This window comes from Camelus dromedarius, chromosome 4 (genome assembly GCF_036321535.1).
Source record: "Camelus dromedarius isolate mCamDro1 chromosome 4, mCamDro1.pat, whole genome shotgun sequence".
Taxonomy (NCBI): domain Eukaryota; kingdom Metazoa; phylum Chordata; class Mammalia; order Artiodactyla; family Camelidae; genus Camelus; species Camelus dromedarius.
Window position 1 is genome coordinate 98242058 of NC_087439.1, and position 137588 is coordinate 98379645.

At 55.0% G+C, this 137588-nt stretch overlaps 5 protein-coding genes and 1 non-coding gene across 14 annotated transcripts; 4 read left to right on the forward strand and 2 right to left on the reverse strand.

Annotated features, from left to right (window-relative positions):
* Positions 1-5196: 5196 nt before the first annotated feature.
* THAP4 (THAP domain containing 4) lies at positions 5197-37707 on the reverse strand. Its single transcript, XM_031452638.2, has 6 exons — positions 37394-37707; positions 34269-35428; positions 19029-19188; positions 17443-17552; positions 16617-16720; positions 5197-5433 (listed from the first exon to the last, which is right to left on the reverse strand). Exons 1-6 carry the CDS (start codon positions 37468-37470, stop codon positions 5314-5316), a joined length of 1731 nt encoding a protein of 576 aa, XP_031308498.2. The 5' UTR covers positions 37471-37707; the 3' UTR covers positions 5197-5313.
* Positions 37708-37985: 278 nt separating this feature from the next.
* ATG4B (autophagy related 4B cysteine peptidase) lies at positions 37986-59720 on the forward strand. Of its 2 annotated transcripts, none has more exons than XM_031452639.2 (13): positions 37986-38141; positions 45632-45733; positions 45880-45951; positions 46735-46833; positions 47277-47378; positions 47904-47976; positions 49327-49406; positions 54396-54595; positions 55125-55203; positions 55315-55460; positions 56868-56924; positions 57300-57393; positions 58307-59720. In XM_031452639.2, exons 1-13 carry the CDS (start codon positions 38132-38134, stop codon positions 58378-58380), a joined length of 1188 nt encoding a protein of 395 aa, XP_031308499.1. In that variant the 5' UTR covers positions 37986-38131; the 3' UTR covers positions 58381-59720. The 2 variants fall into 2 exon arrangements, 1 of the variants encoding a protein (XP_031308499.1); XR_004136951.2 differs by lacking the exon at positions 58307-59720 and adding an exon at positions 57039-57146 and having other exon boundaries at positions 38011-38141.
* Positions 59721-61843: 2123 nt separating this feature from the next.
* DTYMK (deoxythymidylate kinase) lies at positions 61844-71783 on the reverse strand. 4 transcript variants are annotated; one of them, XM_064485383.1, is made up of 7 exons: positions 71591-71783; positions 70473-70581; positions 66890-66980; positions 64794-64991; positions 64058-64333; positions 62962-63084; positions 61844-62149 (listed from the first exon to the last, which is right to left on the reverse strand). In XM_064485383.1, exons 1-7 carry the CDS (start codon positions 71772-71774, stop codon positions 62039-62041), a joined length of 1092 nt encoding a protein of 363 aa, XP_064341453.1. In that variant the 5' UTR covers positions 71775-71783; the 3' UTR covers positions 61844-62038. The 4 variants fall into 4 exon arrangements, with proteins under 4 accessions (XP_064341453.1, XP_064341454.1, XP_064341455.1 ...); XM_064485384.1 differs by lacking the exon at positions 62962-63084 and having other exon boundaries at positions 71591-71782; XM_064485385.1 differs by lacking the exon at positions 64058-64333 and having other exon boundaries at positions 71591-71779.
* Positions 71784-76852: 5069 nt separating this feature from the next.
* ING5 (inhibitor of growth family member 5) lies at positions 76853-93786 on the forward strand. 2 transcript variants are annotated; one of them, XM_031452646.2, is made up of 8 exons: positions 76853-76940; positions 81735-81806; positions 83816-83982; positions 84987-85098; positions 85247-85340; positions 91416-91551; positions 91651-91712; positions 93630-93786. In XM_031452646.2, exons 1-8 carry the CDS (start codon positions 76904-76906, stop codon positions 93670-93672), a joined length of 723 nt encoding a protein of 240 aa, XP_031308506.1. In that variant the 5' UTR covers positions 76853-76903; the 3' UTR covers positions 93673-93786. The 2 variants fall into 2 exon arrangements, with proteins under 2 accessions (XP_031308506.1, XP_031308507.1); XM_031452647.2 differs by having other exon boundaries at positions 85250-85340.
* A 5494-nt stretch (positions 93787-99280) lies between these two features.
* Positions 99281-130393, forward strand: D2HGDH (D-2-hydroxyglutarate dehydrogenase). 4 transcript variants are annotated; one of them, XM_031452652.2, is made up of 10 exons: positions 99281-99354; positions 100481-100821; positions 105059-105116; positions 106202-106341; positions 106942-107135; positions 108516-108684; positions 110385-110528; positions 112449-112591; positions 114877-115042; positions 122191-130393. In XM_031452652.2, the coding sequence occupies exons 2-10, from the start codon at positions 100491-100493 to the stop codon at positions 122448-122450; spliced, it is 1605 nt and encodes a 534-aa protein (XP_031308512.1). In that variant the 5' UTR covers positions 99281-99354; positions 100481-100490; the 3' UTR covers positions 122451-130393. The 4 variants fall into 4 exon arrangements, with proteins under 4 accessions (XP_031308512.1, XP_031308510.1, XP_031308511.1 ...); XM_031452650.2 differs by having other exon boundaries at positions 99347-99358; XM_031452651.2 differs by lacking the exon at positions 99281-99354 and adding an exon at positions 99430-99845.
* Positions 130394-131572: 1179 nt separating this feature from the next.
* Positions 131573-131645, forward strand: TRNAG-ACC (transfer RNA glycine (anticodon ACC)). Its single transcript has one exon. It is a non-coding gene; the product is annotated as a tRNA-Gly (tRNA).
* The last annotated feature ends 5943 nt before the right edge of the window (positions 131646-137588 follow it).

Sequence of the window (137588 nt, forward strand, 5' to 3'; positions counted from 1 at the left end):
CACCGCTGATGCCCAGCGTCAGGGTACCTGTGGATGAGCTGCGGCAGGGCCGCCCGGCAGCACGCTCCACGGCTGGGTCTACGCCCACAGGGAGAAAATTTGACTTGCTTTACGGGTTCGATGATCAGGCCATGTGGGAGATTCTGCATAAGTAAAGCGAACTTAATGCAACAGTCAATGTGCAGAAATTAAAATAAACGAATGGGTTTTTATGTCAAGTTGGTGACATAAAGCACCCAGAGAAACCAATTATTCCAAACTATATTTTATTTATTTTTGTTTTGTTAGGGGAGGTAGTTAGGTTTATTTATTTACTTATTTATTTTAACAGAGGTACTGGACATTGAACCTAGGACCTCGTGCATGCTAAGCAGGCACTCCACCACTGAGCTATCCTCTCCCCTGATTCCAAACTATATTTTAACTTTGTATCTTCAATGAGAAAGCTGTAAAAACAATAGCAAAAAAAAAAAAAAAATCAAACTTCAACCAGTAGTCCTATTGTTAATAAAAATACTATAGTGGGGGAGGGTATAGCTCAGTGGTAGAGCGTGTGCTTAGCATGCACAGGTCCAGGGTTCAATCCCCAGTGCTTCCATTAAAATAAGGAAATAAGTATATAAACCTAATTGCATACCCCCAAGACAAATTATTATTATGAAATATGTGTCCTGTAGAATAAAGCAAATAATGTTAAATAAGTTTTCATCTTAAAAGAGGTAAAATTCAAGAATTTAAGTAAAAAAATTTGTAAACGAAAACATTTTTTAAACACTTTTATTGTGGTATGGTTCCTGTACAGTGAACTACAGATATTTCAGATGTACAATTTGATGAATTCTGATAGATGTGTACCCCCGTGAAAACACCACCACAATCAAGATAGCCAGTATTTCCATCACTCCGCGAGAGGTGCAATTTTTGAGTTCCTAATTTATCCCTTCCCACCCTCTTTATCCCTGGTAAACATTACTTTGTTCTCTGTGCCTGTGAGTCTGTTTCTGTTTTGTGCATAAGTTCATTTGTGTCCTTTTTTAGATTCCACATATAAGTGATACCATATGGCATTTTCCTCTCTTTCTGGCTTACTGTAAACTTAAAATCTGAATGGGAAACACCGGTGTGGATGCATAGCTTTTTTTCTTTCTTAAAGAACGTGTATATCCCTTGGGGAGGGAGGGTATAGCTCAAATGGTAGAGCGCAGGCTTAGCATGCACGAAATCCTGGGTTCAATCCCCAGTACCTCTACTGAACAAACAAACAAAAAACCCCAACAAAACCCCTAATAATAATAAAAAAGTAGACCTAATGACCCCCTCAAAATAGAAATACAGTAATAAAAAATGTGTATGTCCCATGCGAAAGTAGTTACCTCAAACAGTCCAGATGAAATGGGTGACAAGATAAATGATGGAAGGATTTTCCAGCTGTGCCCAGGGAGGGGACAGGAAGTGGAGGGGCAGGCCAGGATTGGCACATCAGGGATGGTGGTCCCTCACCCCACCCTCGCTGAAGGGAAGGGGGGCTCTGGGCCAGGACGGGGGCACAGAGGCTTCATCCAGCCAACTCCAGGCTGTGTGAGCACCTGCTGGCTGTCACAGAAGACTGAGCCTGACTTGGGTCATGTCAAACACACGCGAAGCCCTGGGCCGGCAGCAAGGCAGGAGGAGGAGCGGGGAGCTGGTGCAGTGGGAGGGGCAGCTCGACCCCCTCTGCCACTCGAGCGAGTTCCCAGGGCTCACCCACTCACCACTGACAGACAGAGGCAGAGAATTTAACTTTTGTGCTGGCTTTTTGGTGTGAATTTATTTCAGAGAAACCAAATGAGACCTAAATGAATGGTGGGGGGTTCCTCCGAGAGAACTCAGCCCCTGGATGCTGAAGTGGGGACAGAGTAGAAGCCGGCTACTCTGCAGCTCTGATAGGGGAAGGTGGTCAGGTGGGGTCCCCGTGGTGATGGGGAACTGAGAATACAGGGTCAGGCCATCCCCACCTGAGACAGGCAGACGCTGTGAGGCACCCTATGCTGCGCAGGAAGAACTGGAAAGTGTGATCCAACCTCCAACTACAGGAAATAGAGGGGCAGAGGCACAGGTTGGACACAAGGGACCCAGATGGATCCAGAATCCAGACTGGGGACTCCTTCCAGGACTAGTGACAGGCTTCCCAGCAAGTCCGTGGCATGGAGGAGAGTGGAAGGTGACCAGATGACCAGGTCAGGTGTCTGCCCCTCATCTCTTGGCTCTAAGCCCCACCCTACAGATGCTCTGGTTTGGGTGCTGCCCTCCCAGGCCCTCCCAGCAGTGAGCAGGCAGGAGCCTGGGATGCAGGAGGAGGGAGGGAGTGGAGCTTCCTTGATGTTCCCAGCTCCTTTCAGTATTGGTCCAGCAGCAGAGACAGCCGACCCCAGCCTCTGTGCTCCCCGGGTGGGTGCTATGGTCTGAATGTATGTTTTGCCCCAAATTCATCCGTTGAAATCCTAACCCCCAAGGTGATAGTATGAGAAGGTGGGGCCTCTGGGAGCTGATTAAGTCACAGGCTCCACCCTCATGATTGGAGCTTGCACCCTTAGAGCAGAGACCCCAGAGAGCTAGCTTACCCCCCCTCCCCCGGGAGAACACAGTGGGAAGGCAGCTGTCCACAATTCAGGAAACGGGCCCTCCTCACCAGACCCAAATCTGCTGGTGCCTTGACCTTGGGCTCCAGCCTCCAGAACTGTGAGAAATGAATTTCTGTCATTTATAACCCACCCAGTCTGGCATTTGTGTTACAGCATCCTGAACAGACTGAGTCAGAAAGCTGACAGCATGAAGCAACACGCATGTGAAAATGTGGAAGTGGCTCTGGAAGTGGAAGGTGGAAGAGTCTGAAGGTGCAAAGCCTGCACTGTCATGAATGGGGGCTCTGGTGACCCAGAAAGAAGAGAACGTAGAGAAAGCCTCAGTCTAGGTTCCTAGAGACCCAAGTAATCCTGAACAGAATGCTGGTAGAAATACGGGTGTATTCATCTAAAACCATACAACAGCCAGTTTTGTTGTTGCTGTTGTTGTTGTTGTTTTTAACCAACAAAATGGACTATTTAGAGCAGCGAAGAACTGCACTACAGGACAGGCAATATGGTGAGCCACACGCAAGTGGGGTAGAACAGAGAAGAGGAAACTCTTACGGAGGAGGAGGGGGAGGTTGGGAGGGCCGCTGTAAACAAAGGGTCCACTGGAGGAAACGCAGAGTTGGAAGTACGGTGGATTTTCATTGGCCGAGTTGTGACAGCCTCTCATTGGCTGGGCTGTTGCCAGGCGAGGAGAAAATCTTCCTTCCTCCCCCTGTGGCTTCTGGCCCAAGAGGCAAGGGAGCCTTGTCCTCTGGGATCTGTGTTGACGTCGGTGGACTGGGTGGGTGCACCCCTGCTGGCCGCCTCACTGTTTTAGTGAGGGCTCCCTGTACTGACTGTCACAGATAAGCTTTGTCAAAAAGAGGCGAAGAGCTTGGCGGAACTGCCTGTGACCTAGGGTTCTGCGGGTGATGAAACTGGTTGCTGGGCTGAGGGAACTTCCAAGCAAAGTCTCAGTGCTGAGGCAGCGAGGGGCCTTGTTTCTCTTGAGCACTTAGAGTAAAACACAAGAAGACTTAACGACAGAATTACTACCCAAAAGGAAGCAGAGCTTAGCATTTTGGAAAATTCTCAGCCTAAGGGTATTGACAGTAAGGAGACAGCTTGTTCGGAGAGAGCAGGAAAGGCGTGGCGAAACTTGACAAGGAGGCCAGTACAGACCAGCCAGGAGGAGCGAAGTAGCCAAGCAGAGGGGCGGCTGGTCACCCACGGAGCTGAGCCAGGGACTGTGGTCCAGGACAAGAAAAATGACTTCAAAGACAGTTGGGAGATCGTGGGGGTGCCCCTCCCAACCCAGCTGAGGATCCAGCTCTGTCCCCATGTTCTTGTCCCAGGGCAGGGGTGGCTGCCCCTCTGGAGGGCACAGCCATGAATGTTGGTGGCATCAGGGACTGGCACTCGCAAGGTACCAGTGTGCAGAATGTAAGAGCCACAGGGGCCTGGCTCCATTTCCTAGACCATGAAGGATGGAACCACCTGCAGCCTCAGGCTCAGGCCCCAGGCAGAGCCCCATGCCCTACAAGGGTGGGCCATGGCAGAGAGCCCCCACTAGGGTGACCTGGATGGGCAGGCTGCTGGTGCACACTCCCAGCCTGGGGAGAGCCGTGGGCACATGACTCCAGCCCAGGAGAGCTGCGGTGTGGGCTGCACCCAGCAAAGCCTTGGGGGCAGGACCACCGCCCCAGTGGGCCTGGAGGACAGACACTGAGCCAAGGAGGGTCACCTGGAGCCCTGAGGTTTGGGACTTGCTCAGAACCTGCCACTTCTTGCCTACTTCTAGGAAAGGGAGTATTCATTCCGTTCCCTCCCACTGTTGCTACTTTGAGGCACATAACTTGTCTGGTGTCACAGGTTCACAGCTGGAGGGGACACTATGTTCCTAGTGAGGCTTCTGATACTGCGCTAAGAGAAAGAAAAAGGCTTTGTTTTGGGGGGAGGGTAGAGCTCAGCAGTAGAGCACGTGTCTAGCATGCAAGAGGTCTTGGGTTCACTCCCCAGTCCCTCCATTAAATAAATAAATGAATAAATAAATGAAAACCTAGTCACCCCCGACCCCAAATAAAAGGACTTCCTAACCCTGTTACTACCAGCTCTCTTAAGTTAAAAAAAAAGGCAGTGCTTTGTTTTACACGCATCCTGAAGCACTTGGGATAAATGGCATTCCGTCTGGAATCTGCTTTACATGCTCCAGATGAAGGACTAAAGGACGGAGAAGAGATGGGGGGCGGGGCGGGGAGGATGCAGGCAGGAGGGCAGGTGTGAGGTGTGAGGTGCGGTAAATAGACAGATGAAGGGGATATTATACTGCAGAGTAACAAGCAAAGTCACACAATGACGCTAAGTCCCCAGCCACCCTCTCGTCTGGGGAACGCCCTGTCCCTGCAGCCCCTTCGTCCTTTGCTTATGATCGTCCACTCTACTGTAGACTTAGAAATCCTGTGATGTCGGCAAAACTGCAGGAAGAAAGAGTAAGAAAAAAAGTTACCCCCTTTTGATGTTTTAGGGAAAGACTCTGGAAAACAGTCACTAGAAGATGAAAGAACGCAGAGTCCGCACAAGCAACAACATTCAAAATGCTCCGCCATAAAAATAAAGGCCTTTTATTTGGTTTGCTCTGCCGTCCCAGGAACACCCGTGCCGCCCCCGCCCTGGCCACTGAGAAGCCCAAGTGTCAGCACGCAGGCCAGACGCTCTACCGGGGTCACGGGGTGACCTTCTTGTAGGTGACGTGGAGATGCGGCGTCAGGGGCTGGGTAGTGGTCGCCATGGAGACCGTCTGTTCAAGTTTGCCTTCAGAATTCAGTCTGAATTTTCGCGTAATCTGAGCAGAACAAAACAAGTACAAAATGTCTAAATTTGACCTTCCAAAGATCCAATGACCGCGGAGGTCCCACCACAGGCCAGGCGATCCTGCAGTGGCTGCAACATGTCACTTAAGACATCAGAGGCCTGTGAGCTGCAGTGTCCCTGCTGGCGGATGACAGACACGGCCCATGGCCGGAGGGGTGTCCCGACTTCCCTGCCCTCAGCTGTTCCCAAGAGACCAGCAGGAACTGGCCCTGCCTTATCTGGATCAGGAGCAGACCTTCGGCTGCCGCCTCCTCTATCTCACTTTCGCTCTGCAACTTGAACTGATGTAATGTGTTCTCGAAAAACTCAGGAACAGCACTTTTGGAACCTGAGTCATCAGAACAAATTAGGCAGTGACTTCCAATAAGAATACACGCCCGTAGCAACCAAGCCCCCAGTGAGAAAGTGTCTGTGAGCAGAGTGAGAGCACAGTGGCAGCAGAGGGCCACCTGCAGTGGTCGCCACCGGGGACCCACAGTGTGCGGATAGGCCACAGCCAGCTGCTCCGTCACTGACAAACCCTCCAGTGGAGGAAAAACCAGAGAAGCCAGATTTCAGAGTCTATTTAAGGGCATCAGAGAGCCACCCAGGCGAAAAGGCCCAAGGTCTCAGAGAGAAGGGAGGGCAGAGGGGAGACCCAGCTTGGAGCAACCGTCCATCCCAAGGCTGGTGTGACTTTAAGAGGCCACCTGGAGGCTGAGGGGACAGAACGGGGCCGGGGTAGGGGGAGAACCAGCTGGGCGCCCCCGGGCCATGGAGTATGACACATGGGAGACACTCTAGAACTGGAGCCCGTCTGGAAGGAGGGACCGCGGAAAACCACCCCAGACTGCAGGTGGGGGCCCAGCAGAGCTGCACCCCAGGAGTAAGAGTTAACCAGAAGCAGTCTGGAAAGTCCAGTTTCAAAACAGCTCCATCTCTAATGAACAGGATCTGCCCTTCCTGGACCAATCACCAGAAGCACGAGAACCACTCTGGGTGGGAGAAAACATCACACAAAGCCTCAAGTCGGCTACAGGTGTTCACACATGATGTCCAGAATTCAAAACATTCAACGGAAAGGATGGAATGCAGCAGACAACAGACTCACATCTTCCAAGTGATTAAGATAATCGTCACCCTAGCATTCCAGGTGCAGTGAAAATACCCTTCAAAAGTGAAAGCAAAACACAGGCATCGTTAGACAAAAACTCAGACAACTCCCCACCAGCAGGACTCCCCACCCTTAAACGAAGTAAGAGAGGCAGTTCTCAGGGGTTTCAGGAAGACGGCCCAAGAGAATCAGAGGTGCAGGGCAGATGAAAGCAGCCAGGAGCAGCTGTCTGGACAGCTGCCCACAAGTCCAGACAACAAAGATGCTCATTACCATTTACACAACCTGGTGGGGTTCAGAGGGTGCGGTTAGCGGAGGAGGCAGGAGGGGTGCCTGGGGCACTCAAAGGGGCTCTGCGTGCCAGCATCACCAGCATCGCCCACAGGCGGCTGGAAATGCAGGGTCTCAGGCTCCACCCCGACCTGGCACGTCAGGAGACACCTGAGCCCGGGGCCCGTGCTCTTGGCTGCGAAGTGCTGCCCTAAGGTTCCTGCCACAGCCCCCAGGTGGCCTGAGACCATGTTACACCGAACGTCCAGGAAATGTACTCGGCAGGGCCAGCATTGAGGACGGGAAGAGACGTGCAGCCGGCAGAAAGGACGGGACCGAGGGCAGAGGGACAGTAGGCCGTGCGGAGGGGACAGTCTCACACGGTACCTGCTCCTTCGATTCCACGTTACCTATTCTGGAATTCCATTTAAAAACAGACAAGCCTTTTCGCTAGAAACCACTCTGGGAAGGACACAGGAGGGGTGGAGAAAAACGAAGCGCCCCACGTGCCCTGCTCCCACTGGCTCCACACCCGCAGATGGATCCCAGGTGGGGCAGAGGGGCCACCTCCCCAGGGGCCTGCAGGTGGGGACCCTCGCCCCACGAGCCTTTCCAAGGTGGGGGGGGGGGCGACCACACTCAGCTCCCACAAGGAACCCAGATGACAGGTGCTGAGGCCACAGTCACCTCTCAACACCTAACGCTGGGGATGCGCCTCCAGCAGGGATCCAGCACCGGCCCTCAGCGTGGGGACTCAAACCCACATCAGCGCAGGGGCCCAGGGCGGCCTCTCCCTTGGCCGTCAGCTCTGCTTCTTTGCACCAAAATCTGTGAGCGGCCGGCAACAGCCATCTGGCTCCCGAGCCAGCAACTCGGTGGCAAGGAGGGGGACAGTCCTGCGCAGAGACGTCGTGACTGATGGAGACGGAGCAAAGGCCGGGCCACTGCCCCGTCTCCTCAGGAATCCCCTGTTAGGGTCCTTTGGGCTTTGCGGCCCCTTGGGTGAAATTTCTTGCTCTATTTTCCTCTTCAAAAGAAAGTTATTTGGAAGGATTTAAAGTTTAAAGTGCACGACATCACTCAGACCTTTCTGGGGGCCTCTGGTGACAGCAGGGCAGCACCTCAAGTCAGCCACGCCAGCTCGACCACCAGGACTAGGGTCCATCTGAGCCACAGACAGATCTCATGCAAAGAATAGGGGCCGGAAGCAGCTGTCTGCCTTTGAAACTTCCGAGTGGAGCTTGCTCAGGACATTGGGTGACCAGGAGCCTCATTCTGGAGAGAAGCCCAGCAGCTGGCAGCTCAGCCCCCACAGGCAGGTCAAGGGGCCATGGGGGCCGGAGGCACAGGAAGAGAGCTCATGCTGACCACAACGTGAGCCCTTACTGTAGGCGAGCTGCACGCTCCCCTCGCTGCACACGCCCAGGGGAAGCACACTGTGCTCCGCGTGCGGCCCGGGCAGGGCGTCCTTGGTGGGGGTGGGGGGGAGCAGTGGAAAGAAAACCAGAGGACGGGACGTCTGAGTAAAGGCAGAGACAGGAAGGTGCAAAATGCACCTCATGGCTAATAGCAAACTGGAGACGGAAGACATCCAGTGACTCTGAAAACAAGTCAGTTTTATAAACTATCAAATTGAATGATAACAGAGAAAACAGGTGAAGAAAAGTGAAAAGCAGCCTACAGGTGCCAACATCTGAGGGGACCCAGCAGGATAAACACAGGAAACCACACCCAGGAAGACCACGAGGAAAGGGCCAAAATCCAAAGACAGAGATTAAATCATGAAAATGACCAGAGGAAAAAAAGACAAATCGCGTGTAGGCATGAAGGATTAGCTGACTTTCAACAGTAACAATGAAGTCAGAAGACAATGGAACAATGTAGAGAAACTGCTTTAAGACCCCCACACCTGCTGATGCAGAACTCAATTAAATACCCTCCAAAGAAGATGTACAAATGGCCAAAAGGCACATGAGAAGATTCTCAACTCATCCTAGGGAAACGTAAATCAGAACTACAACAGGACACCACCTCACACTGAAAGTGGCTGAATGCAGAGCCTTGAAGAGGTATTTGTACCCACATGTTCATAACAGCATCGTTCACAGTAGCTAAAAGGTGGAAGCAACTAGGTGTCCATGATAGAGGTCTACCTACACAGTGGAATGTTACTTGGCATTAAAAAGGAGAGGAATTCCGACGTGTGCTACAACACGGATGAACCTTGAGGACATGATGCTGAGTGAAATAAGCCAGCCGCAAAAAAGACAAGTAGTGTATGATCTCACTTACGTGAGGCACCCACAGCAGTCACGATCACAGAGAGAAAGCACAAGGGTGGGGGCCAGGGGAGAGGGGAAGGGAGTTATTCTGTAAGGGGCACAGAGTGTCAGTTTTGCAAGGTCAGAGAGTCCTGGAGATGGATAATGATGATGGTCTACAGCAATGTGAGTACACTTACCACCACTCAAGCACACACTTACAAAGGTTCAGATGTGGGGGGCGGAGCTCAGTGGTGGAGGGAGCTCAGCACACCCAAGGCCCTGGGTCCCACCCCCAGTCCCTCTGTCAAAAAAACTAGGTAAGTAAACCTAGTTACCTTCCCCCCACAAAAACAAACAAACAAGAGACTGGAAAAGAACAAAAAGTTGGGGGTAAAATAAACTCAAGAGAAATGTTACAGACCTAAGCTACAAGAAATGTCACGAGTGCAGGTCTGGAATGAAGGGAAGTACACCACGGGAAACAGAGACCCACAGCAGGAGAAGAAGGAACACCGGGGGCGAGCCTGACTGAGGGGCTACTCGCCCCACCCACCGTCATGGCCTTCCAAGTCAGCTGCCTGTGTGCCGCACAGGTAGCTAGTGAGCAGGTTCACAGTACGTGTGTACCTTTTATGCGGAAAAGGTCTGTTGACAACAGCACAAAAGAAAGGATAACTGGAATTACACAGCTGTACGGTTATTACACAAGTGACGTGGAAATAGTGCAACACTGACTGTAAACAGACTTTGATAAATGTAGGACGCGTGGTGTTAGCCTTAAAGCAACGGCCAAAAAAAAGATACAATTAAACTAATAAAAGAAATAAAACAGAATGCTAGAAGTATTTAATTACCCCAAGAAAACAGAGTAAAGGAACAAAAAGGAACAATGCTGAGAACAAACAAAAGCAGACCAGTCAAGACAGTGGACGCCTAGTCACTCACACCAACACTTGTGCTAAAAACATAACCAACCGATGCTTGGCTGAACACGGAGCTTTCTGGGCGAGGGTGTAGCTCAAGCAGTGAGAGTGTGTGCTGCACATGCATGAGGTCCGGGGCTCAACCCTCAGTCCCTCTGTTAAAACAAACCTAATTACCACTCCTCCCCCAAATACAGTTTCCTGATTAGAGAAAAAAAAAGCACGGCTCTACAAGAGGTGTACTCTAAATACAGAGACAAGCCGAATATAAAAGGGAAGGAAAAAAAATATTAAGTAAAGCAAGTCACACAGAGAAAGACAAATATGTTGTTGCCTGTACGTGGAATCTAAAAAAATGACACACATGAACTTATCTACAAAACAGAACACTCACAGACAGAAAACAAACTTACGGTTACCAAAGCGGGAAGGGCAGAAGGGTAAACTGGGGGCTCTGGATTAGCAGATACACACTCCTACATACAAAACAGATAAACAACGAGGTCCTACTGCACAGCACAGGGAACTGCATTCAATATCTTACAATAACATAATGAAAAAGAACATGAAAAAGAATGTGTATATAGATGTAAAACTGAATCACTATGCTACACGCCAGAAACTAACACAACATCGTAAGTCAACTATACTTCAATAAAAAATAAATAAAAATTAAAAAAAAAAGAAATACCATATAAACAATAAGCATAACAAAGCAGGTGTGATGATAGCAGCACCGGGCAAGCGGACTTCAAGGCATACTATTGCCACCATAAAGGGAACATTTCATAAACATGATGTGTATCATCACATGCATGCACTGAAATAATAGAGCTTCCAAGCTACGAAGCAGAAAGAGACAGAATCAAAGAAAGGAACAGAAATACCCTCAGTCAAACTGGAGATTTTAAGACCTCTCAGAAATCAGACAGAACCACCTGCCTGCCCCCACCAACCATCTAGCACATAGAAAATCGGACGTTATCAATCAGTTCGACCTAACTGGCATTTTCAGTCCACTACACCCAACAGCTGTTGAATACTTACTTGTTTTGAGTGCATATGAAATATTCACCAATTTAGACCATACTCTGGGGTATAAAATAACTCTCAGAGACCATGTTCTCTGGGCTTTATAGAACTGACTTAGAAATCATAGCAAGGAAATCCTCAAGTGTTTGGAAAATATGCAACATACTTCTAAATAAGTGTTCAAAGGAAAAAGATCATCAGAGAAATAGAATATTCTGAGCTAGGAGATAACAAAAGCACAGTATGTTAATATTTGTGGAACACAGCTAACGCAGGACTTGAAGGGAAATTCATACAGCTTCAGATGGCATACTGTAAAATAAAAATGGCGTAAATACCATCGACCCAAGTTTTCCCTTTAAGAAGCCAAAAAATAAAGAGGAAGAAATTAAATTCAGAGTAATCGGAGAAAAACAAATAATAATATTGATAATACATAAACCCAGGAACATAAAAACGATTAATCGTCACAATCAAATGGGGTTTAATCTGAAGAATGTGAGGTGGGTTCAATGTCTGAAAACCTGTTACTATAATTCACCATTACTAAGAGAATAAAGGAGAAAAATCACATGATGACAGCAAAAGCACGTATCAGAATGCAATACCCATTTATGATTAGAAAAACTAAAAACTAGCAAACTAAAACCTTGAGGAAATGTAATTTGATAACCCTACAGCCAACACCATACACAACGCCTTCCCCTAGAACAGAGGACAAGGCAGTGTCTGCTGCCACCCCCTGCACTGAGCATTACACCGAGGGTCCTGTCCAGTGGCGTCACGATGAAACAGCAGACGACATGAGCATCTACGCAGACAGTCCTGAGGGCTCTGCTAAAAGCTGCTGAAGTAAGTAAGTGAATAGAAGGTTACACGACATGAGATCAAACTACAACTGTCAGTTTTATTTCTACATACTAGCAGCAAACTGGAAAAACCAAAAAATCACTTGTAACAGCATCTAAAACCATGAACTAGAAAAACTTAACAAAATACATGTACAACGTGCACACTGAAAACTGCAGAGCAATTCAGAGTGGGAGAAAGCTAAGAAGATGCCGAAACCTGCCTTGACCCTGGGTCACAAGGCAGCCTGCCCAAGACGGCGCTCCCCAGGTTAACCTGCGAGTTCAAGCAATCCCGATGAAATTTGTTCTGGAAGCTCACAAACTGACTCCAGAATTCATATGGAAATGCAAAAGATCCTTGGATAGCCAAACAATTTTGGAAGAAGAAGGAAAAAATGGGGCAACTTAGTATAATCCAGTTTCAAGGATTAGCGCAAAGCTACAGCCATCAAGGCTGCGCCGCTGCACAGGCAGGCTGAGCGAGCACCAGGCCTGGACAGCAACAGACAGACACACACAGGTCCAATGAGTTATTGTCAAAAAAGACACCTACAGACATCAACGAGCGAGGGTAGTTTTTCAAAAAATTGTGCTGGAACAACTCAGCTGAATATCTGCATGGGAAAAAATTTAAAAATTTTGACATCTACCTCACACCATACAAAAAAGCAAATTCCGAAATCATAAGCCTTGAGGTAAAACGGAACACTACAAAAATTCCTGAAGAAAATGCAGGTGAAAGCCTGCATTTAGTCAAAAAATGTTAAGTCAGGGCACAAAAGACTAACTATAAAAGACGGGGTTCATAACAGAACCTCATCAAACGTAAATCATTCTGTTAAAGAAATGAAAGGCAAGTCTTAAGTTGGGAACATAGTCTTATCACCTCCACCTGATGAAGGACACGTATCCAGAATATACAACAAGCTCTACCAGCTCAGTAGTAAGACAACCAGCCCACTGCAGAAAGAGGACAGAGGGCTTGGATGCTCACTTCCCGAAACAAAAAACACAAGTGGCGAACGGGCACACTGAAGGGACGAGCAACAACACTGGGCATCAGGGAAACGCAGTCCTGGATGCCACCAGGATGGCTGAAGCCCCAGGACCGACCCGGAGAGGGCTGGGCCGGGCCGGCCGGCACGCAGCCCGCTGGGCGTGGCGTGGCGCAGGGAGGCAGCTGTGCTGGCAAGCAGCCTGCAGACCCTTCTAAGTTTGGTGCAGTGGTAGGGATCCACCCAAGAGAAATGAAAACATGTGTCTGCACAGAGACATGTACACAGATGCCCACAGCTGCTTTATTCACAACAGCCCGGAACTGGAAACAAACCAAACACAGGTCCCTCAGAAGAGAAGGAGTAAACAAGACTGACATGTTCCCTCTGGGGAACACTACTCAGCAACCAAAACCAACCAGCCTGCTGGTGGAAGCAACAGCACAGAAGAATCTCAGAACACGACCTGCCTGGAAGGGGTGCGTGCTGCAGGGCCCCACTTACAGGGAGCTCTAGACAACACAAGTCCGGTCCACAGTGACAGAGGCCGGATCGCCGGTCATGGGGAGGGCATGGGGCACAGGGACTCCTTCTGGGGGTGGTGGACTGTTCTTGTCTGGACTGGGGTGTGCTACACATAGACCATGTATAAATTATACTTCAAGAAAATTGATTTTTAAAAATGAGAAAAGCTCAGGTGGGAAGGGCAGGCAGGCTCCTTGGGCAGGGCTGGGGCAGCTGGTCACTCCTCTGGGAAAGAGTGAAGCGGACCCTCCTCAGATAACACACACAAAACTCAATTCCAGGTGCACTAGCGACCTAAAGGAAAGGTTTCAGGTCAGACTGTAATGGTTCCAAGAAAAACATACAGAATATGTATTTCCTGACCTGTTCTTAGAGAAAACTGCTTAAATAAAACAGAATCCAGAAAGAAGAGACCAGTAGATTGAAGCATATGTAATTAAGAACTTTTGTTTCTCAAAAATAATAAAAAGAACTGAAAAGATACTCACAGACTGGAAAAGATATTTGCAACACACGTAATGAACATAAGGGCTTATGTCCAAATCATACAAGGAACTGCCGATGTCAGGAAGGAAAGCAGCAGAAGATGGTCAAGGACTGAGCAGGACTTCCCGAGAGCACGACCAACAAGGACAGGAAAGACGCTGCACCTCCCGCACCATCAGAGCAGCTGGGGTTGCAAACTCGATGCAGAAGCTGCCAGACTCAAGGTGCGGCGAGCACGGACGGGCAGAGGTTCTTCGAGGCAGGGGCCTCCCTGACCGTCCTGTCAAACGGGGGCACAGGCCTGGACCTGCTCTGTCTCAGGCTGCGGCTGCAGGGCACGCAGGGCATACGCAGACTGGGCGGGGTCTGAAGTGACCAAGCACAGAAGCAGCAACGGGAGAGGGTGAGTCAGGGTTGGGCCTCGGCGGCAGAAGCGCAGGGCCTCGTCCCAGACCTGTGTCTCCCAGGGTCTGCAGAAGCCTGGCACTCAGCTCCCCAGACGCTGGGGGGACAGATGGGGCTTCGAGTCCAGTCCCTCACCTCCCACTCCCGTCCTGGCCTCAAGGCTGAGCTTCCTCATCCTGGTTCTGCCCAAGTCAGCCCAGCTGGGAGGACCAACCTGGGGGCAGACCGATCCAGGATGAGCGTCTGGCCTGTGGTCAGCGCGGCCACAGGGCTCACCTCTGCCTACTCCCTCCTTTTGCAGGAGAGGTGCTGTTTGTTTAAATAGTAAAACCCAAAGTCAGTTCTTCAGCAAAAATAAACAAAAAAAATCCAAACAAAACTGCGACGAATCAGGTAGCCTCTAGCAAGTGTGAGCAAGAAAAAGAGCGCCCACAGACACATGCAAAACAGAGAGAGGTAAACGGGATGCAACGGCCAACAGTGAGGAACAGTCACGTTACTCCTCTGTGAAACCCTGAAGCCCTCTCCTGGGAAAACGAATCTGCAAGCTAAGCAGGCAGGAAACCCGGGGAGACGAACAGTCTCGGAGGAAGGCGGACGGCCTCCCCAGTCTGCCTGTGGGCTTGTCCCCGAGGACGCCCACCTGCCACAGAAGTTCTGTGGGTTCACCCTCACTGTCGGGGTTCCGAGCAGCCAGAAGGCCCCCAGCCCTCTCCATGACCGACTCTGGTACCAAGACGGGTAATGACATCTGGATGTCACGACAAGGAGGACTGTCCTCAAGGAGGAGACGTGAGTGTTACTAATGTAGTTCAGTGCACCAACAGCTTCAAGTGGAAAGAACACAGAATCCTCCCAAAAGGGGCTGCAACAGCACTGGATAAAACTCAACTCTCATTCCTGAGTGCAGTTCTGGGCACGCCAGAAACAGACTCTCCTTGATCCGACAAAGGCTCTCCACCAGCGCGAGACTGGTGGGGGGAGCGACTACAGCAAACACCTTGCCGGGGTGAAGGCAGAGGCACGGCCACGAGGGGACCGACCGGCAGGTCCACAGGAACACACAGCACCCACAGGTGTCCCCAGCCATCAACGCTGCTCAGAGGAAGAAACAGAAACAACGAAACTACACAGGACTGAAGGCTGGACCTACCACGACACGTCCAAGTCCTGTGTGACTGAAACTAGAGAGAAAGACCCTCGGTGTGGGCTGAAACACAGCCAGCGGGGCCCGGCACCACTGTGCGCCCACCACCCTGCAGCACACTGCCGTCCATCTCTGGTCGCTGGTCCCCACCAGGGAAAGTTGGCACCAGAAGCTCCGTCACGTAGAGACAAACCTGAGTGAGACTAAAGGTCTGAAAGTAAAAAGGAAACCTGAAGAGTACGAGAAAATGGAAGAATAATTTTATCATTTTGGAGCAGAACATGCCTTCCTGAGCAAGAACCCAAATCCGGACAGGGTTAAGGAAAAGACCCCCAGAGGCAAGTACAGAAAAGTGTACAGCCCGAGGGTAGAACATCACAAGCCAAGCCAACAAGAGCACCGAACGGGAACCTGTGCCACAAATGCGGCAGACCACAGAGTAACATCCACAGTACATATAAATCTCCCAAAAATCAGTGAGAAAGTGACAGCTGCCCCACAGAAAACCAGGCAATGACCGAGACCATGAAGTACATAGAACAAGAAACACAGTTCATCAGTGAGCATAGGAGAACGCTCCCCTCACCCACAAGTTACATTTAAAACACAAACGAGACACCACCTTCTTATTTACCAGATCTGAAAAGATCAGAAAGCCTGAAAATGCACCATGGTGGTGAAGGGGGGGAGCCGGGTCCTCCTGCACAGTGTTGGGGGAGCCTACCGTTATGAAAAGCAATTGCACAGTATCCACCAGAATTTAAAATGTTTCTATCTTTTGATTCAGCAATTAAACCGGCAGAAAGAAACACGTCCAACAGACATGGATGTATTCGCAAAAGTGGACAACACAGACGTAAGAGAATCGGCTGTCCACCTTGGGGTCAGCCCGCCTCCTGTTCTTGGAGGGTACTTTCCTTTTGTTAAATAAAACCTTAAAATCTTCAGGTACACAAGAACAATAGCAAAAACAGAAAAGAATGTTTGTGACAGAAGAACACCCGACTGCCCCCAAGTGAATGGGGATGAGGCATTAAATCCCGGCACGTGTGAATGAGAAGGTGGTGGGTGGAGATGCCAGGATACAGTGAGAGGCGAAACTTGAGTCAGGGATGGTGTGCAGCCCCGCCTGTGACGAGCCATCTGCGGGCGCTCGGGCTCACCTGTTCCACGTGGGGCTCCCTGGCGAAGGAGATCCTGGCGATGGAGTGGGACGCAATACACAGCTCCTGCCCATTCACCTCGCCCTCCTCCACCTCCACGATGCCTGCAAGGCAGCACCATCAGCCCACACAGCCTGCCCGGGCTCCCCACCACCTTTTGCCATCAAGGATTCACCAGATCTGAGCTTTGCAGTCATCAGTGCAACGACATGTCCCCCTGCCTGCAATGACCGTCCAGGGATCAAGGGGGTACAAGTGCCTTGTACAGCCCGGGAGGTGGGCTCCGAGGGCTCCCCTCTCCAGGGGTGCCCTGACCCCAGTACCCCCCTCAACCCCCGACAACCTGAATGGAAGGTCAGGTAGGCAGGTTGTGAGTAACTTCTAACTCATGAACTCGGTTAACTATTTTGGGATGAACTCCCACTGTGGGCAAAGCAGACCTCCTGACAGAACTCTCAGCTGGGCAGGGGGCCCTCTCCGCTCCAGTTCCCCCAAAGCCCCACCTGCACGGCAGCACGGACGGAAGCCGGCCGCCTGCTGCCACTGACAGAACTGAGGGACGGAGAAAAGACATCAGCCTGTTGGCACAGAGACGCTCCCACAGCTGCCCCACCACTGGCTCCCCAACCCTGTCCTAAGGCCTAACACTCTTCACCCCAAAAGGTGCTCACAGGACAATGCCTACACCTCAACCATCTCCATAAATGTGTCCCTGAGCATGGACACGCCGGAGGTCAGTAAGAGTGGGGAGCAGATGCCACCTCGCCTGCTAGCCACGTCTGGGCCAGCAGAAGGGCAGCCTGCGGAGGCCCAGTGAGGGGAGTACCTGTGTTCTGGGCGCTGACGAAGGCCACCTTGTTGGTGTCGGGCTGCAGGCGGATGAAGCCACACTCCCTGTGCATGGGCTTGTGTGTGTCCGGGTGGAAGGCGCTGAACCTGGACGGGCAATCAGACAGGTGGAGCCCCAGGTGCCCCACGCCCACCAGAGCACCCAGACCACCGCCGCCCTCCTCTTACCTGGGAGGCACCCCACTCCTCAACGTTAAGAACCATGTGGAAACAGACACAGAGGACGCCACGTGGGACACGCAGACACCCGTGTGCGGGCTCTGGACCCTCGCTCACCGGGAAGCGCCTCCCCGAGCACCCCCAGCCCCAGCCCACAGCCTCCCCCCCTCCACTTTCCACCCTCCCACTGACCAGGAGTGGTCACGACCTTGGGGACAGGGACTTGTCCTCTGTAATCTGGGGTATATCCTTCCCCCAAGGTCCTTTCAGCCCCAACACCCCACAGGTTTCTCAGCCCTGAGCACCCCACAAACACGGCAAATCCCACCCGAACACCAGGCCTTTCCTCTTTGGGTCTATTATCTTGCTTGGGAGTCTAACCCATCCGTAAGGTAGGAAACAGAACAGGCCCTGCGTCCACTGCACACTCTCGGTGGTAGTGGGGGGAGGCTGCATCCTGACCCGAGGGCCCCATGTCACCAGCACCACGAACCACCACGGGAACCTACTGCCACCACAGAGGGACGTGGCCGGGCCAGTGGGGCGGCTACGGCCCACACGGGCGGGCGCAGGCCGTCTCTAACGTGACCCCTAATGAGGAGCACGCTGTGGACCAAAACCTACTACGCACGTGCACCATTATGTTTACCAAAACATATACCTTCTATCCTATTCTATTTCATTTTTGGTTATGTTAGTCACAAAACTGAGTGACTAGCATCAAAATTAATTAATGCTAGTCTCAATGTTCTCTAATGGGTATAACCCACAATTTAAAAAGACTGCTTTGCACTGTGGGTTGTTGTGTGCTATCCTGAACTTCCAGCTTTTGGCGTACACGCGGGACATTACTTTTCCCTCACCCCCTGTCGGAAGTAACATAGGCAGGTGTGAGATACCATATCCTCAGCCACTTCCCTTAGATCCCTGGGGTGCCCCCTCTCCAGCCGCCCTCACTGCGACCTGCTTCCTAAAAGGCACAGCTGGAGGCCCTGCTCTGCTGCACAGTAAGAACCTGAGAACCAACCACAACACCACCGGCTTCCCTGACACCTCAGCTGGCTCAGGGGCAGGTCTGAACGAAAGCCACGTCCCCCTATTTTCAGTAATATTGGGGTGACTGGTTTCCACACAGGAATGCAGCATGAGATGAAGGATTTAACTGAGCACCTACACTTATTTTTATGTTTGGATTAACAAGCCTGAGATTCTGTGGTCAGCTTCACATTTTCCAGAACATAAGAAAGTACCATTTCCACCCACCCACGGTGTCAGGGACAGGTGCAGGCCGGGAGAGGGTGCCTTTCTCAAAGAAACCACCAGGTGCATCTGTCCCTTCCCACCTAGTGTTCGTGGGCCTCTTGTCAGCCAGAACCGCCCCTGCAGAGGACTGGGCAGACTCACGAGAAGTTCAGCATAGGCTGGCCCACATGGGAGATGTGCGCCTCCTCCAGGTACTGGAAGGGCTGCAGTGTCGGGAAGGTACCAGCGCCCGGCGGGTCTGACAGCCAGGTGCCCAGCATCCAGGACAGCGGCTCCACCACGGGGTTCATCCTGGCGGGCTCTGGGGACAGAAGGAAGAGACAGTCAGCGGCTCTGTGCCCAATGGTCTCCCTCCAGCCACCTGTGCTGAGCTGCGTGTGGAAGCCCACTCTGTACCAGAGCATGCCCTTGTTGGCTAACCCTGTGGGCCGTCAGCAGGCCATCTGCCACCTGTCAGGAGGGGAGAAGACCAAGCAATTAGCAAACGTCCTCTTTCCAGACCTGGCTTCGGACCCTGCAGCTCCTCCTCCACAGAAAAGAGAGCCAGAGGGCCTGGCGGGCAGGGGGAGGCCTGGGGAAGCAGGTGCCCCCATGGCGCCTCAGGGACGGAGATGAGCGGCAGAGGAAGCTGTGAAAAGCGGACGGGGTCTCAGGGCAGGTAAAGTGTGCAGCGCACACTCTGCGAGCAAGGTTTGCATGTGACCGCAGCTCCCCAGGGAGCCTCTGGACCCCAGGCCAGCAGCACCCTGGGCTTCCTTTAGACCGAGAAGGGCACAGAAGCAGCCCGTGACTGAAGTGTGAGGGGCGACACGAAGGCCTTGAATGGAGGGGTCCAGAGACAGGACCACAGGCAAGGGTGGGTGGCTACCCCTACTCTGCCAGGGGGTGCCAGGCAGAAAACCCCCACCCCATGTCCCAGTCCTACTGGGCCAAGCAGTTGGGGTGGACCCTGGCTATGGACCACGTGCTGACTTTTTAGAACCTGGCTCCCGTGGTCCCCACGTCACTGTGTGTGGCCTACATGCCCGAGACTGCCGGAAGGTGGGGCTGTTGCCGTGCACCTGGCCCATCCAGGGCACCAGGACTGGAGGTCTGATGCCCAGATGCAGTCCAGACTCTTCCCCTGGATGCCTGCTTCCCACACCTTGTCAGCCTTCACCCGAACAGCACGAACGGCATAAGGAAAAGCAGAGGAGAGAGGCAGGGGTCAGCTGACCTGATCAGAGGTTTCAACAGACCCAAAGAAGCCAAAGCAAGGGGACCCACTTCCCAGTCATACACACCAAGGGCCTCTTGACCTCTAAAATTACACCACCTTTGACTATAAATTGAAAGCAGTCTGGGAGAATAACACCCAAGAGGAAAGGACTCACAGGGCTCTGGCGGTGGAGGAGGGACAGGCCACGTTTAAGAACACGGGCCTGTGGAGCAGGCTGAGCTTGTGGCCAGGCCCAGGCACGAAGCACGAACAGAGGCTGGAGAACAGGGACTTGCACCTCTGACGTCTGAGTCTGCACGGGGCAAAAACGGGGCCCAAGTTGGGGTGTGTGAAAATCTCCTCCTTCCCCCGCTGGCCCTCTCTTCCAGCATCCCCTTTCACACTGCCCGGGGGGGCGTTAGAAAGTGAGGATGGCAGCGTTTGAGCCTTGATGGGTAGAAAGTTCATAATTAAACAGCGAGGGAAATTTAAGCCCGGATTTTAGTATTGATCCTTGGTGGAAGTAAGGAACGAAAGCTTCAAAGTCAAAAGTCTAGGCTCCAGCAGATCCTGCTGCTGCTGATTACCGGTAACACGTGAAGGCCTGCAACACACCAGACCCCTCCCAGGGAGGGGGACAGGCAGCGAGCTACTGGGAGACAAGCCTCGCCGCCCCCCGGGCGCTGACACCCGGGCGAGGGAAGAGAGTTGTGCACAAAGAAGTGAAGAGAGATGCCGAGTCTCATGGACACCAGGTGACGAGCCAGGACTGGGGGTGCATCTTGAGATCTTACCTAAGAGGGCGAGGCCGGTCTCCGTGAGGGGTGTGCAGAGACCAGAGTGGGAGTAGGGGCCCTGCAGCTGCTCTGAAGAGCAGACCCGGCAGACAGGCCACAGACACAAGGTTCCTGGGCTGGAAGGCTGGGCCAGGAGAGCCTTATCAGCCCCTGGGAGGGCTCTGGCCTTGACTCTGAGCAGAGCCCTGGACAGGTCCAAGGGGAAGGGCTAGGGGCCCCTGGCTGGTGGGGAGGAGGGTGGCCTGGGCCCGGGGCAGGGATGGAGGTTGGGGAAAGGGCCAGATTCTGGATCTGACCCAAGATGAGGCTAACTGGACTTGTTGACGGCTTGGACGTGGGCGCAAGAGAGGGAGGTGATCCCAACGTTCATGGCCAGACAACTGAGAAAACGCATGGCTTCCGACTGGAAGGAAGAGGCTGTGGTTTGAAGTCTGAGGTCCCAAGGACAGAAGGCAGTAGCTCAGCAGGCCCATGACGCTCAGAATGAACAGGAATCTTAGCAAAGCACAGGGTTCAGAATGTAACCAGCTGCTCCACCTGGAGCTGTGGTCTGCGACCCCTCAGCCCCCAACACACACACCTGCGCCATCCATACGGACCTTAAAGGCGCCCCACTCTGAAGGGGCCCCTTGGAGAAGTCAGGGACTCCCAGGGTCCTCCTGGGGCAGCCCCAGAGCCAGCATAAAAAGGGGTACAGCTTGGGTGGGGAGGCCAGGACCTGACTTTTCTCCGGATTCCAGGACCAGAGGGTCTCTGTGAGCCCCCGAGGACACATGGACCACCCTGCACGTTCTTCACTGGCTCAGGAAGCGCTGGTCTGCCTTCAAGCTCCTCTTGTGACACAAGCGTACATTCAAAACAGCCAGACCGCTTGCGGGGGAAGCTGGCCCTGTGGACTGCGTTTCTTCTCGCGTCCGCTTCCTGCGACCAGGACCTGCGTGGGATCCTACCACCAGGTAAAACGAAGTTCAAGCCAACACGTGCTTAATAGGACAAGTAATGTCTCTTCGGAATGCTAAAGGTGCGAGTCACAAGGGAGATGCATGCACCACGCACGGCAGCAACATTCACATGGCAGGAACTACTGTAGACACACAGGTGCTGACAGAAGGAAACTAAAGGAATCTCAATTCATGCCTGTGTCCAGCGAATAATACGCAAGTAACAAACAGCATCTCTACGTAATGTGATGAACGAGGTGTTTCTGACGGACGTGCAATGAACTTTGTAGCTTAAATCCAGGAAATACTCCTCCTTTTCAAGCTCCTCTGAGAGGCTCAAGAAGACTGGCCTTACCTGTGAGTGCTACACAGTAAACAGACTTCTCATGGCACTGCTCACAACGCCACAAGACCAGAAATTTAGTGTATCAGACGTCCCTTAAAAACATGCTACGAAAGAGACACCAGACACAGAAACTTACACTTTCCCCGACTCTTATCTGTACAGAAGTCTGGAGCAGGGGTCAGGACAGGGTGGTGGGGCATGAGACAGCCTGGGGTCTTCACCCATCAAAACTCATCCAGGGACGCCCAAGAGCTGCCTCATTCACGTAAATTACACCTCAGTGAAAATGTGAAGAGGCAACATTTTTGCAAAACAACAAGCATCAAAGACTGGAGACAAATGCCTTTCCCTGGATCTGCTGACTGTGTTACAACAGTGCAGGCCTCGGGCCCACGCGGGAGGACTGCGGCAGGGACAGGCCCTCTGCTGCAGATCTTCTTCTATTTTAAGAAAAGCCAGAGATGCTGATTTGGGGGCAAAATATCCTAATTTCCAAAGAACTAAGACGACAAGAACAGGCTGTGGTGAGTTACATCCCCTCGTCCCTGGCTGGCTGTCCGTGAGTAGCTACAGCCTTGGCCTAAGGACACACGGCCTATGGAGGGCTCTCCCCCCACCGCCACAAGGTCAGGGCCCACACCTCAGTCCTTACTCCCTCCCACCCCTCCCTCTTCCAGCTGGAGCAGGAGGCTGGTACACCAGTAAACCCCCGTGCCCCGAACTGATGGCTCCCACAGAGTAAAGCAAAATCTCAGGGCCTCAGCTGGGTTTCTTCCTAAGCGAGCAGATTTCTGTGCTGTTTGAGATGGCCTGGGGAACACCTGAAGGTCCTGCAGATGTGCTGACATGCAGGGACGGCCTGTGCAAAGACAGGCAGGGTGGTCCCTGATGTCAGTATGGAATCACCGGCCTGCAAGTGCAGGCTGGACAGAGAGACAGAGCCTGCTGTGAGATGTGTGTGAGACCATGGTCTCCATGGGCTGGCCAGGAGGACTCCACAGGGTCTACTGTAAGGACTGGGCTTTTGACAGGATGGGCTCCTCCTGACCCCCTCCAGGGACTCCAGCACCTAGAAGGTGGTGGGTGAGGAGCAAAAATGGATGAAGGATGGACTGGGCAGGGGTTTCCACCGCATCCCTACGAGGCAAGAAATGTTTTCATAAGCAATCCTAACAAAAGGCAGAAAATGTCACTGGGAGACAGAGATGAGACAGGAGGCGCAGATGGAAAATCTTCTGGAAGACGACCTCCCGGCTGCTGCTGAACGGACAGCATGGCGCATACGGGGCCAGGGCTGACAAACGCAGGTCCTGGGAGGTTCCGGCTGCCGGGCCTGAGGCAAGCCTGTTACACCTCAGAGGCCAATGCAGGGTTGGGGGACCAGCGGGGGACACTAATGCTGGTCCGCCTGACCCTTCCCCCTCCGTGACAATGGCGCCGGGCCAGGTCTGAGTGCAGGCCCACCTGACAGGGCTGGGCAGCGTGGCTCCGGCAGGGAGGAGCTGGAGCGGCGAAGAACAGCCGGGAGAGGTGAAAGAGGGACTGACCAGGGGCCCGGACAGGGAGGCAGCCAAGGGGGCTGAGGGTGGAAGTTAGAAGCCTGGAGGCCTGAGGAGAGTTGGCAAAGCCAGAATGTGAGACTTGAGGCTTAGGATGCGCCGGTTAGTGGGGGTTAGGTTAGGGCAGCCAGTGAGGACAGGAGGAAGATGATGGGGTGGGGCAGGGAGGGGGTGTGCCCAGGAGCGGCTGGAGTCCCAGGCCGGCAGCCTGAGTGGCTTGGCAACAATCCAGGGACAGTGTGAGCCCCATGAGCCGGGGTGGACACTGCCACCAGGACAGGTCAGAACCACCAGAGAGGTGGACCCAGCCCGGGTCATCGGCACCTGCACAGAGGGCGGGAGAGACGGCTGAGGGCCCAGCTCCCTGCCTTCATCAGATTCACAGCACACGCGCTTGTAAGTTGACTTTGCAAGGGTGGGGAAGTGCACAAAGGCCATGGGAAGCCTTCGCAGCCGCAGTTCACTGAGTCTCTGGGCACAGAACTGCTCACCCAGATGCTGGCGGTTCCGGAGTCCACAGAGCTGGCCTGTGACAGACACTCCTTCACGTCACAGGGAAGAGTCAAAGAGGAAGCAGTGTGTTTACATGGCAGTAAATGAAAGAAGATCAGAAAATTCTAAGATGACTCTTAAAGTCAGAAGAAACATTTCAAGTAAAAACGTATATACTTGGTTGGAAACAAAAGGTGCAGGCAGGCAGTGAACAGCAGGAGACTGCACTGCCTGAGCGCCTGGCTTTGCAACGCAGGTCGGTCCGGCACTGTGAGGATCTGACTATGCTCTGAGAAACACACCAGGTTGGGTCCTCCTGGTTGAGTCGTTTGCTCTTAATTGCGACGAACTTTAATTTGGACAAGGACCACAGGGCAGGCAGTAAACAATGGTGGTGGGCAGAGGGATTCCATGCTTCCTCCCGGCTACAGTGCCCCGGCCCAGCAGTGCCCACAGAGGCTGCCCAGCGCTGGGGGCTAACCAGGCTCCTCCGCGGGCTGGCTGCTCTGCACCCTGACCGCGCCAAGCTGTGCGCCAGCCGCGAACTGCTGCCAGCATCTCAGCCACTGTCTCTCCTTGTTTCCACTGAGTGTTGTGGCGGTGGGCGGTAGCAACCCGGCACTCCTAAGACCCAAATTCCAAGGTACACGTGCCTACACATATGTCAGAGTCCACCAAACTCTATCCGTAAGATGTGTGTATTTTACTGTACGTAAATTATACTCAGAAAAATAAAAATAAAACGAATTTAAAGTTAAACAAATGAGAAATATAGTACATAAAGGATCTAGCCTATTTGCCACTTTCTATCTCTTCACGTAAATTTTTCTTTTATTAAAATCTCAACCAAAATGCAAAAACAAAAATTTAAATTTTCTCCAGGAAATTTAAATTTTCGTTTTTTGGCCCAAGACAGTGAAAGCAGGCTTACCCATCCCTAAGTTTTCTAAACTCCGGACAGCGTCAAGGTTCTTCAAGGTTGTTTTCTGCCAATATACGGGAAGTGTCTGCACCTGGCTGCAACAGCTCAGCAGGAAGTGACTGCCATGTGTGAGGAGGGCATGCTGGGAACTGTAGTTCCAGCATAAAAGAGGAGCCCTCAGAAAAGAGCAGGAGACACAGACAGACCCAGACCAGAGAACCAGCATCTTAGAGGGGAGGGGCTTCAGAGATCAAGCAGGACACAGCGGGGCTGTTATGTCTGGGGCAGGCAGGAGTGGGTGGCCACCCCGTTACTCCCACTGGCGACCAGAGGGCACCAACTGGTTGAGCAGGGTTAGGCACGTGGCCAAGGCTGTTTTGAACAGTCACCCTGGAAACTCTGGCCGTGTCCCCTCTGTCTCTTGGCAAACTCGCAAGCAGACAGGCTGAGGACCCCGACGGCAGGCGCATCCCCTGGGCCTTAGGGATGGGCTCCTTTCCAGAGCCGGTGACAACAGTGTTCCCCGCCACAGCCCAGAGACCATGACGCCAAATGCACCGCACAACAGGTTCGGGGGTTGGCCACCCAGGCAGAGAGGACACTGCGCTGGCCCCGGTGGTCTGGCTGGCGCCCAGTGACTGGCACATCATGGAGGGCAAGGCCTTGCTCTATCACCGGCGAAATGGAAAGGCACCCAAAAAAAAGAAAAAAGAGTGTATTTTCTATAAAATACAAAAAGACAGAAAAAGAGGCCAAATAATTATTATTTACAGATATGACTGATTACCTACTTTATCCAAAAGTCCCACCTGAAAAACCATGAGATTCAACAAGTGAATCTGTTAGGTGGTCCTTTTTAACACCGGGCAGCCCCCGCCCCGCACACTAGCAACAGCCAAACCAAAAGTGTGTGTGTGTGTAGAGGGGGTGCTTCCACTTTCAACTCTGACATGGAAAGAGCGGAGGAGTCACAACTCCTGGCTTCACAAGAAAAACCATGAAAGAACGGAAAATCAAGGACTCTCCTTGGACCCACCAGAGAGTGAGGTCACAGAAGTCTCCCTGAAACCTGGAGAGGCGCTGACAGAACCCCGAGCCCTGCTCACCTGGAGCAGAAACTCCCAGAGACGCGACTGCGGGGAAGCCCTGCCCACCATGGACAAAGTGCTGAGGGGCGGAGTGCAGAATCTCGCTTTTAGGAACCCCACTGAGTTCTCACCAGGAAAAGCCAAGAAAATAATCTCCTCAAGGCCCTGGCAGGGGGAGGGGAAGGGAACCAAGAATAAATAAGCCCAGAGTATCCTTCGAAACAAAGGCTGCCATGACCTGCAGGGGAAAGAGTCCAGCAGAGCTACACCTCACCTGGGGGAAGGGCCTCTCCCCACTCGGCCCCTCTAGCCTGCTGGTCTGGTCTCACCCAAGGGAAGGGAAAGGAGGGGAGAGAAAGCGAAGAAATGCTCATGAAGGTCACAGACCAGGAACACAGGCAGCTGAAAGGCTGAAATTTAATCATAAGGTTATGAAATGCTTCCCCTCCTGAAGGGTAACAAGGGAAAATGCCCCGAGGTGTGCACTGAAATAAGATTATGAAATGCCCCGAGGTACACTTCAGAGAAACCCAAAGACAACAGAGGAGACAAAAATGAGGACCTCAGAGGAATCTGAAGCCTTGGCATTTACAGTACAGCTACAGGAGATTAGACACAGCCCAAACACTAGTCAGGCTAACACAATACCTCAGAGAAAGGCCTGTTTTTATCACGACACACCATGTCCACCTTTCCAAGTAAGGCACAAGGCATGCTCAAAGGCAAGAAAAGACAGTCTGAAGAGATGGAACCTGACTGAGATAAGGCAGAAATGCTGGAATTATCAGACTTGGATTTAAAATACGATGATTAACATGCTGTGGGACTGCTGGTGGAAAAGTGGACACCATGCAAGAAGACATGAGTGCTGCAAGAGGGGAGGGAAACGCTGCAAAGAATCAAAACACTGTAACAAGTGACAAATGCCTCCCATGGACAAGGCTGAGGAAGGAATCAGTGCATCTGAAGACATGTCAGTAGGAACTTCCCAAAACAAAATGCAAAAGGAAAAAAGAATGAGGGGAAAAAAAGAGAACAGAACACCAGGGAACAATACGACAATAAAGAAGTGCCACATACGCACAATGCAAGAAGGAGAAGAAAGGAAGGAGAGGAAGAAATATGTGAAGTAATAGCTGAGAATTTTTTAACATTAATGGCAGACACCAAACCACAGATCCACGAAGCTCAGAGAACAGCAAGCACAATAAATACCAGAAAGCCTACATCTAGGCACACCATATTCAAACTGTAGAAAACCTGAGATGAAGACGCTCTCAAAAGAGGGAGGAACCGGGAATACTCTGCTCCCTTTGCACTTGCACTGCCCTTGAAGCACAGTGCAGTGTTACCTGAAGGTGGACACAGGTTAGTTATAAGTGTATAGTGCACACTTTAGGACAACCACTAAAAACATTTTTTTAAAAAAGTATAATTGATATGCTACAGAAGTAGAGGAAATGAAATCAAATCAAATGCTCCATTAAAACCAGAAAAGGCTGAAAACCAGAGGAAGAAAACAAAAGAAGCAAATAGAAATCAGTTACAAACACGACAGATATCAAGCCAGTTGCAGAAATGACTAGTTTACATTTGAGTGGTCTAAGACCATCCAGCAAAAGATGCAGACCATCAGAGTAGATAAAAAAAAAAAAAAGACCCACTCTATGATGTATATAAGAAACTCACTTTGGTATAGAGGGGACATAGCTCAACCTAATAAAAACTATTTATGACAAACCTCTAGCCAGCACTAATACTCAGTAGTGAAAAGCTGAAAGCCTTTCTGCTAAAATCTGGAACAAGACCAGGATGCTCACTCTCAGCACTTTTATTCAATGTAGTATTGTAAGTCCTAGCCATAGCGATTAGACAAGCAAAAGAAATAAAAGGGATTCAGACTAGAAAAGGAGAGGTAAAACTGTCACTATATATGGATGACATGATATTATACACAGAAAACCCTAAAGGTTCCACACAAAAACTACTAGAGCTGATAAGAGAATTCATCGAGGGAGCAGGACACAAGAGCAACACACAGAACTCAGCGGCACTTCTCTACACTAGCAATGGAGAAAAGGAAAGTAAGGAAACAATCCCTTAAAAAATCACATCAAAAACAACAACAACAAAAAACTTAGGAATAAATCTGACCAAGGAAGTGAAAGCTCATATGCAGAGAACTATAAAACACTGACTAAGGAAATTAAAGACGACTTAAAGAAATGGGAAGATATGCCATGTTCTGAGATTGGAAGAATTAATATTTTAAAAAAGGACATACTAACCAAAGCAATCTACAGACTTAATGTGATCCCTATCAAATTACCCAGGACATTTTTCACAGAACCAGAACAAATAATCCTAAAATTTATATGGAATCACAAAAGACCCAGAACTGCCAAACCAATACTGAAGAAAAAGAATGAATCTGGAGGAATAATCCTCCCAGACTTCACACAATACTACAGAGCTACAGTAATCAAAACAGCATGGTATTGGTACACAGACAGACACATGGATCATTGGAACAGAATACAGAGCCCAGAAATAAACCCACAAACTTTTGGTCGAATAATCTTCAACAGAAGAGGAAAGAATATACAACGGAGAAAAGACAGTCTCTTCAGCAAGTGATGTTGGGATAATTGGACAGCTGCATGTAAATCAATGAAGTTAGAACACTCCCTCACACCACACACAAAAATAAACTAAAAATGGCTTAAAGACTTAAACATAAGACAAGACACTATAAATCTAGAGGAAAACATAGGCAAAAAACATTTTCTGACATAAATATTAGCAATGTTCTCCTAGGGCAATCTACCTAGGCAACAGAAATAAAAGCAAAAATAAACAAATGGGACCTAATTAAACATACAAGCCGTTGCACAGCAAAGGAAACCATAAGCAAAACAAAATGACAACCTATGGAATGGGAGAAAATATTTGCAAATGATGCTACTGACAAGGGCTTAACTTCCAGAATATTTAAACAGCTCATATAACTTGACAACAACAACAAAAGCCCAATCCAAAAATGGGCAGAAAACCTAAAAAAGCAGTTCTCCAACAGACACATGAAAAAATGCTCAATATTGCTAATTTTCAGAGAAATGAAAATCAAAACTACAATGAGGTATCACCTCACACCAGTCAGAATGGCCATCACTAAAAAGTCCACAAATGGTAAATGTTGGAGAGGGTGTGGAGAAAAGGGAACCCTCCTACACTGCTGGTGGAGATGTAGTCTGGTGCAGCCATTATGGGAAACAGTATGGAGATTCCACAAAAAATTAAAAATAGACTTACCATATGATCCAGCAATCCCATTCCTGGGCATGTATCCAGAGGGAACTCTAATTCAAAAAGATACGTGCACCCCAATGTTCACAGCAGCACTATTTACAACAGCCAAGACGTGGAAACAACCTGAGTGCCCATCAACAGATGGACAGATAAAGAAGATGCGGTATTTTTTTTTAAATAGAGCATTACTCAGCCACAAAAGCATGAAATACTGCCATCTGCAGAAATAAGGATGGACGTGGAGAATATGACACTAAGTGAAGTAGTAAGTCAGACAGAGAAAGACAATTACCATGTGATGTCACTTATACGTGGTATCTAAAAAATAAGACAAACGAATCTACATACAGAACAGTAACAGACTCATAGATAACAAACCTATGGCTACCAAAGGGAAAGGGAGCAGGGAGGGATGAGTTAGAATTTGGGATTAATAGGTACAAACTACTATACAGAAAACAGATAAGCAACAAGGATTTACCCGATAGCACAGGGAACTATATTCAGTAATTTGTAATAACCTATAATAAAAAATAATCTGAGAAAGTATACATAAAACTGAATCACTTCTTTATACACCTGAAGCTAACACAATATTGTAAATCAGTTATATCTCAATTAAAAAAACCGAAAAACCAAAACTCCCACAGTGAGCCCATGGTAATTCATGATGAGTTAGCTAAGGTAATTTGGTAATCAGAAAAAAAAAAAAAAAAAAGGCTGTTAGAGCTACTAAATAAATTCAGCAAAGTAGCAAGACACAAAGCCAAGAACACACAAAAATCAGCTGCATTTGTATACACAAACAGTGAACAGTATGAAGGAAATTACAAAAACAGTTCCATTTACAATAGCTTAAAAATACTCAGAAATTGACTTAAACTTAACTAATACTTAAAAAATTATTAAGGAAGTGAAAGAGTTGTACAATGAAAACCACAAAACACTTCAGAAAGCAATTAAAGAAAACATAAATTGACAGAAACGTCCGATATTCAAGGGCTAGAAGGGTTAATATTGTTAAGGTGTCAGTATTACCCACCAAAGCAGTCTATAGATTCAGTGCAATCCCTACCAAAGTTCCAGTGATACTTTTTGTAGAAATAGAAAAACCCACCCTGAAGTTCATATGGGAGCTCAAGGGACTGAGAATAGCCGAAGCAATCCTGAAAAGAACAAAACTGAAAGATTCACACTCCCTGATCTCATAGTTACAGTAATTCCAAACTGTGATTCAGGCATAAAGACATGTATAGGAAATGGGATGGGAAAGAACAGAGAGCCCAGAAAGAAACCCTCACATACGTGACTTTTCACAAGGATGCTGAGACCATTCAGTGGAGAAAGGACAGCGTTTTCAACAAATGGTGCTGGGAAAACTAGGTATCCACATGTGAAAGAATGAAGAAGGAACATTAACTCAAAACAGTTTGAAAGCCTTGTGACACCCAGTGGGTGTGGGCTCGGGGACAGAACGCCCCATCCTGTGGGAAGGCCAATCCGCCTGGACCAGAGAACCTGCAGGCCCACTGGCCCCGCTGCTCTGTTGTAGGGAGTCAGCCCCCCAGGAAAGGCCTGGCTACAGATCACGCACAGAACAGATGTGCAAACAGTCCCTTCAACAGAAACTCCGAGGGACTCCTTCGCTGATGGACAGACATAAGCATGCTGGGAACCGTCAAGAGAGCAGACTTTTGGGGAAGAAGACCTGAGTGGGGGGCACTGGGCAGTCCCTCTCCCTCCCACTCCTCCCACTGCCACTGGCCTGACACCTCCTGCGGCTCTCCCCCACTGGAGGGAGCACAGGAGCAGAAGGGCAGGCACCCCTTCCCTCCATGCCTCTGCCCACTCAAGGCCCAGCAGCACCCTGGCTCTTCCCTCCGCCTCAGCCCACCCCCGCAGGTGCCTGCTCCCTTGCTCCCACAGGGCAAATACAACTTCCCCCTGGAGCCATACTGCCCACTGGCTCCTGCCCACTTTCCCAATACCACTTCGTGGCTAAAGCTCTTAACCAAAGCGCCTTGTCCGCAGCCACTCTCACGGCCCCACCATTCACCGCTCTACACTTAGCTGCATTCCCACCACTCTAAGGAGACTGGTCACCAGTGACCCCGTGTGGCCGAGTCCAACCATCTTCTCTCCATCTGGATTGGAGCTGTTGTAGCCCAGCTGAGCAAACCCTTTTCTGCAACATGCCTTCCCCGCGAGGTTCCCACGACTCCGTGCTCCCCTCCAGCCTCCTTCCTTGGATCCCCTTTGGCTGACCTCCACCAACATGGCTGCTTTTGGGCTGCCACAGCCCCTCGAGCCCTACACTGTGCTCCTCCAGGAAAGCTCCTTCTGTTCCATGCTCCAAACACCTCTGACCTCTCCCACACACGCTGGATCTCCTGCAGCAGCACCCAAGGGGCACCTCACACTCGATTCCTCTCAAAACCTTACTGTTGTATGAGCTCCACTAAGGTCATTAAATATTTCCCAAAGGAGAAATTTAGATACAATAAATAGTGGTGAATAAAGTGATCAATACAATGTACACTAACATCTCACCGTGGTGCCTGACAGAAAAACAGGCAAGAGCTAAGAGGAGAGACTCTCCGGACCTGGGGCAGAAAGTGAGGAGCTCAGAGGGGAGACACAGAAACTGGCCAACTCAAGCCTTCACAGGAGGACAGGCTGAAACAGTTGTTTTAAAAAACTGAAAGACACCCACCAGAAGAACAGGAAAAGAAACAACGAGAAAGTCCAACAAATTAAAACTAAAGTAAAACGGCAAGCCCAAGGTTCCACTTATCAGTAATCAGTTGTAAATGGATTAAATTATTCTATAAAGACAAAGGTTCTCAGATTGAGTTAAAATACAGCTACAAAATAAAAGGATACAAAAAGGTTGAAAATAAGCAGATAAACAAGTAAGGCTTTAAATGGGACAAAATGGGCTTTTCTGTTTGATAACATTCAGGAACACTCATGCATCTAATAACATGCTCTTGAAAGATAAAGTGAAACTGGACAGACATTTCATAAGCAACAAAACCCCAGGCACCTCGAGCCATAGGGAGACCTTCCTTACCTCTCCCAGAAATCAACAGAGCAAGAGGACACCAGAAGCCAGCACACAGACCTGCTGACTAACACAAGGAGGAGACCTCAGCCCGGGGAACAATGTAACCAGCTGCAGAGGATACATTCTTCTCGAGCACCAAAGGAACAGTCACAAACAGACTGTTATTAAGCCACAATAAAACCTCAAAAGATTCTACAAATCACATGAAGTCTTCAAGTGACCGTATCTATCACACCTTAGAACTGTAGGATTAAAAAATTACAAAAAGTTACCCTCCCTCCCCTAATCTATCCACTTGAAAAACTGTCAATACCCTTCTGAATAACGCAGGTTAAAGACAGAACTGAGGGTGAAATTACTAACTACTCAGATGAGAGCAGCAGGGAGAGCAGTATGAGGCAGGTCGTGGCACAGAGCCGGAAGGACAGAAAAAGGGACCAGCCTCAGCTGCGGACATAGATGCATGCAGCACCCGAAGCCGTTGAGCACTTCCCTCCGGGAACCAGAGCAGTCGTAAGACAGAATCCAGAAAGAAAGGGAAATGGGGACGGCTGAAGTACGAACATCAACACAGACCCCATCAACGCTGGCTGTTGGGAAAGGCTTACACATTTCTGGACCTCGGACCAAGAGGAACAGAAAAGGGTAGCAGAGAGTAACATTAGGTAGGAGCCAGTACAAAAACAACTTTAAAATTATAGCAGGATGGAGCGTATAACCCTGCTGGGTTTTGGTCTTGCTGTGCTGGTAGTGGTAGTGGTCCTGGGGCCCATGTCCTGAACAGCCTGTCACACAGGAGCCTTTCCTCACCTGAAGTGTTAGTCACAACCCAGACGACAAACACTTGATTCAGAGGAAATGAAACGTCTTGTAGGAAAAGTTTCCACCTTTTACACAGAATAGGTGAAAGACACTATCCTCAATACGTAAAAAAAGTAGAGAAACTAATTTTACGAGAAATAAACAGTGAAGTTGGGGGAAAAGCAGAAACACAAGCAAGAACATACGAAAAATATATTCAACCTATCTGGAAACAAAGATATGTATGTAAAAGCATAAAAAAGTCTAAGAACACACACCAAATTTTAATAGCAACAAGGAATAAAAGCTGGGAGGTGAGTGAGAAACCGGAATTTTCACCACTTCTGAGCCCATGTATTTCTGTAGCATTTTTACAAAAGAAAACATACTACTGGAATAGATGTTTAAAACTGAAAAAAAATTATTGCTAATGTTCAAAATGATTTAACTTCAAGGATACTCACTAATAGGAATGGAAAGAACCTCCTCATGATTCCGAGTCTCCCACAATCTCTCTGACGGTCCACTGCGTCTGCTTATCTGACTCTCAGACCCTAACTCATGGGCACTTGTCTGTGGGACATGCGCCCTGGGAAAGGACCCGTTCAAGAGGAAAACCGGCCGGCTGGGTACCACCACTGAGTGCTCCCGGCTGTCCCAGCAGACATGAAAGGTCTGCTCTCTCAACCACTGAACCCCACGGCCACAGATGCCTCAAGTGCCTGCCCGGGCTCCCCAGCTAAAGGCTGGGCTCCCGTCAAACCTCTACCGAGATGCAGGGACATGCCGCACTTGGGCTGGGGTGCGGCAAGAACCCCCCTCCCAAGAAGCAGGCTGCGGGGCCAGGGCTCGGGTACTGACCGTGGCCGGGGGTCGGCAGGCTGCTCAGGTAGGGGAAGCTCACTCTCCGCAGCTCGGCCAGCTTCTCCTGCAGCTGGCGCACCTGGCTGTCCGAGCGGCTGACCCTCTGGCGCAGGGCCTTGAGCTCGCCATTCTTCTTCTCCACCTGCTCCCGCAGGCAGCACACCTGGCTCTTGCTCTGCCGCGAGGAGAAGCAGTATGAGTGTAGCGAGTCGATGAGCTTGCAGGCGCCCGAGGCCGATAGGATGACCTCGTTGATGGACATGGGGCTGGCGTCACTCTGCTCGCTCTGCACCGCCTCGGCGGCTGGCTGCGGGGTGACATCGGCGGGAGGTGCTGAGGGGCTCTGGGAGGGCTTCTGAGGTGTCGCCGTCAGGGATGAGGTCGGGGGGCTCTGCACAGAGCCCTTGTCGGGCCCCGGGCCAGTCCCACTGCAGCCTGGCTCCACGTCCCTCTTCAGCCTCTTTCGGTCGACAGGCTCGCGGGGGACAGATGGCCTCTCTCGGGTGTGCTTGGAGGAGAAACTGTACGAATGGAGCGAGCCAATAAATTTGCAGGCCCCAGATCCCAGGGGGGTAAAGTCATCCATGGAAATGCCACTCTTGTCCACCAGGCCCCCGGCGGGGGACGTGGCGTTCTCATCACCTGCGTCTCCAGTGAGCGCGCTGGCTGCTCCCTGGCTGCCAAACATGGCAGGGGCCGGACCACCATCTGGACTTCCTTCCGGGGCCTGCGGGGCCTGTTCTGGACTGGCAGCTCCCGGGGCGGCCCTGGGTGTGGCTTTACCCTGCAGTGCAGCCCGCTTCGCCTTGCGGGACTCCGGCTTGGCCATTGGGCTTTCACTCGAGGACGATGTCGACCCTGCAGCTGCCTTCCCGTCCCCGTCACTTGAGTGTGCCCTCACACCCCCCGAGGCCTTCCTGGTGTCCCTCCTCCTGGTGCGGCCATGGCCTCCAGCCCCCCTCTTCTTCTCAGCCAGGTGGAAAATGGAGGGCACGGCCGTGGGCTTGAGCAGGCGGTGCTGATCCTCCAGTCTCTTGGAGAAGCTGTCTTTGGTGAAATGTTCGCTACAGAGGAAAGAGTACTTAGTGGGGGTCCAGTTATCCCTCTGAACTGCCTTTAACCACTGGATCAGACGTTTTGAGTCCTTTAGGGGAAATCTGCAGGACAAGTGACAAATTAGAAAGAAAGAATTATATGTCTCCCTGTGGTTTCATCAAAGATAAAAGCAAAACAGGTGTTTCTGCAAACACCCAAAACTGTATTGACTTTACCCATTTAAGAACTTGATAAAGATTTAAGGAATAACTTTTACTTGCAAGTCATTGCTGGAACAAAATGATGAGAGGCCCATGACCTACCCTTAAGGAGCTTACGGTCTGCAGGACAAATAAGGAAAGGTGAATAACTCTTCTAAGGCCGTGGCAAATGCCCTGCAGGGATACAGATGGCATCAGGACCACAGGAGAGGCTGCGGGAAGCCCTGGAAACAGTTCCTAGAAGGTCACAGCTGACCAACCCTCCTAGTGAGCCTGGGATGCAGGACTCTGGGTGCTAAAAGGGCTGGCTGGCCCCCCACTTAGAAGTCAGGCCAGCTGTCAGGCAGCAGAGACGGGTGCCTGAGGCCAGTAAAGCAACCCAGACACCCACGAGGTGCCCGGTCCCAGCTGCGGCTCCAGCAGCTGAGGAGGTGAGACTCAAAGGCTGCAGTTTTGCGTTCCCACCAAACTCCCACTGCCAAGAGTAAAACTGCTCCCTTTAAAAATCAACCAGCCCTTGGAAGATACTGAATAAGGTATTTAATATATGTATTTTCTCATTCAAGCAAGATCTTTATTTAGAAAACTGACAAAACTGGACATGCAAGGGTGAGGACGGTCATTCTGGAGGGCTATTTGCTCCACCTGAGGTCACCTAACCCACCTGAGGCTGCTGTGGACCAGGACCAGGGCGGATAACAACTCATCAGGAAGCTCTGAGCAACTTGACCTTCTAAATTTCCTCAATGCTCTGGGAGCCCATTTCCCAAAGACCCCTCCCTTCCCATGTCCTTTGCCCCATACCAGTTTGACCATTCTGAACGCCAAGAGCAGCCTTCTCTGCAGCGCTCTGCCTCCATTTTCAAAAACAGTAACAAAACTATTGGCTCTGAAGGAAACTCAAGAAAGCATGGCGGCTGACCCCTGAAATAACCTATTTCCATTTTGATAGATTGTAACAACTTAAGACAAAGCAAACCACTGCGAACTTTCCAGTAAGATTATAAAGAACAATCTTCACCCACCTCTTTAAAACTTAAATAACACCTTGCAACATGAAACAGAACAGTATCTGGGAGATTTTTAAAGCAGAGTTTCTTCTGTTCACTATTCTGGGACCTCCAGCGCGGAAGCTGCAGAAAAGGTCTCGCTGAAATAGGCTGAAATCTGCAGCCTTCACGAGGCAGGCCAGGCCGGGGAGAAGGCAGCCCCCTCGCCCTTCCTGGGGCCAGGCTCCGCGCAGGATGCTGTCAGGACGTCTCCCCAGGACTCACCTCCACGCGGTAGCTACCTCTCCCCGGGGCTGGCCGCGAGGCCCTTCCAGCCACAGCGCGCCTGCAGAGTGCTAATCCACGAGGCACAAGCTGCGTCTGGTCGGCTACATTCCCTGATCGCAAAGATCAAGGCAGGCTCCCCCGCGACGGGAAGAGCAGAAAAGTCACAGCACACGCAAGGGGACAACTGACCTACGGAAGAGCGTTTCCAGAACACACCGCTTCTGGAAACTGGCGGGGCCAACCCGAATCAATGGGGCGCGGGGTGGCCGCGGGTTGGGGGAGAGGGCGGCGGAGACTGCGGGTGGTCGCCGAGTGGCCGGGGTCCCGGGGGACCGGTGGCCGCGGTGGCCCGAGGCGCCCGGCCCAGAGACGGCGGCCGGGCCAAGGTCACACAGCGCCGGCGCTGACTCACTCGCAGGACCGGCCCGAGGCCCGGCGCTCTGGGCGTCCCCGCGTCGGGCCGGGCCGCTCGGCCTCAGTTTCCCGGGGGGCCGGGCCGGGCCGGGCCGGGCCGGGCCGGGCCGGGCGGGGGCGTGGCCCGCGGGCCGCGCGGGCGGCGGGCCGGCAGCGGCGGGCGGGGCCCAGTTACCTGTGGAAGGAGACGGCGCGTTTCTCCCCCTTGCCCTGCCGGTTGGAGCAGTTCGCGGCAGCGCAGCAGATCACCATCTCGGGCCTCCGGCCGCAGCGCCGCCGCCAGGCTCCGGCCCTCGCCTCGCCGCGCCGAGCCCCGAGCGGGACCGCCCCGAGGGGAGGGCGCGCGGCGACACGGCTGCGGGACGTGGGAGCCGGCCCCGCGGCTCCCGCCGTACGGCAAGATGGCGGCGCCCGGCGGTCCGCCGCCCGGCCGCCCGGCCCAGCCCTCGGCGCACCCGGGATCCCCGACACCGGGCGGGGCGCAGCCCACCGCTCGCGGCGTCGGGGGTGGGCGGGAGCGCCCCGGGCTGGCGGTGCCGTGCGGCGACATGGCGGGCGGGGCGCGTCCGTACGGCAAGATGGCCGCGCCGGCGGGCCTGCGCGCGCGACAGGCTCACGCGCCCGCCCCGGGGCTCTCCTGCCCGCCCGCGGCTGCTTCCGCGGCCCCGACGGGTCGCTGCTGGGGCTCCCGGGACGCACGACGCAAGCCGCCGAGGAGCCGATTGCGCGGGCCAGGGCTCCGTGCTGGGTCCGCCGTACGCCAAGATGGCGGCGGCGCACTTCCGTCGCGCACTTCCGGCCCCGCCCGAGCCCGTGCCCGCTTGTCCCGGATTGGCCCCGGTGGCGGCCCGTCGCGTCGCGCTGCGGAACCGTCGGAGCGACGCCGCGCTTAGTCGGCGGCCCAAGTGGGAAGATGGACGCAGGTGAGGACACAGCTGGGCGCCTTGGGGCCCCGGGCGGCGCTCGCCGGGCCCCTCAGCGCCGGGGCCTCGCCTGGCGGGGCCTGGGCACAGGGCGGAGCGGGGCCCTCGGGCACAGCGGGGCGCGGGCGGCGTCCGCGGGGAGGCGGGTTCGGGTCTGACAGCCTCGTATTTGCGTGTCTCGCGCTTTTCCGGGCCGCCTGCAGCGCTGGGCCGGCCAGCCGGCCGGCCCGTCCTTCGGGCCCAAGGCCGGCTGGGATGACCCGGGGCTGCGCGGCGTCCGGCACCGGAGGGAGGGGCGCCGGGCGATGCCGGGGTCGGGGGGGCCCGGGTGGAGCTGATCCTTGAAACCAGGGTCGGAGAAAGCTTTTGTCTCACCCCGCTAGGAGTTAAGAAGGGGAAAACTTTAACTCTTGGTAAGTTATGTTGTAGGTGGAGGCGAGAAACACACTCCAACACTCAGAGCACACGCATGTTTTTTAAAAAACTCGGTGACCAATAGATGATCCGGGCTTCTTTTCCTGTGACTGCATCTCATCATATTTAACCTCCTGGGGTCCTGATACGAAGTGTGCGGGGGGTGGGACGGGAACGGATGTGTGTCTGTGTGCGTGCTGTTTTGGTCTCTCATCACGCTTCTGCTCCAGAGGGGACAGTTTCTTAGTTTTTGCTGGCATGGTATTTTGGATCTGTGTCCAGTATCCTTGACAGCATTCTTATACCGAGTAAAGCTCTCATTTTAACAGCAGTTTTAGTTTTTCATAACTTGCAGGGAGTGACTTGCTTTTAAGTATCCGACCGTCTGTAAAGACTTTCACGTGGTTTAATTCCACCTGTCATCCTGGATGGTTTCGTTTTTTGCTTTGTTTTCCTTTTTCTGGCAGCTGCAATGCAAATTTACTGAACTCTCAGTTTGGAAACTGTGATACAGGCCTGTGTGGCCAATATTTCAGTTATTCGTGGCATCTTGTCACTTAAGTGTGCTAGGTAGTTGGCAGAAATACAGTAGCCGTGGCTCCCAAAAGATGATGTTAACTGAATGTATTGTGAAGTCATTTGAAACAGAAAAAGTATTAGGCACAGGGCAAGGGAAGGAGTAGAATTATCAACCTACCCTTTTTTTTTTTTTTTAATTATTGCTTGGGTACCAAAGACCATTCATTTGAGAGCCTTGGTTAAGGTGGAAAACAGGGTTTGATGTTGGTCATGTTACCCTAAGCGTGAAAACCAACATATTAAAATTAGGAGTAGCCACATGATGATACCTTAATGGGACACTGATCATCACTTCAAAGCAGAAAAGGTGTTTGCATTTGCAGGCTCTGCTGACGCTAGTAAAAATGTGTATGATATTTGTAGAGTGTTGTGGGGAGTCTTCTTTCTGACGTGAAGCTGCTCGTCTTTCTGGGACAGTTAATGGTCCAGCCTCCCCTGAAGCCTTCCTCGCCAAATGTTATGCAGTTCCTGGTGGTGGTTATAGTCATCCATTCAGTAACTACATTTACCATTGAATGCAGGTTTGTGTCTGCCGTTGTTCTAGATCCTGGGGTGGAGAAGTGAACAGAATAGATAAAAGCCATTTCCTCGCTGACATTCTAGATGTGACACCCATGGTGTGGCTCGTGGGGGAGTGATGTGGGCCAAGCAGGAGGGGGTTGGAGTAGCCAGGATGCCAGGAAGGGTGTTACCACAAAGGTAAGTTTTGACCAAGATTCAGAATCCAGGCAGGTGACCTGTGCTAGGAGCAGCAAGTAGGCCCATGTGGCCAGGGTGTAGTGGGTAGGGGTGAGAGCCAATGGCAGAAGGGTGATGTGAACCCAGCCATGGGGCCTTGTCAGCCCACCGTGAGGACATCTGAATGAGGTAGAGATGCTTGGGGAGGTTTCGAGGGGAGTAACATGACTGGATGAGTGTTTGGCAGACTCAGTCTGGCTGCTCTGTTGAGAATGCGTTCCAGAGGGACAGTGGCAGAGGCAGGGAGACCAGTTAGCCAAGAGGCTGCCACAGTAAGCCAGGCATGAACCCTCGGAGGCCTAGGGCAGAGGAGGTTGAGTTCTGGATGTGTTTGAAGGTCCAGACAGCAAGACTGTGTACAGGTTGGAAGTGGTGTGTCCTGGGAGTGGACGGGGAGGAGTTTGAGATAGTGCCAAGGTTTATGGCTTGAGCTGAGCAACTCAGATGGGAGAGACTTGGAGAGGTCCTGCGTGGTGGAGAGCTGATGGGGGTTTGGTTTTGTGTGTGTGGCTGTGAGCTGTTGGACATCTGTTTGTGGTGTCCAGGGAGCCTTTGGGTCTGCAGGCCTGGAGCTGGGGGTGTAGGCCTGGGCTAGAGGTGAAAGTGTGCAGGAGGCCACTTTGGATGAGATCACTGAGGGTCTGAGTGTGGGCGGGAAGAGATGGGGTGGGGGCCCAGGGATGCTGGTGTGTAGGGGTCCTGAAGGCAGCCGCAGACTGCTGGCTGGTTGCCTTCTCCACTGAGCCCCCAGCTGTCTATCAGGTCAAGCTCTGCTTAGCGCTTAGATGCTGTCCACTCCTTGAGGACAAGAGCCAGCATCTTGCCCTTGGATCTCCAGTGCTTTACGTAGTGTCTGGCACGTGGTTGGTAACTGAAGAAGCAGACTTACACACGTGTCCCTGTGCTGAAGACGCTGTCGACTTCCCAGTGCTCTGGGTTTGTGTGCGATGGAAATCCCATCCGCTGGTGTCATACAGTGGATGAGAAGGGCTGCTCACTGCAGGGCGTTCTGTCCAGTGTGCTCACCCCAGCCTTGTTTAGGGGTCCTGATGTCGCTGAAGTTCCGGCTTTTCTTCCCTTCCTTTCCTTTCCCTCCCTCCCTTCCTTCTGTTTCTTCACTTAGAGCTGAACCACCAGCATCTTCACGTAAAGTATTTGGGATTTTAAAAAAATAACTGCTTGCAAATCCATTGTCGTAAACATAAGCATTTTCTGAAGGAAGGGAAGATTCCTTCCCTTGATTTCATTGATGAAACATACATAATATGGAAATTTGTGTATTTATAAAGTATAACCTCCAGAAACGTGTGTCTGGGGAAATATCTTTGAAATGTGATACATTAAGCTCTAAAAAAAACGTGGTGGTGGACGTTTTCTGCCGTCTTCCCGGGCTGAGTTACACGGTAGTTGGGCTAAGTTGGCTGGCCACATTTCATGAGCACGGCCTGCTGTTTTCTGTCATATTAATGACATTAGATGAAAACGTTTTTTTCTTAATGAAATTGCCATCCTCTTAAAGGACTTTCCACTTCCCCTTCCTAGTGTGACGGAGGCACCCTAGGGAGGAGGGTGCAGAGAATGGAGCTTCTGGACCCAGGTGACCAAACGGGAGAAGTGCTTCTTAGAGGCTTCTTTCTTAAGGTGGACAGTGCCTGTGCGTCTTGCTTCTCCCGTGTGTGGTCTTATTTCAAATTACAATTATTACCTGGGAGTCTGAAGCCTGGCGTTTTTGGAAAGTTGGACTTCTTTTAGCTCAGGAGATATGTGCACTTCACAAATGAAATGGCGTCAGATGTAAAGATGATGAGGTTGTAACGGGAGCTGTGGAGTGGGACGAGGGAGCCCTGTGGGAGGTGTGGCCTCCAGCCCTGAGTGGGGGGTCAGCCTGAGAACAGGGTCGACAAAGGAGCCTCAGAACATGCTGTCAGTCTGAGTGAATGTTAGTGATTGTGAGCCTTAGTTTTAAAATGGAAAAGTGTTCGTTTATCCATTGAAATGCTTTCTGAACTGGTGCTCTGTGATGTTTTCTGTTTGCAAAAGCATGAATACATATTTTGGCTACGGTAACATCGGTGATCAGATAAAAGTGGTGTTTTGTTTAGGGGGAGGTTTGGTTTCACAGGGCAGAGGCAGAGGCGGCCCTGTGTTCCCGCCCCACTGGGCAGGGCCGGTGGCCTCGCCCCTTCACAGTGAGCAGACTGAGGCTCAGAAACTTCAGCCTCTGTCTTACAGCTGGCAAGTGGGTGCACCATCTCCAAAACCACGTCTTCACGGAAGTTAGAAAGTTGAATGTGAGGAGCAAATGGTGTTCAGAAAAGTCTCCCCTCTGTTAGGAAGTGAGAGCCGAAGGTCAGGGCACCCTGCGGTCCAGGCCCCTCAGCCTGTCCTGGGAGTTGTGGGCCGGGCCAGTGGCCACGGACAGGCTGCGGGGCACGTCCACCGTGTCCTGCATGCAGAGTCGGGGCAGCCAGGGGCCGCTTGGGGGCAGGAGGCCATCACTGGCTGTCTGGTCTGCGTGGCCGCTGGTCGGGGGCTCTGTGTGAGGTGCGTGGATGGTGGCTGCTGCTCCCTCTCGTGCGGGGAGCTCATGACCCGACTGGCACTCAGTGAAGTTTGGGTCACGCCCTGGGATCAGGGGCATTGTCCTGGGGCTTGCCAGCAGTGTGGTCGCGGACGGTGGGGACTGTCTCCTGCCCTGCTGATGCTTGTTTCACCCATTTCAGCGAGTCCTTGAAACGTGCTGACTGTCACCACCCAGTGAGGGTCAGAGCTTTTCCTGTTCCTTAACTTGTTTCTTCCTCTCACGAGCCTTGAGGAAAACGCAGCCGTCCCTGTTTGACCAGTAAGGACACAGGGCACGGAGGGTGACCCCTGTGTGAGTGCCTCACGGCGGGTCCAGGTGGGCTCCGAGGGCCGGCTCCCGGCTCCATATGGCAGGCCGGGTTTAGTGGTGTGCTGGCTGGATGCCCCGCCTGTGGCCCGCGGAGCACAGAGAGCAGGAGGGAGGAGACTGCAGTGGGTCCGCAGCGGTGCTAGAGGAGGTGTGGCACGCCCCCCCGGGCCAGGACCTGGGCTGGGGTGTGTGGCCTGGTGTTCTGCTGTGGGGCGCCAGTGACAGCAGGTGTGGGAGCCCTGGGGGACTCCCTGGACCGTCCTCACGATCACCTCACAACTTCTGCAGGGCAAGGGTTGCTTCCTGCTGGTTTAGTCCCTTCAGGCGTCTCCTGCAGTAGAGAATCTGAGGCCACACAGCCCATAATTTTGTTAGTGACAGCAGGAAACTCAGTGACATATTTTCACTTAACAGAACACCTGTTCTGGCCTTCCCTCTGAAGTTGGCATTGTCGCCTAGAAAGTCTGCTAGTTAACCTGGGAAGCGTGCCTGCTTTTCATTGGGTCTCGACTGCCAGGTGGCCAGCCGTTGTCACCCTGTTTTCAGAATGAGCGTTGTTTTCTTTTCATCCTTACTCTTTGTCGTCTTCATTATCGTTGTTTCCTGGATATGGGAAGCTAGATGTCTCAGGAGTGTCTCAAGTTCCAGACTCACGGATACAGCGCTGTGGTCCTCTGATGCCGTCCACAGAGGAGATGCTCGCCCAGAGCTGTCCAGTGTCTTAGAAGCCACGTCCACTTTCAGTTCAGAGCTGTGGTCTCAGAGGGTCTCTGACCAGCAGGGTGAGGAGTTGGGTCCTGCAGTGTCGTCAGTTGAAACCAGACAGGTCTTGTTTGCGTGCTTTTCCCTCGATAGTGAACGTTGTAGGTTCACGTGTATGTGTCCAGGTCAGAAAAGGCAGTGCTTTGGAAGATGTGCTGGTGGCTTTAGAGGGGAGCAGAGACACATGCTGTTTTCAGCTCCTTGAAAAGATTAAACTTGAATCCCTCCCAACTCAGTTTGTACACTCACGTGCAGGAACAAGTAGTCTTCTGTAAAAACAGGAACTTTAAATGATTTGTCCCTGATCCCAAAGCAGCTTGGATGGCATTGTCCATGGAGGATGAGCCAGAGCAGGGGCCCTGCCCCACCCCCAGACCCCTGGGCAGCGGGGCACTGGGCTCCTCTGACCCTGTAGGACTGCAGGCAAAAAGAAAAAAGGCAGAGCTGGGTCTGGATTCCCAACAATTCAAGAATCCTTTAAGCAGTGAACACAGGACCTTCTGTTGCCACGGAGTTGCTAGTTCTGTGAGTGCTGCCTCCCGGCCCAGAGACTGCCTGTGTCCCTCCGGGCCTGCAGTTCTGCTTCCTTGATGTGAGTGGCACCAGCTGACCTTGGAGCTATTCTGTCTGCCGCCTCCTTGCAGGTAGCTCGGGGGAGGGGTTTCGGGGACATGGCCCGGCTGCGCTGCAAGGGTGTCCTCTTATGTGTTCCCACTTTCTAGGTGGGCTTCAACGCAGGCCTGGGGACCTCCAGTCCATGGGGGCCCAAGCTGGGATCTGAGCCCAGACTTCTCGGGGCTTGTGTGCGGCACAGAAAGGTTTGCAGGGGCCCCCGGGGACACCAGGAGCACCTCACAGGGTGCCTGCGTTTGTGCAGCAGAGCATTGAGCCCCTTAGATGGTTGATGGCGCTCTGACCGTCCCGTCCGGAGTAATGAGGAGGGGAAGGCCGGGTGTGGGGCAGCAGGGTGTGGGACGGCCCCACTGGATCTGCACAGGGAGGCCTCCAGGAGATGGGCACTTCTGGGCGTGAGGCTACGGGTAGTTTTTTTATATTTTCTAGCCTTGGGGCTTTTTGTAAATAGCATGTTATTTTACCAGAAGATGGGGCTCTTGCTGAAAAATAAACTCAGCGGTGGGAGACACTTGTATAATGTCCTTGATTTTCCGAAGAGTTGAGTGAAACTGCAGGGAGGATGTGAGGGGCCCCGTGGAAGCTGGAGCAGCGGCTGGAGAGATGGGTGCCCACAGCACACGGGGGCCCATCTCACGGCCTTGACCCTGCTCCCTCACTTCCAGGGTCCGTGTGCAGAGGGAGGGTTTCCCCAGCTGGGGTCCAGAGCAGGAGGGGCACAGCGTTGCCAGCTTCTGGGTAGAAGCAGCATGGAGCAGGGTGGTACTGGGACCTGGCACAGCAAGCGGACGGTGCACTGTGCCTCCCTTAGGACGTCGGGGAGCTGCTGGCTGTGCCCTCGGCTGCCAGGCCTCTTGGCCCCAGGGCCGCAGGGGACTTTGCACTAGGGTTTGTCTCTGTTTCTGGAGGCCAGTGTCCCACCCAAGGGTAGCATCCTGCCCCCACTGACGGCCGCTCCTAACTGGGACATCAGGGTGGACAGGAGCCCCATGGTCCTCCCCCCAGAGCGTCTGCCTTCAGCACAGTGTCTGGGCATGTGCCCCACGGTGGCATCTGGTGACCCTGGGATGCCAGAAGGGCCTGCTCTACCTTCCTTGGGGTTTGTGGCCGCTTTTGTGCACGGAGATAAAGATGTGGGCTCTTGTGTTTTTGTCCTTTAGGTTTAAACCTTAAACAAGGACTTAAATCGGGTGATTTTGTTTTTTTATCTTTTTTGTCCCGTTGTCCTGGCCCCCAGGTGGTCTCTCACTCCTCAGTCTGCCAGACACTGACCCCTGGCTTTGAGCCTGAAAGGCTGGGGAGTTGGGTGCAGGGCCGCTGCCTCGTCCCGAGGGCTGCTGTCTTGGTGGTGGTGTGGCGGCACTGAGGTGCAGGCTCCCGTGCGGGCTCTTTGTATAGATGTGCGGTAAATGATCTCTGATGTTATTTTATGAAATTGTAAAAATGTGATCAAAGTGTTTGGTTTCCATAGCTACCCTGACCTACGACACTCTCCGATTTGCTGAGTTTGAAGATTTCCCTGAGACCTCGGAGCCTGTTTGGATCCTGGGTAGAAAATACAGCATCTTCACAGGTATGGGGCCTGTCGGAGCGGCTGTGCTCTGAGCACTCAGTCTGCAGGAGGAATTTTGTGGAGATGATTGTTGTCTGCTTTCTGTAATGTGTGCCCCAGAAACTTACAGCTGTGTATGTGTGTTTCTTTTCTTCCACGCTCTCTAGAAAAGGACGAGATCTTGGCCGATGTGGCGTCACGACTTTGGTTCACATACAGGAAGAACTTCCCAGCCATTGGTGAGTAGTGTCTGTTACAACGTGTGATGAAATACGCAGGGTTTAAGAGAAAAACTTGTCCCTTGCTTTCCTCGTCAGGCAGCCTTGGCTGGATAAGCTGGCTAAGGGCTTCGTGGGGCAACATGCCCAACCCGGGGCCCCTGATTCTGCTCAGGGCAAGGGTTTTCTGACCCCACGCCGCAGTGTGTCACTGGGGCCTAAAACCAGGGTCATTGTGTCACGACCAGCGTTTTAGAATGGAGAGCAGAAGGGGGCACGAAAGGGTGTGGGGTGGTGGTGAGGCAGCCTGTTGCATCAGGAGGCTTCCTGTGTTGATGTACCCGACACCGCCAGGGCCATCGCTGTGCTGCTGCCGCGGGTCCAGGTGTCTGGGAGCCCCTGCTCTGTGCCCGTCCTTCCCAGTGTGCCCCGCCTGTGCTTCTGCCCCCAGTGCACGTGGCCCCTGCCCCGTGGCCAGTTGTCACCTTTCTGGTGTGTGGAGAAGGTGCTCCTTGTTGGACTCGGCCTCTTCTCTGTTACCATGAGGCTGAGCATCTTCATGCGTTTCCAGACGTCCTCATCTCTCTGTGACTTGTTCACGTGTTTGGCCCGTTTTGAGGGGGCTGTTGGGACATGTCTCTTACCAGCAAACACAGCCTTGGCAGGCGCAGGTTCTGAACAGTGCATGTCGCCTGGCGCGGAGGTGATGCCTGCAGTGTAGCGCTGACGCCAGTGAGCTTCCCTGGGGGGACCTCGGCCTCTGTCAGCTGTCTGACGGCGAGTGCCTCTCTGTGTCCGTGACAGGGGGCACCGGCCCCACCTCGGACGCAGGCTGGGGCTGCATGCTGCGGTGTGGACAGATGATCTTCGCCCAAGCCCTGGTGTGCAGGCACCTGGGCCGCGGTGAGTCAGTGCCGGGGGTGGCGACGTGCTGGGGAAGCCAAGAGGATGGTGGAGTTGGGTCCAGTAAAGTGAGTCACCCTTTGAGGGGGGATACAGCTCAACGGTTGAGCTGTGCTTAGCATGCACGAGGTGTTGGATTCAATCCCCAGCACTGCTGCTAAAAAAAATAGATAAATGCAATCTCACCTCCCCCCCAAAGAAATGCTGAAAAGTGTTTGTTTTTTAGAAATTACCCTTAAGTCACCGAAACCCTTTCTTGCTTTCTGTATGGGTTTGCTTTGATAGGTTGACATATGTCTATTTGAAATTCTGGAGAACTTGGATTTTAAATTTGGAAAGGTTTACAAAAGGTTTGGACACCATCTGTCTTGAATGTCTTATAACAACGAAGTCTTCTTTGTTGTAATTTGGTAAAACTGAATTTCCCCATCTGTCTTGGACAGATTGGAGGTGGACCCAGCGGAAGAGGCAGCCTGACAGCTACTTCAGTGTCCTTAACGCATTTGTTGACAGGAAGGACAGCTACTACTCCATTCACCAGATAGGTGGGTCCTGGCCGCTGGGCTGGCAGTGGGCGTTGGGTCCCCGGGGAGTTCCTCTGTGTTGTGGTGTGAGGTGGTGGCCCTGGGTGGTCAGGAAAGCTCAGGCCCCGGACCGTGCCCACCACATGGCCTGCAGGGACTGCTTGGTGTGGCGTCCACCAAGGCCACCTTGTGATCTTGGAGGTAGGTCCTCTGGGCCCTGGCGGTGAGTCTGCATGCACCTTTGTCTTAAGTCCCGCCTCCTGGGCCTCATGTTCCCGCCCATAGACAGGAGTTGTGGTGGAGCTGTGTGCTCTTGGAGCCACCTCCTCCCTCCGGCTCCTTAGTGAGGACCAGAGCGGAGTCCGCCGGGGGCGAGCCTGGAGCTGGCGTCTGTCCCCTCTGGAGGAAGCTTCATCAGGGGCTCTTGCCGGATGCAGGCTTCCTGTAAAGCGATCCCTGTGCCGCACGCTGCAGGCTGGCCTCCTCCAGGGGTAGCGGAGAGGGTGTCGAGGGGCATGTGTCATGCGTTGCCTCTGTCTCCTGCAGCGCAAATGGGAGTCGGCGAGGGCAAGTCTGTCGGCCAGTGGTACGGGCCCAACACCGTCGCCCAGGTCCTCAAGTACGTGCTGAGCGCACCTTGCCCTTTCTCGGGGTGGTGTGGACACACCCGGGTCTGCAGACTCTCCCGAGTCTCTGCTGCTGAGGGAAATAAGGGGCCTCCTGCTCTTTGCAGGGCCTCAGGGGGGTCCTCAGAGGTGACCGCTCCCGTGGTCTTTGGTCGGAGTTAGTGTTTTCCGATGAGATGAATACTTGTATCCAGACGGCACCCCTGGACCAGACCTTTGCTCTGTGGGCCCCATCCTTTACGGGTGCGTCTGAGGGTCTGGGGGGCGGGAGCAGCCTCCCCCACTGCCTTGAAGCCTCTGCCTCCAGTGTGGCTCCTCCTCACGTCTGCCCTCCGCATCTGCCTTCCGCTCCCACCCCAAGCTGCCCCTGCCCCCCCGCCCCCTGCCTGCCCCCTCCTCACTGCTCCTGTTGGGTGCGGGGCCTCCAGGACACCTCTCCACTGTCTGTGTGTCTCCTGAGCCAGCCCCCAAGATGACTCGCCCGCCACTGCCCTTTAGAGCCCTGACTCGCTGGCACCCTCTTCTCACTGCTGCCCCGAAGCAGCCTGGTCGAGGTCAGGTCAGTTCTGTCATCAAGCCCGGAGGCTGATTTCCAGCCCCCGACTTCCACCGTCCGCCACCAGCCCCCCCGCCGGTGCTCACTGCCCTCCCTGCGCAGCCCGCTCTCCGGTCCTTCCTGTGGCCGTCTGGCTACCTCTGCCTCCGTTGCTGCCTCCTCCTGCCCCTCTGCCAGCACTGTGGGCTCAGCTCGGGCCCTTGATCAGGGCTATTCTCTGTCAGCGCCATCTCCCTGGGTCACAGCCCCTCTCAGCCTGCTGCTCCCGCAGTGATGGTTCCTCAGCTCCAGGAGCGCAGGCCAAAAGCTGGGCCCGTGTCAGGCCCTCCTCTCCACACACACTGCCCACATGTGCCTGGACAGAGGCCCTCCCGTTACGCCGTTGGCTGTGGAACTCACTCTTACAGAACTTGGTTCCATGGCTGCAGCCACCCCACGATTACTTATAGCTGTGCTCTCTGTTAAAGCACGGACTCTGCGGGGACCCAGACTGGCTGTTGGTTCAAAGCGGGGGGGTGGGTGCTGCCTCCGAGGTGGTGAGCCTGGCAGGGTCCTACCACATGCCACCTGGACGGGGACGTGATGCCCCCGGAGGGCTCCCGTACCGGGCTGTCTCCGCGCAGGTGCCATCGAGGATGATGGAGGGCGTGCTGGCTAGGTGAAGGGAAGCGGGCTCTGGCCTCAGCTTCCTTCTCATCTGCGGCTCCGGCCTTCCTTCCCACGGACGGCTGCAGAGGTGATGTCTCCGAACGGGTCAAGCTCACCGGCGTGTCCCCCTCTCTGGTAGGAAGCTCGCTGTCTTTGACACATGGAGCGCCCTGGCCGTGCACATAGCAATGGACAACACGGTGGTGATGGAGGACATCCGTAAGTTCCCGGAGGGCGGGGGCGCGGCGGCTGCGGGTCCTCGGGGTGCCTGGCAGCAGCTGGGGGGCAGAGCTGGGTTGCTTAGTGACCCACGTTGGTTTTGTGTCTTTGTTACAAATGATTTCTGGGCTGGGCTGTGGGGTGTGGGTGTTGTGGCTCAGGCCCTGTGTGGACACTGGTAACCGTGCCGCCTCAAGCCACAGGGCAGCGTGAAAGGGGAGCAGACCTGTGTTCCTCTCTCTGGAAGAGTCCACAGAAGCCTGCAGGAGTCCAGGCGGGCAGACGCTGTGGTCCCAGAGGAACAGGAGGGCCGGGTGGCAAGTGGCCTCTAAGGGAGCAAGTTTGAGTCTGTGCTTTGTGGTCTGCCTTGCAGCTGAGCTGGCAAAGCTCTTTGTTTTAACATTTCATTAAATTTTTATTCAGCAGCACCTTTTCCCCAGAGAATTTTTCAAAGCTGCCTCAACCCCAGTTTTCTTGAGGTTCCCCTGCAGGTTGTTGCCTTGAATCCAGTTCTACTTAAGGAAGCCCTTGAGGACCGGACTCAGTGTGTGGGCTTGAGGCTGCCGAGGATGTTGCAGCCAGGCCTCGCACACGTGAGGGGGCGTGGGCGCCACCACGGTGTGCCCATCAGCTCCTGGGATGTTGCTGCCCCTCAGTGGATGGGGCGCCCTCCCTTTTCTTCCTTCCGGGGACCGTTGGTGGCAGTGTTAGCATAAAACTGGGGAGCTGGGGAGCAGGAGCTCCTGATGTCTGTGGACACCCTGCACGAGCCCCTGCTGTGTTCACTCTGCTCCCTTGGGGCTGACCTCCTCGGGCCATCACCGGGTAGTGTGTGCTTCCTCCTGCCTTTCCCCTGTGTTCCAGTTCTTGAAGTTTTTGCAGAACATTGAAAACTTAGGAAACGTACAAAGGAGAAGGAAAAAAAAACACTTGGTTTTACTACTGAGAAATATCTCATGTTGCCTTACAGTGTTTTCAGTGGAAACTGTACTTAGTGTTGTAAACGTCTCGTCTTGTCGGTAAAGCTGTTGAGCCGGACACTATTCCATCTCGTCTTAACACCGCTCCTAAGTGTCGGGAAGCCTCTTGCCCTGCTTTCTCCACCCGCCACAGGGTCTAGTCTAGTCACTTGTTGGACCCTGGCTTCAGACCAGAGAGCAGTGGGCAGGAGGGGGCAAGGGACAGCTGCTTTCCAGAACCTTGGCCCCTCCAGAGGGGTGCGGCGCTGGCCCCAGTCCCTTCTGGAGGCCGCAGGGCCGCTGCTGGAAGTGTGACAGGACCCGAACCCCGGGCTTGTGTGTGGAGGGGCCTGGGCCTGTCACCCTCCTTCCCCCAACTCAGAAGTGGTGTGTGCTCATCACAGATACAAGTGGAGGATGTCTGACGCCAGGGTCAGGCAGGACCGTGTCAGAACATGACCAGCAAGGACCCTGGGGCTGAACACGGTGCCGGGGTCCTTGTGTGTGGTTTAGTGAAGTGGGGCTGAGTGGAGGCAATTCTGAAGGGCCTGTACTTGGGCTTTGGATTTCAAGAGGCCCGGAAGAGGCATGTCTGCCGCCTTCCTGGCCCACACTCGGAGGTGTGCATGCAGCAGCCTGGAGGGAGCTCTCAGACGCGGTGAGGCAAGCGGTGGAGCCATGTGTCTGGCCGATCAGGGCTCTTGCTTCCGGGCCCCATGGAGCTGCTTGTGGGCTTGTGGGGAGGAGACAGCTGGTCAGAAAGCTCACCGAGCCTCCAGGAAGAGCAGGCTGGAGGAGGTCCCTCAGATTTTGCAGAAAGTGTGTGGACAAGGGGAGGCCTTGCTCCTTGGATGTCCCGATCCTCCCGTCCCTCCTCTGAGGATCAGCCAGGACATCCAGAGAGGCTCTGCCAGCGTCTCGTGTGGTAGATTTAGACCCTTATGAGCCTTTGAGCCTGGGGAGGAACTGTGGGCTGAAGGAGCCAGTCTGGCAGTGAGCACAGGGACACTGATGTGTGACGAAACGCAGTGGTAATCGGAGGAGGCGTGGGAGCAAAGATCTGGTAGCAGAACAGAAGCTCCATGAGAAGTGGAGCCCAGCAGGCAGCTGTGTGGGTTCGAGCTTCAGGGGCAGGACCGGCGGGTGCTGCAGGAGCCGCAGAGAACGCCTCTGAGCTGGAGGAAGAGCCGAGTCTTCAGAACTGGAGGCCTCTGGATTCTGGATGATGCACACGAGTGTGCGCATTCCTGCTGGCTCTTCCAAACTGCAGAAATAGAGAGGCTCTTACAAGCATCCAAGTAACGGTGATGACACACTGCCTTTGAAGGAGGGTGGCTCAGACCAGTGCTGGCTGCCCCCTCTTCCCGCCACACCAGATGCTGCTGGAAATGTTTCGAATTCTGGAGAAGACCTGGGTTCCTGAGGCCCGGAAGCAAAGACCTTGTTTAATTGTTGACGCTGACGGGAAAGCAGAGAATTTGGACACGTTAGCAGCGTCAAGGGGCTAGAAAACTACACGTGGTGGCCTGGTGCAGCCGAAGACCCAGCTCTTATTAGCTGGACGTGTGTCGTGTGACAGGCTGCACCAGGCTCGCGCCTGCTTGTGCCCCAGAGACAGCAGGGGGCTCTGCTCGCAGTGACTGTCTAGTCAGCAAGGGAAATGTCACCACCACAGAAGAGCCTCAAAACCAGTGAAGCAAAACCTACAGTAAATAGAGGATGTGTGGCAGGTCCAACATACTAAAAACTGGTGTCACAGAGGGCCCACGTGGCAAAGTCAGAGGGCGTAATGGCGCACGCCAGGTCTTAGATCTGGGGGCAGGATGCACCTTTTAAAAAGTGCCCAGGGGACGTTTCCATAAACTAATGCAGGATAAGTAGAAAAAGAGGACAAAACCCTGTTACCTTGAAGTTTCAAACTTCTGGCTTAGCTTTTGAGTCAAAAAAAGTCATTTACAGACTGCATATCAGAATCTGATGCAACAACGTGAAGAGAAAACCTGTACCTTTAATACTGGTGACCAGGTAATACACAGTAAAAACAAACAAGATACCTAGTTCAGGAAGTTAGGGAAAGACCCACAGAGTTAAGGGAAGAACCTGAAGAACGGCCTTGACAAATGTAGAAATTAGTGATTTGAAAAGGGAAAAAAATGGTAGAACAAATACATCCTGAACTGACTCTTTGAAACAATACGCGGGTCATCGGATGACCACCTAAAGGGGAGAAGGCCTGGAGACCTGTAGAGATGAGGCGGTAAGAGCTGGACACCGATTCTGACCTGGGGGCCCCCCACCCCAAGCTGTTCTGCGGCGCAGCTGGGCGTCCTACAGTTCAACTTGGTCCTGACACTGTCTGCATTCCTGGAGATGCCTCAGACCCCATGCGCTGAGGGCTCAGTCCCCTGAGACGGCTCCCCCCGACCCCCACTGAAGACCTCCATTGAGTCCAGGCTGTACCTGTGCTTCTGGTTGCCTGGCTGTAGATGGGAAGTTCCCACGACCCTCTCTTTGGTTGGATTAACTCGCTAGGGCGGCTCGGGGAACTCAGAAACAGTTTTATTTTGAAGGACACAAGTGGGGCGGGGGTGGGTGGGGTGCACAGGATGAGGTGTGGGGAGGGGCGCCGTCCTCTGGGCTTTCTGGAGGCCTTGTTACACAGGCACCAGTGATCCAGGTGGTCACTGCCCCCCAGCTCCTCCCCATCCCGGAGGTGGGGCCGTGGGGTGGGTTCTCCTGCACCCAGCCCCGTCCTCAGGGGCTTTCCAGAAGTTACCTGTTGGGTGACAAAAGACTCTGTGTGGCACTGGGCACTTGAGGGTCCCATGGGCTTTAGGAGCTCTGTGTGTATTTCTTACCGTAACGTCGCAGAAGGATTAAGCCCCCAGACATAGGAAGACAGGTGAAGTACCTCCTCCTCCAGTGCTTGCTCTTTCCAGCTGTCTGTCTGCAGAGGCGCCAGCCCTGTGGTCGGTCACAGCCCGGAGCCTTGCCTGCCCAGACTCACGGTGCTGGGTGTTTTGGCTGCACTGCGTCATCGCCACCGCCGCCTTCCTTCTGAACCACGTGGCCTGTCAGCCTGGAAAGACAGGGTCAGAGCCGTCCTGCCACCTCCTGTGATGGGGGGCCAGCGCCATGTGTTGTCGCCCTCTTTGGTCTCCTTTAATCTGGAAAGTTCTCCCTCTTAGTTTTTTTTGTCCTCGTTTTTCATAGCATTGTCATTTTTAAAAAGCCAGGCCTCATAATCGATTACTTCTTTGCTCACGGTTAGGTTTAGGTGAAACGTTTTGCCCGGCAGCCCGGTGGCTGTGTCCTCCTCAGAGTCAGTGCTCGTGGGCTCTGTTGACTCAGGCCGTTATCCCTTGGGGTCCTTACTCGCTGCCGCACATCCAGCCGGCTCTCTGGCACACCCCTTCCTGGGCACTAACTAGATACTCGCCTGCCCAGCCCTGATATCGTCCACTCCCTGGGGAGGCCTGGTTCCTCCTAGTGGGGAAGGTGTTTAGAAACCATGGACTTGGTGCCTGGGGTGCTTGGGGCTACTGCAGTGTCTCCTGCCCCAAACGCCAGAGTTGACCTGTTTACTGAAGGATTACCCAGGTATTTAGACAGAAGAAGTTACTGAAACGTTAAAGGAGGCAGGAGAGGTACTCCTCGATGGTCTCCTGGCGGAGGGGGACTGTAGGAGTCCTGGGGCCCTGCTGCCCTGCTGCGTCCGGCCAGGCTGGTGACTCCACAGTGCTTGTTTATTGTTGCTTCTCAGGTGCACGTCAGTGTTTTTTGCACTGTTTAGTTTATGTGAGCTATTTCACAATGAAAGTTTAAAATTGAGTGCGCATAGAAAACGTTTGCTGCTTTTTCGTCTGTGGCGGCAGGTTTATCCTCACACTTCGTTTTCCGAGCTTGGATTGCACTCTAAGCACTTGGCGCTTTTGTGCCCACTTTCTATTACAGCGTGACCATGTCCCTGTTTCTTTTGGGTGAACTCCTGCCAGCTTCTGTTAAGCCTACAAAAGTCCCCGTTTTTCAGGAAAGTTGTGCAGGAGCAGCCTTCCTTGTGCTGGGGCTGCCGCATTTCCTGCGGATTCCGAGCAACACTGTAACGGTTTCCCTGCTGGGGCGGAGGTCAGCAGCAGAACCTCACTGTCGCCGTGGAGACCCTTGGTGCTGCTCATCCCGCTGCGCCTGGGGCTCACGGACATCAACTCAGCCTACACGGAGACGCTGAAGGTGGGTCTCTGCCCATTGGGGGACCGAGATACCTCGTCTCACTGGAAACCCCCAGCTGTCACTGTCTGGCCCTGACCAGCCCTCTGTCTGCCCTGTGGACTCCTGGCCTTGCCCTGGGCAGGCCCGGCCACCCCTCGCATCGACCCCTGTGCTCCCGTCAGCTTGTTCTTCCCTGCTGCCACCTCTCGTGGCCTCTGCTCTTCCTGCTGACGTGGCGGTCTCGCTGGCCTCCTGTCTGTTTCTGCTGCAGCACGTGCAGGCCACCTCCCGACGCCTGTCCCCTGTGTGCGGGCTGGGCTGACCCATCTGCACCTCCCCTGGCAGCCCCCCTTCCCCTTCCTCCTGCACGGCTTTCCTGGAGGGCCTGTGGCTTCTGTGTTTGGTCCTCCCTCCTGCCTGGGCTCCTCAGGACCCGTCTCCTCATTCTCCACCTGGCACCCGTTGTGCAGTGCGCTTGTCCACGCTGGAGCCTCCCTGGGGAGGGGCCTGCTGGCGCACTCGCCCAGCCCCACCCTGTCCCCTCCCGCAGCACTGCTTCATGATGCCGCAGTCCCTGGGCGTGATCGGAGGGAAGCCCAACAGCGCCCACTACTTCATCGGCTACGTCGGTGAGTGGCCGGGCTGCAGCCAGGGGAGAGGGAGGGAGGGGCTTCAGGGCAGCCCCCACCCCCACCCCAGCCAGTGCCTAACCTGCTGACCTGCCTGTCCGCCCCACACAGGCGAGGAGCTCATCTACCTGGACCCGCACACCACACAGCCTGCCGTGCAGGTCACTGACAGCTGCCTGATCCCAGACGAGAGCTTCCACTGCCAGCACCCGCCCAGCAGGATGAACATCTCAGAGCTAGACCCGTCCATCGCCGTGGTGCGTCCCCGTGGCAGCCTGCCGGCACCTGCCTTGGGCATGTGCACGGGTGTTCGGAGGCATTTTGTACCCAGTCCTGCTGCTGCTTTAGGATGAAAAGAAAAGCCTTTGTGTTTTTATAATTGTTTTTACACATCTTGGCATAAGTGTTAGTTCGTGTGTTTTAGAATTCACCAGGCACAGAAGGGGCACTGGCGCCTGCCTGCCCGCCTCGGGTGCGTCCCAGGCAGCCTCGTGTGGGCGAGAGTGAGTGCGCCCCCCCCCCCCGTCCTCCCTCGCTCTCGCCGCTCTCAACTCCTCTGGGGGGGATCTGGGGTGGTTTTTACTTTTTTGATCTAATGTATCTACAAGATGGTCCTTAAGAACAAGCTTCTTCATTCTCTTGGTTATGAGGCTGGAATTTTGGGTTGTAATTTATGTAAACCTGCCTGGTCCCAGAATGCATCTGATGGGAAAGGAGGCCAGAAACACCTGAGAACCCTGAGTCCTCATGGTGGTGAACTGAGTAATAGCCCCGATGGGCATGTGGTCTAGGATGGGATGTCCCCCACACTCACCGCCGGTGGGTCTCACCTTGAGGCTGGAGGCCCTGGGGGCAGGCGGTGGTGTGTGGGGCTGCCCCTCTGACTGCGGCAGGTGAGTCCACGTCGCGGCCTCGGTAGCTTCCAGCAGTTGATGCTCGTGAGAGTCAGGTCCAATGAGAAAGCCAGCCACCTGGACGAGGCAGTGGACATGTGCCCGAGAGCAGGCGCACCGAAGGCTGGCTCCTCAGGAGAAACAGGCCTCTGCCTTCCAGCCGCGTCCCGCGGGTCCTTGCCCAAGCCTTGAATGGTGTGAACTGGCTGCAGGGGCTGAGCCCCTCTCCTCTCCTGGGCCCAGTGTCCCTCTGCAGGTTGACGTGTGGTTCTGATGGGCCGAGCGTCCCCGGTCACTTGTCATAACACCGGAGCTCTGCAAACAGCAGATTTAGGGGATGGTGTCCCCACATCCTCGGTGTCCCCATGTCGCCCCTCAGTAGGAGGCCCGCTTCTGCTGACAGTGGGTCAAGGCTGAGGCTGACCCACGCCCAGCCCCAGGAGCACAGGGAGGGGAGGGTCTCTGCCCTGCCCTGGCGCACAGTCATTCCCTGCCTGGCTCCTGGGCCTTGAGACCCTGCGGCTGCCTGCCTGGGTCGGTCAAGGCTGAGGGCAGGGGTGGAGCTGTGGGCACAGCCTGCAGAGAGAGGTGTGGCAGCTGGAGAGGCAAGGAGGCCAGCGTGTGGTGCGGCCCTGCCTGGCATGCACACGGGGTCCTGTGGGGACGCTGGGAATGGAGACCCTGCCTCTTCGAGCCACTTCCCCTGCCCCCCCCCCCCCCCAGCAGTGTGCACGTGGGCCGCCCTCCGCTGACCCCGGGTTTTCCTTGTAGGGGTTTTTTTGCAAGACTGAGGACGACTTTAATGACTGGTGCCAGCAAGTCAAAAAGGTTGGTGGTGGTTCCCCATCCCCTGGACTGGGGCAGGGGCTGAAGGCCAGCCTTGGGGTCTCTGGTTTGGAGTCCTGCCTACCCGCTCACCCTTGCTGGCACTTGTCTGCACAGTGTGCCGTGTGCCTCGTGAGATCATTGCTTCTGGTGCCATCCTTGCTGTGATCAGGGCGTCTGCAGAACAGACTGCACTCCCCGCCCCCTGGGCTGCATGGGGAGCAGGTGGGAAGGGGGTTTTCCCCGGAGGCTGCTTGTCAGGCTGACAGGTGCCGTCCTCCATGGGTCGGGGGGTCCGGCCTGAGCGTAGCGTGAACCCTCTGAGCTCAGTGGGGCTGCCCTGTAGGACGGGCCCCCTGACGGCTGTCTTGCCCACAGCTGTCCCTGCTCGGAGGCGCCCTGCCCATGTTTGAGCTGGTGGAACAGCAGCCTTCCCACCTGGCCTGCCCTGACGTCCTGAACCTGTCCTTAGGTGAGTCCGGAGCCCTGGGGTGGGGTGTCCCCATCTCAGTACTGGGGTGTGGTCTGTGCAGTGCTCCTGTCTGCCCCTCACCTTCCCCCAGGTCCTGTCCCAGTTGCCTTTGACCTTTAACATTTGTATGCAGTTGTGGTCCCTTGGTGGTCACTGGTGTGTGGGTCTGGGTCACTGCTGAATGTCGCCTCCTTTCACCTGAGCGTGTCCCCGGCCCCACATGCTCCTCACACAGTCCCTGGGCTCTCTGAGAGCCAGGACACACTAGGCTTCTGTGACGATGTGGCCCGGGAGCCACCCGGGTCGGGCAGACTGGCTGCAGGTGGGCTCTCCCTACTGCTCAGTGCTCTGGCCCAGGGACCGGCTCCTCTTAAGTGAATTGAGCACGTGGTGCCTGGGAAGTGGGGACTCAGCAGTGGGCCCCCGAGTACGTCCAGGCCGTGCTGTGATCCCTGGAGGTATCTCATCCGTTCTGTGAAGGTCACCAGGGGGGACGGTCACAGCCGCTGCCTGATGGGAACCACAGGGCGGTTGGGGGCCCAGCACTGGGCTCGGGACAGATGCTCCACCAGCCCCAGACGGTGCAGGGGTGGGCACCCCTCCCAGGACGGGGCCCCACCGCTCTTCTTCCCTGCACTCTGGTGCCCTCTCCCACCGAGGCCCTGGTCCTGGTGATCACGGGGCTGGATCCCTCCTGGCCGGCTCAGACCAGGCACTGGGAGGACGATGCCTCGGCTGGGCAGTCCTGGCACCTCAGCCTCCCTCTGCACCTGGGCCGCCCTGACTGTCGGGCACAGGGCAGGACGACTCCTTCACGGGACAGGTGCAGGGTGCAGTGGACGCTCAGCCCTCAGCCCCGTGCCTGGAGTGACCCACGCCACATGCCCGGTGGGGTTTTGTCTTGTTTCTTTAGATTCTTCTGATGTAGAGCGATTGGAAAGATTCTTTGACTCAGAAGATGAAGACTTTGAAATCTTGTCCCTTTGAAAACCCTGCTTTTGGGGGACGGTCTCACTGGCCCTGCTGCGGCCCCTTCGAGAGCCCAGCCCCACCTCTGGGCGCATTTCATCCATCCAGCCCACCCACCCGCCCGCCGCGCCCAGTGCCAGAGCCCCGAGCTGCCTATGGACTCGGGGGACTGCGCTGCCCGGAGGCCTGACCTCTTGGAGCGCACGGCACGAGTGAGAGGCCACCTGCTGGCACCGGGCCGGAGCTTCTGGGAGCAGCGCCGTGTCAGCCCTTGTGCCCGCGACACTGCCAGCCCTGCATCAGCGCAGCCTCGTCCTGCTTCCTTCTGGGCTGCGAGCCTCAGTTTGCTCTGGAATCAAGGTCCTGTGTGAAGTTTCAACAGACACGCGTTTGTGTGGGGCGTGTCCCAGACCAGTGCAGAAGACACATGAGAAGCGCTGGCCTCTGCCCTGTCGGGGCTGCCTCGGTGGGGATGGGGTGAAAGGACTGCGGCGGGCGTCTCCTCGCTTTGGGAGAAAGCACGGGTTGGGGGTGCGGGCCAGTCCAGAGATGTGGCCGGGACTGACGCAGGTGAGGTCCAGAGGGCCGCCGTCCTCCTGCCTCCTTTGCAGGTGTTGGCCAATGAGACGCCCATGTCTGCTGCTTGCTTGTCGCACCAGCGTCCCCTGGGTGGGAGGAGGGGGTGTGGGGCTCGTCGCCACCCAGAGCCTTCCTCCATCTCCTGGTCCTCCCAGCCGCCCTTGGTCAGGTCAGCCAGGTTTCTGATGGTTTGGGGCCAGAGGGTAAAGCCCTCGTTTCTGGGGGGTGAGTCACCTCTAGTGGAGACGCTCCCAGGTCCTCCTCGGCCCCCATGGGCATCCACACCGCCACCTGTAGCCCTGCTGTCCTGTGCCCAGAGATGCCGCCCCCACGAAGGGTTGGGCTCGTCCCACCAGGAGGCACAGAGGGGCCTGGGGAGGTGGCGGCCTCCCCCCAGAGCGCCTTCCTTCAGAGCCCCGCCCCCACCCACCCTGTGTTTGGGCTCCTGCTGCCCCCACCCTGCCCCCACATGTTGCCGACTTAAGTTATTTCCTCTGGCTCCCTTGTCTTTCCCTCGTCCCTCCCTCCTTCCTCTGCCCACTTCCTGCAGATTCGGGGCAAAGGAGGGCGCTCAGACGGTGTGCATTCCTTCGGCGCTGTTGGGCCGGGGTCCTGCTGCAGCGTCTGCTGGGGGCACAGACGGTGCCCATGGGTGACAGCCTGACCGGAGGGGAGCCTGTCTCGTGTGTGTTGGGAAAAGCTTCCTGAAGAGAGTTGTTCATCCTTAGTTGTGTAGTTTGCGACTCTTAATGGCAAATAACAGTTTCAATAGAAAACAAGTTCACTGTCCGTCTGTCTTTGTTTTTTCTGAGTTGTAGTTGGACCTGGTGAGAATGAGGAGGGTGTTTTCTCAGCTCATGAAGAGGCTCAGTGAGGCTTTGGTGGCCGGACATGTGAGCTCGGTCGCTCCCCACTCCCCATGCCCGGATGAGAGGGGGCCTTCCTGCTGGGTCTGGCTCTGAGGCTCTGAGCTGCAACTCTTGTTCTCACCTCCTGTGGTTTGCCTTTAGAGCAAAAAATGCAGAGAAACTTGATTCTAGGCAGACACACAGTAGCTCCCTCTCTTCAGCAAGAAGGGCAGGGGAGCGGCTGCGGTGGGCTTCGGAGCAGCAGTGACCGTGCAGGCACTCGGGTCCCTCCGGGGTGTGAGCACGGGCTGCTCACCCGGCCTGCCTGCGGAGACCTGCCGGGACAGAGTGACCCCGCCTGCCCTCCCTTCTGGTGCGAGGGGGCCAAGACCAGACTGGCCCAGAACCCCAGTCCTCCAGACAACAGACATACCCTCTCGGGACCCCGGAGGCCCCAGCTCCTGGAAGCGCCCTCGGGCCTCCGCCTGCAGAGCCAGCCTCACATCTCTGCCCGGGCCCCTCATGCCTCTTGGGACAGACCCTCCTGACACCTGGCACCTTTCCAGACGACAGACAGTGGTCTCCCTCCTCCTGGTCCCTTTTGCCAGGTGGGCACCCTGGGGTTCTGGGGATCAGGATGTGGGCATCTCTGGGGCTGTTCTGCTTCTTCAGGGGGAGACTAGAAGCAGGTGGATCAAGGTAGTCCCCTTGGCCACTGCTGCCACCATAGCCCTGGTGGGTAGTTGTAAAATGGACAGGGTTCACTGAAGAAAGCTCAAGCCACCCGTTGACTCGAGGTCTCTGGGACTCTTCCTGTCTCCACCCTACTCCAACTGCCCGCCTTGGGCCTGACAGCCCAGCCCCGAGAGGGTGGTCTGTGCTGTGGCCCACACTGCCCCTGCATCCTGACCTGGGCCCACGGCACAGCCCCTCTGAGGGCCCCAACTTTGCCGAGCACCAGCCTGGCCACCTTTGGTGAGACTGACGCGTCCTCTGGGCCAACGAGCTCCGAGTCCCCGGTCTTCTCGAGAACCTGCCCTGTCCCATGTGCTGGGTGCAGCACGCAGCCTTGGCCGTGAAAAGAGCAGCAGGCAGGTCGATTGACAGGGCCACCAGGCCCTCTCCCGGGTGACGCTGGGACCCCTGGATGAAAGTGGTCTAACCCTGTGAGCGGCTTCTGAACGCTTGTTCAATCACAGGTTCTTAGGTTCTGACTTGAGCGTGTGCTGCATGGTCTGGGTGGACGGAGCCAGGCCCTTCAGATGGACAGATGCCTGCTGCAAGTGAGCTCCTCAGACTCCCCTACCCCTGTCCCCAGGGCACAGACCACACAGGGCCACACCTGGAGCTGACCCCTCAACCTTGTCCAAGGGCACAGCCCCCAGCCTCCTTGCTGCTCATTACCTGTCCTCCCTCCCCTAAGGCCTGGTCTGCCCTACCTGCCAGGCACCTGTGGACGTGACAGGTGCGGGGAAGCCAGGGTCCTGGGTGCCAGCACGTTGCTGCGACCCTTAGCCACACACAGGCTTCCCCAAGCCCTGTTAGACTCTTAAAACCCCACGTTGGCACAAATGTCACATCCTCTGCTTCTGCTTGGAATCCAGTCTCCTGGCCACAGAAGGAAGGGCACCCACAGGCCCTGCAGACAGGGTCTCCTGGGCAGTGTGAACACTACCCTAGAGGAACTGAAAACAGGATGGAAAGAAGTTATGCTCCTCAGATCATAACGGTTCAGAGGAGACAGGCTGTCATGTCATGTGGACAGGGGCCGGCCGGGGCCCTGCGAGGCCTGTGCACCAGGCAGGTGCTCAGCAGCAGGCGTGGCTGAGACTGGCCAAACCCCCGGTGGCCCGAGACGAGGGCAGGAAGGAAGGTCCTGAGGGGGCCAGCGTGGGGGCCTCACCTGGGAGGACTCCTCAGCACCCCGGCCCGAGGCTACCCCTAACGTGTCTTCAGTCAGTCTTTATCAGTGTGTCTGAGACCTCACGAGCACCTTGGCTGAGTCCCATCCCAGCGAGCTCGACAGGTCTGCTTGCATACAGGTGTCACTGAACTTCAGCAAGAAAAATATTTTATTGGCATCTTCAGGGTCTAGGAGAGGGTGGAGGAAGGCTGAGTGCACGGCCCACCCCTGTGGAGTCCTGCTCTGCCTGCCATGGGCTTGTGTGCAGCCTCCGCACGCTGCACACAGCCCCTGCGCTCTGCACATTGCTCCCGCCTTGAAGGCCGACGTGGGGGGGACCCTCCCTCTATTTCCACAGCTCCCCCAGCGGCCTCTGTGCGGCGGCCTGGATGGTGTCCTTGGATAGCGTGCAGATTTCCTGGTGGACCTCTTCGATGCTTCTGGAGGCGTCCACCATCTGTCGGGGGGAGGGTGCAGGAGAGAGTCTGGTTAGTGCTTTTTGGTTCTCAGCGCACAGGCAGGCTCTGGAAGGGCACAGCGCAGGCTCCTCCAGGGTCCTTCACCCACACTGTTCTCTGATCCTCGGCCTCGACCGCACCCCTGCTCAGCTCCCTCACCCCCGGGGCTGCAGCTCCCGTCCCCCCTACCCCAAGCAGAGGGCAGGTCACGTCCAGGAGGCAGAGAGGGTAGTGCCTCCCCAGGCCACGCACCTGCCCCTCAACAACTGGGCTCCACCAGGTTCTGCAGGAGCCCCTCTTCCCCAAGAAGATGGGCTTCGTCCTGGCAGCAGGGCCGCTCCCACCCTGCTTGCCCTTGAGACACTGAGTCCTCCCACGAGAAGCACAAGGACCTTCAGTCACCAGGGAGCCCACCTGCCCGCGAGAAACTGCTCTCCAGTGGAGGGAGGAAGATGGTGTGCAGAAGTGTGGTAGTCACACCAAGCGCTCAGCCCACGGGGCCAAGAGCCTCTGGGACAGCCAGCTCTGCAGAAGCCCCTGGGGTGCAGACGCACTCAGAAGAGACTGTCCACTGCACAAGGTCCACTGGGAGTGGCAGCAACCCCACAGGTCCCTGAGACCCGAACAGGGCCGCTTTTGGGAAGGTCACCTAGCAGCACCGTCCTGGCAGCTCATGCCAGACACATGGCTCCTGAGAAACCCCACCCGGACGTCTCCAGCCCTGGGGGCTCTGTGATGACTTCGGTCTCTTCCTCCACAAAAGGAACCAGCGATGCCCCAGAAAGCACAGGGTGAGCCCAGGGGGTCTTACCATGCTGGGATCAGGAGGGGCCCTAAGTGAAGGGGTCTCCCGGAGGACACGGAGCCGCTGGGAGGGGTCCCGGGGGCCAGGCTGGGGCAACATAGGCCTCAAATAAAGTGAGGTCGCCAGGGACTGAAACGTACAAACACAAGTCTGTACAGATGGAAACTTACAAATAAACTGAAGGTCTACGAGCAATGAGTTTCTATGTGGTTTCAAAGCACCTCCTCAGAGTAACCGGACTGACTTCACCACGGAATCGCTTAACCAAGCGGCCAGGGGACACCGCCAGGGCGGGACAAACAGACTGTGCACCCGCAACAGAGCAGTGAGGGCCCAGCGTCCCTTCACCAGGAGACAGAGTCAGTGAGGCTCAGCTGCAGAGCAACTGCTGGGCCCCTCAGGAATGTCACGGCCATGAGAGCACAGGCTGGAGACGGGGGACAGCTGACTGAAAGACAAGTCCTCCAGTACAAGGAACACGGGGGACTGGCCAGACAGCAGGAGCACGTCTGTGTTAACAGCCAGGCTGTGACACTGAAGGGCTGTCAGGTACTGGCTTTTTCTCCAGGGTCCTGGGTGAGTCTTTTGTACTGTCCTGACAACTTTCTGTAAATGTGTTTGTTGCTTTTAAAATCTGACAAGTACTGGGAGGGAGAGCACAGCTCAGCACACACGAGGTCCTGGGTTCCACCCCCAGGGCCTCCACTGAACTGAAAAATAAATAAATAAAATAGAAGGTTTTGAAAAATACTAAACAAATTTCCAGATAAACAAAAGCAGAGGATTCTAGGCCAGGCGCCTGCACCACAAGAAACATTCAAGGGCATCCTCAAGGCCTAGGGAGACGAGCTTGGAACTGGACCGAGGGGGCCATGCTGACTGCAGGCGGGGGCGGCTTTCCCTCCCTTCCTCTTGTTCCCAATTCCATACGCTCTGGTCTTGTTCCTCGCGGACGTGGAAACGTATCATACATCAAGAATGTCGCGAACCATGCAGAATGAATTAGGAAGGAAAACACTGAGACCTCTGGAATTCAGCCGGTGATGTGGTCACAGGCCCTGCGGCACAGTCTCTGCCCCAGATGTGTGGGCTCAGCACTGACCTGAGCACATGGGGGAGACTGGGAGGTCCAGGACGTGCTTGGGGCTGCGCATGGCCCCTTCTCACAGGGAGCTTGGCCGTGGCAACAGAGCTGCACTGCACAGCAGAGACGGGGAGGGCAGGGCGCACAGATGCAGGTGGAGGGGGAAGCACAAGCTGGAGGAGACACCAGAGCTGAGAAGCCGGACCACGGGCTGCGCAGCGAGGACCAGGCTGGTGGCCAGCAGCGGATGCGGCAGAGGTAGGAGAAGCGGCCGTCAAGGCACCAAGTGCTGACCTGCCAGGACGAAGGTGGGCCAGGCCACGAGGGTGCGCTCAGAAGGAGCGGGCATGCGCGAGGGCCGGGCTCTGGGTGAGAGGCCCTGAGATGGGATGGTCACGGGCATGAGGACAGCACAAGGGGACAGCGTGCGGCCACGGGAGGGGCGGGAGCTGTGGTGGGGGGCAGGGAGAGCAGTGATCCATCCGTGGGCTCAAAGTGGGGTGTGGACCCCCGGCCGACCAGATCACCCACGGGCAGACCCGAGCTGGAGGAGGCTCCGGGGGTGATGGATGGATGGGGGGGTAACCGGGCATTTTGTGTTGGGGTGAGAGCAGTGCACGGCAGACGGGTGGACACAGGGGGGCAGAGGGGGCTGTCCACCCGCTGCCGCCTCTGTCAGCCCCTCCCCAGCTCACCAGCAGGGCAGCACACCCACAGAAGACGAGTTTGCTGCAGGGGCGCCCCGGCCACTCACCTTCCAGTTCAGGGAGGTGTCGCCCCGGAGCTGGTGGAAGCGCCGCAGCACCTGCTCCTGGAAGGCACGGTCCTCGTAGCGCTCCTGGCCAAACTCGCTGCGCGCGGCCGCCTCCGCCAGGCGCAGCTGGAGGAACACGACCAGGTCCGGTTTGGGAAGGCCCACGTCGGGCTGCTTGCACCAATCCAGGGAGAAGTTCTGGCGACAAAGAACCCGACTGTTAGATGAAGAACGCTTGATAGGGTCTAATACTCGGTTTCAAAACTCTCACCAAAAGGGGAAAAGCAAGTGAGCGCTTGAACGGAGGGTTCTGCTTTCAGCGCTCAGACCCTGGCTTTCCCTCGGCCACCTCTCCCGACTTGACTGTGGACAGGTCAGGAGACAGTGCTGCCGGGTGCCCCACAGGCCACTCCGGAGAGGGGCAGAGAAGGGGTGGTGTATTTACACGAGGAACAGCTCTCAGCCAGGGAAGAACCACCTGCCACAGCTGGGGGTGCTTGGAGGGTACCACGCCCAGGGCACTAAGTCAGACAATTGCTATGTGATCTCGCTCATCTGTGGAATCTCAAAAAAACGAAGGAACAAGTCTAACAAAACAGAACCAGACTCACAGGTACAGAGAACAAACGGGTTACCCAGGGTGGGGGGGAACAGTGTAGGGAGGGGAGGACGAAGTACACACTCAGGTATGAAATGAGCTACAAGGGTACACCGTCCCACACAGGGACCAGCACCAGCATCTTACAGCCAGGAACGCACCATGCCACCTCTGACACACGTGGCTCACTGAGCTACACCCCCTGTCTATTGCAATGCTGTGTGTTTGCTGCACCTCAATTCAAACCCCTGGACAGAACGCACCACGGTGGTGATTCACCTCAGGGCCAGGGTCCGAGGTCACACGGACAGGCCCCACACCCTCCGCTAGGCAGAAGAGTCCACGCAGCAGAGACCCTTGGTACCCCTGGGTGGCCGTCCTTGCAGAGGGAGGTCAACGCAGCACCCCACCAGCACACTGGGGACACCCCCACACTTTCCCTCTTCAACCTAGCGACTTGAAAACAGCGCCTCTGTCTGGGGGGACAGACAAAGCCAGGGAGGATATGACCCAAGGCCACACAGCGCTGAAGATTCAGGATCAGAATCCAGCTGCAGGCTTGGGACAATGCATGCGGGGGATGTGCCCTCAGGCCTGCAAAGCGCTGGCCACCTGTCTCGTCATCTCTCGGATGGAACCGTGTGGCCGGTACCTCCTGCCGGCTCAGGAAGAGAACCAAAGAATGAGAGGTGGTCAGTTCACAGCCCTCGTGAATTCACCACAATCAGAGGCTATCATAATACAAGTTACCGGAAGTCCAGTGCCACCTTCAAGAGCCCTGCAAAAATAAAAGCTTTAAAAATCTTAACCAAAGGAAAAAACCTGGGAACCTAGAAATTAAGAGTTAGGAGATGCTTCAAGTATGGTCCTTAAGTGGTTGGATTCTGAGTCCATCTAACTGTAAAAACACAAGCCAAATCAGCTTCTGGGAGAACTGGGAAATCTGAAAGCTGGCTGAGTCACGGCACCACAGAATGACTGAACTGTCTGAATTCATCTGAAGTGAGACCAGGTTTCTGAAGTTGCTTTGCAGACGTGCACTGAAGCATTCGAGGGAACTGGTCATGTGTCTGGTGGGTCAGGGACCAGAGGGTTCTGTAGCGGGCGACAATGCTGGGTGGCTTATCTCCTCTGCTGGTATATGTTAGAAAATTTTTAAATAAAAGCAGGAGTAAAAGGCAGTGTGGTCACGGCTGTCGCACCTGGGGCAGCTTCCTGGGACAGGGAGTCAGGAAAACAGCACGAAGGCGCCCCAGACCCTCTCAGCGCCTTTTCTGAGAACAGGGCAGTGGAGGGAAAGGTCTGCTGATGGACCACCCGCGTGAACGTACAACATGAAGTGGAAAACACAGTTGGATAGTGAGAACAATCTGTAGCTACAAATGGTTTCTCTTTGAGAAAGATGAGATTAGCCTGGGAATATGGGGACCAGGAAACTCAAGAGGCAGTGGCAGGAGGGACTGGGCCCTGACCACAAGCTGGGGCTGGTGGCGCTCACCTCCTTGGCGCTGGTGAAGGCGACGCCAGAAAATGCATATCTGTCCACGACCAAGGTGATGCCCTGGCCCAGCTTCTCCTTAATCAATGGCCTGAAACAGAGAGGGAGGTGGGGTGCCATGAGCCATTGTTGCGGCTGCACAGGCCCTGAGCTCACCCTACATCATCCTGACAACACAGGCAGCGATTCAGAAACCCACACGGTGAGGGGGGGGGTCTCACAGCAGCTAGCCGTAACCTAATTTTATTAAAAAAAAAAAAAAAAAAAGCTCCAGATCTTTTCCTCAGAAGATGCCCCACAGGGGGGCACTCCCAGCAAAGCCCAGCATGAAAACATCAGTCCACCAAAGGGCAAAAACCCAACTGACACAGGCCATGCTCAGAGGCCGCTGAGCTGTGTGGGTGGGGCATGGCGGGGCCAGGCCGGCCTGCTGGGGAGCAGAACCTAGGTGGAGGTGGCCGGAGACGGTGGAGAGACACTTGTGGCCCAGCCCGGAGCAGGACGAGGATGGAGTGGACGCCCAGGATGCTGTCGACCAGGTGACGGCAGGTCCTACAACTCCAGCCCCAAGAGCTCAGGAAGACGTGTGAGGACAGACGGCCTGACATCAGCACAAGGCACTGCTGGCACTTGGGGAACAAGATGTCTGATGCTGTGAGGCTGAGCTCAGAGAACATTCTGGAGCAGGGACACCTCCACCAACAAGATGCAGTGTTCATCACAGCACTGTTCCTAAATGCACATTATTTAAGAAGCTACCCAATCCCACAGCGAGTTGGAAGAACAGATGTGGCACGAGCAGGAGAGACCGAGAACCGCCCAGGCAGATGTGAAGGATCTCGGGATATGCTGTCAATACATCCAAGCACAACGAGGACTCTGGGGGCCCCTCTGTATAAGGACAAGGTAATGCTTAAAGAAGAAATTCAGGAGAACTCTACAGACAAGTGGACTGATAACCCGGGGGAAGGCAGGGCAGTGACCTTCTGGTGTGGTTTTGACTTTTAGGGCCACTTTGTACTTAGTGTATTCAAAAACTAAAATCAACAAGATGAGGGGGAAAATCCCTAAAATTGTATACAAAGTCAAATGAGCCTGTGTCCAAATGAACCACAGTTGAAGTGGAACAAAACGTGCTGAGATGTCTGGACGCAGCAGACTACGTGCCTTGTTCTAACAACAGAGTGGCAGCCAGCCCTGACCCAACGTGGGCTTCGCGGAGGTTGGGGTGGCGGCCCTAAAGCGCCCCCCTGCCAAGCAGGGTACAGGACCGAGCAGATGTGCTGACGATGCGGTCAGGAAGAGCCTGCAGGGCCGGAGCAGCAGGTGTCAGATGGACAGACAGATGCAGGGAAGACAAACGTGTACAGAAGCCTAGACATTGGGATACTCCAGCAGCGAGCAGCCTGCGCCCACCCAGAGGTCGGCTTCTAACGTCCTCACGCACGAAGAGGGGGCAGCGGGCTCCCAGCTAACGCAGAGAAAGCACGAGAAGCGGGACCATGTCAGTGGTCACAGAAGCCACTGAGAAGGGACTCCCACAGGCCAAAGTTGGAACAATCTGAACATCCAAACAAAGGACAGGAGTGGCTCTGGACAGAGTCCATACTGGTGACTGCTGGACAGCTGGGCGGATGGCTGGCGGAGGCAGGAAAGCTCTTCTCACGTAGAACGCCAACCGCTAACTGTGGACGGAATGACAGAATCAGAAACTCACAGTAACTGACTCAGGCAGACATGTTAATGAATGCTAACTAGGAGACCGAAGTCTGATAAGGAAGGACGTCTGTGCAATTTTACAGTGTCTCCCCGTTTACAGCAGGGAAGAGTCACAGTGGAGAAGCCCGGCCGGCAGCCCCTCGCAGGTGAACCAGGGAAACCAGGAAACCGCCTGTGGCAGCTCGACGGCCGCATATCCCTCCTGGCACAATGCCCTCGGGACCCGGTGTCCTGCCTGTGTTGCTTCTGACAAAAATGCAAACCCACATCTACTTGTGAGGTCAGATGAACCCAGCATTCTGAGAAATAAACAGAGTGAGCAAACGGCAGAGAGAACGCGGCTGTGTTTCTAATGGGCGCAGCTGGGCATCTCAGTGGTCCTGCAGCTTTTCTGGTCGACTGAAACCATTTTACACTAAAAAGTTCAAAAATAGGTAGAGGAGAAAATTGCTAAGCTGCTATGGGAAGTGAGAGAAACCTCTCGTTTCTGGGATCCTGTATTCACTCCCATGTGGCCCTGGAGGGTCAGGAGGTTTTGGCAGAGAGAGATGGGGAGGGAACTGGAGGGGGCGACCAGGTCTGTGCGGGAACTGCACAGAAGCCGGAAGGCGACCGCTGACCAGCAACTGACCCAGTGAAGGTGAAGCACAGTAAAGGGCAGGAAGTCCAAAGGCTGCAGAAGGAACCAGAGTTCCCTCACAAAGGGCTTCAAGTACCTGGCGAATTCAAAGGAGCTAAGTTAACTGAGCCTCTGCTCCCGCCTGCCCCTTGCATCGCACCCATGAGGGGCACCTGCAGAGGGAGCCACGGCTGAGGCTGAGACCAGGTCACACAGAGAGTGGCAGTGGTGCCAGACAGGGACCTGGCATCAAAGCTGTCACCTAAGGATGTTCCAGTCTCAGAAAAACGACTGCTGGCCCTGGCTGTGATGATCTGAAGGGGAAGCTGTGGCAAAACAGGCAGACCAGAGACACCCGGGCCTACAAAACCAGGACAAGACCAGGATTTAGAAGAGTCAGCACTGTTTTCCATTTTAATTTGGGCTGAGAACACTCTTCTACAAATCCACTAAAAGCAAATATCAGAACAAATATGTCAACAGACTCCAGAATATTAAAGATACAGTCTCATCTTCATCTAATACTTGGTGAGGGGGAGGCTTTTGAGACAAGACACCAAGCTAAGCTGAAGGAGAGCAGTGTCAGCATGCTGGTGAGGGAATGAGGGAAAACCACCGGAATGCCCATCCACAGGCACCCGGCTCAGCCTGAGGGGGAGTGCGCGGCGGGGGCAGAAACAAAAGAGGGACATCGGCCACAAGGCAGGGAGCAAGCTGTGAGAAATACGCGTGGCAGGCTCCGTTTATTCATGTTAAAACAATTCCGATGACACGTGTGTGGAAATGGAAATGGAAATGGAAACATCTGAGAGCATGACCCACGGGCACTCAGTAAGTACTGATGCTGGGACAAGCGGGAACCTTCCAAGATGATGTCAGAGGAAAAGGGGATGGAAGCAAACCCCAACCCAAATTGCCAACTTCACTTAACAACATGTCAACACTGGTTCATCGAAGACAAGAGTAACTCTAGGGAAGGTGGATGGGACCGGGTAAGGGTGAACTCTCTGAACTTTTTGATCACCTTTGCTGTGTACCTAAAACTACCTAAAAATTAAGTCTATGAATTACAGAAGGTGGGGGAGCAGCGTTAGTTAGCCCTCACCGGGATCAGTGAATATAAAAGCCTCGTCAAGATGCAGCCTCCAAAATGACTGTCAACACCCGTCAGAAACCAGAGCTGCGATCACTGACTCAAGAGGTGGCAAAGCAGGGGGAGGGGTGGCAGAAGGGCAATGTTTTTACACTTGTTCCCAGCGGTTCGCAGAGAAAAGCAGGTGCACTGAGTGATCCTCCACCTCACTTTTCTTTTCCAAGTAAGAACTCAGAAGTTTGCCAATTTCTGTTGATCTTTCTAAAACAAAAGGAAAAAAACACATAAAAGTGAGGTGAGGCTTTCCAGTTAAATAATAGTTTGTGCTAAACTTCTGATCCTGACACAAGTCTAATTTTGAGTTTTATTTCTCTACAACTTGAGACAAGTTCAGACTTCCCATGAAGCCAGACTTTCCCTGAGAAAGGGCAGCAGTGTGCGGACACACTGGGATGGAAAATGCGTTTCATATTCCTTTAGGAAGAAGGAACTCAGGTAGAAAGCAGCAACCTTAAAGAAGTACTAGTCCAAGGAGGGCTGGTTCAGGACCTGCCCTGATACCAAACTGGGAGGACACTGGAGGTCAACCCCAGGGCCTAAGGGCCTGCATTCTTGGATTTAACCAACCCAGGACTGTGTAGTACTTAAACGGATAAGTGGACCTATGCAGTTCAAACCCAGGTTGTTCAAGGGTCAACTTACAAGAGTTGTAAGGCAAGCTGGCTTAAATAGTAAAACACTAAATACGTAAAAAAGCATGCCCACCCCATCCTCCAACCCCTATTTTGTAAACCTTGGGTTTCTCTTGATTATTCAAGTATTGACGATATTTCTACAAGCAATTTCAAGATCAACGTTTCACCCTAAAAATTAAAAATATGACAGAAAACCCCTCAAAGGATAAACAGCTATCCAAGAAAAAAAAAAAAAAGCCAAACAAAACGGAGATCTGGATGACACAACAGCACCAGGAAACGTCTGGGGGCAGCAGTGTCATCTTGGTTGTGAGGCCGGCTCCGCAGGGGCACGCGCGTACCGAGACCCCCTCCCCCCAGACAGGTGACGCCACTGCACACCCGCCCCGGGGCAACAGACCCGCGCCGACGTCAGAGCCGGAGTGTAGGCCCAGCGCTCGGAACCACCGACGGCCTGCAGCCCGGGTCCGACCTGCTCGCCCGCGGACAAGGGCACAAGCGAGGGCTAGCCCGGAGCGCGAGGTCCCCGCCCCGGTACCCGCTACCCCCGGGCCCCGCCGCGCCCGCCCGCACACCCGGGAAGCGCAGCAGCTCGGCGCGGTGGCCTGCGGTACACAGCGCGTCCACCAGCTTGCGGCCCTGCGTGCTCTTCCCCGCGCGGTCCACCCCCTCCAGCACGATGAGAGCCCCGCGACGGCCTGCCATCGCCGTATCTTCCCGCCGCCGCCACCGCGTCGCCGCGTCGCCCGGGCCGCCCATTGGCCGGCGTCCTCAGCGCGCGCCGGGATTGGCTGAAGTGGGCCGGCGTCCGCGACGCGCGCGAGGATTGGCTCAGATGAGCCGGCGCTGGGATTGGCTCAGCCGGCTTTGGACGGATAGGCTGGGACTGGTGCGGCGGGGGCGGGGCAATTGCCCGACGGCGCCAGGGTCGCACCGCCTCTTCCGGTCCGGAGGCCGGCGCGCAGTGTCCGGCACGGGCCGCGGTCATGGGCGCCAGTGGCGGGGCAGGGCGTGGGGATGGCCGTCCGCGCTCCCGAAACGCTAGGTGCAGCGCTCCCAGCCTGCCCGCTGTCGGCTCCCCGACAGCGGTAACCCTGAGGGCGCAGGGCCCGCGCCCGGAGAGCGCTCAGTGAGGTCTGCTGTTGTTGCTGCTGTCTGAGGGGCAGTACCCGGGGAGGCCGCACGGCGGGGAGACGGCCCGCCTCCCTTGCTTCCGGGGCCGCCCGCAGGCCCCTGCCGAGTAGCACCACGCGGGATCAGGACTTCGATGTGACCGACGTTCAGCCCACAACAAGCTAGGGGCCGTGTTCCCCAGAATCCCTCGCGGAACTTAGAGCTTCCGGACGACAGGCACTCGTGCGGAGTTTGGGGGCAGCCAGAAACGTGGACCTGAAATTCGGGTCTGCGGGCCGCAAGGTGGGTGAGGGCTTTCCGGTGCTGAGAATGGCAGCGGGTTCCCTGAGCTCCGGAGACCGTCCACCTCATTGCTTGCCCCGAGGTCATGGTAACCGTTTCCCGGATCTTCTCCCCCTGTTCACTCTGGTTGTGCAGCTCTCCGATTTCACCATCACCCAGGTTACCCGCGGTGGCTTTATGTTTTCCTGATGGACCCTTCTTGGTTTGATTTGGGTTCTGGGAAGGTGATAGACTCTATTACTCCCAATTACGGGTTTTCTTCCTTGGTGTTGAGCTTGGCTATGTGCCTTCAAAGGCTGCTGGTGTGGAATCGGGGCTGACTTTCAGGCAGAAGCTTTAAAAGTTGTGTGGTCCAGCCCTCCCCTTCCTGCCCATCAGTGTGAGAACAGCGTGTGCACCATTAGGGCTCCTTTTTCATCCTGGATCCTGGCGTGAAGATACAGCCACAGCCAGGCTACAGCCACTGCAGCCGATAGGTAGATAAACCATTGTGATCCTGAGTCCACTGAGACTTAAGGCACCTTAGTTACTGCTCTACAGCCTAGTGATAGTTTACTGATACAAAGACTAGTAGATAATACTGCCTTTATCTGATCAATCTGTCTTGTTTTAAAATGTCCATCTCCTTGCCTTCAGAAGGATGAAGGGATTACAGAGGAGAACCCCCCCTGGGGTTGGGCAAATGCGAGTACAGCCCTGAACTGTTAGAGAAGGCAGATAGCTAGATATGAGCAGAGAAAGGGGGACACAGGCCAGATGGCAGGAACTGGGCAAAAAAGAAGGGGCATGGGCCAAATGCAGGGGACCATACATCATGTAAACAATGGGTGTCCTTGAGCAGACAGAAAAGCAGGAAGCTAGGGGCTGATAAGAGATCACACATTTAAGGGTGTCCTGGACAAAGAAAGGTGGGAAAGACAGTAATCTCCAGTGTCCGAAGGTAACATTTTGCTCATTATTCCCTCATTTCAATAAAATTAGCCTTGCAGATTAGAAGTACCCATCATGCACCAATGCCATGACACTTCCGATCCAGACTAAATGAGGAAATAAAAATCCCTCCTCTACTTGGAAAGGTGGAGGTTGGGATGAAAATTAGGGAATACAACCCCAAACCCTTCCCTCCCCAGTGGGTATTCTGCCCATTCACTTTGGCACCCTGTGTAACCAACTTGCTGAAGAAGCTCAGGTCAGCTGCTCACCTGAGCCTGCCCGCTCTCCCCTTGAGAGTGTTATCCATCCCTTAATAAATCCTCACTTTACTTTCTCGACCTCCGCGTCTCATCTCTGAATTCTTTCGGCAAGGAGAAAAGGGCCTAATCACTGGCAACAGAACTGTGTCTAGGATGAGCTCACTGGGCAGACAGGGAGGAACACGGTGCAGTATGTCAGCTTGTGGCTGTGGAGCCCCCCTCTCACCCACAGAATGGGGGAACCTGGCTGCTGGGCCCTTGTGTGCTGGGGATCAGTGGGTGCCCCTTTGATGGCAGAAATTGCCAAACTAGCACAAGTACGGTGAAACTTATTACTCAGATACAACACAACAGGCACTTTTGCTTCTGCCTTTTCCAACACGTTAGGCCATTTTTATTAGGATGCCTTTGACGGCAAGTACCAGAATGAAAGCCTAACTTTGGCTTAAATCAAGATGTTTAATTATCTCACAGAACCAAAAGCCCAGAGTTAGGAAGCCGAGAACTGCTTTTGCTGCTCAGTGATGTCAGATGTTGGGTCAACAACTTAGCATTCTCTTGGCTTGTCCCTCATGGTCAAGGTGACTGCAGCATCTGTGCATGTGCTCCTGATCGCACGTGGGCATAGGAGCTCCCTTGCATCTGGACATAAATTCAAAGAAACATTAAGTACTGAGGTTATTTCTTTGGTTATTTATTTTTTTTCTATCATGTTAAGCAAAGATAATAAAGCCTGATGAAATCTAGGTTTGATGGAAGTAGAAACATAGCTCAGTGGAGTGTCAGGCAAACTTCCCTTTGGGCAATGCATTTTGAAGCATCAGCCCTTAGAACATGCCCTTTGAGCCAGCAATAACATTTCTAAGAATTTATCTTAAAATACAAATAAGACAGTATGATAGAGTGAAGATGACCACAACCTGTCTACTCCTCACATTGAGAGGTGGAGGTTGGTCTAATTTTCCCTCCCCTCAGTCTGGGTTGGCTCCAGTGATTTGCTTGAGCAATAGAATGTGGTGAGGCCACGTAGGGACAACCAAGGTGAGGTCACAAGAGTATCACATAGAACATAAGAATCACCCAACTGAGCCTTGCTGGAATGCCTGACTCATACAAATTGTGAGCTATAATAAAATGTTTCTTCTATACCACTGCATTTTCAGGTAGTTTATTATGCAGCAATAAACAACTAGAACAGACAGATGTGTACAGGTGTATGAGCAAATGTCCAGCAGAGCATTATTTATGGTAACGAAAAGCTGGAAACAAATCAAAATGTTGTTCATCTATAAGGAGTTGTTTTTTTAATTTCTTCATTGCTTTTTAAAATTTAAGTACAGTTATACTGTGACAATTTCTGAGGTACAGCACAATGTCCCAGTCATGCATCTACATACATATATTTGTTTTCATAAGGAGTTTGTTAAAGAATTGTACACCAACACAATGTAATATATCTAGTAAACAGGATGACATAAAATTGAGTAAAATGTGGCCAGAATTCATGAAGAGTATTAAGTTAAAAATGTAAATAGTAGAAAAGTGGATAGTGTGACTCACCAATTAAGAAAAGCAACAGTTCAGTTTAACAAATGGGCAAAAGAGCTGAACAGACACCTCACCAAAAAGATACACAGATGGCAAAAATGCAGGTGAAAGGTGCTCAATGTCACATGTCATCAGGGAACTGGAATGAAATGAGATACTGCTACACATCTATTAGCATGGCCAAAATCCAAAACACTCAGAACGCTAAATGCTGGCCAGGATATGGAGTGAAAGGCACTCACTGCTGGTGGGAATGCAAAATGGTACAGCTCATTCTGGAAGACAGTTTGGCAGTTTCTAACAAACTAAACCATCTTACCGTATGGTCCAGGAATCACAGTTCTCGGTATTTACCCAAAGGAATCAAAAACTATGTCCACACAAAAACCTGTACATGAATGATTATAGCAGCTTCATTCATAATTGAGAAAACTTGGAAGCAATCAAGACGTCTTCAATAGGTGAATGACTAGCTAAACTGTGGTGCCTAGAGACAAATGTTCCTCAGCATTAAGAATTGATGGGAGGAGGGTATAGCTCAGTGGTAGAGCACATGCTTGGCATGCACAGGGTCCTGGTTTCAATCCCCAGTACTTCCTCTAAGAATAAATGAATAAATAAACCTAAATGCCTTCCCCCCACCAAAAAGGAGGAGAAATGAGCTATCCAGCCATGAAAAGGAATGGAGGAAACTTAAAATGTGTATGACTGAGAGAAACCACCTGGAAGGGCTACTGCATGATTCCAACCATATGACAGTCTGGAAAGGCAGAAATAAAACAGTGGAAAGATGAGTGTGTTCCGGGGTGGTGTTGAGGGGCAGGGAGAGGGAGGAACAACTGCAGTACAGGGGATTTTTAGGGCAGAGGAACTATTCTGTGTGATACTGTAATGGTGGCTACTTAACATAATTGTACAGCACAGAATGAATCCTAACGTAAACTATGGGTTTTACTTAATGATGTGTCAATATTGTTTTATCACTTGTAATAAATGTACCTCAGCAATGGAAAATGCTTTGAGGGAAACTGTGTGTGTGTGTAGCTCTGTATTTCCTTTTCAATTTTTCTGAAAACTAAAAACTGCTCTAAAATATAAAGTCTATTAATAAAAATATTTTCTCCTTAAAACGATGAAAAGGTGGGTTATATGCAAGCATGTAAGCGAGCGTGCGTGTGTGCATTTTCACATCAGGCATTGAATGGGACCAGAAGGGCTGCATTGAAGCTAACATTTGGCTTGAAGGGTGAGCAAGATAATCACAGTCCTGTACCTTCGAGAGGTTATGAACCTGTAAGTTTCTGTACAGTTTGAGTTTTCACAATGAAGGTAAAATTGGCAGAAAAATGAACGTGCTTCCACTTTTAAATATCCGTCTGGGGCTTCGGGAAGAGTCCCGGAAGGGCAATCTTTACAGTCGCATTTTCAGTGATGAAACGACCGCCCCCCCACCGGCGCCCAGACGCAAAGGGTGGGGGCCAGCGGAGCTTCGGCCGCTCCCCGCGGCCCGCGACCGCTTGCGTTCCCAGCTGCCAGGCACCTGCTCCACCCCACTCCCGACTGACGCCGCGCGGCCCGGACCGGAAGCCAGGGGGCGAGCCCAGACGGCGCCCCGCCCCGGCCGACGCCCAATCAGCGCGCGGGGCTCATTAATAGTGACCAGGCCGGCCCCGCCTCCGCCTCTCGCAGTGCCGCCGCCCGCGCAGACCCAGAGCGCGGCCGCGGACGAAGATGGCGACCGCCATGTACTTGGAGCACTACCTGGACAGTAAGCGTCCCCCGCGCCCTCCTGGCCCGCCGTCCGCGCCGGGCCGCCCCCGCCGCGGCCCCCCGCGCGCCAGGGTCCGCACGCGAACCCCGGGGCTCGTGGGGGCGGCGGGGGCGGTGCGGCGGCGGCGGGGGCGGCGGGGTCGCGCGCGGGGCGGGCGGGGCCACGAGGGAGGGGCGCGCAGGGGGCGCGGCGCGGGGTCCCGCCGTCACGGCCGCGCCAATTCTAGGTGCGTCACGGCGGGGCGGGGCCTGCGGGCGCGGGGCGGGGCCAGAGCGCCCGGCCCCACCCTTCCAGGTTTGGAGTCGCCCACTTCTCCACAGGCCCCGCCCACTCCCCAATGGGCCCGCCCCTCGTCGCCTAGCCCCGCCTACCCCATCGGCTGCCCCCGCCTTTCTCGTCTCGGCCCCCGCCCTCCCTGGCCAGGCCCCGCCCCGCCGAGGCCCCGCTCCGCCCCTTCCCGGGCCAGGTTCCCGACCAGGTCCAACCGCGCGGGCCTGCAAGGGTCGTTGAGTCCCTGGGCCCCCGAACTCTGGGCCGAGTTTCGGTGTCCCGGGCCTGGGGGTCCTGGCTTCTGTTCCTGCTTGTGTTGTGACCTGGGACTCGCTTCCGAGTGTCAGTTTGTGCATCTACAAGGCATGCTGGCGCGGAGGGTCTCTTAGGGCACCTGTCTGTTCAGGGGACATGGGGCTGGTACCTACAGGGCCGGGTAGGGTGTTCGAGGCCATGGTCCTCACAATGGGCTGATATCCTGAGGCTTAGCACAGCTTGAACCCTCTGGAGGGCCCCTGAGCAGGTGGTCATTTCCCACATTTCAGAGGGGAAGATGCTGCCTGCAGAGGCTAAGTAGCTTGTCAAGGTCACACGCAGGAGAGTTGAGATCCCCCGTTTGAAACCCCCAGGTCTGACCATCTGACTCTGGGTGAGGGCTGGTGGCGGTTGGGCCAGGTGGCTCTGGAGCCATGCTGCATTGGGGACATTCACTGTCACTCCGGCCTGGGTGCCCAGTACCCCCACCTGAAGTTGCTGAGAGTAGGGCGTGAACCCGGCTCTGGGGAAGACTCAGCCCTCACCAAGGGGCTGCCCAGTTCTGGCCATTTTTCCGCTCTCCTGGCCCATCCTGAGCACGGGGTCCTGGGCAGGAGACCACAGTGAGGGGAGGGTCTTCCCTGCCGATGTCACTAGGGAGGCCTGCGCCCAGGTGTCTGCAGGGGAGTTCTGCCGCTTGCCCTTCTCTGTCCTGGTGCCCGCTCTGGGCCCCCTGAGGACCGCGAGTTTGGTCTTGTGTGGGCCCCTGCTCACTCCTTGAGCACCTGATGTGTGCTAGGAGTTCAGACATAACCCCCGTTATCCTGGAACTTGACTATCAAATGGGGCAGACAGACTTTGAAAAAGTTCACAGACGTTTAAAGGCCACCAAGGAGCCTGGCAGATCTTGATTCTGCAGAGGTGACACCATTCTGAGAGCCTGGGGGGACAGTGGGGAGACCATGGGCAGGGTGCCGTGAGCTTAGAGGCTGCGAGAGAGTTGGCCGCACTCTGGGTGGGCAGGGAAGCACTGGGGTTTTAGGCAGCTGCTTGTGAGATTAGATTTAGTGCCAAAGGGATCAACTGTGGAGGAGGGGGGCAAGACTGGATGCAAGAGCCCAGGCAGGGGCCTGACCTGGTGCTTCAGGTAGATGAGGGTGTTCCCCTGGACGAGGAGCCTGGCAGTGCAGACAAGAAAGCAACGTGGGGTGGGGTCCTCGACCTGTGCTGTCCAGCACAGTCTGTTTAATTTCTTTTTTTTAGTTCTTTTCTTTCTTTAGATATTTTGCCATTTGTAGCCCTTCATTCACTTTTTTTTTTTCACTTCAAAAACCAGAATTTTATAACTGGCATAAACATTTCAATTGCATCAAAAACAACAGAATACTTACAAATAAACTTAACCAAGGAGGGTACCTATACTCTGAAAACTAAAAAACATTGATGAAGGAAATTGAAAATGATATGGAAAGATACCTCGTGCTCTTGGATTGGAAGAATCAGCATTATCAAAACGGCTGTACTACCCAAAGCAATCTACAGATGCATTGGAACAATGCAACAATGTTTTGGAACAAACAATTCCAAAATTTATAAGGAACCATAAGACACCCCAAATTGCCAAAGTAATCTTTTATAAGTCTTCCCCACACTTTCTTCTTTTTGTTCTCTTTTCTTATGGTTTGGTGACTAGAGAAGTTCCTTTAACATTTGCTGTAAAGCTGGTTTGGTGGTGCTTAATGCTTTTAGCTGTTGTTTATCTGTGAAGCTTTTGATTTCTCCATCAAATCTGAATGAGAGCCTTGCTGGATAGAGTAGTCTTGGTTGTAGGTTTCCCCCTTTCATGACTCTAAATATATCGTGTCACTTCCTTCTGGCCTGTAGGGCATCTGCTGAAAAATCAGCTGAAAACCTTATGGGAGTTCCTTTGTATGTTATTTGTTGCTTTTCTTTTGCTGATTTTAATATTTTCTCATCCTTAATTTTTGTCAATTTGATGAATGTGTGCCTTGGTGTGTCCCTCTTTGGGTTGATCCTTTGTGGAACTCTCTGAGCTTCCTGGACTTGGGTGACTGTTTCCTCTCCCAAGTTGGGGAAGTTTTCGGTTATTATCTCTCCAAAAATTTTCTAAGGTCCCTTCTCTCTCTCTTTTTCTGGGACCCCTATAATGCAAATATTAATGTGCTTCATGTTGTCCCAGAGTGCTCTCTGTTTTTGTCCCCCAGAGTTCTCTTAAACTATCCTCATTTCTTTTCATTCTTTTTTCTTTTTTCTGTTCTGCAGTAGTGATTTCCACTAATCTGTTTTCTAGCTCACTGATCCGTTCTGCCTCATTTTGTCTGTTCTTGGTTCTTTCTAGTGTGTTATTCATTTCAGTGATTTTATTTTTCAACTCTGTTTGGGTTTTCTTTATATTTTCCAACTCTTTGCTAAAACTTCACTCTGTGGACCTATGCTCCTCTTGAGTTCTCTGAACTTCTTCGCCATCATTATGCAACTCTTTCTTGGATAAATTGCCTGTCTCCTCATCACTTATTTCTTCTGGGATTTTATCTTGTGCCTTGGCCTGGGACATATTCCTCTGCTGCCTCATGTTGTCTATCTATTTGTATTTTTAGGTAGGTGAGTTACATTTCTTGACCTTGGAGAAGTGGCCCTCAGTGGGAGACGTCCTCTGTGTCCCAGTAGTACACTCCTCTCTTGTCACCCTAGGGCCAGGGTCCAACTGGTCCCAGTGGAGAGTCTGGGCTGTGTTTGTGGATTCCTTCCAGAGGCTTTGGGATTGTTGGTTTCTTATTTCTGGTATCTGCCCCTGGTGGATGAGGCTGGACTAGAGGCTTATGCAGGTTTCCTGGCAGGAGGAGCTGGTGCCTGCCCACTGCTGGGTGAAGCTTGGTCCTGAACCTCTGGTGGATAGGGCCATGCCTAGGGGTGTGCCTAGGTTTGTGGCTCAGGAGGTCTGCTGATGGGTGGGGCTGTGTTCCCACCCAGTATGTTGTTTGGCCTGAGGCTTCCCTATGGGTTGTTGCATGGGCCTAGTTCTTGGTGCTAGTGATCCAAGCAAGATGTCAGCCTCCAGGAAAGCTCATGTAGATGAACACTCTGGAATGTCTGCCACCAGCTTTTATGTCCCCTGGGTGAGCTGCAGCTGTCCCCTATGTCCCAGGAGACCCTCCGAAACCAGCAGGCAGGCCTGGCCCAGGTTCCTGTGAAATCATGCCTCTGCCCTTGGGCCTGGCGCGTGCGAGATTCTGCGTACACTTCCCAAGAGAGTAAAGTCTCTGTTTCCCTGGTCCCGTGGGGCTCCTGGAGTTAATCCCTGCTGGCCTTCAAAACCAGATGTCCTGGGGTCTCCTCCTCCTCCCAACACTGGAACCCTGGGCTGAGGAGCCTGGTGTGGGGCTCAGAACTCTCACTCCTGTGGGAGGGCCTTTGTGACTTAATTATTCTTCAGCTTGTGGGTCCCCCACCCAGGGGGTATGGGGCCCAGTTATATCACAGTCATGCCCCTCCTATCTTCCTGCTGTGGTTCCCTCTTTGTGTTTCCAGTTGAAGAAGATCTTTTTTGCTAGGCTCCAGTCCTTTTTCTCGATTGTTGTTCAGCATTCAGTTGTGGTTTCGTTGTAGTCGTGAGGAGAGGCGAGCTCCTGGTTCTACCGCTCCACCAGCTTGACTGGAAATCAGCAGCACAGTTTGTTTAATTTTAAATAAACTTGAATAAAGTTAGAAGTCTGGTTCCTCGGTGGTATCAAGCCCCGTTTCAGGGCTCAGTGGCCCCGTGTGGCCAGTGCCCGCCCACCGTGTCAGGCGGCTCCGAGAGAGCGTTTCTGTCCTGGTGTCCAGCTCTCCAGCGCAGCCCTGGTCGGCTCCCCCCAATGCCCCGGAGTTCAGAGTAAAGTAGGGGCAGAGCAAGGAGGGCTTCAGGGTTTTGGACGTGTGGGCTGCGGTGGGCTGTCTGCAGGTGAGGGAGTGGCTCGGGGTCTAAGTGGAAGAGTCATTCAGGCATCGCCCCGTGTCCGCTGGCAGCTGGTGTCAGGCGGGGTCCACCTCCAGCTTCTGCAGCTTCTCACAGCCTGTGCAGTGTGTCAGCCTCTTACCAGCGTTTGCTTGGAGTCTGGACGCGTCCCTGAAAGCAGATGCCTTAATTCTCCTGTCTAGACCCTAACAGAAAGAGGAGACAGAGTGGACCCATCACTTGTAGATGAGGTACCAAGTGTGGAAGGCAGGTTTTTGTCCTGCTGTTAAGACTGCACGTCTCTGTTTCAGGTATCGAGAACCTTCCCTGTGAACTTCAGAGGAACTTCCAGCTGATGCGAGAGCTGGACCAGCGGACCGAAGGTGGGTTCCCACTGTAACGTGCAGCCGGAGCTGGGCCTCGAGGCAGTGGCCCAGGCTTCCGAGGGCCTGGCGGGCCACAGTGGGGCTGCAGGCATTGGGTGGAATCTTAGAGTGCTGATTCTTTAAAATCAGACTTTGTCCCCTGCATTCTCACACACCTTCAGTCACGTCGTCGTCAGCACCATCTCCTCCTCGCAGTCAGTGTATTCATCTACCTTTTCTTCCCTCTGAAAGATTTTCTGTTTTCAAACTATGTGTACACAGTTTAAGCAGGACTTCTTGGTCTCTTAGTGCTCAGCTCCCCATTTCTAAGCATCATGTTTTGCTGCTATTTCTTCTCTTTCTTTTTGGTTTTAGACTTTATCTATTCGGTTATTATGGAGAAGGAAGATTTCTCTCCAGCCACGCCCTGCTCAGCCCACCTCCTCCTCCCTGTCCCTGGGTGTAGTCGGAGAGACTTTGAACGGTGGTGGCCCCATGATGGTGTCTCCTTCGGGGCCGCTGTGTCTGTGGTTTACAACTGAGCCTCACCATGTGCTATGCTTACGTGACCTTTCTGGAGTAACTTTTTCTCAAAGTTCCTAATTGCTTTGCTTGTTGGTTTTGTTTTCGGCATTTTCAGTGTGTCTTCTGCACCAGCTTACCTGGCAGTTCTGTGTCTGCTCTCCACGGAGATCCTTTCCTGGAGCCTCTCTTGGGGGCCCCGTCTGGACTGACTCTTTCTGGGCCTGCCACACAGGCCTCACCCTGGCTTTTCCTGGGTGCTCCCTTCCGTCCTCTTTGCTGTGGAACCCTGCTTCCTAGGTTGTAACTACCCTGTATCTTGATTTGCACCTTTGTTTCAGAGGAGCCTTTTCTCCGGTAGCTTCCTGAAAAGGGGGTACACGGGAAGGTAAATGTCTTACAATGTTGCGTGTCTGACAAAGCAGTGGTGAGTAGTTTGGCTGGGTGTAGCAGGCCTGGTGGAGTCATTTCCCCTAGAACGCGGCAGGCGTGGCTGTGCTGGCTCCTGGCTTCTGTGTTTCTGTTGAGAAGCCTGATGCTGTTGGGCTCCTTGCCCTTTGTCCGCGTGGTCTTTTTTCCCTTTCCTGTTTGAAGCTTGTAGGCTTTTCTCTTGATCCCTGAGGTTCTGTGTTTTGTGGTGGCTCCGTGGGTGTGGGTGATTTTATGTTCGCTGTGCTGGGCACGTGTTTTGCAAGGTTGGAACAGCTGTGGTTTTTCACTGAGGTACAGCCTCCTGAGTGGCCAATGCAGAGACTTCTTTTATGGTGCAACAGAGCATTTACATTTAGAAATAAGCATAAATGTTTATAGGTCACTTAACAAATAACGCCTGGGGAAGTTCTCCCCACATGAGAAACAAGCCTCTGGCGCTGGGGGCCTGTGTGTGACTCTCCTGAGTAGCCCCTCCCCCAGGCCTGCCCCCGAGTGTCCACTTGCAGCAGGGTTTCCACGCTAACGTCAGTGGAATCACGTAGTGCGTTTTTTGCGTGTCTTCTTTCCTCCTCCAGGGCCCCTTTGGTGGGAGTAGTCCATCTTGTGTCTTTTTGTTGCTGGGTAGCGTTCTGTTGTGTGAACGGACCACAGTTTATCTGTTTCACTGTGGACTGGACATTTAGGTTGTTCCCCAATTTCTGTAGTTACAAGCGTTTCCCTGCAGGTCCTGGCTCTCGGTCTTTAGGGTACGTGCCTGAGAGTGGGGCGCCACGTCCCAGGTAAGGTGAGCTCAGGATTTAATATTGAAACAAGGACTCGGGAGAGCCCCAGAGGGCATGGTGAACCCTTGCTGGGACAGCAGCTGCACCTGGGGCTGCCCTGGGCAGGTGGCCCAGGTCGTGGTGTCTGCACAGTGTCCAGGAAGGCTGTGCCCCTGGCCCCGCTGGCAGCCCTTGGAGTCTGAGCCGATGCTGCTCTGCGGGAATCGGTGTTGTCAGTGTTATCAGTCTCCAGTCGGGTGAGTGGGTCCTGGGATCGCGCCAGGACTAGCTTGTCACTTGTTCCTCTGTCAGATAAGAAGGCGGAGATCGACCTCCTGGCTGCGGAGTACATCTCCACGGTGAAGACACTGTCCCCGGACCAGCGTGTGGAGCACCTGCAGAAGATCCAGAGCGCCTACAGCAAGTGCAAGGAGTACAGTGACGACAAGGTGCAGCTGGCCATGCAGACCTACGAGATGGTGAGCGGGGCTGGCGGGGCCGCCACTCCTCCCTTCCCCGTAGCCAGGGCAGAGCCGCTCAGGAGGGTGCATCGAGGTTGAGGAGAAAGGACCGACGGGAGGTGCCCTCCCCTGGGGACTTGCTGCAGCCTTGTTTCTCTGCCCTTTTTGCTTGTTTATTTCTTTCGGGAAACTGTTCATTTTTATATATTTTTAAACACTTGTTTTTGTCAGCCTCAGGTAAAGGCCTGGAGTTTGCCCCCCAGGTCAGCCTCACTCAGGGCCCACATGGTGGCACAAGGCTGCTGTCCCCGCGATACACACGAGGTCGTGTAGTGAAGCCCCCGCCCCAGTAAGACAGACAGTGATGTCTGAAACCCTGAACTGACTGTATCTGGCCAAGAGCACTCTAGAAGGAGAACCTAATGCCTCTGTTTGGGATTCGGTGCCCAGAGCACTAACCCTTTTGAGTAAGCAGCCTGTTTTCTAAGGAGTTAGGTTTGCTCAGTTGTGGCCAGGGTGGTCATGTTTCCTCTTGGCTGCGTGACGGAGCTGAAGATAGTGGTTTGTTTCCCAACGAGGGTGTCCTCGTCGCCTTGTCTTCGCCCCTCCCACTGGGCCACGAGCCGGCTGCTGCTGTTTCTCGGGACATCCTTGTCACGGTGGCTCCTCTGTTACGAGTCGTGGGGGTGACGTCAGCTCGCTGTCCCTCCTCCCAGCGCCGTCCTGGCTTCTGTTTAGGAACCTAGACGTTTTCTCAATCAGACTTCAGCGCCGAGTGCCATTACCTGCGTTGTGTCTCACAGCTGTGTCCTCATTACCCCCGGGGCTCTTCCTGGGTAGGGTTTGCTCTACCCCGTGCCCAGCGTGTGGGAGACAGAGACCCCTGCGGCCACTTCCAGTAGCGGAGCTTGATAATTCAAGACTGATCGAGGGCAGGACCTTGGCCTGTGCTCGGCTCCGGGAGCCTTTGTGACCCTGCCATCCGCTGTCCTGTCTGACACTGTGCATGTCCTTCCGTGCAGGTGGACAAACACATCCGGAGGTTGGACGCTGACCTGGCTCGATTTGAAGCTGACCTGAAGGACAAGATGGAGGGCAGCGACTTTGAGAGCTCCGGAGGCCGAGGGCTAAAAAGCAAGTCTGCTCACTTTCCCTCGCGCTGCTGCCATGAGCCCTGGGTTGTGGTGTGTCGGAGTGCGCTCGCGGCACCCCGCAGACGCCACATCTGGCTCAGTCGTGTTCAGTGGCTTCTGTGAACACTGTCGGATCTGTCTTGTTTCAGAAGGTCGGGGTCAGAAGGAGAAAAGAGGCTCCCGGGGGCGCGGCAGGAGGACCTCGGAGGAGGACACCCCAAAGAAGAAGAAGCACAAAGGAGGGTGAGAGGCGCGTTTCCTCTTTTTCTGCAGAGCACTTCTCAGCATTTTCTCAGGGTCCGTCGGCTCAGGACGAGGAGGCGCTTAACTCCCGCTTCCCCTGCACGGTGGCCGGCCCTCCCCGCGACTCCCGGCTCCCGGCGTCAGAGCTGCGGGCGCCGGGCGGACCGGCCTTCTGACTCCAGACCCTTCTCTCCGCCGGCTGCCCTGCCTCTTGATTGGCCCGGGCAGTGTGGCTCCAGCCAAGCTAAGCCGCTTTCTCGGAGTGAGTAGCTGGCTGCTGATGGTTTTACACACAAATACGTACTTTAGATCTATTCGTTATTAAATGTGGGATGCATTTATTAAACATACGTGTCACTGAACTCAAGCTTCAGAATATTTCCTTTAAAGCACCCCCCCTTGCTCCCACCAAGCCCCCAAGACACTGTAGCAGGGCCTCCTGGACGTGATGTTTAGACCACCGAGAAGATGCTGAAACACCAGATGGCTTCTGTGGAGGTGTCTCACAGTTCTGGGGAGAGAGGGCTCAGAAGAGTTAGTTCTTGACACAGTAAGGGGAAAGTTTTGGTTCTTAAACCTGGTGTTTAAACTTTCATCTTAAAAAAAGCCCCAAACCCCACCTTCACTTTGTAAAGCAGCACACGATGCAGATGACCGCACAAAACAAGCATGTGGTTCGAAGACTTAGCGTCAGAGGCACACCTGTAACTGGCGCCGGGTCAGGGACTGACCGCCCTGGGGCCCTCCCTGGGCCTATCAGAATCACCGCGTCCTCCTGGCCCCAGGCACACGCCCCAGATGGACGGGGTGTTTACTTCCACTCTTTCTTTGTGTCTTGTCCCCCCATGTGCATTCTTGGACAGTGAGTTGAGACCTGCTGGGTTTTTTAACCCTTTGAATTAACTTCAATAAAATGGTCTCAATTTAGGTATACAATTTGATGCTGTATCAACTTCTTTAAAGTTACGGAACTAGTCACCTTTCTATTTCTTCTTGGGTCAGTTCTGGTAATCTATATTTTTCAAGGAATTTGTTGTTTCCTGTAAGTTGTCAGATTTATTGGCATCATTTATTCGTGATGTTATGTTATTACCCTTCTGATGCGGAGTCTGCCCTGACGATCACTCTCAGACCCGATGTTGGTGCTTTACGTCTTCTCTCATTTGCCGTGGTCTTTTCGGAAAACTAGCTGTTGGCTCTCTTAATCTTTATTTTTTTCTATTGTTTGTTTTCCTTTCGTTCATATCTTTAGTAATTCTTTCCTGCTGCTTAATTGGATTCACTCTGCTTTCCTTTGTCTAGCTTTTTAAGGTGGAAATAGCTTAGGTTATTGATTTTCATACCTTCTTTTCTTATATAAATATTTAAAGCTACAGGTTTTCTTTTAATTACTATTTTAGCTCCATCCCACAGATTTTGATGTTGTGTTTTAATTTTTTTTCCACTCAAAATGTTTAAAATTTTCTTCTGTGGCTTTTCTTTGACCTGTAGCTTACGTAAGAAGTATGTTTCTCAGCTTCCAGATAGTTTGAGATTGCCCAGGTAGCTTCCTAATTTAATTCTGCTGTGATCAGAGAACATTCTATAACTGAAATCATCTGAGAGGGACTAAGATTCATGTATGGTGAACGGTCTGTCTTCTGACTGTTCCGCGTGGGCTTGGAAGGAGTGCGGGTAGGTGTCCGTTGGACAGCTGGTAGACGGTGCCGTCCAGGGTTTCCGTGTCCTACTGGTAGCCTGTCTCCTGGTTCTCTGAATGACTGCGAGGAAGGTTGGATTCCCCGTCTTAAGTCGTGGGTGTCGGTTTGTCCTCGCTGCTTGTCGGCCTGCTCCCTGTGTTTTGAAGCTCTGTTGTTTGGTGGTACATAACACGTTTAGGTTTTTTAAAAATAACTGGCCCCTTTATTGTGATTATCCGTTTAGTCCTCGAAACCTTCTTTGTCTTGAGGTCTGCTTTGTCTGACACGCCTGTAGCCATTCCAGGCGCTGTATGGTAAGTTTGCACGTGCTGTCTCTCCCCTGTTTCATTCTTCTGCTTTCACCACGTTGTGTTGTATTTAGACTGAGCTTCTTGAAGGCAGCACATAGTTGTCTTGCTTTTTTATCTAGTCTGACAATTTCTTGTCTTTTCATCGCAACGTTTGGACTGTTCAGATTTAACATGATTAGTGATGTGGTTGGGCTAAAATTACTGCCTTGTGTTAGCTGTCTCTCTCCCACCTGTTCTTTTCCTGTCTTCTTTTGGATTAATCACACATTTTTTCAGTATTCGGTTTTAAGGACTGTTCTGTTGTGTACACCTTGTTTTATTAACTTACCGCAGTGAACTTCAAATAATACTGCACTGCTCACGTTTGGTGTCAGAGCCTGCGTGTGTTCTTTGGTTTCCTGCCTCCTGTCCTGTGTACTGTTACCAAACTGCCACTTCCACATCTGGTGTAAGCCTCCCAGTATGCTGTTACACTTTCAGTCTGAACCGCGGATTGTTTTAAACAGATTTTAAATACGAGAAGTGTTTTATCGTCGCTCCATGTCTTGACATGTCCAGTGCCCTTCACTTTACATGGATGCAGATTTCCAGCGCGCGTCTTTTCTCTTCTGCCTGAAGAACTTTCTTTAACATTTTTTACAGTTTGGGCCTGCTGGTGGTGATGAATTTTCTGTTCTTGTTTCTCTGAAAATGTCTTTATTTTACCTCCATTTTTGAAGGATATTTTTGTTGGATGTAGAATGGTAGGTTGACTTTTTTTCTTTCATCACTACAGATGTCCTTTTTTGGCCCATGTTGCATTGATACTGATGAGAAATTCGTGAGAATTGTTATCTTTGTCATTCTGTATGTAAGTGGCTTTATTTTTGCTGCTTCTAAGATTTCCATTGAGTAACAATTTTTCACAACTTAATTATGATGAGTCCTGCTGTAAGTTTTCTGTGTATTCTGGTTGGAGCTCATTGAGCTTCTGGGAACTGTTAGTTTATAGTTTCCGTCAAATTTGGGAAGTTTTCAGTTTTTCAGTTTTTTTTCCTGGTCTCCTTTCTCCTTAATGGGATGCCAGGCGCCGAGGCTCTGCTTATTTTCTGGCCACACGTTTTCTTTCTGTGCTTCAGTTTGGGTAGTATCTATTGTTTTATCTTCATGTATTTCTTGGTGTTTAATTTAATCTTAATCTCCTTTAGAGACTCTTTTATTTAACAGATTCTCTTTTCAAGGTCTATTTCTTTTTTTATACCTGCCATTTCTCATTCGTATTTTCCTCTATATCTTTGAATATATCTATTTAAAATAGCTTTTTGGGGGAAGTTTTTAAAAATTATTTATTTTCTGGGGCGAGGTAATTAGGTTTATTTATTTATATTTTGATGGAGGGACTGGGGACTGAACCCAGGCCCTCGTGCAGGCCAAGCATGTGCTTTGCCACTGAGCTACACCCTTCTGACCTGATTTTGATTCCTTTTTGAAAATTTCCCATGTTCGCATCCATCGTATTTACATTTTCTTTATAACAGGTACTCATAGCCCTTGTCTGCTGGCTTTACCCTCTGGGTCTCCTGTGCACCTGCTGTCAGCCAGCTTTTCTCTTGATTTTCACTCCCATTTTCCCGCTTTTCTCCCGTCACGTGGCTTTCTCATTGTCTGGCCTCAGAGGGGCCCAGGAGCAGCATCTTTGCTCTTCCTTAGAGAGAGTTTCCCTGTCCTTGTTCCCGGCAAGCTGCGCGGGTGGGAGCTGGGAGTCGGCGGTGAGGGGAAGCCATCCCCAGCTCTTGGTGGAGGACCCAGCACGTGTGTTTTGCTACCTGAATGGCTGTCCATGGGTGATGCTCAGCTTTCCTTTCTGCCCCGTTGCCAGGGCTGGAGGGGAGGGCTGGGTGGAGGGGTCTCGCTGCCCTTCTGTCACCCTGCAGGCCTGCGCCACCCCGGCCTCAGTAAGTGGAATGTGGTGTCCCGGCCACCAGGTGTGAAGGTCCCCGGTGGGCAGCCACCCCTCTGCTGAGCTCAGGGGACAGGTGCCCTGCCCCCTCAGCCCTCAGGCAGCCGGCTCCTGTCACGCCACAGCTTTCTCAGGTCTTTAGAATCTGGTTTTAGCGACATGTGGGGTTTGGTTCCACCTGGTAGTGGCAGGAGGTTTCCACATCTCCCTGCCCCTTCCTGTACGGCCAGCCGTCTCTGGGGAAGGGCAGCTGTTCTCACCCCGGGGACCCTCAGAGGGACCGGGGCCCGGTGGGGAGGGTGGCCGGGAGTGGCATGTGCATGGCCTCGGGTGTCTGTGGCTGAGGCCACATCAGCACCTGCCTGGCGGGCTGCTCTATGGCCAGGTGGGACCTGCGTGTGGACGCGGGGGCAGTTCCTCCATAGCTCCTGGCGTCCCTGAACTCGGGTGAGCGGGCCCCCTCTGCCAGGGGCCATGTGATGAGGGTCCTGGGAAGCCCAGGGTGGGGCTCGGGCGTGGGAGGGGCTCCTTGGCACTGACTGGTGAAGGGTGCCCACCTCATCCAGGGGAATTGGCTCAGTGGACACCACTGGTGTCCTGTAGGGCCAGAGCAAGGGGGCAGCAGTGCTGACTGCGGGGTCGCCCTGGGCTGCCCAAGGGACGGACTCCCCAAACAGGGAAGGCCCTTGTGGGCCTGGCCTCCCTGTGACCCCCTGATTGCTTCCCTCCAGGGGTAGCAGTGGGCCCACCACCCTCCCAACCTGCAGGCCCCTCCAAGCAAGACTGCAGGATCCCCAGGCCCCCTTGCTGGTGAGGGGCCCTTTCCAGGCCATCCCCTCCACCCCTCCAGCCTCTCCTGCTGCCACTGCATCCGGCTAGGGTCTGAACCCCGGTGACCAGGGCGCAGGTCAGGCGGCAGCTCAAGGTGTGAAGTTTGGGCAAGCTTTGCAAACAGTGCACTGAGCCAGTAACACACAGTTGTGACAAAGAGGAGTGACAGAGGCAGAGAGAGACAGAGACAGAGACAGAGACAGAGATAGACAGACAGAGACAGAGAGACAGACAGACGGAGGGACAGACAGAGATGGAGAGACAAGAGACAGACAGAGACGGAGGGAGAGACTGAGAGACAGAGAGACAGCACACACGCTGTGAGCTGGTCTGGGGATGGTCCTGGGCAGACCTGCAGGCGGCAGAGGCACAGGATGTTTCCAGACGGTGGACAGGAGAGGGGTGAGCAGGGACTCCTGTGGGGCCAGATTTCCTTCGTTTCACCCTGGTCAGTAGGCTGAAGCTGCCTGGCCTGCCAGTGCGTCTTAGCTTCCCTTTGCCTCGGTCCTCCTGCAGCCTGCTGGATTTGTGTGGCAGACGTGTGTTTGAACATGTGCACGCATTCCGGGTGTTGAGGGTGACGGAGGGAGGATTTTCTTGTTTGGTGGGGATGTGCTGTCTGCCTGCCAGGCTGCTGCTTGCCGGTTTTCATGTGAGAGAGTGAATCCCCCGAGTCCCCTCCCTTAACACAGGCGACACCCCTCCGTCTCCTGCCTGCTCGGCTGCAGGGCTGTGGGCAGCAGCTGGAGGGGGTCTGGGCAGCCCGAGGTTCCAGCTGGGCTGCTGGGCAGAGACCAGGGGGACTGCAGGGGTGCCGGGGCCACAGGCCTGTTTCCTGGGGCAGGTGGGGGCGCAGATGAAGGCAGCGTGCCATCAGAAGTGGCTCCCTGGGCAATGGGCAGCTGGTGGGTGGTGGTGGGCTCCTGAGATTAGAGCTCCGGGGAAGGTGTGGGGAGCCAGGCCTTCGTGGGTTTTGGGCTGAAGGTTCTGGTGGGGATACACTGGCTGTTCTTGTTGAGGGGGCAGGTACAGGGTGAGCTGCAAAGGCAGGGCCATTCAGACACCTGGACCAATTGGATGGGATCGGGGGGTTCTCAGATGTTGCCAGGTGTCCACTGTGGGTGGTGATAGTGGGGGCAGGGGGGCAGGGAGCAGGTCTGGTGCAGGCAGAGGGGCGGGATGGGCATGGGTCCTGCCCAGGTGTGGAGACAGGACCGGATGGTACATGTGAGTGCTTCCCCTTCACACCTCGCAGACGCCTTCCTGACATGTCTTTGCCTGGCTGTCAGGTGACCCTGCCCTCGTCTATCTGCAGGTCCGAGTTCAGCGACACCATCCTGTCCGTGCATCCCTCTGACGTGCTGGACATGCCCGTGGACCCGAACGAGCCCACCTACTGCCTGTGCCACCAGGTGTCCTATGGGGAGATGATTGGCTGTGACAACCCGGACGTGAGTGTCAGGCCGCCAGGCCGCGGGTAGTGTTGCACGGGGTGGGTGGGCGTCCATGGAGCGTGCAGCGTGCTGACGGCCCCCCCCTTCGCCTTGCAGTGTCCCATTGAGTGGTTTCACTTTGCCTGTGTGGACCTGACCACGAAGCCCAAGGGAAAATGGTCAGTATGGGTGCCAGCGGGGTGGGTCCTGCTTCCCGGGGGACCTCGCCTATCTCACCGGGGGTTGCCTCTTTAATGTTTGCATAACATGGTTGACCCTGGAACAACACGGTTTGACCTGTGCAAGTCCACTCGTGCGGGTCCTGTCTGGTGAACATGGTACTTACTCCATGATCCGCAGGGGTGAGTCTGTGGATGTGGAACATGGACACAGAGGACCCGTGGGTGTGGTGGACGGCTGACTGCGAGTCATACAGGGGGTGGTGCCCCAGCCCGCGTGGTTCAGGGTCGCTGTGCTTCCACGTGTGCTCCCTTGAACGAGGGCCGCTCCGACTTGAGGGAGGGAGAGGTTGTCTCACATACAAGTGAGGAGCGAGGGGTTCCTCCCCCGGGAGACTAGAGAGGGACAAAGAAGAGGAGCAGGGGTCTCACCCAGGAGTGGGGGGGGGTCTCACCCACGCACAGGTCCTGCGTGCGCTGCTGAAGGGCTTTCCATTTGTTTTCTCCGTCCTTGCAGTCATGTTCCATGCACAGTGGCTGCTCTCATGTAAATAAATACCTGGGTTTGTTTGCCCAAGCTAAAGTGACATCCTGGAAATGCTGCCCTCTGTGTTTCTGTGTGGAGCGCCCAGTTTCCCTGTCACGAGGCTCATGTCGGGGCAGAGGGATGTTAGAAACCCTGAGGGACAATCTGCGTTATCTGGGTTTTCAGTGGATGACAGGAGAGGCCAGGTGCTCGCCTGTTCTGGAGCCATGTGTGGTCTCAACCCCAAGGGTGCTCCCTCTGCACCAGGATGCCAGGGGCTTGCGGGGCGTGGCAGCTCAAGGGTTCCCCACGGCCGTGGGTGCAGGAACCCAGGGCAGGGTGCAGGTGGAGCTGGCAGCCCACGGGCAAGCTCAGACACCCCGAGAAGGGATGTGTGGGCTGGCTGGGCAGGAGGCAGGAGGCAGGGAGGGTGTCCTTGGACACGGCAAGTTAAGAGTTCTTTGCAGGGCTTCTGGGTGGAAGAGTCTGGCAGGCGTTGGAAAATGGTTTCTTTCTGGGACATGAGGGGCTGTGCAGGCGGGGCTCCTACCATGTGTGCTGAGGACAGGGCAGGTCATGCAGAGGGGAGCCAGCCTGGGGCGCCACCCCTGCCCCCACTCATGTTCATGGTGGTCCCTTCAGAGGCCACAGAGGGCAGGCTTTTCCCGAGGGTCTGAGCCCGTGCCTGGGGGCCTGCCTGTGGGCACTGCCAGGCAGCATCGCTCCCCCTGGGGCTGGCAGGGATGTGCTCATTCACTGGCCTGGGGCCTGGGCAGCTCCATCACATGTTGCCTCCTGCCCCATGCACTCGGGAGGGCAGAGGTGGAAAGCAGCAGGACGGCCCCTGTGTTCCTGGGGCTGCTGTGGCCCAGGAGTGACCAAGAGCAGCCCCTGCCTGTGTCTCAGACTCTGGAACCTGCTTGCCCAGGGTCACTGGGGAGCACTTGTTACCCTTGTTAATCGTGCTGACTCCAGGGCCCACTCAGCCGCTGCAGGGCTGGGCCGGAAGTCCGCACGCCAACCTGGTTAGGTGCCTGGCCACCCCCCACCATTACCTGGCCATCAGCACCTCCAGGGCACGGGCTGCACTGGCCCTGTCTCCTTTGATCAGGTAGCCATGTCATCGCGCAGGGGAGGCTGATGAACTTGGCCGAGAGGGATGCTTGTGAGCAACCCCATTTTGTTCATCGATTTGCGCCTTATCTACCACCTTCAGAACAGACGTGCCAGACAGAGCAACCGCACCAGAGACTTTCCCCAACGGGAGAGCCGCATTCCCTGTGTTTGTGGGCCTCTCTTCTGGTGTGGCTTCACCAGTGTCCAGCCATCCTGGGAGATGCCGGGGAAATGTCTGGTGGAGAGGACCCACCGCTATGCCTTTCTCGTCACAGGTTCTGCCCACGGTGCGTCCAGGAGAGGAGGAAGAAGAAGTAAGGGGGAGGCTGACATCCGGACCAGAAGAGCAAGTTAATATATTCCTTCATTCATGTTGCAATATTTTACCTTCGTTTTAAAACTACCTTATTTTGAATGATATTTAATAAGTCAGTGGCCAGTTGTAATTCCGGATATTTCCTGAAACAAACAAGAGTCCACCTGAGCCCTGTCTGCGCAGAGGAGCGATCTCATGGGACTTGCCACAGTGACTTCACTCTCGTAATTTTTTGTACAGACCCCCAGCACTGGGTATGACGGTGGCACCGGGCAGCCCTGGGCCTCATGTGGGCACGCAGGCCCGGGAACACTGCCATCATTTTGCAGCCGGAGCTGTGAGCCGCCCATCATCCGTCTTGAGTCTCCTGGGGCCACTCTGCAGCAGCTCTGGCGCCCCCGCACACACACCTGACCCTCGCCCAGGCGCGGGCGTGGGGGATCCAGAAGCTGTGACCCGCCTGGGCAGGGCCGGCCCTCCTGGGCGGGGGTCTCCACCTCGCTGTGCACTGCCTTTCTGTCTGGACTCCCAGTTCCCTCCGTGAGGGGCTGACTTTCTGGAGTAAACGGCTCTTTGTTGGCACACGGGCTGTCGGTTACTATGACCAGTGCCGATAGGAGACAGCCTCACAGACGACTGACGTTCCATTTCTCTGGGAATTCCTGACGTTTTACTGTGAAGATGAAGTTATCGTGATTGCATGGAGGTAGAAGATAGTGGTCTGTGTGTGAAGTGAGTCCAGGCCGCTTGGAGCCAATTTGAAACCTGTTTACGTTGTGCGCCACATCAGCAGCCTAGAGCAAGGGACGGCGATTATGTGGTGTGATTTGTGAGTTTCTTGTGCCGTGGCAGCCGTTCTGGGGCGAAGCTGGGAAACTGGGGTGTACTTTCTTTCTAATCAGCATTCACCAAACCGAGTTTGAATGGTCTTTTTGCTCAGAGTTGGGGGAAATTGCATACATTTGGTGTGTTGAGATCCGTTTGTGATTGTACATAAAGAGTGACTTCTGAGCGTGTCCATGGACCCCGAGGCCCTCCAGCGGGGTCTGCAGAGGTGAGAAGCGAAACCCACCTTTGTCTTCATGCCAGAGGGAAGAGCGAAACCTACCTTTGTCTTCATGCCAGAGGCCACGAGATGGACTTGGGACTGAAATTCCCAACTGAGAACCTCATTTTTGTCATGAGGAGGGTGGTCTGGAAGGACACACCTGCCTCCTCCTGACAGTCTTGTTACTGTAGATTTTCCTCCTTTTTTCTAATATTTCACTAAGGAGAGGAAATAAAGCAGAGGGGAACCTGTGAAGCAAGCTGTATCCCCAGCGGGCTGCTCCCTGCAGAGCAGCTACTGTTTGGCCAGTGAGGGGGGCATCGCGGCAGCCCAGGTCTGCTGGAGTCTCGCCTGTGACAGTCTGGACTGCAGTCCTGCCCTGAGCGAGCTGACTGAGTGACCGGGGCAGGGTCAGTCATCTGTGTGGCCCCTCCAGCTGGGCTGGGTGGTTGGGTGGAGGGTCCCCAGGCCAGCTGCTTTCTCAGAACCAATGCCTCCCTGCTGCTCTGGAGAAGGGGGGCCTCAGCCGGAAACCTGGGGTGTTTGCATTTAGTGACTTAGCATTTCTTAACACAGCTGTTTAAAGACTGTGGGGAATAAATTGTGGGAATAATCTTTCCTTCACTCGTTTACCAGTTTTTGTGGAGAAGATAGGTAAGTACAGCGAGTGTGTGATGATTCTTGAGAAGCTGAGTTAACATTTGCACATCACCTTTGAATGCTTCACACCCACTGCCATCGTGGGGAAACAACGGTGTTTGCTGGTGGGTGATTAAGTGCTGATTGTCACCTGGTTTCCATTGGTTGCTTCCCCAGGGACACTGGCCGACTTCTCTGTCCTCAGTTTTTGTTCAAAGTTCCACGGTGTCCTCCTGCTCATCACTGTGTCATGTCCCATGTGTGGACCTTTTTTTTTTTAAAGTTTCTGTGCTTATGTGTTTCTAGTGTTTACTTTGACAGTTACAATAACGTCACCAAAATAATAAGCGTATAGCTTTGGAGAAAACGTAAAACGTGAGCAGAATAGGAGTCCCTGGAGCGTCATTTGGACCAGGACCGAATGCCTTCCTCGACCACTAGTGCATCTGCGAGTCAGCAGGATGCTCACAAGAGGCTGTGTGGTCGTGAGATAGCGTCCTGCCACCTGGCCTGACCCCGGCTGGTGGGGTCAGCTGCAGCCCATGGTGACTGCACTGTCCGAAGATTGTGCCACCGGGCCCGGCCACCCTTGACCTGGGTGATTCAGCTCACACACTGAGCATGCTCGCTGGGCCCCAGATCTGACCCTGGGGTCGGTGCTGGAGCCTACCTATCCCCCATGGAGCTGATGGGAGGGCTGGGCCGGGCCCAGGGGATCACTCTCAGCCCCGCGGGGCCCTGGGTTTACTTGTAGGGGAAGACGTTTCTTGTGCAGGGGAGAAGCAGGATCCTTTTCCTTGTTCTCGATGCTGCCTTATCAGTCAGCAGTTTGAGAAACATCCTCTAGTTTCCCACAGGAAAACACATGCTGCACTAGTAAGACCAGCTTGTTAAACTGAGCCCCCACCTCTGTGGCTGTGCTGTCAGAGCTCTTGGTTGGGATGCACATACGGAGCTGTGTGATGCTCCCCACCCTGCAGGCTGGGCCCCAGGCAAGCGGACCTGAAACTGGTCCTGGGCAGAGCCATGGGAGCAGAGGCTTCCGGACTGCCCAGGGTGGCAAACCCTGGACGCCACCGCATGCACCAGTGACGGGGGGTTTGCAGGGATGTGTGGGACAACGGCCCACTGTGTTGGTCCTGTCGCAGATGGCCACGCTGCAGTCTGCCTCTTCACCGGCAGCCCTCGGCACAGACCGCTTCGAGCAATATCACTGTCCAAAGAGCAGCTTCCCCACGCGGCCACGGCCAGGGTCTGCCCATTGCGGGATGTGGACACTTATGTGGGATTTAAGGCTTTCCTCAATTTTTAGCGAAGAGTGGTTGGTCTTCATTACCTGTGCTGAGAGGAGTTTTAAAATGGGAAGCCTAGGAAAAATGTTCTCGTTCAGGAGAGAGTTCTGTGAAGTTTCTTTCTTCCTCCATATGCATTTGTGGTGTTCACCTTACCACGTTTCATCCAAAAAGATGATGCAGCTTTAACATGAATGTTACATTTTATTTTCAAGGAATTATTATCTATGTCCTCTTTGTAAAGGAAAGATAATATTGTAAATCTTTTTATTAAATAATGTAAAGATGTATATCTGTATTTTTGGATCATGTTATAGATGATGGATATATTGTTTTAATGAATAAAGTATTTTTTGGAACAAACATTCAAGAATGTTTTGTTTTGGGAAATGATACAACTTCAGTGGTGTGTCCAGAGAGGAGAAGCCTATCCCACGTTGAATTCCGAGGGGGAGACTTGTGTCACCGCCACGGGCCTGGGCAGGACCCCGGGCCTCACCTCGGACAGGTGACAGCTCTGGGCCTCAGATATGTCATGGCCTTAGAAGCTGGTCCCCAAGCTCACAAGAAAGATGTGTGCTTAGAGAGGGTTTGGTTGCTTTATAGAGACATAAGTGGCTTTCTCTGGGGCAGAAGCTTGCCCTGCAGGCTGTGTAGGTGCCAAGGTCCCTGTGGGGACTAAATAGTTCTCAGGACGGTTCCTTGAGGAGTGTTAAACAGTCAGGGTCCAGGAACCCAACTTGGTCCCCACAGTGAGAGGCACAGCCTGCACCGATTTTCCAGGTGAAGATGGGTTCGCTGCCCCGAGTTCTTGCTGGGCTGTGATTCTGGAGGAAGGACAGTGATGCTGCCCCCGTGTCTTCCTCTGAGCGCTCCAGGGGTGACAGCCGCCATTTGTTGGGGTGACTGGGAGTAGGAGACACCAGCCTTTTGGGGGGCAGGGTGGTAATTTGCATTGGTTCTGAATTGTTGCTAACCCCCAGAGGCCCAGGATGCCGCTGGTCTACAGGTCAGCGTGAGGGCCTGCAGCGATCAGGTGTGATTAGGCAACATTTGTCTGCAAGGCTCCACGGGCCCCTCCGCGGTTTCCTTCTCAGTGCCTGACTGTGTCACTGAAATGGGCAGAGTGGACAGCTGGCAGGATGCCCACGGTAGACTGAGGAACAAGGCTATCCCAAAAGGAAGGGCCGAGTGGATGTCTCCGCAGCATCCTCTCCCTGCCAGCAGTCATCCCAAGGCAAAACGCATCCTTGACAGGAAGATGCAGCAGTGTGTTTCCTGACACAGCACCGTTAATTCACCTGTGAAGAAAGTGGGTATATCTTCAGGAACATGGTTTATTGAAGTGGAGGTGGTGCCTCCATTTGCGTTGCTGCTCCAGGTAAGGCAGTGTGACCAGAGCAAACCATGGTCTCTGGGTACATGCCTGTAGCCACTGACTGGCCAGCACTGGTTCTCCTGTGCGCTCGCTGTCCTACTTGGAAGAGCCACCAGCACACCTCTGTGGTCGAGACCAGGGTTCTCTACACACTGTTGCTCCCTGCAGTCCTCGGGGCCTGGACCTTCCTCATCTCAGCAACCCAAGAGGCATCCCTCCTGCCTGCCTCCCCGAGGACACATGGAATTTGAGCTGCCTCAGTGGGACATGTGGGAGCAGGGGGAAGGTGATTCTACTCTGGGTACCAGCTGCCTCCTCAGTCAGCAAAGTAGAAGACCCTGTTCATTATTGTAACTATGTAATTTAGCATATTTCAGCGCTGAAAAAGCAAAAAGGGAGCACTGAGCTAAAGGAATAATTGGAGGAAGCAGCTACCACCCCCAAGCCTGGGGATGGGGGCAACGGGAGGAAGTGGGAGTGGGCGGATTTCGATTTGGCAGCTTGGAGGAGGGGCAGTGCTCGGCATTCCGAGCTCTGAGGAGGGCTGGCGGCCTGGCCTCCTGGGAGCGGGTATAATGTCTCAGGCCCTGGGGGAAGGAGCTGCCCTATGGAGCTGGGCCTCCCCCGAGGGGCTGTGATGAGGCTGGGGTCAGGGCCACTGGTGAGGTGCACCATAGGAACGTCAGGCTGGAAGCTTCCTCGCTCCCCTTTGTCCCCCTCGGGTGCCGCAGGCTAGCAGAGCCTGACAGGCCCCATAGAGGACACGCTGGGGCTGAGGGGCGGCAGCCTGGCACTGGGCAGGCGCAAACCTGGAGGGGCTGAGGTGGCGCAGTCCTGACAGGCGGACTCTGCTCCCCTCCTGCTGTGGTTCTGTCCTGCCGCAGCCCCGCCCCGCAGCCCGGCCCAGCTCCTCTGAAGTCCCGGCACTTGAGACCCAGGACTGGGCTTTGTTCAAGAAAATAATCCGGCGGAGCCAGAGTCCCCTGGGGACCCCGCAGTAGGACGAAGGAGTGGGCAGTTACCGTCTGAAGCCAGGCGGGATGGACACGTGGGACCAGCGCTCGAGGAAGGGGTGGGAGGGTGTGCTGGGACCCCCGCTGGGCGGTACCAACTCCAACTGTCCAGCGGCGTAAGCTGGACCAAGCCGCGCCCCTGGGACTCAGGGGCCGCCCGGGGCCGGAGGCTGGGTGTGGGCGGAGCCCAAAGGTGGGTGTGGCCCGGGAGGGCTGGGGGCGGGGGCCGGAGGTCCTCCCGCGCGCAGGCGCAGCCCCGTCCGCCCCGCCCACCCTGGCTCCGGCGGCTTGAGGACTGCGGCGGGGACGCGGACGTGAGTGCGTGCGCGCGGCCGCCGGGGTCGTGGCTGAGGGGCTGAGGGGCTGAGGGGCTGAGGGGCTGAGGGGCTGCGGGCTGCGCGCTGGGGGCGGCGGGCGGGCCGGCCGGATCACGGGGTCCTCGGGGCCGACCTCGCGGGCTGACCCCGTCACGTGATCGCGCAGGCCGCGCGCCCCGGGCCCTCCGAGGGCGAGCCTGGGGTTCGCTCCGCGTCTCCTCCGGGATGAGCTGGGGCGACTGCAGTCATCCGTTGCTTCCCAGCGGGGGCGGCCCATCCCCACCCCCGACCCTGGTGGTTCCCCCGGGGACCCTCATCCCTAGTGGCTGGCCCGACGCTCCTGCTGCCGGGAGGGGTCCCGGGCAGGGTCCTGCCCTGAGCTGGCTCACCTGCCCTGCATACCCCTGACGGTGACGGTCACCGCTGGGGGGGTCGTGTCATCCTCACCCCACCCGGGAGGCACGTGCTGCACCGAGGAGCGGTCGCAGGTCAGAAAGAGGCCCGTTCGTTCCCCAGGGCACACGGCGGTGTGAACCCACGCGAGGGCGCTGCCCCACTCTGGTTCCGGCGAGCCTAGCACCCGCCCCTACCCTACCCCGCCGTGGCTGTGGGGCCGCGCGGCTGTGTGCCAGCCCTGCCTCCACCCCGGCGGGCAGCCAGAAAACTGTCCCCCACGCTTTTTGTGTTTTGATTCTAATAACATATCCAAATTTACCATTTTTAAGTGTACAATTCAGTGACATCTGTCCCTTTCCCTTTTAGCACCTTAAATCCTAGTTTTGTTCTGAAGGAAGAAGGGCAGAAAGGGAAATGCAGATGTGAAAATCCAACACCCTGGAGTGGCCTCAGCCGGGAGGGGACAGCTCAGTGACTTCCCAGGAGGTGAACCCTGCAGGGTACCACACCGGGCGAGGGCGGAGGCCTCCTGTCCTGTGTCCCCTCCAGGCCACCTCTTCCATGGTCCCAGCCACACTCCATCACCCTGCCCACGACCATGGAAGGTGCCATCTGTTTTTGGACCTCGCCTGGACTTGGGCCTTGTTGAGGTTTCTCCCAGGGCAGATGCTGCCTTTTCATTGCTCCATAGTATTCCGGAGACATGGTCCGATCACTTGCTTTTTAGGGCGAGAGCGATGGTGCCCCTCCTGGTGCGCGGGCCTGCGTGGCTCTTCCAGTGGCGGGCGGCCTGCACTCTGGGAGCCTTTGTGCAGCAGAGGACCTGGGCAGGGGTGTCCAGGATCCCTGGGCTGGGCGGTCCCCTGGTTCAAAGGGGCAGCTCCTCGGCATCCTCGCAGGCTCCTGAGGTGGTGCTGACCCGGGAGCGCTACCCGGTGCGGCGGCTGCCGTTTGCCCAGGTGTCTGAGGATGACCTGGCTGCCCTCGAGCGCATCGTCCCCGGCAGGGTCATCACAGACCCGGAGGAGCTGGAAGCTCCCAATGTGGACTGGCTGAGGACCGTCCGAGGTGAGTGAGTGTCTGGTCACGCCTCATGCTTCGGAGGGTAGGAGGTGGGTTTGAGAAACAGCGTGAGCTGAGGGTTGGGTGGAGGAGCTCAGGGTCATGTCATATATGCCTTTCTGATGCCCAATAGAAGCTGCACTGCAGTGACTTTTCAGTGTTCCGAGAACACATTTGTGCAAGTTTATCCATGGTGCACAGCATCTGCAGATTAAAAGGTGCAGCAGCCCCCTGGCTGCTCCGTGGGGTGCATGTGTTAGCTACCGTTTACGTCCTCTCAGTGCCTGTTCTGGGGCCGCGTGTGACAAAGAGCCACACACAGGGCTGGAGACAACAGAAGTTTATCCTCTCAGTTCTGAGACCAAGGCGTGGGCAGGGCTGTGCTCCGCCTGGAGCCTCTCCTAGCTCCTGGGACTCCCGGTTCCTTGGCTTGTGACAACATCCCTCCGGCCCCTGCCCCGTCGTCACACAGCCCGGGTCTCTGTGTCTCAGATCTCCCTCTATTCTCTTAGAGGGCACCTGGTTTGGATTCAGGGCCACCCTCATCCAAGATGATCTCATCTGAAGACCCTCAACTTTGTTACATCTGTAAAGACTCTTTATCCAAATAAGGTCGCATTCTCAAGTCCTGAGGGGTGGGATGTGGAGGTATCTTTTTGGGGGGCCTGTTCTCCCCACTGCAGTTTCCTGGGGCCAGATGCTGTCTGGGCACCCCTGCTTCCCCTCCTCCTTCCACACCTGTTCCCACTGCACACGTCTGTGCACCGGCTCCGTGGTTCTCAGCTGCCTAGACCCAGCAGGCCCTTCTGATAAAAGATTTTGTGATGTCCTGTGTTCTTTCCTGAACTGCTCTCAAAGATAATGTGACCCACTTACTTAGTTACAAAAAACCAACACGATATTTTTGCTATGGTGTTAAAGGGATCTAGAAGACAAGCAGTTTACAACAAACGGACGCGCTGAAAACTGTAACTCGGGGACACGCTGCGCAGCCAGGTCCTTGGCTTGGGCCTGGACTCAGAGCACTTGGGGCAGAAGAGGAGCAGCGAGGGGTGCAGTGGTGCTCACTCAGACCCTGGGGCCGGGGGCCTTGCTTTCCAGGCCCCTTCACAGCCTGGAAACCTCACAGAGCCTTGAGCAATGGACTTGGGCCGTAGGCGCAGAGAACGAGGCGACTCTGCCCCGTGGGGAGGCCCTGCTTCTCGGCCAGGGTGCCCTCCGGTGGAAGCAGCCCCGCCCTGCCCACCATGCAAGGACCCCATAGGGGCGAAACCACCCTGTCAAGTGCCCACCCGGCACAGCCAGCCCTGTTCCTGGCCCTGGCTCGGTGCTGCTGCCTGGGCGGACCTGAGCAGGTGGACCTCGGTGCCCAGCCCCACATGTGGGCTGCCGCACACTTGCTGTTTCCCAAGGCTGGGTCCTCCTGCCCACTGGGCTTCCGAGGCAGGGGAAGCTGTAACTGGGCAGGGGCTGCTGTCTCCTGGGGCTCTTCCCAGGAGCTCAGTGGGGCGGCGCTGGGCTAGCTCAGCTCTGAATCCACAGGGCTCCTGGCCCAGTGTCTGCTCAGTGGGCGTCAGTTGGGGCATTTGTCAAATTTTTGTTGAAATACCCCTTTATGTGGCTTTCTTTAGGAGAGAAAGCATGTCTAAGCTTCTGATCATTTAAAAGTTTAATCTCAGAGTTATCTAGAAAGCATGAGCAAGGAAAAGCTCGTTAGGACCTTACAGTTTTTCTGAATAAGTGAGATTTTATCTGACATGGAAACTGTTAGTAAATGTCTCCTCCTTCAAAAATTAGACCACTTGCTCACGGGGAAAGCCCACACACTTTGCGCCTGCACCGAGTGGTGGACAGCAGGCTGACCCGCGGGGCAGTGGCTGGAGCAGGAGGAGAGATGGGTGTGCAACGGGCAGGTGCTGAGAGCTGGTCGGTTCCTGCCATGTTTGGAAGAGAGGCTGGCTGATGACTGGACTGGGGTGTGAAAGAAAGTGGGCAGGGATGCCGGGGCGTTTGGCCTGAACAGTCGCAAAAACTGGATTCCATTTGCTGAGCTGAGGAAGGTGACAGGTCTGCTGGGGGAAAACCAGGAGTTTGGGTTTGGACACGTCCAGATGGACATGTGAGAGGGCCTGTCAGGCCGTGGAGTAAGCTAGTCTGAGGTCCAGGGCAGGGTCCGTGTGGAGACAGGATGGGTGATGCCACTGCCCCAAGAAGGCTGGTGACTGCTGTGGTCAGTGGAGGGGAGGGGGCCGGCCAGTGGGGTGGTGGGGCCCAGGGGGAGTGTGTCCTAGAGCTGTGTGGGGAAAGGCGGGGAGGCAGGGTCTTGGGGTCAGATGCAGCTCAGGGACAGGCTAAGACGAGACCCAGGGTGTCCTCGGGGATGCAATGAAGGCGCCCCTGGGGTGGGAGGGGCTGAGGCAGGCAGGGAAGTGGGGGTGGTTCATGGGGACAGGGGTCAAGAGAAGATTTCTTTTCTAGTTTTAGGGTGGGAGCGCTTTTTCAGCAGGTTTGTGATGTTGACAGGAATGCTGAAGTAGAGAGGAAACAGTGGATGAGGCAGCAAAGAAGGGGGCTGGAGCGATGTCCCAGGGGAGTGGGCGGAGGGACCCGTGCCTGGCGGGGTTGGGACACAGTCCCAGGGCAGATGCCGCTGGGGCAGCTTGTTCTGCCGGCCCCTGGGAGTGAAGAGGAGGATCTGAGCTGAAAGCCTGGTCTGATCTGAGTTGAAAATCTCCCCCCAGGCCAGCAGGCTCCTGCGGAGGGAGGGCGGGACAGGGAGGGTTTAGACTTGCCGGCCACGTGGCTACAGCTCTGCCCTCTGAAGTCACCAGGACTCAGCTAGGGGACAGGCCAGGGTCGTGTGTGCTGTGACAGCGGTGCGTGAGGAGGCTGGGGCAAAGAGGGTGCCTTCTGCCCTCCAAGCCCAGCAACACCCCGAGTGAGGGGGAAGCCAGTGGCCTAGGGCGAAGTTGGCTGACCTGCTCTCCTCAGGGATGGGGGCTTGGAAAGGTGGGGCTGATTTGCACTTTTTGGTGCTGCTGGAAGGTGGTGGGCAGGACGCAGGCCATGCTGAGGTGGAGGGCCATCCCCCGTGAGGGTGTGCAGAGTGGGAGGGAGGCCATGGGCCGTGGGGGTTTCCTGACCCCATGCCCCTCGCTAGCCTGCACATCCTGGCCTCTCCAGGCTGGGCGCTTCGTTCCTTCAGTCCTGGGCAGTTTCCCCAAGTTGTCTCCGGTGATCCTCCCTCCTCTCTGCTCTGCTGTCTCTTTGTAGGGCTCCCCTGAGTAACATACGGGACCCTTTTCTCTTCCTTTCCCCTGTGAGAAAGTAAAGTTCAGGGAGTGGGAGCGCTTGTCCGTTTTTATTATCTGTGCCTGCAACCAGGCACCCGGGGTGGGGGCTCAAATGCTGCTGAGAAGTTATGCAGGCCTCCTGCAGGTTACTAGGGTCCCTGGACTGTGCTGTCCTAAAGCGACTGGGGCCACAGATCTGGACACTGGACATGGTTCATGTGATGAAAAGCAAATGAGAAAGAGTTTTCAGAATCAAAAAAAAAAAAAAAAAGATAAAAATGACAGCCTGATCTCAGAGCTTGGTAAAAGTCACTGACTTAGCACAGGCACAGCCTCTGTCTAGAGAGCTTTCCACAAAGTCAAAAGGGTGGAAAGAAGCTTGATTATCTTGGAGGCAGCAGTTGGGAACACTGACGGACAGGGCACACTAGGCACCACATAAATCATACCAGCAGGGAACTGTAGCCCGGCAAATAACGGAAGAACCCCTGAACCCGCAGTGGTGTGGTTTGTGGTTCATACGTTAACTCACAGGAGAGAAGGGAAGCTCCCCTCAGAGCCGAAGGCCGACTGATACATGCAGGTGGACGGATGGATGGAGAAAGTCACCTTTACAACCATCCTAAGAACTGATACAGGTGAGGGTGATGAACCGAAGCTGAAATTCACGGGGGACCACGTGCGGAGCAGCCACATAGATATTTGTGACGTCTCCAGTGTCTCCCCGCAAGACATGTGTCAATTACACAGGGAACACCAGTAACTTGCGTGGGGAAGCCAGGCAGACGCTGCTACCCTGGGGTCCAGCCGCCTGGCTCCCGGGGCCGCTTCTGTCCTGGAGGTTTGGAGGTTTGCAGGCCGCCTTCACCTGGAGGGAGGGAGGGAGGAGCGTGCCTGTGGGGAGCACTGCCCACCCCCCAGCGGGGTGACAGCGCTGCTCTCTCTCACAGGCTCCAGCAAGGTGCTGCTGAGGCCACGGACGTCCCAGGAGGTGGCTCACATCCTCAGGTAACGTGTGGTGGCAGCTCCCCGCCTGCCCTCACCTCCCCGCCTGCCCTCACCTCTGTGTGTTCCCCCGTGGTTTCCTTGCCTACGTGGGGCGTGGGACACGCAGACCCCGAGATGCAGCCAGTGACCTGGGCCCAGGAGGAGGGAGGGAAGTGCGGGTCCGGAATCTCGGACTCTTGGGGTGCCTGGTGGGCCTTGGATGGGGAGCGGCTGCAGACTCGGAGAAGGGCAGGGAAGGAAACAGACCTTTTCTTGAAAAACACGTTCTTGATTTTATATCAACACACTCTCACGTTTACTACAGAAAAATTGGAAAACATACAAAACCATGAAGAAAAAAATGCAAGAGCAACTGATAATTTCCCCTCCTAAGAAAACCCCTGATGACACTGGGTTTGTCTCTCAGGGCCCTTACTGCACACGTGTGACTTTTAAACGTTATCACGTGTGTAAGACATTGCAGTCTTTTTTTTCCCTTTCCGTTTGGCAGCATCCATACCCTTTCTTGGTGCTAATTATTCTCCCAGACCTCTTTTAATGCCTGAAGGGTGTCCCCTCCACTAGTGCTCTGCACATGCTCTGTTCCAGCCACACTGGAGGCCGGCCGTCTGACGGTGGGCTGACCTGATGCGTGTGGATGCCCACTGCCCTAATCCTTACCACCAGGGCCCTCATCCCTTTAGGTCTTTGCAGAGGGGAGCCTGGTTGGGGATGAGGCAGGGCGAGACTTACAGGGGAGGGGACGTAGGGTGTGGGGTGGGAGGGAGCCCAGGTGCCTGGGAATTATGGCTCTTTAGGTGAATGGGAGGGGCTGCAGCTCCTGGGAGGAGCGGCCTCTGGGGTCATCCATGACCTGGGAAGAGGCCAGCCTCCAGCTGCCCATGCAGTTTCGTGATGGACGTTTACCCCTTCAGCCTCCCATCCTGCGTGGGGGCCGAGGAGGCACCCCTTCGCAGCAGGGGCTGGAGGCGTCCTGCCTTGGTGGCGTGGTGGGGTTTGGGGGCCTCAACCCCGGGAGTGTCCCCACGGGTGGTGGCATGGGCGTGGGGAAGAGGGACCCTGATGCCCATCCTGTGCCGTCCCAGGTACTGTCACGAGAGGAACCTGGCCGTGAGCCCACAGGGGGGCAACACGGGCATGGTGGGGGGCAGCGTCCCCGTCTTCGATGAGATCATCCTGTCTACCACCCTGATGAACCAGGTCATGAGCTTCCACGACGTGTCCGGTAAGGCTGCACTGTGCGGCGGGGACTTCCCTCAGCTGCGGGCCAGGCGCTCTGGCTGTGTCTGCACTGTGGTGACTTACACCGCTGGCTTGAGCTGTCGCTGCGGCCCCTTTGGCTCTGACATTTCCTGGCCACGGCAGCCCTTTCTAGGGGCATACCGGGGGGGGGGGGGGCTCCGTTCTCATGAAGCCCCAGGGCTTGTCAGCAGGGTGCAGGGGTGGATCCTCCTTGTGGTGGGGGGCACTGGGCTCCGAGGTGCTGGGCAGCACCCCTGGCCTCCATCCCCTGGATGCCAGCAGCTCCCAACCCCAAACATCTCGAGACTTATCACGCGTCGCGGGGGCCAAATCACCCCCAGTTGAGGGCCACCGCCTGATAACAACCCTCTCTTGACTGCTCCTTCCCTCCCGTAAGCGCACACGTGTGTGTGTGTGTGGGGGGGGCTTTCCTTCCTTTCTCCTGAAGACAACTTCCAGGGAGGGGCAGGAGGGGTGGGTGCTGTCCTCCTCTCCTTGCCCAGGCCCCTGGTGGGGAGGTGCTCTTTGTGGGGATCTGGCTCCTCCTGAGCTGGGGCGCCTGCGGTCACTGTTTGCCTGGCAGGGGTGCTGGTGTGCCAGGCGGGCTGCATCCTGGAGGAGCTGGGCCGGTACGTGGAGGAGCGGGGCTTCCTCATGCCCCTGGACTTGGGGGCGAAGGGCAGCTGTCACATCGGGGGCAACGTGGCGACCAATGCGGGTGGCCTGCGGTTCCTTCGATACGGCTCGCTGCGTGGGACCGTCCTGGGCCTGGAAGTGGTGAGCCGGGGGCACCACTGCGGCCGTGCGTCCGAGCACTCGCCCCACTTCCAGGACGTCTGGCCTGGCTTCCTCTGGTCCGTGGGTCAGTCCCAGGGTGGCCGCTCTTCCAGCCCTTCGAGTGGTCTGTTGCAGAGTCTCCAGATGAGACCCCCCCACAACATCCCCCGGCTCGGCCCCATCGGGTCCACACTTCCTCCTGTGCATGGACACCTGGGCTGTCCTCTTGGGCCCCAGGTGGCGCGGGTACAGGAAGCCACCTTGGGGGTGGGGGGACCACGTCCCAGACTGGAGATCCCGGCTCCCATGGTAACAGTGCCTGGTGTCTGCTCGGTCCCACCGGATGTGTGGGTTACACACAGCACCCCGCTCAGGGCGGCTGCTCTCTGCTGCTCTCATGTCCACGTGAGGAGCAGCTGTGGGAACTGTCACCTTGAGCAGGTTCCTGGACCAGCGACGTTCCCCTGCCTGGGCTTCCAGAGGGCTTATGCACAGAGAAGGAGCTGGATCACACCACCCTCGCTGCCCCCAGGGTCATTTCATCCTGCAGCGAACCTCAGGGTTCTCTGAGGTGTGAGGCCCCCATCTATTACTCAAGGGTGGAAGGAGCTCAAAGCCCACGTTGGACTTCCATCTGCTAAATCACAAGCTTCCTGTAGCTTTGTTCTCTGGCTGCAGGTTATTTTTATTGTAAGTCACTTCCTCACTTTTATGAGCTGTTTCACTAAGCTTCTGACTAAATGCACAAACGAGACAGACAGGCTTACAGAGCACGACCGAGGTGCTTTAGATGAGGAGTGCAGGGGTGTGTGAGCTGATGCACTGCCATTCTCTGCCTTCTCTTAGCTGCATCCCAGGTGTGCCCTCTTGCACCCCAGGTGCCCCTGCTCCACCCCAGGTGCTCCCTCCCCCACCCCCAGGTGCTCTTGCTTCACCTGAGGTGCACCCACCCCCACCCCCAGGTGTGCCCTCCTGTAGCCCCAGTGCTCCTGTTCCACCCCAGGTGCGCCCTCCTCTACCCTAGGTGTGCCCTCCTCCACCCCCAGGTGTGCCCTGCCGCAGCCCTAGTGTGCGCTGCTTCAGGCCAGCTTCCCTGGAGAACTGGGCCCTGAGCTTCTGGTTGTGGTGGTGGTGGGGGATCTTCGTTTGCATCTGGGAAGAGCAGTCCTTCCTTCAGCCTGATGGGTCGACTTCAAGCCTGCTGCCACTCCAGGGCCCCCTGTATTCCTGGGCCAAACTGGAGTGGGGGGCTCACAACTGGCCTGGCTTTCTTGGGGTGCCCTGGGCTGGGTCAGCCTCCCCCGAGGTTGGTGGCCGGAGCCGGGTGTCTGTCGGAACTGTGGGTCGAGGCAGGAACACCGCTTCTCTGCTCTCCTGCAGGTGCTCGCGGACGGCACGATCCTGAACTGCCTCACGTCCCTGCGGAAGGACAACACGGGCTATGACCTGAAGCAGCTCTTTATTGGGTCGGAGGGCACCCTGGGAGTCATTACTGCCGTGTCCATCCTGTGTCCGCCCAAGCCCAGTGCCGTGAACGTGGCCTTCCTTGGTAGGCGCCCCCATCTGCCTCTCAGGCAGGTTCTCCAGCTGCGCTGCTGTGTGTGAGGGAGGGGACGCAAGTGGCCTCCAGGGACAGCGGACCTTGTGGGTCTGGGGCCAGCCTCCTGCCCCTGGGCAGAGCACACTTCATTCTGTAGCAGAACTGGGGCTCCGTGCTTCTCACCCCTCGGTGTTGTTTAAGTGGCTTATACTGTAAGATTTGCAAGGAAATAGTGTCACTGGTGTAAGGTCAGGGACACACCCTGTTCATCACCGGGGGTGACGAGGGCACCCCTGTACGGCCAGCTAGGTGCCCCCTCCCCAGGGCCAGCCCTCCGCCCATGCAAGCCGCCCTGCCTCCCTTCAGCCTCGTTAGGTCTGTCCCTGCCCCTGCTCCTCTGCTGGCTCAGGCATTGTGCGCAGACCCTTATCGAGGGGTCGCCACAGGCGGCCAGCTCCCCGGGGATGTGCCCAGCTGCCGGACAGACTCAGGGACCCAGGGGCTTCCACGACCCCGTGTCTTGTAGTCGTGAGCCCTAATTCCATCTTGACTTCTCAGTCTCTCTAGTCGTGGTTATTACTACGTCACAAACGTTCATTTTCTTTGCCTGGCGTTCTTTCCTGCATCAAACCCTGCCTGGGGGTCATGCCCCTTGTGCGCACCCTGTCACTTCCTGGAATGCCACTGCTGCTGTGAGTCCCCACTCTCAGTCACCCCATCCTGGAGACCCTCCTGCTCGTGCAGGCGGACACTGGTTCTCTTTCATCCTGTGGAATATTCACGGCCCCCACGTGGCTCCCCTGCTGTTGGTGGGAACCTAGCGGTCCCTGCTGCCACTGCTGTCAGAGTCCGCCTCTCTCTTTGGCTGATTTAAAGATTTTCTCTCTTTCTGGATTTCCTGAACTTCCGAAACCTGAGGCTTGGTGTCCCCACTTCCAGAAGCCCCCCGCCGTCCCCTCCTCAGGGGCCACCCCTGTTTTCCTTCCTCCCAGATCTGTGGTTAAATGCATGCAGAATTTCTCAGTCCTCCACGTCTCCACCTCTCCCACGTTCCAGTCTTTCTCATGCTGTGTTGGTTCTGGCTGGTTTCTTCCCACCTGTTTCCAGTTCACCCATGGTCCCTTGATTCAGATACTGCCAGACCTGTGTGTCCAGCCCTGCACCTGGCCATGGCCTCTTGTGTTCCTGGGACCTGCAGAGTTGGGGTCATTCATGGCATCTTCTGCGGGCCTCCCTGACCTCCACGTGACCTCTCAGTGCCTCCTGCCTCTGCCCTGAAAGGCCACGTGCACCCACCCTCCCCCCTGGCGTCTTCCGGCCCTTCCCACTTGCTGACGCTTGACAGTCAGCTTCTGGGCACTGGGCTCCGAACAAACGTGTGGTGAATGTGCCTTGAATGACTTACTGAGAACAGTGCAAACCTGAGTGCGGGTTGTAGTCAGAGAAATACAATTCAGCTGCTACCAAAGGCGACCCATCCTGGCCCTGCATTTGCAGACTTCTCAGCACCGTGGGGCTCTCAGGCAGCATTTTATCTTACTCTTGATATCTGTGACCTGCATGGTGGCCGACCCGTGGGTGGCTGCCCGGCTTGCTCCTGGGGAGTCGGGTTGGCGTTGCTGCTTTAAAGGGGGCCCTGGGGGGGTCAGCGGGTGAGGCCCTGTGTACGCGTGACCAGCTGGCCTGTCCTTGTGCTGTGCCTGCCGCAGGCTGTCCTGGCTTCGCAGAGGTGTTGCAGACCTTCAGCACCTGTAGGCAGAAGCTGGGCGAGATCCTGTCTGCATTCGAGTTCATGGATGCTGAGTGCATGAAGCTGGTGGAGCTGCACCTCCGGCTTGCCAGCCCCGTGCGAGGTACCGGCCCCACCTGCGGGGGTGGGTGGTCAGCCTTTGTTTGTCCACAGAGTAGAAGGTGGCAAGGAGCATGGCCGACCCCCACAGGTCAGCTGTCCCACAGTGTTCAGTGCAGGATTCTCTCTTAAATTCGTTTTAAATGGCCCCTGGAGTTCATTGGGTCAAATGCTGTCTGGGCATGTAGCCCTGGGGCCTTGGAACAGCCAGACACGCTCAAGGAGCCTTCCCGTCTCCTCAAGCAGGAGACATGCTCACCTTTGGAGATAGGCCCTTCTTTCTGATTTAGCGGATGAACTCGGCACTGCAGTCCTGCAGTCACTGCGGCGTGAGTCCACACGGTGTCTCAGAAAGCAGTTGGGCGCCAGCACCTTGACGTTAAAGACGTTCAGCTGTAGGCCTTGGTGTTTTACTCCCAGATGCGCCCGGAGGAAGTGACCAGTGTCCCACCTGACTGCCCCACCAGAATGCCACACTCTTCAACAAAGCAGATTTGTTTCTCACAGTTCTGGGGCTGGGAGTCTGGCTCCAGGCTCCACTGGGCTTGGTGTCGGGTGAGGCCTGCGTCCTGGCTGCAGGCGGCCGCTTGCTCACCGCGTCCTCACGTGGCCTCTTCTGAGTGTAGGGAGCGGACTCTCTGGGGTCGCTGCTTCTTCCTATGAAGGCATCAGCCCCATAAGTTCAGCCCCACTCTTACGACCTCACCTAACCTTAATTACCTCCCTAAAGGCCCGATTTCCAAATACAGCCCCTTGGGAGTGGATTAGGGCTTCACCACGGGAAGTGGAGGCAGCACAGTTCAGTCCATAACAGTCACGAACACGGAAAGGTCTTTATGCTCTAAATTTTTAATGAGATGGTTCTTCAGTACGATAAAATAGGAAGCAACTTCAAGGTCCAGCCGTGAGGAAATAAGACATGATGCAACCATTCGAAAGATGGAGGGTCCCTAGACTGGTGGACAGAGGGTTCCTGGGGGATGGAGGGTCCCTGGATGGACAGATGGTCCCTGGGGTGACAGAAGATCCCTTGGCGGAGAACATGTGGCCATGGGGCATCATGTGTGAGGGAGCGGCTCTGAACTTCGTATTTAGGGCAAAGGACAAGGCCACCTGCTGTGTGAGGGAGGTCAGTGACTGTGTTCGTCTCCTTGACTGCTTAGAAGAAAGACAGGAAGGAACTGTGTTGAAACATCAGTGGTGGCTATGTTTGGCAAGCTGGGAGATTTTTTCTTTTTCATTTCTACTTTTGTTTTCCAAATTTCCTTTTACAAGCATTCTTTATTTTTATCATGGGAAAAAAGGCCAAAAAAAGTTTAAAAGCCCCCGGTGTTCTGTGACCCACGATCAGTTTAAGAGCAGAATTTTCATCCCAGCATGGAGAAGTGCCAGTGTCTGAAAAGCACTCGTTCTCTTTGTAAAAGAATGAACTTGCAGTATTTTTCTGGAAGAAACTGAATGCAGGGTTGAAAGAACAGTGCATTCAGTGTGTTCTCATTTATTGATGTCAATGACATAAAAAAAATCACAGTAGCCTTGGGGAAAATAAAGCTTAAAATTTTTCTAAATAAGTTAGTAATGCACATTTTTAAAAAACTTCGAAAAGGAGACACTTTGGGTAAAAAGCACGGGCCTGTTGCAGGAGCGCTCTCTTTAGCTGTGGGGCGGGGGTGGGGTAAGAGTAGCCCTCGGGCGCCCTGCCCCACCCAGCACCAAGATGTACAGCTTCTCGGCCCTCCAGGGAGCACGGTCTGTTCCAGTGAAAGACCTGTTTTTAAACCGTCTGAAATTCAGCCTGAGTGGCCAGTGCCTGTTCTGTGGGCAGCACCAGAGCCGTTGGGGGTACTGCAGCTGCTGGCCAGAGCTGTCCTGACTCTCGGCCGACCCTGCTGCCTCCGCTCACCCTGCCTTCTGCCCCTTCCAGAAAGTCCGTTCTATGTCCTCATCGAGACCTCAGGCTCTGGAGCGGGACATGATGCCGAGAAGCTGAGCGACTTTCTGGAGCAGGTCCTGGGCTCCGGGCTGGTGACTGATGGGACCCTGGCCACCGATCAGAGGAGAATCAAGGTATGTGCTGCGAGCCCCGCCTTCCCCTGCTTCAGCTCATCCTGGCATCTGAAAGTTAGAGAGTGAGGGCGGTGGCTGAACGTGAGCAGGTGTCCTTGACCTGATCAAGTCTTCTCTTTGGAAACCACTCTTGGTGCCTGGATAACTTTCATTAGTGTTTCAGACAGATAGGACGAGCTCGAGGGGCTGTGGGTGGGTTGGTGGGAAGCCAGGCCAGTTTTCCCAGGAAACAGTGTTGATGTTGGCACCAGAGAGTGACTCGGAGGCCAAAGGAAGGAGGGGCGGGTCTAGGGCAGTGGGGGCCAGCAGCCCCCATTTTCTGTGGTGGCCTCTGGGCTGCAGGGTGGAGAGTGGCCAGCAGGGGGCGGCAGGTGCAGGACTGGGAAGGCAGAGAGGAGCCTGGGGGCCAGTGGGGAGCAGGATCTCGGCCTCACTGACCTTCTTTGGCTCCTTTATCTTCACACTTGATAGGTATGTTCACTAAATATTACCTGTGAGGGGTTGTTCGCCGGTGCCTTGTCCAGGCGAGGTGGCCTGAGCACGGCCCCGGGCTGTGCGCTGGGAAGGCCCTGACCTCTGAGCCCTGATTTCGGACCCCCGGCCCTGGCCTGTCATCCTGGGGGCCTTCACCACCTTTCCGTCTCAGTGCTCCCTCCCTTCCCGTCCTTTGGCAGTTTCCTTGCTCCGAGTAAACCGGGCTGGGCGTCCCGGGCTGTGTCCTGGGGTGTGCTCACTGGAGGAACGGGGGTGACTCGTCCACACTCAGGACCCCCAAGTGCCCTCCTCTGTCCTCAAGAAGCAGAGCGTGCTGGGGTTTCCTTTCCAGTCTCCCGCTGTTTGCAGGGAGGAATGTCCAGGCCTCAGGGACTGCATTGCAGAGGCTCCTGCTCCCTCCATGCACATGGTGGCGCCTCCGAGCAGCGGTGGCTCTGGTCCCCTCTCCTGAGTCTTCTGATCTGGGGACCAGCCCTGACCAGCAGCCCTGTCTCCACCATTGCATTGTTTTCTTGGTGGAAAGAAGGCAGGGGCTGGGGGGACACTGTGTGCTCGGGCTTCTGCTCAGGGCAGCAGATGGCTCTGCGTAAAGCTCATCAGATGGGGCAAGTGGCCTGAGCTGTCTGCTGGCCTCTGGGTGGGGCACCCCTCTCACAGGCGGGCAGTGCAGCCTGCCTCTGTGCTCGGTGCTGGCCAGGTGACATGGGAGAGGCTGGGCTGGGTGACATGGGAGGGGCTGGGCCGGGTGACACGGGAGGGGATGGGCCGGCTTCCCTCCGAGGTGGGGGCCGGGGGGGCAGTCAGGAGGACGTCCCTGAAGGGGCATTTGAGCACAGAGGGGTTGGAGGTGGGAGCGAGGAGCCCTGTGCAGGAGCACAGAGGCCCTGAGGGGCTGGTGCCTCCTGTATTCCAGAACATTCTGGAGACTGAGTGAGGGTGGGCCTGGGTGGGGCACACTGCTTGGCTGCTGTAGGACACCATGGACCTGGGTGGATGTCTCAGGGCCTGCGGGGACTCAGTCCAGCCCTACAGGGATGTTTCTGGGCTCTGGGTATGTGAGGAGTTCAGGCCAGTAGGAGCTGCTGATGGTCAGGGTTCTGAGTGTGGGGGCAGGGCGCAGAGTGACCACAACTTGTAAAAATCCATGAGCTGTTTGGGGAAATCTGGACACTGGCTGGATATTCCGTGGTGGTGAGGAATTACTGTCGTTTTTCAGAGGTGATCATTGCACTGTGGGTATGTTAAAAAGAGAAGGGAGTTTTCACCTTGTAAAAAAATTGCCTTGCTGTGAGGTTTCCCCAAATGGGGGAGGTGGGTATATGGGGGCAGGACAGGGACAGGCCCAGGTGGGACACTCCGTGTGCTCGTCCCGGCTCTGAATGTCCACAGGACAGCTGCATCTTCGGAGGCTAGGAGGGTGCAGACTGGCTTTTCAGGGGGCAGCGTTGCCTGTGAGGCCACCTGGCCTCGCTCCCTGCTCCAGCCGCCCCCTGCTCCAGCCACCGCACCCCTGGTCCCCGAGTCCCGCTCTGACCCCTGACCCCGACCTTGCTGAGGGCCTGCATCACGGGGTCAGCCCATGTGCTTGGAGTGTCCCCTCCATCTCAAGGGGCCCTGGGACTGAGTGCTGGGCTCTGCATGCTTTTGGGGGCCAGCCTACATTGGCGCTGGTCCCAACAGTGCGTTTCTGTCACCTCCCCAGCCGCCCCACGGTGGGCTCCCCGAGTGCTGTCACCACAGATGCCCCTGCCTGACACGGTTTGACTGTGCCTGTTCCCCCTCGGTTCCAGATGCTGTGGTCCCTGAGGGAGAGGATCACAGAGGCCCTGAGCCGGGATGGCTACGTGTACAAGTATGACCTCTCCTTGCCTGTGGAGCGGCTCTATGACCTTGTGTCGGATCTGCGCGCCCGCCTCGGCCCGCGGGCGAAGCACGTGGTGGGCTATGGCCACCTGGGTGAGCACCCCAGTCTGTGGACGCCTGTGGCTGCTCCACACCCTCCCCTGCGCTGGAGGGGACCCTCATTACTTCACCGTTCTCCAGGGTGTTTTGGGAAAGACTGCCAAGGTCTGGTCTCGGTGGCATGCTTGTGGGTCTGGCTGGGATGTGGAAAGAGGGGGACCCTTAACCCGGGCATCCCGTGTCCCTCCGGGGGCCACGTCACTTTCCCAATGTTTGATAAAGAGCTCTCACTCCTCTGCATCTCTTCACATGGAGAGATTTTAAAGCTGGTTTGGTTAATTTTTTTTTGCAGAAAAATTATGCTTTATAAGTTATTAATTCACGGGAAGGAAATTCTTTGTTCCCCTCAATTCCTGGCAGCCTGTGGAACAGGCATCTCAAAGCCCCTTTCACAGGGCAGTTGTGGTAGGGGGTAGGGCGAGGGTCTGGCCCAGGGACATGGGGTGTCACCTGCCTGGAGTCTCCCTCCGCCCCACCCTGTCTACACCATGAGGTCCAGGTACCACCTCCTGGGGTTGTGGGAGGATTTGAGGAAGTAGGGCGAGGGGTGCTGTGAAGGCTTGCCCTGCCCGGCATGGCTCCGACTGCTTGGTGTGGAGGAACTGTCTTAGGACGGGGTTCGGGGGCGCATGTCCCTCGCTCGTGATCATACCAGCTGAGAGGTTCAGGAGCTCGCCCGAATTGCCAGCCTGGTGAACGCCTTGTCCAGAGTGTTTGATGGACAACAGGAGATAACCTGCACTATTGAAACAAAAACAGATTCAGCGTTGGCAGCAGCACCCCCAAGTGGGGGTGGGGTGGGGAGTGGGCGTCTCCCTGGGGCCCTGAGCTGGGGCAGCGGCAGACAGGTGAGCCCCTGAGACCTGCCAGTGGCTCGGGGTGGCCGCTTCCGTGGGAGAAAGGCCAGCTGGTGAGGCGCACCTGTGAAGGACAACACCTGAAACCTGGGGGAAGGAAACACAGGTGAATGTCTGTGTGACCTAGCGGTGTCTTCACAGAACACAGGAGCTATAACCCTGCACTTAATCAGACTGAGAACCTGAGCTCGTTGGCAGTAAATGTTTGTGTTCTTCCAACAACCTTGGTGGGAACGTCAGCAGGCAGAGGGTTTTGAGGGAGGCCTGGGAGGTGTGGTTAGGACCCGGGGTGGGCTTGTGGGGCGGCTGGGAGCCCTGGCCCAGGGTCTGGAAGGTGACACCTGAGCGGGAGGTGGGTGTGGGCAGGAGGGCCCCTGCACCGGGAGGCGGCCCGTGGGCGCGGCCAGCAGCTGGGCAGGCTGGAGGTGCCTGGCTCCCCAGGGTGCTGACTCCAACCTCTCCACCCCTGAGAAGAAGCCATCTCTGTTAGAGATGGAAGGAGGGCTCCCACTGTAAGTCGAGGATGAAGGTTGAACTTGTCAAACGCTTTCTCTGCGTCTGCTGAGTGGCTGGAGCTTGTTTTCCTTTGATCAGCCTCCCAGGTGACTCCAGCCCTCTGGGGCAAGTGGCTTTGTGTCTTGGAATAAGCCCAGCGTGGCCGTGATCCTTTCTGTGTCTTGTCTGATTCCATTTATTTATCCTGTGTAGGGTTTTCTCCATTCTGTCTTGTGAGGCTCCCTTCTTCTGTCCAGGTTGGTTGTCGGCCTCAAAATCACAAAATGGTTTAGGGATCGTCTCTGGAAGAGTCTGGGTCAGGCTGAAGTGACCTCCTCCTTGAATGTGTGGTAGAACCTGCAAATGAAGGCACTTGTGGGTATTGGGGCGGGGGTGGCGGCTTGACTACAGACCAACTTACTTAGTAGCTGCAGGACTACCCCAGCTCTCCTTTTCTTCTGAATTGGTTTTGCCATTTTTTTCCTGGGAATTTGCCCATCTCTCGTAAGATGTGGAGTGTGTCAGCATGCTGTTGTTAACAGTATTCCCTCGTTTCCTTTGTGCCGTGTGTGGCATTGGGGGGAGCTGTGTGACTCCTGATTTGGTTCATTTCTTGTCTCTGTCAACTGAAGAAAAGTGCGCAACCTCAGAGTGGTGAGTTGTTTTATTTGGGGCATTACTGAGACTTCAGCCTGGGAGGCAGCCTCTCAGTAGCTCGAAGGGACTGTTCTAGAGAGGTAAGGGAGGGGCCGGGGTATAAAGGAGTTTTTTGCTGGGAAAAAAACCCCCATGTATTCAAACATCAAAAAATCACCACTAATTATAAAAAGCAGACACCTCGAGTTAACGATTTTAGTTCATTTCTATGTATGGGAAGATTCAAGAGTCTTGGCCCACTGACACCATTCCTTAGACGTGCACCTCAGCCTCCGGGGACAGGATGCAGGGCACACGTGCTCCTGCTCTTCTGCCTGCATCCGACTTCCCCTCCGGGCGCTGGGCCTGACCCTTGTTTCCTGGAACAGCGGCCACACTCCCTGCGCCTGCTCTGTCTTACCTTTCCTGCTGTTGCCTTGGCCCTTTCCCTCCCTCCTCCACTCAGGCGTGCACACCTGCTTCCCTAACCTCATCCGTTAAGTGCTTAGCTCACTGATTTTCAGCCTTCTTGCTTCTCTGTGTAGGTGTTTAAGTTTTCCTCCGCCTGGTCCCCCTGGTGTTGGTTTTCAAGCAGTGAGTCTGTTTCTTACTTGTCAGGCTCCACAGGTTCTCTGATGCGCCCAGAGCGATCACTGGGGTCACACTTGGCTCAGGAATCCCGGTTGTCTGGCGCCAGGGCAGCGCCCCGTGTGTGGCTGACACTGCTGGGCTCCTGGTGCCGGCGGGGCGGGGCCCGGAGGCCCCGGGGTTCTCCCTGAGCTGTGCTTGTCTCAGCTGCTGAAGTGGCTGTGGTCTGTGGTAGAGCCCACCCGTTTTTGTTTTTGTTTTCATTTTTCAGTTTTATTAGGTAAAATTGATACAATGTGACTGCACGCTACAATATATTGCATGTAAATGCATATATACTGCACATATCTTTAAAAATTTACATATATGTATTGTTCATTGTTTCTAAGAACAGCTTAGAGCTTTTTAAACTTACATAGTTGTCAAAGGAATAAAGCCAACCACAGAATAAGAATGAACAGAATGTGGTAATCCAGTCATAAAGGACAGTCACATGTGCCTACACATATTCAATTAGTCAGTCATTCAAGGTACAGATAGTAAGTAGTTCATTTGTGTCCCTTTTTTAGATTCCGCATGTGCGCGACAGCATGTGGCATTTTTCCTTCTCTTTCTGGCTCACCAGTTCCCACCCGTGTGCCAGCATTCTCATTATCTCTCAGTCCTGAACATTTCCTAATTTCTGTGGTCATTGCTTCTTTGACCCACGAGGTAGGCAGAATTGTGTTTTAAATTTCCAGACATATGGGAGTTTTCTAGCCATTTTAAAGTTTATTGACTTGTTAATTGCACTGGGGCAGAGACTTGGGTCTAACACAGCAGTTGTTGACACTCAGTCCCCAGCTCAGGATGTGGTCAGTATTCAGGACTCTTTGGTGGGTGCTCAAGAGGGCTGTGCCCCCTGCAGTCGGGGGACCCATGTTTGTGCAGGTCCTCCAGGTAAAACATGTATGCTGTGCTGCCAAATCATCTGGAGCCTGCTGGCTGTCAGCGGCTGACTGTGACCATGGGCTCCTCTGTTCCTCCTGGTAGAATGTGGGGGATTAGGACTGACACCTCATTCTGGCAAATTAACTCTTGTCATTCTGGACTGACTTTTTATCTCTCGAGTTGCTTTTGCCATGGTACTTTGATATTATACAGTAACACTAGCTCCCTTTTATATAGTGTTTCCCTGACATGTTTTTCTTCCTGTTACTTTCAACTTTTTTCTGTTCTTGTGATGTAGACATGTCCCTTGTAGACAGCACACAGCTGGGATTTTTGTCTTTTAACTAGAGTGATTAGCTTTTTTTATGTAGGGAAGGGAAAGCTTAATTTTTTCCCTCTGCCCTCTTAGGTTCTTTGTCTGGGCCGTGGTAAATTAGACAGCAAAAGACAGATTAACAAGAGAAGAACACATGCATTCATTCATGTGCATCGTACCTGCACAAGGGAGGCTGAGGGGGATTTTAGGACTTGGGCTTCTGGAGCATTTTAGCAAAGAACAGTGCACTTTGGAGATGCACAGACAAGGAGGGGCTTCCAGGGGGGCAGCTGTGGGAAGGTGAAGCGCACATGGGAAGCTGAGGGCAGGAGGCTGCTGCCCTAGTTCCTCTGGTCCAGGCTGAGCTGGTGACTCTGTCTCTGTCCTTCTTGGAGTGCGGGGACAGGGAGCCTTTTATGCATTCACGCCCTGCTTAGTGGTGACTGGCAGGGTCAGGGGCAGAGAACTTTCCTTGTGTCAGTTTCTTCTCAGTTGCCTTCAGCTCAAAATAAATGTTACGCCAACGTGGCCCATTTTGGGGTGGCATGTCCGCTGCCCCTCATTTAGATACGCCGCGGATCCTCAGTGACCTGGATTCGTCTGACTTTGGGCCTTCTATCTGTCCCTCATTTCTTCTTTACTTCTTTTTCTCTAACTTAATTAACTTCGTTTGGTTGATGTGTTTTCTCGTTTACTTTGTTTCCACGTCCTAGTTGAGGAATCGTGCGTGTCTGTCTGTCCTTTAGGTAGTAGCCTTCAAATTGTAGCTTAGCTTATCAGGCTCTAAGCTAATCAGTATCAGTTTCCTCCTCCCAAACAGTGTGATGGTTAATTTTAAGTGCCAGCTTGGTGAAGTGTGGTGCCCAGATGCTTGGTCAGATGCCCATCTAAATGTTGCCGTTAAGGTGTCTGTAAGATGTGACCAGAGTTTAAATCCACGGACTTGGAGTAGAGCAGCTGACCCGCCGGAACATGAGGGCCTCACCCAAGCTGAAGGCCTCGAGAGAAGAGACTGGGGCCCCTGAGGAAGAGGGGTTCTTCCGCCTGATGGCCTGACTCCCTTGCACCGTCAGCCCGTCCTGGGTCTCCAGCCGCGGGGCTGCCTGCAGATTTCTGACTTGCCAGCCCTGCAATTTTGGGACCAGCTCCTTAAGATCAACCTCTCTGTCTCTCCGTCCCCCACCCCACGTGTTGTAATGCACCTGCACGTGTCCTGCCCATTTTTTGATTGAGTTGCTTGTTTTTGTATGTTTGTTTGTTTTTACTATTAAGCTGTATGAGCTGTTTGTATATTTTGGAGATTACTCCCTTGTTGGTCTCATCATTTGCAAATATTTTCTCCCATTCAGTAGGTTGACTTCTCATTTTGTTGATGATTTCCTTATCTGTGCAAAAGCTTTGAGGTTTAATTAGGTCCCATTTGTTTATTTTTGCTTTTATTTCCATTACTCTAGGAGATGGATCCAAAAAAATATTGCTGCGATTTATGTCAAAGAGTGTTCTGCCTCTGTTTTCCTCTATGAGTTTCATAGTATCTGGTCTTACATTTAGATCTTTAATCCATTTTGAGTTTATTTTGGCATATGGTGCTAGAGAATGTTACAGTTTCATTCTTTTACATGTACCTGTTCAGTTTCCCCAGCACCACTTATGGAAGAGACTGTCTTCTCCATTGTATATTTTTGACTCCTTTGGGCTTTATCTGTGGGAATTTTTTGAGGCCTGGGTGGAGGTGATTTGCTCGTGCCAGGTATGGGGAGGGTGAGGGTGGGGCGGACCCCCCCACCTCCAGCCTGGATGTCTTTCATCTTCATGTTCTTAGCTCAGTGTCTCTGGGACCAGGAGGCAGTGTGAATTCTGCTGCAGGTCTCTACCAGCTGGTTGATGCTGTGAATATTCAGGAATCAGTGGAGATGACTTTCTTTCCACAATTTTCCTTCGGAAAGTCCCTCGATAGGGGTGTTTCCAGAGTCTTCCCGTGATTGTATCAGTGGTGACCACTTTTGGTTTGCTTCCTGTGTTTCACAAATGTGCATGGAGGGAGGGGCCATACGAGTCACCTGTCAGAGTCCCCAGGTCATCTGGTCAGAGGCCCCCAGGTCACCTGGTCAGAGTCCTCAGGTCATCTGGTCAGAGGCCCCCAGGTCACCTGTTAGAGGTCCCCAGGTCACCTGGTCAGAGTCCCCAGGTCATCTGGTCATTGGCCCCCAGGTCACCTGGTCAGAGTCCCCAGGTCATCTGGTCAGAGGCCCCCAGGTCACCTGTTAGAGGTCCCCAGCTCACCTGGTCAGAGTCCCCAGGTCATCTGGTCACAAGCCCCATGCCTGCTCCCCTTGGCCCCCATGTTGCCTCTTTGCTTTTGTTTCAGCCTCTGGGAGCCCTTCTCTGGCCTCCAAGGCTCCCTGCCCCTCAGCATAGCAGCATCCCTCCCTGGGCCTCCCCCACTGGCCCCTGAGTGGACGTGGGGCCTCCCTCTGTCCCTTACCAGCTCCCATGGTGGCTTTGTCTGCTGTTCACTCTGACAACTCCTGGGTGTTCACCTCCCAGGCTGTGCTGCCTGCCTCCAGCCCCCAGGCCGTGGTGACCCCACATCTGTTGTCCTCTTCTGTCCTCTCCCTGGTGGGCATGGGCCCACCCTGGCCCTTCTCCGGCCAGAGTCCAGCCAGCTCCTGGCCCCAACCCTGGCCTGTTACCCGCGTTGACTTGATTAACCCTGTGCTTCTTGCCATTGCTTTCGGGCCCATGGGCGGTGAGCCAGGCCATACCCAGGACCACTGGACAGTTGAGGGGGGCCTGAAGGCCAGAGGGTGGGGTGGGTGGCTGAGCAGACCAAAAAGGAGGCATCTGGGGAGCCAGGACTTTGTGGTGGGCGTTGTCTGGGCGGCCTTGGAAGTGGTGTCCTGGAGGTAGAGGACCCCCCTGGCATCCGTGAGGGGCGTCTGCAGTGTGGGGATGCCCTGGGTGCCCGGAGACCCCGTCTGGTGGCCGCATCGGTGGTCTGGCCCTGGCTCGCAGCCAGGTTGGTGTTCGGTCACTCAGCCTGGAGCCCTCAGGGGGCCATGTGGGTCGGGCGGGTGGGGAGAACATGAAGAGGAAAGTGTGTGAAAGCCAAGGGAGCTGTGACCCCCAAAAGAAGGGTGGTCACCAGCAGGCCGCTGTGTCACTCAGGTCAGTGGCCAGTGGCCCGAGGGGCTGGTGCCAGACTGTGAGGACAGACAGAGGCGGGGGTGGGACCGGACTGGGCCCTTCCAGGAGGGCTGGGGGCTCTGGAGGAGGGGCGGGCCAGCCTGACCTGCCTGTCCCTGTCCCTGTCCCTCCAGGGGACGGCAACCTGCACCTCAACGTGACGGCCGAGGCCTTCGACGTGTCGCTACTGGGCGCCCTGGAGCCCTATGTGTACGAGTGGACAGCCAGGCAGCGGGGCAGTGTCAGTGCCGAGCACGGCCTGGGCTTCAAGAAGAGGGATGTCCTCTGCTACAGCAAGCCACCTGAGGCCCTGCAGCTCATGCAGCAGCTCAAGGCCCTGCTGGACCCCAAGGGTATCCTGAATCCCTACAAGACGCTGCCCGCCCGTGCCTGACTGCCCCTGGGGTTGGTGGGAGCCTCTGGAGGGGCTGTGATCCTGACTTGGATTTGCCCATGGGTGGGCCTGCAGGCCCGGCGTGGGCTCGGAGGGCTTCCCTCCAGTGGAGCCAACAGCTGGGGGGAATTGGCCTCCTGGTCGGAGGGGCTGGGAACGGCCCTGCGGAGCCTGGGACACAGGGCTTGGGGCAGGACTCTTTGGGGTCTGCTGGTTCTGGGGTCGCTGAGCGGAGATCCGCCCAGTCTGCTCTGCCTGTCCTCTGGGCGGGCACTCCATCCCTTCGCAGGTCCTGAACAGGCCGGGAGGGAGAGCAGTTCTGTCTGCTCAGAGTAGACCAGGCCGCCCCTTCCTTGCCTGTGGCCCCCGGAATTCTGCCTCATGGGGTGCAGCCCTAGGAGGGGGCATGGGGGTCCTTCTGCTGGTTCCACACTGTGCGAACCTCCCAGGGGCCTGGGCAGAGGTGATGAACTCCATGTGGGCAGTGGAGCGCTGGGAGGCTGGTCCATCTGAGGCTCTGACCACCAGAGCCTGGATCTTCGGCATTATAAGGACGACTGGGGACCGGTGACTGCTGGTCATGTTTGAGGCAGAGTGACAGGAATGCCCCCACCCTGGAAGGTATCATCTCCCCCGTTTTCTAGAAGGCCCATCAGTTGGCAAGACCGTTGTCAGAAGCCAGGCATTTATTTCTCGCACTTGGTGGTTTGCTGTGTTGTGTTCACGGAGATGAGTGTTTCTGGTTCTGCTTTTACCATGATTGTCAGTGGTGTCAGGTGAGAAGCCCTGCCAGGCACAAGCAAGGCATCTGCGACAGAGCGGTTTCCAGACACGACGTCACTTACCCTCATGGGTCCTCCCTGTTGACTTGGTCCCTGGGGCAGCTGCTTGGGCTGTGGAGACAGTCTGGGAGGTTGGACATATGTTTTCTCTTCCTGGCTGCCATGAACTTCCAGTAAAAATGGGAATTGGTCATGACACTCTCCTTTCTTCTGTCACTAGGACCATAATGTCATAATAGCCCACGTGAAGTGCCTGTGTACCATGTTCCTAAAGCACCCGAACATCAGGGCTGACAGAGTGACCTGGGGCTGGATCCTGTTCCTGTCCCCACCCCCGTCCCCACGCTGTGTCCCTTGTGCCCATGCCCCACTGTGTGACGCAGCCCTGTCTTGTCCGGCCCCTGGGGCATGGTCTCCGTTTCCTGAAGCTCAGAGGCGGGTCAGTTCTTGTTGGTGATGTGCAGGGAGGGGCTTTGTGGTACAGAGTGACTTTCCATAAAAAGCTTTAGGGCTAAGTATGTTTCTTTTGGAGAATGAAAATAATGCATGAATTATTAAAAGGCTTTAAAAAGTGGGGCCTTTTAGCTGGAGTAGGGGTGGGGCTTTGAGATAGTGGCCTAGTGACCTGGGTGGAAGGGAGGAAGTAGCAGGAGGAACTCTGTTTCCGGGAAGGATGAGTTGGCCCCCAAGATGCCTAAAAGTGAAGTAGGAACTGTTTTCCTGCAGTTCACTCCTGGGGTTCACCCCGAGAATCCACCTGTGCACAGGTGCACATGCAGACACAGTGCACACACACAGGCACACGTGCACACTTGCACACGTTGGTGTGCCCCTGGGACGTGCACGGAGCACTGTCTGTAGGTGGTCAGTCACTGGCCAGGCCATCCAGGTGCCTGTTGAGAAGGAGGCGGGTGTGTGCCTCAAGCCCCTGGACAGAGGGCCAGGGAGAAGAGAGGTGGCGGGTAGCTCACCTCCTGCTTCTGAGAAGGGACGTTGACTCTCAGAAGCTAGGTCACTGCAGTTGGGGCTCACGTTGGGGAGGGTTCCTGGAGCTTGGGGTCAGGTGGGGAAGAGATGTTACTTTTTGTATTTTTTGGATGATTTGGGCTTATGTGTTTATTTTGCCAAGCACGTGTACACTTTTATAAAGCAGGCGCACGCTGATTCAGAGATCTCGTGGGAGCCGGCTGCTGCTGGGCTGCATGGGTGTGGCCGGTCATGGGCTGCATCCTCCGTCCCCTCCCCGTTACCCAAACAGAGCCTGCTCTGAAGGGACCCCAAGCCCCTGCTGGCCCAGCTGGCCCCTGATGCTGCCTCCCTGGCCAGGGTCCTCTGGCTGTGGATGAACCACACCCTGGTGGAGGTGGGTGTTCTCCTGGGGGGTTTCTTGGGCCCAGCACAATTTCAGGGCATGGGTCAGGGGTCCATCTCAAGGCCCCGTGCTGGCCCAGCAGGTATGCTTGTCAGGACACCTGTAACTGCCTCCCTAGTCCAGGTGGCCCTCTTGTCTCTGTCCTCAACTGGTCCCTCCTGCTCTCTGCAAGGATTTAAAACAAGGGTCCTCTCCCCACCGGTTGCCAGCTGTCCATGACCTCGCCTGTTCCAGGGCCTGACTGGGCCTGTCACTGTGGGCCACTGCTGGCTGCAGGGCCGCCATTGGGACTCCTGTGGGCCCCAGCCTCACCGGCCCCGAGAGCTGGCTCTGTCCTCACGGCCATGGCCACTATTCCACTGTCCCTGGCTGGGCACTCAGCATGATGGAGCTGCCCAAGGCTCATGGCAGCTCGCCTCTCTGCCTCCACCCTGCCGAGGCCAGCAGGTGTTCTGGTGCTCAGCATCTGACCCCCTGGAAGCCCCCAGTTTTGAGGCTGCGTTTCCCCAGCTGCTTGTGAGCTGGAGACTCGGGCTGCCCCATCCAGTGGCCTGGGTGGAGGAGGTGGTGGTGATGGGCCGTGGAAGGTAGGCACGTGCCAGGCATTTCCTGCCAGTGGGACCTTGAGGGCAGTGGGCTCTCAAACAGGGGTGGGATCCACCGGCCACCGACCCTTGTCCTGGGACTCACAGTGGCAGGGGTGCGGATGCCGTTTCCTGTGCTTCCCTCAGCCCGTGATGGCTCACTTCTGCCTCTCACACCCCCTCCCCTGCTTGTCTCTGTGCCATCTTAGTGGACAGTGTCTTGGAATCAGTGAACCGCAACACAGCCTGGTAGAGTGGACACGGGACGGAAGCCCGCGGGTGTGAGGAAGGACAGGGAGGTCTGGAGTTTTCACACCTCCAGAAAAACCTGCTGGAGCAGCAGGAAAACCAGAGGAAACCCATCGCATCCTGGCAGGCGGGGCTGTCAGAACCTGTGGATGCAGACTGGACAACACCACAGACCCCCGGTGCCCGCGGAGAACACGGCTATCCTGAGCGCACTTCAAAGCAGAACCCAGTGAAACACCCCTGCTCACTGTCCAGAACCCCCAGGCCAAGGGGTTGCACAAAACATCCCAGGAAAAGACAGGGAGAGGGGCAGGCCGGACTGCCAACAAAGAAGCTGAACCCGGTCCGGACCCCACGGGGGTAGGGGTGCGGGAGAGACCACCCTACTCCTCCTGAGGCCCCCTCCGCGCCGGTACCAGGAGGCTCCCCAGAGTAATCTCCCAATGTTCCTGCAGGTGGTGAGGAAGGAGGGGAGGGTCCTATTGTGTCTGGTTTAGGAAAAGCTTACGATTTTCACCTTAAAACCTCTACGCCCTGCAGCCTGAGAAGAGGTCATGTAACAGGAGTGCTCACAGCAGAGGCCCGCAGAGGGCGTCAGGTGAGCAACTGCACCTGGAGGGGCCGGGAGTGGCGGGGAAGGGGCTGCATCAGCCTCGGTCTGCAGGGCGGGAGGGAGCCCCAGACAGGTGTGGGAGCAGACTGTAGGGATCCTGGGGGGAGCCAGGAGGCCACCCCTACCTCGGCGCCTAGGGTGGAATGTGGCTGCGGGTGGCAGCCCCGGCCAGGCCTGCAGGGAACAGAGTCCCAGGACAGAAGCCGTGAGCTGGGCGCAGGGGGTGCTTGGGCAGCTGTGCCCCTGCCCCTGGGTCGGACTTGGCTCCTTAAGTTGGGGCAGAAAGAAGCCAGGGCCCCCAGGGATGTTGCCTCTGTGGACTCTGGCGGGCGGTCAGTGGCAGAGGCCTGACACTGGCTCCCCTGAACCCTGGGCTGGCCAAGGGGGTGCAATCCCCTGTCCCTGGATGGGAGGAGGCCTGCCTTCCTATTAAGGCCGGGCAGAGCCCAGGGGAAGAGGAAGCTGTGCTCTCTCGCCTCCCCTCCCTCCTGGGGCCTGACCCGCCCAGGGCTGTGCAAGACCCTGCCATATACCACAGAAGCGGGAGTGTGAGCAGGGCGGGGCTGCACACGTGAAACTGCCCCTCACACGAAGGGGACAGGCAGGAGGGGTAGGCATGCTCAGGGGTGACCCTCAGGCCCCCCAAGTATGGCTCTGTCTGCAGGGCACCTCGCCTGCTCCCAGATTTTGCTCGAATCTTTTTTTTTTAATTTTTTTTTCCCGGGGGAGGTAATTAGACTTATTTATTTTCTTAGTGGAGGTGCTGGGGATTGAACCCAGGACCTAATGCATGCTAGGCATTCACTCTACCACTGAGCTCTACCCTTCCCCTGGCTCCAATCTTCTTGATGTTCCATCTGCCCTGGGGCCCTGCTGGGGTGAGCCAGAGCCCTCCAGACCCTGGTCTCATGGGGGCTCCAGCCGGGACCCAGGGTCACAATTGGCCCCCTCCCTCTGTGCCTCCACCTGCCTGGGGCTGGGGCCATCTATGCTGCAGGTCCCGTTGCTTTGTCCTGTTCTGTCCCTCAGCCCTGATCTGAGCCGGGGGTGCAGCGGACGGCCCCTGGGCCGCCCACCTTGGGCTGCTCTTCCTGCCCAGATCTGGTTGCTGGGACCCCAAGTGGAGTGTGGAGCCTCTGGAAATTCAGGGATTGGGGAGGGAACTCCCAGACCTCCCGCCAGGTGGAAAGGGACTGTTGCCTTGAAAGGTGGGGCAAGGCACTCCGTGACTTCAGGAGGGAGGAATGCAGAGGATGCTGGGAGTGCCCACTGCCTGCCGGCAGCACCATGACCCCCAGACGCAGGTGGAGGTGAGCAGGGAAGGGAGGCAGCAGGGCTTCTGGCGAGGGGTAGGGGAGCTGTGGCCACTGGGCCAAGGGTCTCTGATGCTAGTGAGGCCATGTGGTGGGCGACATGGCTGTCCTCTGTCCAGGCCGTCCTCAGAAGGGATGCCGGGGCCGGGGGGCATTGCAGATGAGTGGGAGCAGGCCTCCCTCTTAGACTGGCCATCCCTGCTCTGGCTGCTGGGCGGCCCCTGGGTCCGGCCTGCAGGGTCACTGGCCACAGGGCAGAGGCATAGGGAGACGTCTGCCCACATGGGGGCCTCTGTGGCTGCTGGATAAGAGCCCCCATGTCAGCAGGGGTGTCCCAGGTCAAGGCTGCCCGAGGACCCCCAACCCACCATCTTGAGCCCACTGAAGCCCCCAGCTGCGGGAAGGAGTGGGGAAGAGGTGGGGCTTACCGGGTCTGAGATGGGCTCTCCAGGAGGGAGGTGGGGGGTGGAGGATGGAGGGGTGGGGCCAGGAAGGGGAAGGCAGATTGCTCCTTTCCCTGACACGGAGCCTGGGGCCTCATGAGGCCTTGCTGACTTGGAGGAATGGTGCTGTTTGCCGTGGCTTATCCGCCCCCCTCGGTCCAGGAAGGAGGACCCTGAGAAAGCTAAGGAAACCCTCTTCCCTGCCTGATGGGGAGGACCAACCGTCTCTGGACCGGGCTTGGTTACCAGAGCAAACCTGAGGCTCACTCTGCAGGGAGGGGACTGGACCAGGGGACCCCGGGGACAGAGGGGAGGAGCACCCCCCTACTGCCTCGGGCCTGGGGCCATGGGAGGGTCAGTGACCACTTCTCTCACGGGGCTGGGACTGGTCAGCACCTCAGACCCAGCAGCTTCTTGGAGTAGCCACACCGTCAGGCCAGTGTGCATCTGAAATCCTCCACAGGGCGTCACCCCTGTGCCAGACTCCCCACGGGAGAGCTACCGGGTGGGCAGTGACTTGGAGGTGGCTGATGCCCTGGGCTTCGTCGGCCAGTGAGGTGTGAGGGGTAGCGAGGAGCAGGTGAGATGTGCTCTTGTCCGCCGCGTGTCCCGGTGCTGGCCAGGCCCAGAGCACACGCCCTGCAGGGGCGAGGATGTCAGTGCCCCAGGGACCTGGTGAGGGTTGGAGTGGTGCATGCAGAACTTCTGTCTCTGTGTGTCTGGATTCTTTTTCTCACCCCCCCACCATAGAAGAGAAATACATGGTGCTGGCCTCCAGCTCCCCAAAGACCCTCCTGGAACCCCCACCAAGGATGGAGACAGGGCCTTAGCCTTCTCTTCCACCCTTTCAGTTGAGGGTTTTGAGAATACAGTCTCCCTGCATTCCAAGATGCAGCCCCTGCCCCCCGGTTCCTGCAAGGCGAAGTGTGGCCTGCAGAAGCGCCAGCCTCTCAGAAAGGGGTGGGAAGGTCCTGAGCCTTTCCTAGGTGCCATTAGGCCCGCTACACCAGTCACTGGTGGGGGGCTCAGACCAGGCTGGGTCAGCTGGCATGCAGAGGGTCCTGTGGGAAGGGTCCCCAAAGCCATGGTGAAGCCCAGAGGGGCAGGGGGTTGTGACTCCCTGCTCGAGGCTGGCCTGGAGGTGGCCACCCCCCATGCCGTGGGGACTTTGTCTTCCCTTATGGACTTAACAGTTATAAAAATGCTGCACACATTTCCCTCAGTCTGTTTTCTAATATATTTATTTCTCTAAGGAAGAGATGTCCTTTCATGGAGTAAAATCTACTCAATTTTTTGTTTATTTTCTACTGAGGGAGCAGGACCCTGTGGCTCTGTTAGGCAGTTAGATAGAAATGAACACTGGGCAGGGGGAGAGGAAGGGGTAAGGAACAACCCAGAAAATAACAGTATGTCTGCTCTCAGGGTAAGGGACTCCAGAAACTTTTACTTTCTCAAAATGAGGGCCAGCAAAAGAAGCCAGTTAAAGTCAAAACGCTGCAGCTGCGTATAAGAGAAGGACCCGGCATAACTTGACCCAATGTTCATTGTAATGTAATTAACATTACAGTTTGAGCCCCTTCCCTTAGGTTTCTCTGTGTGCTTTATGGGTGAGAACCTGCCCAAAAGGGGATGGGTGTGCCAGAGCACAAGGAACCTGAGCTGTCAATCAGCTTGATCACTCAAAGAAACTGAGCCTTTAATCAATCACAAAAATGCCCCTAAGCCAGGACATAAGACGGAAAAACAAAGGAGTGGTGCCATTTTTCCCTCTCTTCGATTGGCCCGCTCCCAGTTCTCTGGAGGGTACTGTCTTTTACTACCTTTTCACTTTACTAATAAAAATCTTGCTTATATCACACTTTCTGTCTCTCATTAAAAGTTCTTTTTTTCTGAAAACAAACAACCCAATCCGAAAATGGATAGAAGACCTAAACAAGCAATTCTCCAAGGAAGACATACAAATGATCAATAAGGACATGAAAAAATGCTCAGTATCACTAATTATCAGAGAAATGCAAATCAAAACTACGATGAGGTATCACCTCACACCAGCCAGAATGGCCATCATTCCAAAGTCCACAAATGACAAATGCTGGAGAGGCTGTGGAGAAAGGGGAACCCTCCCACACTGCTGGTGGGAATGCAGTTTGGTGCAGCCACTGTGGAAAACCGTATGGAGATTCCTCAAAAGACTAGGAACAGACTTACCATATGACCCAGGAATCCCACTCCTGGGCATATATCCAGAAGGAACCCTACTTCAAAATGACACCTGCACCCCAATGTTCATAGCAGCACTATTTACAATAGCCAAGACATGGAAACAGCTTAAATGTCCATAGACAGATGACTGGATAAAGAAGTGGTATATTTACACAATGGAGTACTATTCAGCCATAAAACCTGACAACACAACGCCATTTGCAGCAACATGGATGTTCCTGGGGAATGTCATTCTAAGTGAAGTAAGCCAGAAAGAGAAAGAAAAATACCATATGAGATCGCTCATATGCAGAATCTGAAAAAAAAAACAAACCATAAATACAAAACAGAAATAGACTCATAGACATAGAATACAAACTTGTGGTTGCCAGGGGGATGGGGAAGGGAAAGGACAGACTGGGATTTCAAAATGTAGAATGGATAAACAAGATTGTACTGTGTAGCACGGGGAACTATATACAAGATCTTGTGGTAGCTCACAGCAAAAGAGAATGTGACAATGTATGTATGTTCATGTGTAACTGAAAAATTGTGCTCTACACTGGAATTTGACACAACATTGCAAAATGACTATAACTCAATAAAAAAAAGTTAAAAAAAATTTAAAAACTGGAAACAAGCTAAGCATAAAAAAGAAATTCTTTTTTTTTGTTTGACTAAGAACCGAGGTAATTCTTACTTCCCTTTTCCCAGTAACAGCACCCCCAACTCCGGCCTCTTGTTTATAGAGAAGCTGGCCTCCCTGAGTCTTAGAAGAGAGGCCCCAGCAGTTGGTGAGGACAAGCCTGTGGGCACTAGGGGATGTTGATGACTGACACCTACCTCAGTGATGAACAGAGATTGCTCCCCCATTTCTCTTTAAAATGTTCATGGCTGAACAGAATCTTTGGAGACGTTTTTTTTCGGGGGAAATTCTGGGTCCACCAGATTGGAGTCATTCTAGTTAAAAGCAACTTTCCTTTTTGTTACCAGCTGTTGCCCCCAGGATCATAACGCCTGCGCCTCCCTCGACTAGAAACCAATGACTCTTTTCTAAGAATCCGGAGGCAGCTGTGGAGAAGAAACCAGAAATGATTAGAACCAACACTCAGGACAGTGGAGGATCCACGTCCAGTGGACCTGAGCCTTATTATGCAATCACTGTAATATATTAGCATGCTGAGTGACACACCCACCAGCAAGCGCCACGATGGTTGACAGTCGCTGTGACAACAGTGGGAAAAGCCCACACAAGGACTGAAAAACTCGAACAAGGACTGACTGGCTCCACCACCCCAGAAAGGAGGACATGGTGGCACAAGCCTCCCTAGAAGTCCACGTGGCCCCGCCTGGCTGGCGCGGCCCATCTTCGCTGACGGCTCCCCACTTGATTACCTCTTCCTTTTTCCTCTTTTGAGAAATGAAAGCAGTTTTCGCCCTGTCCCACTGCCTCAGCTGTCAATTCTCTCCAGCCAGCAGGCGAGGACCCACACTTGGGCAGGTCTCCTAATGAGATGGGGGGGGAAGGGGGCAGGGCATGGCCATTCAAGAAATAACAGCAGGGGGAGGGTGTAGCTCAGTGGTAGAGTGCATGCCTACCATGCATGAGGTCCTGGGTTCAATCCCCAGTACCTCCATTAAGTAAATAAGTAAACAAACAAATAAACCAACCTAATTACCCTCCCCCCTCAAAAGACCCCAAAACATTTTTAAAAAAAGAGAAGAAATAACAGTGGGTAACAGCGAGGTGGGGAAGATTCAACTCCCCACAGGCCTTGAGGCCCCAGATGGCGGGAGGCTCGACTCCCAGTGACCTTGAGCTGCATTATATGCTCCTTGTAATACATCAGCCTGGTAAATGGCACCTCCACCCAGTGACAGTCCCGAGGCTGACCATCAAAGGTCAAAGAGTGGGCAATGGCCCTGTTCCTGGGTATCCCAGCCACTTCCCCAGGGCAGCTGGAATGATCCTCCCACTTGTTAGTACATAATTAGTACATAACGTACCGAGCCCATAAAAACTAAAAACCCTGCCCTCGTGGCTGCTCTCCCTTCTGAGTGAGATGCACACACTCTACCTAAGGAGTGTGTGCCTACGGAGCACCCAACCCCACACCTTGTGGCCTTTCTCTTGCCGTCTGAGACAGCCTGCACTCTGTCTATGGAGTTTGTATCTCTGAATAAATCTGCCTTTACTCAGCTGTGGCTCCCTCTTGAATTCTTTCCTGCATGAAGCCAGGGACCCACACTTGGCAGGACTCAACCGAGACCTGGGACATGGCCGTCCTCTCACCCCACATTCATTCTCCTGTGTCGTTTTAGGGGTCTCACTGTCGGCTAGTAGTGGTGTCCTCTTTTAAAAGTTCTTTTCCAGCCCAAGGAGTGAAAAATAGCTAAATTTTCTACTAAGATGAAGCAACATCTTAAGAAGAAGGAAAAGGAGAAGGGCTCCCAAGTCCATCCCAGAGCTGTTGACAGACCCAACCTGCACCTCACACCGAATCTTTGCATCTTGTCCTGAGTTCTGAACCCAGGGACCCTCTGTGTGCCCACAGCTTCCTCTGAGCCCATCCCTGGCCGACTGACTCCTGGGCTGAGGCTGGTGGGACAGGTGGCAGCCCCACAGAGCAAGCCCTCCTGGGACCCTGGCTTTCCACTGTGAACCAGGAGGGGAGGCCCGTGGAAGGGCCAGTGCCCACCCTGGCACCAGCTGGGCCCCAGGGAAGGTCTGGTTCTTTCTGAGAATCCAATGTTAAGCCCTCAGATTGGGGTGAGGGTGGAGGGCGTGGCCTCACACTTGAGCAGGCAGGTGAGCTTCTCTGGGAGTCAGGTGTGTACTTAGCACAGCGCCCCACCCAGTCCGGTGCCTGTGCCCTGGGGCTGCCAGCCGGTGTAGGGCAGCAGGTCTAGCCTGGGCCGCCCGCCACCTGCCCGCTGCCTGCCTTCCTGCAGGCCCCGCCAGCATGCTGTCTGCTCCGGGCAGCTTGCAGAGGTAAGGGTGGTGGGGGCGCTGGGTCAGCGCAGGCAGGCAAAGCACTTCTTTAATCCTGGGATGTCGAGAACCTGGCGGAAAGAGTCATTCTGGGGATGTCTTTAAAAGGAACTTGCTGTGGATTTGGGGATATTCCCTACCAGCACTTCCCTGAATTCACCCTCCTTGGGCTTCCTTTCAGACAGCGAGAACACTTCCTGGTCCTTCCAGGCCCGGGTCTCTTTGGTCTTGGGGGTTGGGGTGGCGTGTGGGCTGGGCCGAGGAGGAGGAGGAGGAAGGAGAAGGCGATTTGGTGTCTGGGCTTAAGGCCTGGGTGTGTGGCTGCTAAGGGCCGGGACCTGTTGGCCTCGGTCTTGTGGTCGCTGTCCTGTGGCCAGGTCCCTGTGTCCGCAGCAGTCCTGGGGTGCTTCCCAGCCTCGGCCGAGTCCCCAGCCCGAGCCCTGGACACTGCAGGGCCAGTTATCTGTGCATGCATTTTAGGATGTTGGCTGGGGGGCCTGAACCACTTAGATGGAGTTCCCCTCAAGGGGTCTGGGCGCCAGTTCCTGTCAGCTCTGGGTGATAAACAGTGCGGTTCACCCCTGTTACAGAGGGGGTTTCTCCACATGGTTGGGAGGGAAGGTGAGTGTGGTCTGGAAGTACCTTCATTTTACTTCCTTGGCTCACCCCACGTGCTTTTGGGAGATGCCAGGGCCTCTAGGTGCCCTCCCTCCCCTCGCCCCTTTGCCACCCTCCCTGCGGGCCGGGGGTTGCGCCTGACCAGCCCCTTTGAAGACATGACTCCCCTTTCTCCGGTGAAGGCAGGGGATCCCTGGAGGGCCGGCAGAGAAGGGAGACATGACAGCTGGGGCTGTCATCCATTATTGCTGGCTGCCCCAGCCTCCTGTTCACATGGCAGGCATGGCTTGCCCTGCAGAGAACTGGACGGGTTTGTGGTCAGTCCCGTAGATGGTTGTTAGGACACAAGGACAGGGCAGGGGCCACTCTGAGGGTCCCAGGCTCATGGGTTCAGCTCAAAGCCCTTGAAGGAAGGGAAGGGGCTTCTTGAGTCACTTCAGCTGCACAAAATCACTGTTCCCACAGCTCTAAACGGCACTGACCATCCAGAACATTTTATTTGTTTTCCTCAAATTGTGGAAACATCTGGAGGCTCATCTTTTTGGTCCAGCACACTTGGCTTGTTGACCAGCAGAAGGCCCCTCAGCCCTGGGGACAGAGGGACCCCCACAGGCAGGCTCGGCCTGGAGTGGGGACAGAGAGGGGACAACTGTGGGCCAGCCAGAGGAGCTGCCTGGAGCAGAGGCTAGCCTTTCTCCGCCGGGTGGGACGAGGGGTCTCCGTGAGTCTCCTGGCTTGTGATGGATTAAGACACAAACCTTCTTCAGCTGCCTCAGGGTTTGGGGCCACCCCTGACTTGGGGGAACCCCCACCAGGCTTCTGTTGCTGCTGGGGACCCCAGACCAAAGCTGTAGAGTTGCTGACTCTATAGCAGCCATTGGAATGGGCACCCAAATATCCCCAAGTCCCTACTTTGGGACACTGGCTCCAGGCCTCCTGAAAACCTGCACATCTGGTTATTTGAAGTCAGCTCTGTTTCTGGGGACAAACATCCCCTGAAGTGCTGAGACCTGAGGAGGAGTGCCTGTGGGGGGCTGTGTGACCCTATAGGGGGCTGTGTGACCCTATGGGGGCTGTGTGACCCAGTGAGGAACTGTGTGGATCTGTGGGGGTGCTGTGTGACCCTTTGGGAGCTGTGTGACCCCGTGGTGGGCTGTGTGACCCTATGGGGGCTGTGTGACCCAGTGAGGAACTGTGTGGATCTGTGGGGGTGCTGTGTGACCCTATAGGGGGCTGTGTGACCCTATGGGGGGCTGTGTGACCCTATGGGGGGCTGTGTGACCCCGTGGGGAGCTGTGTGACCCAGTGAGGAACTGTGTGGATTTGTGGGGGTGCTGTGTGACCCTTTGGGAGCTGTGTGACCCCGTGGTGGGCTGTGTGACCCTGTGGGGAGCTGTGTGACTCAGTGAAGAACTGTGTGGATCTGTGGGGGTGCTGTGTGTCCCTGTCGGGGGGCTGTGTGACACTGTGGAGAGCTGTGTGGATCCATGGGGATCTGTGTGAATCTGGCTCCAGGTCCTTGGGCCAGCTTTGGGCGGGCAGTGTGTATGGGAAGGGAAGGGAAGGGACAGAGCAGGGGGACCTGGCAACAGTCTGCTGCTGCACAACTCTGGTGGCCACGTGTGGGCTGGGTGGGGAGGCTGGAGAGCCCAGAGGGAGGGTGTGGAGCTCAGACAGAGAGCCCAGCTGAGATCACTGGGACAGAGTTAGCTCTGTCAGGAGTCACCAGTGCTCTTGGGAAAAGCCTAGCTTATGCCTGAAACATGTCCTCACACCTGACACTCTGTCCCCATGCGGTCAGTGCTGTGAGTAGTGGACAGGTGTCCACAGAGTCAGCTGGCTGAGCCAAGGTGTCCCTGGGGGCTGGAGCTGCTGGGGCAGGGCTCCAGGGCTCATGCTGGAGGAGGGCTGTGCTGCGGGGCTGTAGGACTGGGGACACTGGACCTCACAGCTTCCCTGTCCACGAGTGGACCAAGGAATCCACTGGCTGAAAGACACACCCCCAGAGACACTTGGGCCCATGCCTCCCAGAAAGCACTGTCCGCATGACTGTGCAGCTCTGTGGCCTGGCCATCCCAGCCAGTGGGGCTGACTGCCCTGTTTGAGGCCTGTCCTGGAGGTCCAAAGTCTGCGAGTCTGCATGCTCCCTGTGCTGGCCTTGTGGCCTGGCCCCTCCTGAGGGCCAGGTCGGGTCTGCCCCAGGGCCACTGTCCCAGCCAAAGAAGTTTCCCGGAATGCACCCTGTGAGGACTCTGCCAGTTGCCTTGTGTCGTTCCCCCATCATGGGTCCCTGGAGAGAAGGGCACCAGAATGCCAGTCTCACCTTTGCCTCTGTGGCAAAGGCAGTGACCACTGGCCCTGCCTGAGATACACCTGGTAGTGGCCCACCCTGAGGGGCCAGAGGGCAGGGCTGTGGCCCCACCAGCGTCATGTTGCCCCAGCAAGGCAGGGCAGATGGTGGGCACAGGAGGCTGCTGTCTGTGGGGTCTAGGGAAGCAGGACCTGATGTGGCCTCTTTCCTGGGGGCTCACTTGAGGCTCTGAGGCAGCCTGAGTCCCGGGGATCATGCTGGGAGCTCCGGGGAGCCCAGGACATGGGGGCCTGCCCGCCCATCCTCCCCATGTCCCCCAGATGCTGGGAGGCTGTGTCAGCACCACGTTTACACCCCTGTTGTGGCGGCTCTCCCCTTGGGCAGCTCCAGGCGCTTCAAGTCCTGAGTCTGGATGCTGTCACCTCAGGGCCAGAGGAGGGGCCCCATGCCTCCAGCTCACGGCAACCCGGGGTGCACTGGCACCTGGAAGACTTTGGTCAAGGTCAGTGGCCACGTGATGCTGTCCCAAAGGAGGGGGTTTGGGGGCTGCAGAAGGGATGGGGCCTTCAGGGCTGCAGATGAGGAGGGGCGAGCAGGCCAGGGGGAGAGGCGTCCAGCTGTGTGGTGCTGAGACGGGAGGGCCTGTCACTGAGGGGCCCCTGCCCGCCTGCTGGGCTCTGGGCTCCAGGAGCAGGTGGCTCAGTGTGGGAGGCTCAGGCTGAGGAGGGATGGGGGCCTGAGGTGTGGCCTCCTTCTCAGGGTGAGAAGTCAAGGGTCTGGCATGGTCTGGGGGCCATCAGTCAGCACGAAGGGGGCTCACTGATGCGCGGACTCCTCCCCACAGCAGAGCAAGCATGGTCCCCGTTGTGAGGCTGACAAGAGGCTGTGGACCTTTTTAAAAAGATTTACACACATCTCACAGGTGCAGAGGAAGATTTCGCAGTTCCAGGTTTCGAGTCAACGCTCCGTGAAAAAGGAAGGAAGAGAGTCCTTTTTCTTCTCTGCATCAAGGAGAATGAAACTTGTCTTTAAGACGTTTGTGTTTGTCCTGGCACAGACACGGCCAGCTGGTGCTGGAGGCGGGCAGGCAGGCGGGCAGGCGGGGGCTCCGGGTGGAGGTTTCCATGTCCCCCCAGAGGGAGGGGCTGTGGGGCAGGGGCAGGTGGCCTGCCCACATTCCACACTCTCTTCTCCTCCATGTTTAGTCCAGTCTGCTTACTGTTTCTACCCGGTGTCCAGGCCACATTTACTGTCTCTGTCCCAGCCCAGGGCAGCCCAGCCGCCTGTTTATCAGAGCCTCTTCTTTTGGTTCTGCTTTGTCCTGTCCAATGCTTACTCTGCTCTAGTCTATGAGTCTTGGCTGCAACCCTTGGCACTGATGGTGCGATCCCCTGAATTGACTTCATAGAAAATGCGGTGCAGCCCAGAGTTGAGAAAACACCACCCTAGGCTGTTGGGCCCAGAACAGTGGTGTCTGGGGGAAGGATTCAGAGGTCCCTGTTGGGTAGCAGGGACGTGGCCACCCTGGGCTCCCCTTGCATCAGCAACCTTGTAACAGCCCCCCAGAGATCCAGCCACGGGAAGAGATGTGTGCTGTTTATCAGGGTTCAGCAAGTATCTTGCCTGGCACAGCCCCCAGTGGCTGCATTCAGCTGGGCA

Bases quoted from the DNA above. Each gene is read 5' to 3' on its own strand.
- THAP4 (XM_031452638.2), bottom strand. From the start codon at position 37,470: ATGGTGATCTGCTGCGCTGCCGCGAACTGCTCCAACCGGCAGGGCAAG. The intron at 35,429-37,393 runs GTAACTGGGCCC...CTTGTCCTGCAG, and splicing joins CGCGCCGTCTCCTTCCACAG to ATTTCCCCTAAAGGACTCAA. The intron at 19,189-34,268 runs GTCAGTACCCGA...TTCTGTCCCCAG, and splicing joins CCTGCCGACCCCCGGCCACG to AGCCCGCCAGGATGAACCCC.
- ATG4B (XM_031452639.2), top strand. The intron at 47,379-47,903 runs GTGGGTCCTGGC...TGTCTCCTGCAG, and splicing joins CTACTCCATTCACCAGATAG to CGCAAATGGGAGTCGGCGAG. The intron at 49,407-54,395 runs GTAAGTTCCCGG...CCCGTTTTTCAG, and splicing joins GGTGGTGATGGAGGACATCC to GAAAGTTGTGCAGGAGCAGC.
- ING5 (XM_031452646.2), top strand. From the start codon at position 76,904: ATGGCGACCGCCATGTACTTGGAGCACTACCTGGACA. The intron at 81,807-83,815 runs GTGGGTTCCCAC...TTCCTCTGTCAG, and splicing joins GCTGGACCAGCGGACCGAAG to ATAAGAAGGCGGAGATCGAC. The intron at 91,552-91,650 runs GTGAGTGTCAGG...TTCGCCTTGCAG, and splicing joins TTGGCTGTGACAACCCGGAC to TGTCCCATTGAGTGGTTTCA.
- DTYMK (XM_064485383.1), bottom strand. From the start codon at position 71,774: ATGGGCGGCCCGGGCGACGCGGCGACGCGGTGGCGGCGGCGGGAAGAT. The intron at 70,582-71,590 runs GTGTGCGGGCGG...CTTTTGTTTTAG, and splicing joins CGAGCTGCTGCGCTTCCCGG to AAAGATCAACAGAAATTGGC. The intron at 63,085-64,057 runs GTCAGTGCTGAG...TGTACGTTTCAG, and splicing joins AGTCTCCCCCATGTGCTCAG to TCCCTGGCGACCTCACTTTA.
- D2HGDH (XM_031452652.2), top strand. From the start codon at position 100,491: ATGGTGCCCCTCCTGGTGCGCGGGCCTGCGTGGCTCTTCCAGTGGCGG. The intron at 105,117-106,201 runs GTAACGTGTGGT...GTGCCGTCCCAG, and splicing joins GAGGTGGCTCACATCCTCAG to GTACTGTCACGAGAGGAACC. The intron at 110,529-112,448 runs GTACCGGCCCCA...TGCCCCTTCCAG, and splicing joins GCTTGCCAGCCCCGTGCGAG to AAAGTCCGTTCTATGTCCTC.